This window comes from Zootoca vivipara, chromosome 9 (genome assembly GCF_965207765.1).
Source record: "Zootoca vivipara chromosome 9, rZooViv2.hap1.1, whole genome shotgun sequence".
In the NCBI taxonomy this organism is placed as follows: domain Eukaryota; kingdom Metazoa; phylum Chordata; class Lepidosauria; order Squamata; family Lacertidae; genus Zootoca; species Zootoca vivipara.
In genome coordinates, this window is record NC_142592.1 from 52,822,991 (window position 1) to 52,944,886 (window position 121,896).

General features: G+C 44.3%; 1 protein-coding gene and 1 pseudogene across 2 annotated transcripts; both read left to right on the top strand.

Annotated features, from left to right (window-relative positions):
* Nucleotides 1–39,833: 39,833 nt before the first annotated feature.
* LOC118091172 (putative CENPB DNA-binding domain-containing protein 1) lies at nt 39,834–41,343 on the top strand (annotated as a pseudogene).
* A 20,313-nt stretch (nt 41,344–61,656) lies between these two features.
* PKP2 (plakophilin 2) lies at nt 61,657–111,387 on the top strand. 2 transcript variants are annotated; one of them, XM_035128527.3, is made up of 13 exons: nt 61,657–61,953; nt 74,072–74,178; nt 75,856–76,535; nt 80,357–80,492; nt 89,604–89,811; nt 96,519–96,696; nt 103,984–104,101; nt 104,496–104,657; nt 105,249–105,422; nt 106,977–107,130; nt 107,909–108,098; nt 109,830–109,905; nt 110,544–111,387. In XM_035128527.3, exons 1-13 carry the CDS (start codon nt 61,749–61,751, stop codon nt 110,610–110,612), a joined length of 2,457 nt encoding a protein of 818 aa, XP_034984418.1. In that variant the 5' UTR covers nt 61,657–61,748; the 3' UTR covers nt 110,613–111,387. The 2 variants fall into 2 exon arrangements, with proteins under 2 accessions (XP_034984418.1, XP_034984419.1); XM_035128528.3 differs by having other exon boundaries at nt 105,252–105,422.
* The last annotated feature ends 10,509 nt before the right edge of the window (nt 111,388–121,896 follow it).

A 121,896-nucleotide genomic window follows, 5' to 3' on the forward strand; every position in this document is an offset into this window, starting at 1 on the left:
GGCCAGTGGAAGGGCCAGTCTGGTCACTTGGAGCAGATCACATAAATTCCAAACCGAAACGCCCTGCCCGCAAACCGCTCAGTTTTTGCTTACAGCACTGGGCACAAAACATTGCGGATGGATTCGATGAAAGGAAAGGAGATAGAAAGAGGAAGGGTGGACTTTCTTTGTCCAGAGCATTTAGGGGAGAGACTGAGGCACTTGGAGGATTGGCAGCCTGGGTACCCTGAGGGAGGGTTATCTTAAAAAAAGAAAAAAAGAAATTGAATTAATACTGGACTGTCTGGAAAATGTTTGGAAAAAAGGAACTTGAAGAAGCATCCCTTTTCTTCACAAGTGGAGTCAAGGAATGTATGAAAGAAAAGAAAAATGGTGTTTTAAGGACAGCGAAGCGGAATGCTTTCCTTGCATCAAAAATCAGAACAGAAATGATAAATAACTCCTCTATAATTAAGTTCTCCCTACAACAGAACAACAAAGCATTGGCTTAAACTCTCAATGCCACAAAGGCAGCCAGTCAAAGACTAACTTATGAAAAGATGCTATTGCAGAAAGAAATGGAGCTGTGTCACTTAGAACAGCTTTTGGTTCAGGGAAGCATTTTCAAAGTGAACAAATATATTAATGAACTACACCAATATATGAACAGCTACTTGCAAATAGCTGAGCAGACCTCCTGAGAATGGTTCATGCTCTAGGATGCTGGATGCTGGACTGATATTACAAAAACAAAAAACAAAAAAACAGCAGAATGTCTATATTACGCAAATCCAATTGAAAAAACACATAAACATAATAGGCCGTATATAACAGTTGCAAAGTTATTTACTAGAAACTACTTCTCAAAAATTAGATACAGCTTCTTATAATGTCAAAATCAACATCATGACACAATATATTAAAATGTAGCTTTCCAGTTACCACCAAGTCCAGTATGTACAAAATACAAGTCCTATATTGTCAGGGCTGTAGTACATTCTTTTCTAATTTCTTCATCTTCTCTTATATTTTTTGTCTGTCGTATTCCTTAGAAGAGTGGCATGAAATAATCTAAGTGTCTAATGAAGATGATTGGGTTGGCAGACAAAAGAACGTAAAAGGAAAAGAACTCAAGAACTCTGGTCAATGATTACAGGTAGGTAGCCGTGTTGGTCTGAGTCGAAGCAAAATAAAAAAATTCCTTCAGTAGCACCTTAAAGACCAACTAAGTTTATATTTTGGTATGAGCTTTCGTGTGCATGCACACTTCTTCAGATGAGCGTTTCAATTGTGGGGATAATCCCTACTCGTAAATCAATAGGAAATTATAACAAACAATAATCCATTTTCTTGGTATTACAAAGCCCATTGCGCTCATAGAGTGTAGTGGGGGTTGCGGACGAGCCCAAAAGAAATCTGGGAGGGGGTGGGCTGTAGTTAGGCTGAGTCACGGGGCGTGCCTTTGAGTTTGATTGGCAGCCACTTCTTACTTAACGACCACGCTGGTTTCGCTTTTCCTCACTCTCGTAAAAGCCTGCGAATCTGCTAGTTCCTGCTGCAGATTTCTGCTGACCGAGAGAGCTTAAATTGGTGATATTGTCCTATTTCTTCCCTTCCTGCTGCAGATTTCTGCTGACCGAGAGAGCTTAAATTGGTGATATTGTCCTATTTCTTGAGAGGCCCTTATTTACCTGAGTTTATAAAACCTATTTTTCCTACCCCTCCTGCCCCCTTTTCACCCTTCCCTCCCCCACCCCTCCCCCACCCCTCGCCTTTCGGCGCTTCCACAGCCCGAGACCGGCTGAGAAGCATTTTGAAGCCTCTCTACTTATTGGTTTGAGCCTTTTGGAGCCCCCCCTTTTCCTCCCCCCCCCCTGGTTATAGCGACCTTTGGGAGCCTTAGCTTTTGTTTGTTTTTTATCAATAATTTTTATTTTCTCTTACATCAACATAAGCATAAACAAACATAACATAAACCTGTTCACAAATCCCGAAGTTGCAAATACAAGATACACAATCCAATATATCCGTTCTGCCGAACTTGACTTCCCCTGTGCGTTCGTTTTGGTTTTGTTCGTAAAAGTCTAAATTGTACGCTTTTTTTCATTTCTTTTCTACATACATTATCTTTACAGTTGTAGGTGTTACATCATTCCTGTGAGTGTTTTTACCATTTTACAATGCCTTTTGAGATATTCGAAAAATTTACTCCAATCCTTATGAGTCTTTTGATCTTTTTGTTCCCTTATCCTACCAGTTAGCATAGCCAGTTCTATATATTCAATCAATTTACCTCTCCACTCTTCTACTGATGGAATTTCTGGTGTTTTCCACCTCTGTGCTGATAGTATCCTGGCCGCGGTGGTGGCATACATGAATATTTTTACATCTTCCTTTTTGATTTCATTCCCTATTAGACATAACAAAAATAACTCGGGAATGTATATTTTAACATTTTTTTGATCTCATTGTATATTGTTTCCCAAAAGGGTTTCACTTTTTTACATAGCCACCACATATGATATGTGTCGCCATTTTCCTCTTTACATTTCCAGCACTTTTTATCTTTTATCTTATATATCTTTGCAAGCTTGACTGGAGTCAAGTGCCAGCGATACATCATCTTCATGATGTTCTCTTTAAGTATCGTACATGCGGTAAATTTTAGATTTTGATTCCAAAGCTTTAGCCACAGATCTGTCTCAATGTTATGACCAAAATCCATGGCCCATTTAATCATGGCATCTTTAGTTTCCTCATCTTTGGTGTTCCATTCCAAAATAAAGTCATATGTTTTCGACAAAAGTTTCTTATTTCCCTCCACTATATCCATTTGAAATTTTGATTTACCATTACCAAAACCATTTTTTCTATTATCCTCTTTAAATAGATCCCTTATCTGATAGTATTGGAGCCAACTTGTCATCTTACCCTTTAATTGTTCATATGGTTTAATTTCCCATCCTTTTTCAGATCTTACTATTATTTCCTCATACGTTATCTAGTTGGACTCCATATTTTTTTTCTTTATTGTCAGCGCTTCCGTTGGAGATAACCACCAGGGGTTTTTCCTTTCTAACAATGTTTTAAACTTGTGCGAACTTAATCAAAGCAGATCACCCATCTAGAATCTATACCTTTGTTACAAAGGTAATCTTTTATATATTTCCATTCCTTTTCCCATTTTTGCTTAGGGACTTTTCTAACTATTGCTGTTAATCTCGCTAGGTTCATAAACTCCACCAATTTAATATGCCAATCTTGGATGGTCGGTAATTTGTCTCCTTTCCATTTTTGTGCAAGCAACAGTCTGGCCGCAGCACATGTGTACAATAAAATATTTCTTCTATCTGTCGGGGTATTTTCAGGGATTAGGCTTAATAACAATATCTCAGGTTTCTTTTCGAATGTCCATTTTAACATTTTCTTTAGCCTCTCATAAATTTCTATCCAAAACATATTGACTCTCTTACAGCTCCACCAGCAGTGGAAGTAATCCCCTGCGTTTTCACTACATTTCCAGCATTTATCCATAACATTTTTATAAATCCTTGCTAATTTTACCGGTGTTAAATGCCATCTGAATATTAATTTCCATCTATTTTCCCTAATTCCCATACATGCTGTAAAGTTGATATCCACCCTCCATAATCTGTCCCACTGGTTACTGTAAATTACTCTACCAACATCTTGTGCCCACTTTATCATAACATGTTTTACCTCCTCATCTTTCATATCCCACTCTAATAGAAATTTATAAATTTTTGCTAATGGTTTTATCGAATTTTCAATTAATAATTCCTGCAATTTCGATCTATTCTCCAAAAAGCCATTCATTTTATGTTTCTTAAAAATACTTTGCACTTGATAATATTGTAGCCAGCTCATACAAAATTGCTCAACCTGATGATATGATTTTAATACATATTCCCTGTTTATTTTTTCTATTAAATCTTTATAGGTCAACCACTTCCCTCCTTTTGCATTCAGGTGTGCATTATCGACGTGTGGGTTAAAAGATGATCGAGTGCGGAATGAAGAAGAAATTGTCTGGGAGTTGCCAAAATGGTATCTCAGTTTTACAAGACGTATAATTTTGAAAAAGGTCTACTCTAGTTTGGAATGCGTTATATTTAGGCGTGGGAACAAAGCCTAATCCAAGATTTAGTATTCTCTCCTCTTCTTGTGATAATCAAAACAGAGCACAGGGAAAAGAGCACAAGGTCCTGAAAGATTTGACCTGCTCTGGAAGCACCTCCAACACGGCCAAAAAGAAAAAGAATTTTCGTGTGCAGAGCCCAAGCTTAACACCCAACAGAAACATGGTAACCCACATATGATATCTTCCTAGAAGCTGACCAGAGGATCTGGAAAGTCCAAGAAAACCTAAAAGGACTTAATTGAACCAAGTTATGAATTCATTATTTTTCCTTAGGGAACAATTTTGTTACTAGTTACAGGTAGGTAGCCGTGTTGGTCTGACGTTGTCGAAGCAAAATTTAAAAAATCCTTCCTGAAGAATATCTGAAGAAGTGTGCATGCACACGAAAGCTCGTACCAAAATAAAAACTTAGTTGGTCTTTAGGGTGCTGCTGGAAGGAATTTCTTAATTTTGTTACTGTTTTTTAAAAACTTTGGGGCATTCCCTCTTACCTAGTCTTTTTATAGGCATTTCATAACTTTTATAGGCATTTCATAAATCATTTTTCCCTGGAAGAAAAAAAATATTATATTAATCTAGAGTTCCAAGATAGCCTACAAAAGAAAACCATAAAACAGATCAAAATCAGGGGGGAAGCAGTTATCGTAGCAGCAGTTAAAATACAAAAGGCAGTAGATATAAAATCAGTTAGAATCCTGGGCATTTTTTTCTTTTTTCTTTTTTGAAAATGTCTAAAATGTGGCTTTCCCAATAAAGGCTAGAGTACCCCCTGCCCAACACGAGTAGTGTGCCACCTCCTCCCTCCTGTGTAGTCTCAACTCCTATTTAGCTGAAATTAGTGAGACATCTGACCAGCCCTGAACCCCTGGACAGTGACTAGGGCCTTGACCAAAGTTTGGTAAAAACTTCATTTTAGCTGAAAACCCCTTTTGCATCTCTCATGCTTTGTCCTTCATGAGAAGCTCTCGTTGCGCACAAGCCGAACACCTGCTGGGACTTTCCGTTAGACGTTGACTGCTGGAAACTCCTTAGCCAGAAACCGAAACTGGCTGACCACAAAGATCTAAATCCAGCTAGATATGGAAAGTACCTTGCACCTGGGCAGAAGGGGTAAACTGCCAGCTATACAAATGCTCTGATAGGCTAAGAGCAAAATAGAGAAGTAATTCTGATAGGCTTAAGAGAAATGCAAAAGGGTGGGCTTTGCTGTTTGAAAAATGTATTTAACCCATTGCACAAATAACTGCTTTGTGCAGTCTGCCAATTACCCTGCTGCACCTTATTGCTTTTGTCTGACAAAACAATAAAATTGTTCTTAGAACTTTAAAACTTTGCTGCCTGAAGTTTTCTTCTTCTGGTCTTTGTCTGGAGTCCTAGAACACAGTGCAACATTAGGGGCAGAGGCAAATAATGGAGACAAAACTTCGACATGTTTAATTCTGGTTTCTTTGACTGGTGGTTAAGACCACTATCCTAAACGCCCATTGTTCTTTGAAATTAGATAATGTTTCTGCCAAATCTCCTCTTTCTTTCTGTGCCTGAGGCCCCTGCATGTGTGCCTTATGCCAGCATTCACCTATCTGTTGCCCTCCAGATGTTGGCAACCTGATGCCCTCCAGATGTCCAGCCTTGCCCTCACTCTGGATGTACTTGGGATGCATTTTTTTAAAGTTCAGGGGGCACCAATATAGCAGCTTGCCAAGGGCGCAAGCAACCCTTGCAGAAAATCTAGTGTATTCGTGCTGAAATGAATAAATCATAAATGAAGTGGTCTTGCTATGAACCTAACTATAATTGCAACTTGTTCTGCACATTGCTGGATAGAGTTCAGAGTGTTGCTTCCTTGACCTACTTTTATAGTAATTGTGTATATATCTGCCCATGATAGCAGAGAAAAGGGTTGCACTGTTGTGGATAAAATGCACTATTCACTCATTTTAATTACATGGCAACAATCTTTTAGCTCTGTAATCATAGAACATGCACAATAGAAACAACCCCATTGTGAGAAGCTCTTTTTAAATAGATATAGTAAAATATGTAGCAAAAACCATTATACATCCATCATCGTTGCTTCTTATGCAAAACAAGAAAGAAAGGGAAAGGAAAGAAAGGAACAAGAAAATGGCATATGAAAAGGAGGAAGGAACAACATAACTCAAGTATACGTTCCCACTTACTAGCACTTTGAGTTGTGACCCACCCATCTACAAGCCCCACATAACTTTCTGATACAGGAGTAGGTTCCTTAAACAAATCCCTCTTATGACTCATGTTATCTACAACCAGAATCAATAATGTAATTCAGAGAACGATTGGTCAGTTTTACATTCATGGCTCTCTTTTTCACGAAACCTTGCTTCTGCTGCCTCTGATGCTGTCGAGACAACCCTCCAGATAGTCCACTCTCCATCTTCCAACAATCACTTGTGCACTTGCAATGCCTTTGAATTTTCAGTTGCTTGAAACCTTTGTCCTGTAGCAACTCTCTTTGGGGACTTGTGGGCTTGTTTTGACTCACAGTGTTCCCATTAGAGTTCCCACTGATTGAAGAGACTCCCAGAATTGCAGAGTTGATCATCCTATATAATAAAGTGTAAGTGTCTGTGCGTCCAGTCCCTGTGTCCCTGGGTTTGCGCTACTGCGCATGTGCCCCACGGACAGCCGTTGGGACTTGGAACACAGAGACACTTGCTCGTGCGCCCAGGACACTCTCATGCGCGCGGGGGTCTGAGGGGAAGGCTGGCCCGGACGTCGAGTGAGCGGGAGGCGCAGCGCGGAGAGGGGGAGAGAGAGGCCTGTGTGTTGTGGGGCAGCCCAGCCACCCTCTCAGCTCGCCTCCCGCCGTCTAGCCCAGAGCCGCGTCGCAAGGCCGAAGTGGCAGTGAGGAGGAGGACGCCGCCTTCTCCCCCCCTCCCCAAACAACAACACTCTTTACCCGCCTCTGAAGCTCAGCCCACTCCGGTGGGGTGGTAGTAGGTTGACCTCGGCGACAACCCGTTTCTGCATCGGCGACGGAGGCTGCGAGGCTCCACCAAGCCCCAAGGGGGCGGCTTGATCTGAGCGGCCTGCTCTTGGCGATGCCGCGCCCATCTCAACCTGGCAGTGAAGGCCCTGCAGGCGAGAGACAGGATCGGCCCACCAGCCTGGCTCTCCAAGGAAGAAAGCACAGCAGGCGCCCCCGAGCAACCACACAGCCCCAGCCGGACCCCACTGCACGTTTTCTCGGAAGCAAGTCCCAGCTAACCCTGAGGGACTTACTCTCGGGTAAGCGAGCCTAGGATTCCCGCTGCAGCGAGGAGGAGCATGTGGTTGGTTTTGCAGCAAACGGCAAACCTCTTAACTTAAGAGACTCTGAACAGGGCAAATCTAACCCTGTCTACTCGGAACTGAGTTCTGTTGAATTCAGTGGTGCTTACTCTCAGGAAATACTGGAAGGGTCCCGTTTGTCATTTTAAGGATCGCAGCCCCGCACGAGTCCTTCGATCAACCCAACGAAATATTTCTCTTTCTGCTGGTCAATAAATTCGGGGATGATCGCAGCACCTGCTCTAGCACCCGTTATTTTAACGGGCTTCAAGATACTAGTTTTAACAATAAAATACTGGACTTTAATACAGTAGTCTAAAACTGGAGAATCTTTACACATAGATTATCCTCAATCTCTTACACTGCAAATTCCTGTGTTTAGGTGTGTTTTACTTTTAAATCATTGTGAGGGACACAATTTTGCCTGGGGACAGACCGGAGCCCCAGAGCTAAGCCACGGTCTTTATCTGCATGCACCCTCAACCTTTCAAGGTTTATTGAAAGCCATTCTTTCTCCCCCTCCACCCTGTGGAGGAGGTGTAGGGTTGGTAGGGTTTTTTTCTATTGTTTGTAATTATTCTTTCTTCACATATTTTTTTTCTTTTGTGATGTTTAGTACAGTGGTACCTCGGTTTATGAACACAGTTGGTTCCGGAAGTCTGCTCATAAACTGAAGCGTTCATCAACTGAAGCGAACTTTCCCATTGAAAGTAATGGAAAGTGAATTAATCCGTTCCAGATGGGTCCGCGGCGTTCGTAAACCAAAAATTCGTAAACCGAGGTTCCACTGTATAGTATATTTGATGTGATAGATTTTACATTGTTATTGATTTGTATATATTCCTTTTTACGTCATCTTTTTTTTCTTTTGTAATTTTTTTGAAAGAAAGAGCAATAAAGATAAATTAAAATTAAAAAGGAAATTTATGCTAGAAATCTAAAAGAAAAGAAAAGAAAGCCATTCTTTCTCTTCCTGTGGGCCAATCGCTTGCAAGCAGAGTAGTTTGGAGGTAGCTGCTCCCTGTTGCTTGACCCTGGTGTTTTGTGCACAGAGACGTAATGTGTTGCATGTAACTACCGTAGCATTTACTTAAAGTAGACCTGTTGAAATCAGTGGAAATAATAATTATTATTATTATTATTATTATTATTATTATTTATACCCCGCCCATCTGGCCGGGTTCCCCCAGCCACTCTGGGCGGCTTCCAAAAAAAACAGAAATTCTAAAATACAGAAATCCATCAAACATTAAAAGCTTCCCTAAACAGGGCTGCCTTGAGATGCCTTCTAAAGGTCTGGTAATTGTTCTCTTTGACCTCTAGTGGGAGGGCATTCCACAGGGTGGGTGCCACTACCGAGAAGGCCCTCTGCCTGGTTCCCTGTAACTTGGCTTCTCGTAATGAGGGAACCGCCAGAAGGCCCTCGGAGCTGGACCTCAGTGTCCGGGCAGAACGATGGGGGTGGAGACGCTCCTTCAGGTATACCGGACCGAGGCCGTTTAGGGCTTTAAAGGTCAACACCAACACTTTGAATTGTGCTCGGAAACGTACTGGGAGCCAATGTAGGTCTTTTAGGACCGGTGTTATGTGATCTCGGCGGCCGCTCCCAGTCACCAGTCTAGCTGCCGCATTCTGGATTAGTTGTAGTTTCCGGGTCACCTTCAAAGGTAGCCCCACGTAGAGCGCATTGCAGTAGTCCAAGCGAGAGATAACTAGAGCATGCACCACTCTGGAGAGACAGTCAGTGGGCAGGTAGGGACTCAGCCTGCGTACCAGATGGAGCTGATAAACAGGTGCCCTGGACACGGAGTTGACCTGTGCCTCCATGGACAGCTGTGAGTCTAAAATGACTCCCAGGCTGCGCACCTGGTCTTTCAGGGGCACAGTTACCCCATTCAGGACCAGGGAGTCCTCCACACCCGCCCGCCTCCTGTCCCCCACAAACAGTACTTCTGTCTTGTCAGGATTCAATCTCAATCTGTTAGCCGCCATCCATCCTCCAACCGCCTCCAAGCACTCACACAGGACCTTCACCGCCTTCACTGGTTCTGATTTAAAAGAGAGGTAGAGCTGGGTATCATCAGCATACTGATGGACACCCAGCCCAAACCCCCTGATGATCTCTCCCAGTGGCTGCATATAGATGTTAAAAAGCATGGGGGAGAGGACAGAACCCTGAGGCACCCCACAAGTGAGCGCCCAGGGGTCTGAACACTCATCCCCCACCACCACTTTCTGAACACGGCCCAGGAGGAAGGAGCGGAACCACTGCATGACAGTGCCCCCAGCTCCCAAGCCCTCTAGACGGTCCAGAAGGATGTTATGGTCGATGGTGTCAAAAGCCGCTGAGAGATCCAGCAGAACAAGGAAACAGCTCTTACCTTTGTCCCTAGCCCGCCGGAGATCATCGACCAGTGCGACCAAGGCAGTTTCAGTCCCATGATGAGGCCTGAATCCTGACTGGAAGGGATCCAAATGGTCCGCTTCTTCCAGGCGTGCCTGGAGTTGTTCCGCAACCACTCGCTCAATCACCTTGCCCAAGAATGGAAGATTTGAGACTGGGCGATAGTTGGCCATATTGGCCGGATCTAAAGATGGTTTTTTAAGAAGCGGTTTAATAACCGCCTCTTTCAGCGGGTCTGGGAAGGCTCCCTCATGGAGAGAAGCATTTACCAACCCGCGAAGCCCATCGCCCAGCCCTTCCTGGCTAGCTTTTATAAGCCAGGATGGGCAAGGATCAAGGAGACAGGTGGTTGGTTTCATTCGTCTAAGCAGCCTGTCCACATCCTCGGAGGTAACAGATTGAAATTGATCCCACAAAACTTGACTAGACAGGACTCTAGCACTCCCCCGCCCCGGCCCTGCTCCCACGGTGGAGTCTACCTCTTCCCGAATCTGAGCGACTTTATCTGCAAAAAACTTTGCAAAATCATTGCAGGAGATCATGTGGCCCGTACTGGGCCCGGATGGAGCAGGTGGTTCCGCTAAATTGCGAACCACCTGGAAGAGTCTCCTGCTGCTGTTTTCTGCAGATGCGATGGAGACGGTGGAGAAGGTCCTCTTCGCCGTCGCCATTGCCACTTGGTAGGCTCGAAGTTGAGCTCTAGCCCGTGTCCGGTCTGATTCAAAATGAGTTTTCCGCCACCGGCGCTCTAGCCGTCTCAACGACTGTTTCATTGCCCTCAGCGCCGGGGAAAACCACGGGGCTATCCGGGCTCCATGCAATCTGAGAGGGCGCTTCGGAGCCAGACAGTCAATAGCGCTGGTTAACTCCGCATTCCAGCGGGCCACCAGGGAATCAGCTGAAAGGCCATCGACATGGGATAAAACATCCCCTACCACTCTTTGGAAGCCAATTGGATCCATTAAGTAGCGGGGGCGGACCATCCGAATCGGTCCCACCTCCCTGCAGAGGGAAAGGGTTGCGGAGAAGTCCAGTTGCACCAGAAAGTGATCTGACCATGGCACTTCTTTTGTTTCGCTTTTACTTAATGTCAGATCACCAACATCCATAGAGGTAAACACCAAGTCCAAGGCATGTCCGCGGCTATGAGTTGGGCCAGACTTATTCAGGGACAGCCCCATGGTGGCCATGCTTTCCACGAAGTCCCGAGCGGCTCCTTGTAAGGTCGTGTCGGCATGGATGTTAAAATCCCCTAAGACAACCAAGCTAGGTGTCTCCAGGAGCACATCCGACACGACCTGAAGCAGCTCGGGCAGGGAATCCTTGGTGCAGCGGGGAGGTCGGTACACCAAAAGGAATCCTGTACTGCCTCTATTGCCCAACTTCCAGAACATGCACTCAGAGAACTGGGTCTTCCCAATAGGACGCCTGGTGCAAAATAATGACTTCCTAAAAATCACTGCAACCCCCCCTCCCCGCCCAGATGGCCTGGGTTGCTGTGCATAAGAGAAACCTGGTGGGCAAGCAGCGCCAAGAACGGGCCCATCGGCTTCCTCCAACCAGGTCTCTGTCACACATGCCAGGTCAAATCCTCCATCCACAATCAGGTCGTGAATGGCGGTGGTCTTGTTCATCATCGACCTGGCATTGCACAGCAGCACCTTCAGGTCATGTGGGTATCCCTTGCTGATTCCAATATCCGTCCGGTCAGGACCAGACCTGGAGGCAGGGATAGTCCTCAGACAACGACTAAGTCTGCCTCCTCGGTAATGACATGGTCTGGTCTTAGCGTAACTCCTCCTCCTACCCGTGACCACTGAGATCGGTTGTTCCAGTGCACACCCCCCTGTGGAATCTGCCCCAGCCATTTTGCTTGCTGGGACCCCCTCCCGGGCAGCCCTGACCCCTCCCCTTAAAAACAAAATAAAACCTCTGTAAAAAACAGCAAAGAACTCAACAAAAGAAGAACACAAAAAAGACAATAAAACAATAAAACCAAAAACAATAAAAATTAAAATACACTAAAATTTAACAGATTCCCACACCCAACTAAAAATCCCTCCCACCTACCACCCCAAACACAATAAAACAATAAAACCAAAAACAATAAAAATTACAAATACACTAAAATTTAACAGATTCCCACACCCAACTAAAAATCCCTCCCACCTACCACCCCAAAGAAGATAAAAACATTAAAAATTCTTTAAAAAGCATTTTAAAAAGGACTCTGTGCTGTTTCAAGTTCCCCTGGGCAGCACCAGTAGCAGAGCGGCGGCAGCAGTCCTTTATGAGGCCTTCCAGGCCCCGCCCTAGACCAGGTGGAAGGAGGCAGGGACAGGGCCTGTGGGCACTCACAGCAGGAGAGAGTCCTGGGCAGCACCAGCCGCAGAGCAGCGGCAGCAGTCCTTTATGAGGCCTTCCAGGCCCCGCCCTAGACCAGGTGGAAGGAGGCAGGGACAGGGCCTGTGGGCACTCACAGCAGGAGAGAGTCCTGGGCAGCACCAGCAGCAGAGCAGCGGCAGCAGTCCTTTATGAGGCCTTCCAGGCCCCGCCCTAAACCAGGTGGAAGGAGGCAGGGACAGGGCCTGTGGGCACTCACAGCAGGAGAGAGTCCTGAATAACAAGCCTACCAATGTTGGTCTACTCTGCTTAAATGTCAGCTGAATACAACCCATTACCTCTAAAGACATCCAAATCAGAATGTAGGCTGATAACTTTATTTACTGCTCCAAAATAAAAACATAATGAAAGGAGCAGATAACCGCCCACCCCCCAAAAAAATGGGTTTCCCTGAGCCATATGCAACTGCTTTTTGCTGCTTTTGTTTCATAGAACTGAGAGAAATTAAATCTGATGACAGTGCATTGCTATATGTAAACTTACCAGATTTTCAAGGTGAGAGCCTTTTATCTGAGCCACTGCAATATTTTAATACTCCAGAGAGCATTTCCACAGCTGACAGTGTTGGCTTAGTGGTTGCCTAGAGTAATTATCCATTATTTCTTTTTCTTCTTTTAATTGTATCCCAAGGTTGGCTAAGTGCAGCTTCATTACAAACAAGTCCATGCAGGGTCACTGCAAGATTGCAAAGAAGAAAATGTGGGCGTATCAATCACTTTGATGAAAAGGTTGATTGAAATTCACCCTCACATATCACCGACCTCTAATGTCTCTGTAACACAGCCTATTAATACGGTCTTTTAACTTTATCATTGTGTTAAAAGATAGCAGCAATGTTTCAGTGCAAAGCCTTTTGCAAAAAGATAACCACTGTTAACGGAGAAATCAGAGGGCTCACTTGGACGAATAGAGACTTCAGCCCAAAGTGTCAGAGCAAAACAGCAACCAGTAGGCTTGGTCTTTATTAAGGAGAATACTGTCGTGACAGGGCTCCACCTGCTACAAGATGAAGCAAGATGGAGACCCCGAACAAAGAGGACCCCCCACTTTTATTAGCTTCCCACCACCAAGATACACCCCTAAAAATACATCACTAATATGTCACTACATGTCATCAATACATCACAAAAAGGAGGGGTTTTGAGGCAGAAATCTGAGCACCTTGTCACCTTTTTTCTGCCCCCCTCTCATCCCCCCTCCCTAGTACATTCCAGGGGACAAAGGGGAAGTTTCACAGTCTTTTGCATGTTGATCGCCGTATCCTGTGCTGAATCCATTTTGGGAGGAGAGACCTTCATGCTGGATTCCTTTTAGCCCCTCAGTTAGTTTGTGTATATTATTCAAATGGCCGGTAATGTTCAAGGTCTGGTCAGACACAAATGTACAACACTCCGAACCCACGAGGGCACACACGCCTCCGGTCGATGCCAAAATATAATCCAAAGCCAATTTATTCTGTAAAGATACCTGTCTAATCTCTGACAGTTCAGTGAGGACAGACTGCATGGCCGCATTTGATTCTCCATAAAAGTCAACAAGGTATCAGTAAGCTCTAGGATATCCACATGATTAGAGCCCGCCCCGTAGGCAAGGAAAAGTGCCCTGCCGTATGTTTCACCATTGGCCCGAGACCTTTGACAGTTCTGACAGGTCCTTCTCTTTTTCTATTACGCCTCCTCCCGGTAGGGAGTTTAGGGGTTACCCTGATTCAAAGTAAGACTAATCCAAGGTAACAGGAGCCACAGGAGCGCGGACTAGCCCACACATATGTGCGATGTGCACACAGATCCAGAATAGCCCTTGGAGGCAGGAGTCAATAAGCCCCGTAGTAAATGTGCGAAAGAAACAGTGGGCGGTTGGTGAAGGAACCCAGGATTCGGGAAGCTTCATTCCTTGCTTCCAAGCGGATGACAGGTTCGGATGTGAGGAGGGGATATTATTTCTCCAAAGGGTTATATGCCCAGATAGGGTAATAGCAATTGTATACTCACTGGTGCTGTCCTCGGTCATCTTATCTTCACCCACGAATTTCCGGCATAACGCTCCGTTGGTAGGTCCGGACAAGTGGATGTATTGGTGAGTTAAATTGACTGCAGTTAAATTCCAGGATGCTACATTGGCAGAGAGATGTTGCTGCAATGAGAGGGAAACCCCAAGGAAAGGGATGCCACTCTGGAGGTGAGCCAGGGTGTGTGCACAAACCCAGCAATTGTCTGTGGTTGCTTGTGTCGCTATTTCTGAGGCAAGGCAAACGTAAGAGTTTGAGTGCCAGGTAGAAAGGAGGTCATTATTGGTGGGGAAACTTGAAACCAACAGTTCCCCCCTTTGTCGAGGGGCAGTGCCTACAGGCTGTAATGGGTCCTGGTATTGGAGGAGGGCTAAGTTGGTGGACAAACCCCTACACCTCTGTGGTCTGGTTGTGTCCCATTCAGCGCCTGGGAGTCCGGAAATGGAGTGGGACCACCCTTCTATATAACCCTTGCCGGTCCATGAGGAGGCTTTGCCGATGTCCCAAACACAGCAAAATCAGCGTAAGCACACCCCTTGTAAAATGGTGTGTCTTGGAGAGGAGTTGACGCGTTGGCAGTAAAATCCATGAATGAGATGACTGGTGGGGTGATTGTGGTCTGTGTAAACTGCCGTCCCACCACCACTGTCAATTGAGGTCCAGTTCAAAGGATAACTCTCCCATATGCTTGATAAAAATATTTATTCAATGTCAAGCTCACCAGTTGATAGTTATCAAGTCCCACCAGATTGCATAGGAATGTTCCACAGGTACTTTTCCTTTCATGACTGAGGCTGTGTTATGTTATGTTCCCAGCAACTGCTATGTTCCATACATATTTATACCATAGTTTAATAAGCCTTGCAAGTTACTCCATTTTTTAATATATTCTGGCTGTTGCAAGAAACCATGCAAGGTTGTCTTTCACAGGTGCTATCATATCTCTCTGGGTGCTTCCTGGTTATCAGTGGGGCTGAAAGGGCAATAGCAGCCACTCCCTGAATCCCACCAACATTAACAGGAGGACTTACCGGTAGTGAGTGTATTGTGCAAGGTCTCTTTACCCCTTTCTTTCAGATGCAACTTCCTTTCCCAGGCTGGCTTCTTCAGGGAGGCTAGTTAATATTTCTACCATCCATTGTCTCTGAAATTTTTGCCTTAAGCCAGTTTTCTCCTTCAGAATATTGCCACTCAGCCTGTGCTTTTTTCACCTTTCAGGAGGGTCTCAGCCTCAGCTCTTTGTAATGGTGTTACATTTTAGATATGAATGGGTAAAAAATGTGCAAGAATTCAAGTTCTCCTTTATTTTAAAATGCAGCCTCAGGGCAGGTTTCACAGTACCTCTGAAGATATATATGTTCACCTTACTATTTTCACCTTTTTAAAAGTGGCCTTGTTTTGTCTGTTTATTTTTCTTTCTTTTTCTTTAAACACAAACACTTTCGTTTTGTCAAGTTGCTTCCAATATCTTAGTGTTGTCTCAACATTGCTTTTTTTGTGGGAGGTACATAGTGAAAAGTTGGAAATAGGTGGAGAGAACAATAGCACACTTCATTAGACATGGTTATTGTGGCAAATCAATGAGAATGTAATAATGTAAATAACTACATGATTTGTAAGAGGACTGTGTGATTTTGTTAGTTTCTCAGTGAGGTGTTTTCATTAATTTAAATTAAGCAAACAGTAATTTTTTTGTTATATTTCGCAACTTAGTTGACTATGTCTGTTTTTTCATGTTGTGAGCTTCCATGAACAGAATTTACTACAGAAAGGTGGCATACAGATAAATGGTGACATGCATTGTCTTTTTGCTTTTAGAACTTTCTTTATTCATATGCAAATTTATGTGGATTTTAATCACAACTCATATGATGGAACAACCAAGACTTATTTAATAGGCTGTCAGCCTTTAGTTGTTTCATTAAATTTTTATTGCATGCATTTTGATGAAAAAGTGAACTCTTATCCTTGAAATCTGGATTCTAACCCCTGGCACTCACTCTCTGAAGCTTAAGTTAGTTTGTTGTTCTCCAATTCTGAGGAAGAAAACTAAGCTTTGAAAGTAGGCTACAGGGCACAACATCTTGATTACCTAGTAAGCATGAACTGAATAAGATACACTTCATCTGAACATTACCCACTTGGCTACTGAATTTTCTGCACTAATAACCATGAAAATAGAATGTGCTGCTTAAGAACAAGACTCTAGAAATCTCCACAGCTAGCGATGATCTAGGAACTGAACTTCATCTTAAAACTGAATTAACTGTTATGAAGCAACATACATTCAAATTGGGACCCCTGCTGTAAAAGTAATTACATAGGAGCTCTCTGCTGTGGAATGTGCCTTAAATGTACTGCAACCTAGTAATATGTCAAAAAGGAAAAAAGCACGCTTCCTCCCATTTGCTATTGAGGACACATTTATAGGGACAGAGTCAAATGGGATACACAGCACCCACAATGCTACCTGGAGGGGCTGTATTTGATCTCTGCTGTGGACTTGCCCCCCATAACCAATGAGACACCACCACCAGTGCTACACCACACAGACAGCTCAGCCCATGACTGTTCTGTCAAATGCAAACAGGTTCCTTTCCTGATGGATCTTTGATAAACAACAAACCACTTGGCGGGGGCGGGGGGGCGGGTGAGCTTTATTGAACAAACTGGGCCTTTATACCCACATAAAACAGTGCAAAACCTTCCCAAATAGAAACAACCACAAATAGACAAGCACAAACACACAAATAGACAATCCCTCCACAAAACATTTACGCAAACAACCAATGTACAGTACCAGATTATTAAGCCAAATTCCTCCTCACAGCTGCAGGGAGCCTGAGGAACAGTGGATCTTTTGTCTGGCTTGCAATATGGCAGCTTTGCCCCACATCCGGGGCCCCTCTACTCTGGCCCAGTCCTGTTATTTATACCCGCCCCAGGTAGGCAAGGCTTCCTGCCTCAACAACATCCACCTTTAGTGATTTGTGCTGCTTTAACCGCCTCCCAGTGCCATAAGCTGGGCCATCCCCAAGAGTAGAAGTGTTCCTGCAAGGACTTAAGGTGGACTTAAATGAAGAGGTTCCATGTTTTCAGTACAATGGCCACATACTTTTGCCACTGGAAATACAGCCATGGATTCAGCCATGGCCTTGACCCTGTCTGACTTTAACCAGACCAGCAGGAGCTGGAACAGACCCCTCTGGAGACTTAGAAGCAGAGGAAACAGCCTCAGTCCCCTGGAGAGCACTCTCAAAAGAGATGCCTTCAAAGCTGAGCACACTTTTCCTACTCCCAGACTGCAAGCTAGAGAACGTCACTGCATGCTTGTGACCCATTCCCTGGGTGGTGCACTGGGAAGAAGAAACCTCATCCAGAGATGGATTTTCTTGCCCTGGGAGGGAAGCACTTCGGCCATTGCTATAACAGGACATTTTCTGGCCGTAGTCCTGTAAAACACTGCGACCTACATCCATAGATGTGGGTGTGGTTGCGTCTGACGTGGTTGCATCAGAAATGTAGCATCAGAGTCTTTATTTACAGCAGAATAAACAAAAGCATCATGACGAGCAGTAAGCTGCATCTTCTCACACAGGCAGTGTCTCAGAAGAGAGTGAGAGAACAAAGGGCGGAAGTTCTCACAGAATTACCGTACTTCCGTTCCCACACATACAACAGTATGGAATGTAAACAGGACCACATGATCCATCAATGGAGAATGAAATACTGACATGCCATGGCGTGATGATCCCTCTCTAAGAGCCGGCTTTAATTGGCCTGAGAGAGAAGCACTTCGGCCATTGCCATGGCATTGGGAGCCAGACTTTCTCCACTCTGGAAGGAAGCACTTTGGTGAATGCCATGGCATGTTGAGCCCTCCCTGAAAGACGGCAATTCTTCAACCTGGGAGGAAGCTCTTTGCTGGATGCCAGGGCATATTGCAGCCTCCCTGGGAGCTGCCCTTTCTTGGCTTCTGGTGACACTGAGGATCAAACGTTAGATGAAACAAAAATACTGGGACCTTTCTTCAGAAAGCTGCTCAGGGACCTGCGATGGAGCACTGCCCAAGGAGGAGGAAGTGTGGGAGACCTGCTGGGAAGGCTGCTGGGACCCCAACTCTTCCTGGCTAAGGGGAGCAGCTCTTCCAATGGTAGCTCTGGGAACAGAGAGCTTCTGTTCTTCCTGAAGTCAAGCTTCTCTTGCAGGCTCTGGCAGCGATTCTCCTGGTCCACCCGCATCAGAGTCTCCTTCTCCAGCTGCTTCTTGGCTCAGAAGGCTCAGCCAGCTGGGAGCCAGAGGTCTTTGTGATCACACCCAGGGATTCGTTGGAGAAACTTTTCTTCTCCATTCTGTGAACACGTAGGCAAGTCTTCTGACAACTGTACCAGCTGCTTTCAAAGGCTATTTTCATGAAAGCTTGGAAAACAAAGAAAACACAATATACAGAAATCAATGTCAGATATCAAGCATTTTTAAAACATAAAAATGAAAAGAAACAGGAGAAAAGACTTCTGATTCTTCCTCTGTCAGCTTTAAAAACTTATGCAAAATTCTTACTTCATATTAACATCCAATTCTTCTACTTTCCATAAACCAACCCCCCCCCCAGTCTTTGAACCCATATCATCACAAGTTCATGTTCCTTTTTGTGCAAAAAGGGGTTCCCAAAAGTTCCATGGAGGTAAAATTCAGGAAAGGTTACCCCCCAACCCTCAACAACTGCAAGGAATGTTGACCCCTGTGCCCTTCCAAAACCCAAGGGACACCAAGTCCTGGGGAACAGCTTCCTCTAATTACAAGGATAGACAAGGGCCTCCTGCAAGCAACAGATACTTGCCAAGTTGGCTTCAGAAACAAGCCCTGAGCCACCCCCCAAGGAGTCATGTCTCAATTTCTGCATAAAAGTAACTGCCTCCCACCAAGTTGCAAAGTAGGCAGGAGCACAGCTGCCTATGATGGAACCAAGTGCCAATTTGTACTAGCTTCTATGGGAGCTATCTCATTCATTTATTTTTATATCTCACCTTTTCTCCCACAAGCTCAGAGTAGCATTCATGGGGTTTCCCCTCCCTGTTTTATCCTCACAACAACCCAGTGAGATAGGCTAAGTTAAGAGGCAGTGACTGGCCCAAGGCCACCCAGTGACAGCTAGATGGCTGAATGGGAATTTGAACCTTTGTCTCTCAGATCCTAATTCAACTCTCTAATCATGGCATCAGCTCTCCAGATGCTCGCTCTCTTCGTGTTGCTCTTCACAGCATTGATCCACAACACCCCCTTTAAAATGTGTCAAAACACTACGGACACCATTGCACAGTCAATGGATGGGCAACGGATGGGCAACTGCAGCCCAGAGAGCTGCTGGTTCCATCATGATCACCTGGCCACAGCCCCGCTTCCTCTTGGGGAAGGTGTATTGTGGCAACTGGGATAGTGCTTCTCCTTTCCAGGCAAGGAATGATCCATGCAATTGTTTTCCACTTCTGTTCATTTGATACTGATATGCATCCTAAAGCAAGCCTGGGGTGGTTTATTGAACAAATAAAGAGTTTTAAAAATTAAATCAAAACTTCTTGCTAATAAATTTGGTCAGGCAATTTTTCTCTCTTTACAGCTTGTAATTTTTCAAAGCAATAATTAAACTTGGTTACTTTACTCCATGTCAAAGTGGGAAAGGTGCCAACCATTTTAATGCAGAAAATGATTTGAGTGTATTTAAAGGAATCAGCTGTGATAGGCAATTAAGCCTGAGGTATAAAATGTCATTTAAAGAACACTTTTTCAACTACCGAGGCTAAGAACTTGGAATTGACAAATGGGTAAAATATCTGTCGCATTTAATCTTTCATCTTCTTGGATCTCCCATTGTATTCTTTGACTTTCTCATCATTTACTTACGGTAGATAATATAAATCTCCGTTGCCCCCATCTCTGCAGGTACAGCAGGAGTCATAAGGGCTGTTTCGCTCAGCGGCATTGGGTTCAGTGGCAGGTGGGATTGCCGAAGTCTTTCTTCCCAGATGCCTGCCCCCCCCCAAAAAGATTAAATCTGCTAAGTACAGAAAGCAGGATGCACACAAGTTAAATGCACATAAGTTGCAAGTTGTCTATAATATCATCTTGCTATGTCTCCCAAAGACTCCCAGATGGAGCTGTAAACACCCTAGATAATATTGCTACCGAAACATCACAATCACATTGTTGTTCCTGTTGCTATGGGAAGAAGGGGGAAGGCGAGATATGTTGTACTGTTATTACTGGGGTGTTTTTTTTTACAATTCTGATGTATTCTGCTATATATTTACAATTAAACAAAAAAAATGACATTTATAGCTGCATATCTACATCAAACTGCCTTGTGGATAAGCCCTTTGCCGATTTAAAACTATGCCATGGAACCTGAAAATGTTGTGTATTTATTTTTTACTAGCTGGCCCTGCCACGCATTGCTGTGGGTCTTTCCTGTGATCCCCACCCCCACCCTGTCCCGATCTATGACGTATATTGCCCCTCCTCCTTCCACCCCGGCTCATCCCTGTGTGTTGGTAGGATATCCTTTCATCTGTTGTCCTTGGGGAGTGTTGGTCCCTCCCCCATGTATCTCCATACATTGGCCCCCACCCTTGGAGAAGGAACTGTTAGGTTCTGGGTTTTATTTCCCAGTATGCACTTCTGTCTGAGGACTCTGTTATCCATGGGGAGTCTTGGCCCCTACCCCCGGTATCTTCCTACATTGGTCCCCAGTCTTGGAGAAGGAGTTGTCAGTTTCTGGGTTCCATTTCCCAGTTTTTAATTTTGTTTGTGTCCTCTGTTGTCCCCTCCCCCCTGTATCTTCATAAATTGGCCCTTGCGCACGGATTGTGAACATTTCTGTATATTTAGATTAAGGATGGGGGGTGGTGATGTGTCCTGGGACGCAGAGAACTACTTAACAAATCCCGAGGGGGGGTGTAAAATAGCGAAGTCCCATAGTCCTGTAGCAAGAGATAGGCCCAGACAGAAGGAGGGGGGTCAAAAGGGGCACTTGCCGCGGGTCTCCGAATCTAAAGGGGGTCTCGGTCTGCGTTGGTGGGGGTAGAGATGTGTTATCCTACCTTTAGAGTCCTTTTTGGTTTGGTGGAGTTGTAGTTTTGATGAAGGTAGTTTATGCTGGGGTTGTCGTGGATTTTTGGTAGGTAGAAATGGATGTTGGATTGATCGGCAAGGAAAAGGTGGGAAGTGGGTATATGATCCGAAAAGAATTGTAAATATTAGGAAGTTAAGAAGTTATGTTGCTGGGGGTAGAGATGTGGTATCCTACCTTTAGAGTTGGTTTTGAGTTGGTGGAGTTGCAGTTTTGGTGAAGGTAGTTTATACTGGGGTTGTCCTGGAACTGTGGAAGGTGTGAATGGATGCTGCAGTTGTCTGTAATTAAGTTTAATTTTCTTTTTTGATTGTAGAAGTCGAAGGATGGTGTTGGAGAGGTTTTTAGGATTTTGTTTATGAGGGGATTTTGAGAGGGGAAGTATTTGACGAAGGTAAGGGGGAATGGATCGGAGGATGGTGGGGTAGGAGGTCATTAAGGTTGCAGAAAGCTTTTGAGGGGTTTTGGGGTGGGTGTGATTATGAGAGGGAAAGGATCGCAGGATGTTGTTGGAGAGGTTTGGAGGATGTAATTGAGTAGGGGATGAAGAGGGAGAAAAGCGTTCATAAGAGGGGGGGGTTGAGAGGGAAATGAAGAGAGGATGGTGAGAGGGACCGATCGGAGGATGGTGGTTTGGTGTTTCTGAAGATGGTGGAAAGACTCTGAGTGTCTGGGGGGGGGTGTTATTGTGAGAGGGGATGCATCGGAGGATTGTGTTGGAGACGTTAGGAGGAACTTGTAATGGAGTGGATAAATAAGAAGGTAATTGTTTTTGAGGGGTTTGGGGGGTGTTTGTGAGAGGATAAAGGATCGCAGGACGGTGGTTATTAGGGTCGGAAGATGGAGGAAAAGTTTGGAGGCCGTGGGGGGGGAGTGTGAGTGCGAGAGGGGAAAGATCGGTAGAAGGATAAGAGGCAGCGGATCGGAGTACGATGTTCGAGATGTTAGGATAATTAGTAAGGAAATTGTTTATGAGGGCGTTTGGGGGGGTGTTTGTGACAGAGGAAAGGATCGGAGGACGGTGAGTGGGAAGGTTTCGGAGGACACTGGTTATTAGGGCCGGAAGATGGCGGATACGTTCGGCGGCCGTGGGGGGGGGGGAGTGTGAGAGGGGAAAGATCGGTAGAAGGATAAGAGGCAACGGATCGGAGCACGATGTTCGAGATGTTAGGATAATTGCGAAGGGAAGTGTTTTTCAGGGCCTGTGGGGGTGCGTGATTTTGAGAGGGTGAAGGATTGCAGGACGGTGAGTGGTTGTTAAGAGGGCTGTAAGATGGTGGATAGGGTCGGAGGGTGTGGGGGGGGTTGAGTGTGATAGGGGAAAGATCGGAGGAAGAATAAGAGGGAATGGATAGGTGAGAGGATAAGGGAGTGTGAAAGGGAAAGGTATACTCCTAGTAGATTTTTGGTCGTTGGTAGGATGTTAAGATGGCGGCGTTGTGTGTCTCTGTTGAGGTCTTTGTGGGTGTGGCTTAGATTTCACAGGAAGGGAGGGGGTGTACTGTGGGAGGAATTCCACTTGAGGGCGCTGTTTGTGGGGGTGGGAAAGCGGGTCAAATCCTGTCAAGGTGTTTGATTTGAGGTTTAGCATGGCCCCTACAACCTTCTAGGAGTGACCTGGAGCGCTGTGTCAAAATTTCAGGACGATCGGTCAAGCGGTTACGGAGAACATAGCGGCCGTAAATTTCAGGATTTTTACATTTTTATATATATAGATGACCATGTGGTTGTCCCGCTTCTTCTCCCATTGCTCATATTTGCTCTTGAATTTCTTATAAATGTGTGAGCTTGGCTAAGAAGTCACAGAATTGCGTTCTAAAATGGAGACTTTCCTGAGTGAGATGAACTCAAACTCCAAGTGCCTGCTTGAATTTAGAGAGATGCACATAGCTGCCAAGTTATCCCTTTTTTACAGGGATTTTCCCTTATGCTGAATAGGCTTCCTCGCGAGAAAAGCGAAAACTTGGCAGCTATGGAGATGCATGAGAAAGATGCCTTTGAGAAAGAAGTGTCTGGCAACCTAAAAGCATCACAACAGGCTAATAATTTGATTACAGCACTTTATATAGCTACTAAATTGTATCTTCATTCAGTGTCAAGTGGCATACGATATATACAAGGTGCCACCAACTAATGTGACTTCAGAGAATTTCCCAAAGTAGGGGATTTTTTTCAGTGGTGTATCAAACAGAGAATGATTCAAGCTTGAGGCAACACGCCTTCCAAAATAAGTATAAAGTCCCAACCACAGCACAGATGTGCCTGGTTATATTCATGACGTTCATATATTTAGCAGTGAAAATGCTGGGGAAAGTTAGTGCTCCAGAGGCAGGAGTAGGACAGTCCTTCCTGGATAACCGACTGTTTCAAACTTTCTTTCTCAGCTAATAAGAATGATGCCAAATAAAATTAATTCAGATACAATGAACAGGATGGTACACCAAAACATTCTACATGCAGTTAAACATAACAATGATACTTTACCAACTGAGAGGTCTGAGAGGGTACATAGGTTACAAATGGTTCAGCTTTCACTAAGTAGTGTAATGAGCTGACACTGTTAGTTAGTACAAAGTTGCATTATAAAGACCTCCAGCAGGTGAGTTAGACGATATCCAGATTTAAAGGTACAGCACCTAATACAGGCATCCTCAAACTCGGCCCTCCAGCTGTTTTGGGACTACAACTCCCATCATCCCTAGCTAACAGGACCAGTGGTCAGGGATGATGGGAATTGTAGCCCCAAAACAGCTGGAGGGCCAGGTTTGGGGGTGCCTGACCTGATATGTACAACACCAGGAATAGAGATAACAGCAACACTTACAACTGCAAACCCAAACATGGAATTACACAAAACAATTTAGGTCTAGTTCAGTATTTAAACCTTTAGGGTGTGAGGATTTAAAAAGGAAAATCAACCTGGCTTCTTGCTGATGTAACAAAGTTTGACGAAGTCCCTCCTTATCCCAGGTTTCTTCTGGCTGACTCATCAGACTGTACAAAGTACATCTGTGTCAGCATGATTATGATGATTTTAAGCCGGGTACTGTCCACGCCTTGAGTCCCCTGAGCGGGGTGGAGTCATGCTTGCTCGTGTTATCCAATGCCTAAGCCAATACCACTCACATGTTGTAACCAATAAAGTTGTGGCCTTATTTTGCCCATTAACCTAAATTCATGTGTCATTATGTCTTATTTAACTCTACACAGGTGGCGGGTCCTCGACTTCACAACTTTCCTTGTGAATTTGCAGTATACCATATAATGTATGGTGTCATCTATATAGAAGCTACTACATACATGTGCCAGTATTGGGGCATTTTCATAAAACTCCCTTCCAGTTTAATTGTTAACACTAAAAATGAAAACTGCTTTGCTTCTTCAGCATGTGGTGGAAAGCCAAAAGAAAATTCTAGGTGTTCAAAATTTTCCTTAGGAACAGCATTAAAGTGTAACAGCTAACATTGCTGTTAATTCCGATGAAAGTTTAATGCCAACCACTCTTGTCTTAATTCTACTTTAGCTGCATCCAATCCCTTAATATTTCTGTGTCCTTCAAGTTTGACTTAAAGGTTGTTATATCTTAGTGGAGCTTGATGAAATATTTCCTGTTGCCATTGTCATTTTTTAATATGTCTATAATGGCTACAAAAGCTTTATGCCTTAGCAACAGCTAACTCCTTTTTAAAAAGGAAGAAGAAGGCAGTCAGGGTTAGTGCCAGCTAGGGTTATTGCCAGGAAGAGGGCTGAAAAATTAAATTCTTTAAAAACTTACCTTGGTTTTCTTTTTTTAGCTAATTACATTCAACATGATCTTCAAAAAAATAATAATGGAGAAGCTTTCATCCAGATCTTCCCCGTCAAAGAAAATCCTTCTCATGTCAGTGCTTGACAACACAGCACTTGACATACTGAACTGACATAGCTAGAAATAATGACAAGCATCTGAGCATTTCAAAAGCACCTAGAACTACAGGAGAACAATGAGTGTAGATAACTGTTGGGTTGCAGAGTGCAAATGAAGTCATTAGACACCAATCCTTGGGGATTCTAGGCCATTAGTTCACAGGTCTTTTCAACTCAAAAACAGTCAAAACACGGAAGGTCCACAAAGCAGTGTCATCTCTACAATGACAGTATTCTGCATGAAGAATTCAAGCAGATCCTAGAAATGTCATATCCTCCAACATTCCTTATGGAATGACATGATTCAGAGAAGGTAAGGGTATATAGGGGCTTGATTTATTCTTATACCAGATAGTTGCATTGTTATATATTGTATTTGTGTGTTTGATTCCCCCTCCCCCGTATTATACTCTGGAAAGAGAAGAGATTTTCTAAAAAGGGCTTTTTGCAGATAGAAAAGCACCAGGTAAATGCATTGAAAAGTGTGGGATGATAAGTCAACAAGGAGATACCCACCTTGCAAGCAGACCAAGATGAATTCAGGATGAATGCTCATAGTCATATTAACTTCCTGAAAACATATTGGAAAGAATGGTCAATAAAGACTGCTCATAGGCTGTGCACACATTACTAATTTCTCCGTAGAATCGTAGAGTTGGAAGGGACCCCCAAGGGCCATCTACTCCAACCCCCTGCATTGCAGGAATCACAGCTAAAGATTTCCTGCCAGGTGGTCATCCAACCTCCAATGAACTCCAGCTCCAGTGCATTCCCACTGCTGGTGTTTGAAGCAGAGTACACATGGCTTCTTGAGAAATGATCCCGCCTCACTTCCAGGTGCGTGTCATGTTTGCCAATCCGGGTGCCTGAGCTGCTTCCTACGCCACTGTGTAGTGGAGCCCTGAAACAGCAGCAGATGGTGTTCTTCTTTGGCGATCACTCGTAGCCGAGTAAGATTGTCTTCCATAAACACGGTTTTAATCATGAGTCCGTAAGTGACTGTGGAGACCAATTCTGGGTCCACACGTCCTTCCACAGTGGGGACGTTGGTTTCCGGGCAGGTGTTGATCAAGGTGTGGATTTGCCGAGCATGCCTTCTCTTAGCATGTTTCTCCCTTGTGTCCTGAGTTCAAGTAGAGCAAACATGATGGGAAGTGCCTGCCTTGAATTCTGCCTGCAATCCTAAATTTAAGGGTATGAGGGTTCTAAGTTGTATGTATGCCCTAAGTATCACAAAAGAATTGAAATGAAATAAATGCTAGTCAAGCAAATGATCAGTTAAAAATATGTTCCAATCAAAGAGAAAATTATCAGACATAAATGAATTCACTACACTAATTTCTCCAAAAAATAAATAAATTGTATTTTCTTTGCTTGCCTTTCCCTGGAAGACAGAAAAGCAAAGGGATGTTTTGTAGTTCTTGAGATGGGGAACTGATACCACTGTGCACTTCTTCTTCCCCAAACGCAACATGGTATCTGCTGAGAACTTCATTTGGATGTCTGCTACTTGCGGGTCCAGGAAAAGCGAAACCATGAGAGGAGGGAGGCTAACACACAGTTAAGACAAAAAAGTAAGACACAAAACACCGTGCTGGGCTCAAATGAAGTCATCAGCCTCTCCCATCAGTCAAGGAGGATTCAGAAAAGGTATGCCACCTTCTTCAAACCTCTGGTGGTTTCCCCAACACCGTAACATTCCAAAATGTTCTAAAAGCTGGTGGTAGTATTTTAACAATTTTAACAAAAATGGTGTGTTTTTGTTTTACTGAATTTTCACTTGAACAACTGCTAGGCATTAGCAATGGCCAAAAAAAAAATGCATGCATATACATAAACAGCCTTGGCCTTTATGGCAGCAACCCTGTATTTGTCTTTTTTAAAAAACAGTCCCAACTTCTCTCTCTGCACCAGAAAAGGGAACTTGATCACAGGTACGTCAAGCTTATTAGGAGCTGTGCTGTTGCGCAAAGTTAAACCATAATGCAGAGAGAAAGCAGACCCTTACCCAAAAAACCTTCCTGTAGCTGAGCATGCCCATTTAAAAAATAATGATGATGATGAAAGGGATTGTGGAAGACAGAAGAACTTGTGTGCGACTACCGTAAGTGCTTTCTGAGCTGCGCTGCGCCTGTTCACTTAGTGCTAGCACTTTGCCAAATAAATGTAAAAAAATAATAATAAATAAATGGTGCAGCTCATTTCCTGCAGGTTAAGTTCTACATGAGCTCTCCTCTCTGTGGAACATTGCTTTGAATCTCATCCCCAGATCATTAACGGAACTGGAAGTGGGCTCTTTAAAACACACACACACACACAAATGAATGAAGATGGAATGGGAGGGGCTATTTTGTACATCAAAAAAGCCCCTAACCACCCACCACCCCAGAGCACATTTGGAAGGGAACCCATCCAATGAGAAAGAGGGTTAGCAATGTATGTGGAAACCTCCTTCGATTGTATTACAGCTCAGGTGCAGCTAAAAAGTTGCTTTGGTCTCCAATGCCTTCTTCAATGAAAGGGCATTTTGGTAGGGATATCAGAGCAGCAAAAAACATCTACACCATACCCGAGTGGTTTTATGGTGGATATTGGTTGTGTGTGTGTGTGCGTGCGCTCATGCAAGCTGCATTCACACCATACATTTATGGTAAAGCACTATGATATCACTTTAAATAGCCACGGCTTCTCCTGGCATTTAAGGCTGCTCTGTCCTCTCTTTTACCTTTGCTTACCTTTGTAGCACCCTCCCTCCCTCTCTTTAAGATATGGCTAGCCACCTTTTCTGAGGCTGAGTCAGAATTTTAGGGGAGCCCCTGGTTGGCGCTTGGGACTCCCACTTGTTGACTTGGAATAATTTGGTTGTTTGGGCTGTGCAGGCAGGTATGGGAAGTTAAGACCTCTGTTCACTGCTACCTTGAGGCATTATGGAGGTAAGGGGCACACTTGAGTCATCACACCTAGCCTGAGGCTCGCACTGCATGGTGAACTCTAGACAGTGGGGCCCAGATGCACAGGGCAGATTTCACTTATCCAAGGCTCATTTAGCAAGGAGGGAGATGCTTCTTCCAATCCTTGGTTGGGGAGCAAAAAATGTGTTGGTTTACATCCCCAGGGCGACAAGGGATGCCTCTCTAGAGTGAAAAGTTTTTAAAGAAAAGCTTTAGGAATGCAAACAACTAATACCCTCAGTAACTATGTGCTTCGTCCACCTGCTGTGATGCCATGAATTTTGTCTCTCCATGAGCTCTGTATTACCATAAATAAAGGTACAGCTCAAAGAGACAAGATACGGAATTATTGAGTCTCTTTACCCGGAATAAACCCTAGATTTGGTATTTCCAAGCACGTACTCATTTTAACAAGGCATATTTGTATTCATTAGTGCCCTCTGCTGGTAAGGAAACAGTTCCTTGCCTGATCGGTAGAAGCCACAGTATTAAGTTTGTGAGAATGGACTTTGTTTCATGAAGAGTGTGTTTGACAAAGTCTGGAAGTTTCTACATTTCAGATTTTGCTTTGAATAAAGCATACAATATTCTTTATTTGTTACGGTGGTATCAAGCTAAGTTATATTCATTGCAATCAATAGATTTAAAGGTGTCTCAAAGGGACATTACATAATAAAAAAAATTAAGACATTGTTGCTCCTTTTATAGCTCATTTCAAACTAAAATGAAAATATATTCTTTCAAGGAACCTACAGAGGTGCGTATACCAATATTTCAAGCAATAAATCTTACCCACCCCACTTTAAGGATACAGCAAAAGCCATTGACCTGGCTAACTACCCTCTCAATTAACACAAAACCCCACAAAAACCCACTCTTTAAAGCTCAGTTGGAAGAAACATTGATCCAGAGAAAACCCCAATTGACATTTGCTCCCATTCAGCTTAAAAGAGTGGTCTTTCACAAGGAAAGCTCGGAGTGCAAAAAAAAAGCAAAAGCAAACTTGGATATGGAGCATTAGAGCAGGCATCCCCAAACTTCAGCCCTCCAGATGTTTTGGACTACAATTCCCATCTTCCCCAACCACTGGTCCTGTTAGTTAGGGATCATGGGAGTTGTAGGCCAAAACATCTGGAGGGCCGCAGTTTGGGGATGCCTACTTTAGAGTGTGAACCTCTGCCTGGAAAGAGCAGGGCAAAAGGTAAGTGTGGAGAAACTCTTAAGTTCTACTAAGGCAGGCTTCCTCCACAACCTCGGCCCTCCAGATGTTTTTGGCCTACAACTCCCATGATCCCTAGCTAGCAGGACCAGTGGTCAGGGATGCTAGGAATTGTAGTCTCAAAACATCAGGAGGGCCAAGGTTGAGGAAGCCTGTAGTAAGGGCTCAGGCACACCTCTGTTTGGCTCATGACTTCCAGGCATGAGTCCAAGAGGTTTTTCTTTTATCTCGCCATTTTCTTTGGAAAAACCCACCGTCTGCTGTTGAATCGAAGCAGACATCAGTGAGGTTTGCTGCCGATTGATGTTTGTTCCACTTCAGTAGTAAATGGTTCATTTTCACAGGGAAAGTGGCAGGACAAAAGAAAAGAAAACCCCGGACCCAAGCCTAGAAGTCACAGACCAAATGAACAAAGGAAAGTTTGCATGAGACCTCAGAGTAGAGCCACTGAAATGAATTGATTTGTTAGTCATGCCCATGGATTTCAATGGGTCAACTTGAGTAGAACAAAGATTAGCTACTGCCCATATTTTGGAAGCCCCCCCTTCAGACCTTCCTCATCAATGCAGGAAGCTGTGGGGTGGGGTGGAGTTTTACGCATGTCCCTACTCCCCCTACCCAGTTTAAGCTTTGAATAGGACAGCACACATATTTAAAGGGAAACGTACCATATTCAGGAGAAAGAAAAGTTAGGGGAGAAAATGTGTGGACAGGACAACTAATTGTTTGTTCTTGTTGTTGATTCTGAGATTATCGCAATTAAGACTCTTTGGGGTCTCCAGAGACTCCTGCTGGGGAGCTTTCCAGAGAACATCTGTTGACAGCTTAGGCTACGACTTGACTGCTTTAAAAACATACCTTAAATTCAGAAGTTTTCAGGCTGTTGCATGTTGTTTCCAGTTACAGTATGATAGGTTGCAGTCATGAATGGGATACAAATTTGGACCCCTGTGCCATTCTATCATATTCTCCTAGAGATTCTTTTTTTATGGTGATTAGTATCCCTTACCAACAGCACAAGAGGCGGAGAATTAACCTGTGAAGCTGTTTTTAGCATAGAAAGAAACTGATTGGAGGTGACGGGTGGGAGCTGCAACTACTTAACAGCTAAGACAGGCCCAAGACATTTCACTGCCTGAAATGAAAGTCAAGATAGTGCCTCCCTTGCACCCATTCAGTGTTCAAAAACCACCCCAAGTGTGTCCTCTTCTGCCCCTAAATGCATCAAGGTAGCTTAAGGAACACAGGTCGGTCAACACCCTTCAGAATTTGCCATCTGAGGTGACTGGCTCAATTTGTCTCATAGCAGGACTGGCCCTGTTAATCGTACCACACTGGGCTCCTGTTGACAGACAGAAACAGTTTGTTAAAAGAACCCTTTTCCTCAATATTAAGACAAAAGACTGGCCAGTATAGGAACTTTCTGCCTTCCTGAATTGATGAACTCAATCCATATCCCTGTAGAAGAAATATCCCACACAAATTAAACACAGCAAACAATGTTTGCCTATAACTTTACACCATTTCAGTGGAGGACAGTCACTTGCAAATGATTTGTGTACAGTGGTACCTCGGTTTATGAACACAATTGGTTCCGGAAGTCTGTTCATAAACTGAAGCGAACTTTCCCATTGAAAGTAATGGAAAGTGGATTAATCTGTTCCAGACAGTCTGCGGAGTACATAAACTGAAGTGCTCATAAACTGAAGCGAACTTTCCCATTGAAAGTAATGGAAAGTGGATTAATCCGTTCCAGACGGGTCCGCAGAGTACTTAAACTGAAGTGTTCATAAACTGAAGCATGGGTGTAATTGGTTCTGGAAGTCTGTTCATAAACTGAAGCGTTCATAAACTGAAGCGAACTTTCCCATTGAAAGTAATGGAAAATGAATTAATCTGTTCCAGATGGGTCCGCGGCGTTCATAAACCGAAAATTCATAAACCGAGGTGTTCATAAACCGAGGTTCCACTGTATGTTAATGTGCTCTAGGCATAAGAACTAGCAAAGATGGATCTCTGTCAAATTTACGGGGTGGAGTTAGAATGAATGGGGAGGCAGAGCAAGGGGAGAGAGAACTCATTTTTATTCAATGGCCCCCCTCTTCCTTTCCCCTGAGGCGAAATAATAAAGAAAACCTTTAGCCTCATACCTTGGACCCATGGATTGTATCCAACAGAAAATAATTGACATGACCAGATGTTGCAGTGTGGAAAACTCCTGTTTGGCTCTGCCCTTGTCCATGACAGTCCAATCCATTCGCCCTCCCTCCTGGTTTTCTGTCAGGTTTTCATTTCTGCACAACTTTTAAAAAACCAACCCCAAAGACTTTGCAGAGGGGGGAAACAACTTTAGGAAAACGGTATTAAGGACTGGGGAAACCCCAAATATAGCTCAATTAGGACCAAGAATACTGAGTAGCCACAGAATACTAACTAATATTTTTTTTGCTTCTTTTGCACCTAGACTAAATCCATATGGTCCTTGGCATGTTAGCAAACCCCTCCTTACAGTTGTTTAGGGCAAAGGAGAGGAAGCAATATGCACATTTTAAAGGTGGCAGAAATTTTTAAAGGCAGCAATGTAGATCTCAAAAAGGACAAGGGAGCTGTCATCATCCAAAAGCTTGCTAATAAAGGCTTGAGATTTCATTTTGCAAAGTAAACATATTTTCTTCCTGGTAGCACAACCTAAGCATTTGCTGGCACCTTTCTTCCCCACCCTTCTCCCGAGGTACTTTTTCCTCCTGAGAAGGGGGTGGGTGAGAACGAGTCATTTTTAGCCCCTATGTAAACATGACGGTTGCCATAGGAACCAGAACGCAACTATGATTACTGCCTGTCGCTGTCACATTTGCAGGAGCCCAATTACTTTGCCCATTACTTTAACTCCAAGGGAGAACAAGCACAATACACATTATTAAAGTGACCGTTTTTTTTTCTTTTTGGCAAGCAGAGGGCTGGGCTGGAGATTCTGTGACTGACAGCACGCAGCTGTACCTATCCTATTGGGTTCCATAATTGCAAATCATACACAAAGAACCAGTGGGTGCAAAGGGAAAAGGAGTTGAAGGGATGAAGCAAAACTAATGTTCTAGTATCCAGTGGGCAGCATTTGTCTGCCACATTTGGGATAGCAAATGCACTATTCCCCCAGCTTTGATTGGCTAAAAGATCCAAGAAGAAGAGAATTCTATTTTCTCTTTAATGCGTCCCTTGTCTCACTTGCTTGAATCAGGTGTGAACTTGAAATACAGAAGGAGGGATTTTCAACTGCATTTTCAGCTGCTAAGTTGTTTCTTGCAGAACTCATAGGAATATGAATGATAGGAATGTTCTAAGCAAAAATCTGCTCTTATTCCCTTATGGGGTACACAAGAGCCTTATTGGGTTCTCCATCGGTTGGAGAATATATAACAGAGGCCAACCAGAGAAGTTTGAGAAGCAAAGCCTTTAGTTGCTGTTGCAACAGGGTCCTTCCCCTCACGTAGGAGAACAAGGAAGGAAGCCAGAACAAAAGAGAACCTCCACTTTTATCAGTTTCCCCATCACCAAGAAACGCCCCCAATACATCATTCCTACATCGCAACTATGTAATCAATACCTCACAAAAAAGGAGGGTTCAAGGTAGAAATCTGAGCACTTTTGACACCTCTCCTAGTCCTCCTATCACCCCTCCCAGGTGTGAATTCCTAAACACAAAGAGAAATTAACATTTTCATAAGAGTTGATCACTGTCTTTTGTTCAGAGGAGTCTTCCATTGTGAATGAGATACCATTGACAGGGAATTATGGCTCCCAAGTTGCTAGTCATGTGGAAATGTGTGCAAATGCTGATCCTTAAGCCTTCCTTAAGGCAGGGTTGAGTCCAAGCGGGAGGGGTGCGGGTCTCTGGAGTGGAGCAGAGGCGAAGAAGGTGGTGTTGCGAGGGATTCTGGGTAACTGCAGCTGTCAGATTTGGTCACCCCTCTCTGTTCATTAGTAATGGTGTCCTGCAACACACACACCCCAATATGATTTTATAACAGGAAATATTATACTTTATCGCTTTTAACATGTCAATTTTCAACATGTCAAGAAAAGGAGGTTACATTATTGAGAGGAGCTTATATCATTTCAGTTTTTGAATGGGGATCAAATATAAACAAAGTATACTGTATATCTAGAATTTCTTTGGGGGCAATCTGGGGGGAATTGGCTTCTTGACTCTAGCCAAAGAAAAGATCAACAGGAACAGAAGACAGTCTGCTGAATCCTCTTAATTTGCAGGGTCTTGATTAGAATGATATTACACATTGTTTTCCTCTGCATATGGGCCACAGATGGACAGTGAGGCCAAAGGTTTATACATATTACGAGATTTCTATACCAATAATTAACCCATCTTGATTATGCGTGGTGCTGTGGTCTAAACCACTGAGCCAAGGGCTTGCCAATCAGAAGGTCAACAGTTTGAATCCCCGCAACGGGGTGAGCTCCCATTGTTCGGTCCCAGTTCCTGCCACCTGGCAGTTCGAAAGCACGTCAAAGTGCAAGTAGATAAATAGGTACCGCTCCGGCGGGAAGGTAAACGGTGTTTCCATGCCATAGCTGCCAAGTTATCCCTTTTTTTAAGGGATTTTCCCTTATGCTGAATAGGCTTCCTTGCGAGAAAAGGGAAAACTTGGCAGCTATGTTCCATGCGCTGCTCTGGTTCGCCAGAAGCGGCTCAGCCGCCTCCCTCAGCCTATAGAGTGAGATGAGCATGCAACCCCAGAGTCATCCGTGACTGGACCTAACGGTCAGGGGTACCTTTACCTTTATTGTTCAGGCAAATAAAATTAACATTTTCAAGCCTTAACACAAACTGGATTTTAATCAAATTCATGGCCCCCAAGTTCAGGGGGTTCAGCCATGGATTCAAGTGAAGTGTAAAGAGTGAGAAAGGGAATCACCTACAATGCTGACCTCAGGTGACATTCCACCCCCGCCCCGAAGTCTCTCCTGTCCTTGCCTCCCAAGAGGTTAGACTGCCTTATGTCCCATGAACTGAAACCCCAGCAGAATGGCAGTCTCTTCTACGCTGTCCAAGCCGATGGCTGTTGAAGTAGGCGAAGCCACTTTAATGTGAAAAGGCTGCTGCCGGCAGAAATGGAGCAAACCACCTATTTAGGAGCAAAGCCCTATTTAGGTCTCAGTCTGGGGTTGTCTATGGCTGAAGCAACATTTGAACCTGTGCATATGAATAGCAGGACTTTGTTCCACATGGAGCTATCCAGGGTGCTGAATCTTGAGGTTGCCCCCGTTTTTCTTTTTCTTTTGCCCCCTTTGCCTTATTGGAAACTGAAGTTTCACTTGCTTTGCTTGCCTGGCTGGAATATGAATTCTTGCTTAGGAGCCTCTACTTGGGCTTGAACCCCCATGTGGCTGAGATCATCACCTAGGACAAAACACTTATAAACAAAACAAAACTACGTCTATTAATACCAGGTTTATAAACAAACCTCAGATAAAATAAATCTGGACACTTTATACTCTAATTCAGGTTTTTTTTTCCTACAATAATGGAGAATGGGATGGATTAATCTGATGAGCCACATGAAACACAGCTGAAACCTTGTTTAATTAAATGAGCAGAAAAGAATTTGAATGAGCAAAGGCTGAGCCGACAATGTGATACTCCGATGTTCACACACCTTGACACTTGGAGAAGCTGTGATAATCTTGTATAAAAGGCATCTGCCTACTTCCACTGGAAATTGGACCTGAACTAGATGGCCAAACTAGATGTGAGGAGGCCAGTTAGGTTCATTTGACTGCCCTATTTTATGTATACAGTACATGTGAGGCAGGTCAGAGTCGGTGCCAAGTCTAGGAGGACCCTGGGCAAACTGTCCTTGATGGGCACCCCAGATTTGCAGGCACTGCCTGCAACATGCATACATACCAGTGGCAGCGCTTGAATTAAGTTAATGATCTTGCCTCAGAAACATGTAGAGCTGTAGAATTGGATACATAACATAACATTTCTTAATCATTTTTAGTAGGATGGGAAGTGTACCTCCTTTTACAAATTCCCCACAAAGCCTCTTCAGCCTGAACCCGAAACAGAAAACTGCCAGAGAATATGTGAGCTTGGTACAGACAGCTGGCAAGCATATTAAGAATAGGGCTCTTTTCCTTAATTGTGAGGAGTTTGCAAGTGGTTGCAATCTTTTTGCGCCCTCCCATCAGATGTCAAGGAGATAAATAACAGATGTCTGAAAAAAGACATCTGAAGGCAGCCCTGTATAGGGAAGTTTTTAATGTTTGATGTTTTTATATCTGTTAGAAGCTCCCCAGAGTGGCTGGGGCAACCCAGTCAGGGGTAACAACAACAACAACAACAACAACTCCAGAACAAAAAAATGTTGGAATTGCTATTCTTTGACCAAAACAGGGAATCTGATGGCAGAATGATTTGTTAAGGTTCTCTCAACTATAGTCAACATGATAGTGAATGGAGCTTCCAACAGAGTTGCAGAGATAAATCCCAGAATAAATGTTTTATATGAGTGTATGTAAATATGGACAGTGTGCCCCTACAACTTGAGAGGCTTTCTTTGCAGTATTTCTCTGTGGCATACTCCCCAGAGAGAGATTACCACAAAGACCTGTGGGGAAAGCTGCCAAGGAACGCTGGCAATCCATCTGCTTGTCAGAAGGTAGGTAAAGGTAAAGGGACCCCTGACCAATAGGTCCAGTCGTGACCGACTCTGGGGTTGCGGCACTCATCTCGCATTATTGGCCAAGGGAGCCAGCGTACAGCTTCCAGGTCATGTGGCCAGCATGACAAAGCCGCTTCTGGCGAACCAGAGCAGCACACGGAAACACCGTTTACCTTCCCACTGTAGCGGTACCTATTTATCTACTTGCACTTGGACATGCTTTCAAACTGCTAGGTTGGCAGGAGTTGGGACCGAGCAACGGGAGTTCACCCTGTCGCAGGGATTTGAACCGCCGGCCTTCTGATCAGTGGTTTAACCCACAGCACCACCCGTGTCCCTGTCAGAAGGTAAGAGCCTACTTAAATTCCTGTTTTTAAAATTCCTGTTGGCATTCTCCAGAACACCCGCTGATTCCCAAGGCCATCATGAAATTTCAAACGAAACAATGCCAACAGGATTGCCTTTCATCCTAGACAACTACAAGTCCTAGACTCTGTGGTCTGTAGCTACCTACCATTGCATAGTTTTTCTACAGCAGTGCCGTAATGGCCTAGTGCTTAAACAGGTTCAAGAACTGTATTCTTATTACTTGGAAATAAATGATCTAGGAGGTGAACAAATTGTAAACAAAAAGAAGAGTACGTCCAGACATTTCTCAGATATGTTCCAACCAACTCAGAGCTGTGTATCCTGCAGCGGTTTTCATAGCTGTGTTTCCCAAGAAAGCACCCTCCAGGGGATTAAATAATTTTTGTCCTGCTGCTGCTGCTATTGTTTTCTTTTGTACCTATGCATGCAGTCAGTATATTGAGCTAAGGACATTTTTGAAATTTTATTGTTGCAGCTGCAGTGGCAAGCAATACACAGCAGAAATATCGTAAGCTGATGCAGGCAAGAGCGCTAGTCTGCCTTTGCAGATCATCTTGGCTGTGAGTCCTGAAAGATCTGTTCCCTGCCTTGCATACCTTTTCCCACCTGGCCTGGGAGGGCAGGGCCCTGACTGACTCCAACTACAATAGCTGACGCCGCTGAACAGACTCTTGCTCGGTCCTTGTTAGATTGGGGGATTTCCCCCCACAGGGTTGGTCATTCATTCATTCATTCATTCAAGAACAACAAAGATTGTACCTCTACAAACCTAAAAGTTCTCCCAAATCAGCCAATCTATCCCTCTTCTGTATGGTGTTGCTGCTTTGGCTGCTAAGCAATGACATTTCAGCCTGAACATCAAGAATAGAAAGATGGATAGTGATCTCAGGGGTTGAGTTATGACAGCTATGTAGCCCAAATGAAGCTGTTGAGATACAAAAGGGAGGTGTCACACTACTCAGGGGAATACTCAGGTTCGCAGAAGTGGGCAAAAACCAAGGAGAAAACTGCAAATAACCCAAAGAGAACAGTGGCCACGGAATGGTGGGTATCTGTTTGGGCTGGGGGACCTGAAAACCAGGCAGAAAAAGGAGTGGAGTGTCTGATATTTATTCCACCTGGAAATACCCTCTCATAGAAGAGCATTCACTTTGGCCCGTAACCGCATAATGCCTTCAACAGTTCTCCAAGGGAAGTACAAACAGATCCCTTTATGTGAGAGGTGCTGCCTGTGTGGATCAGGAGAAGTGGAATCTATCGGCCATATACTTCTGCGATGCTGCTTCTACGAGGAGGTGCGAGGTGAGCTTATCCACGCTATACTGGCAGAGCTACCTGGATGCTCAGATAATTTCTATATAGAGTGGCTTCTTTCCGATGCTAACCCTAATGTGTCAGCGAAGGTTGCCAAATTCTGTGCTAGAGCCATAAAAATCCGGTCCAATCTAATTAGCAGTGTCCAAATATCCTCAGAACATCTTCAGGACTAGCTAAAGAGGATCCAGTGATATTAACTGCTGTAGTCTACCTCCCTAAGTAGTAATACTCATTTTAATTAGTTTTCTTTTAACCAATTGTTAAAACTTATACTTATTGTCTATTTTTAGATATTCCTGTTTTCTTTTATTGTTTTTATGTATTGCATATTTATGTGTGCTGGTCAAGAACCGTAATAATAAATCAAATCAAGTGGAGTGGAATGGAATGGAGTGAGACTGGAGAGGGCATGGCCAGCATAGCTGCCAAGTTATCCCTTTTTTAAAGGGATTTTCCCTTATGCTGAATAGGCTTCCTCGCGAGAAAAGGGAAAACTTGGCAGCTATGATGGCCAGCTGGCTGAAACACTGAACAGAAGTACTCTGAGCTGCAGCAACTTCTTGCAGGTTCCATTTACAATTCATTGGTTTCTCAAGTAGTCATCCATCTTGAATCCTATCAGAAAAAGAGCAGCTCTTCCCTAAGGGGAAATCATCCTGCATCTGACTTCTAAAGCTTCATATAAAAGTGATACAAGGCTACAAATAGAAGAAGAAGAAAAGAAAAGGAAGTCAAGCTGCCATTTACACATTTTGCTCTTGCAGTTTGCGGCTCAGAATCACTCCTAAAAGTGCCAAAAAGAGATGGAAGGAGCCAGCTAAGTGCTGCAAAGGGATTTGAGAAAAAGGACAGGAAGAAAAATGAAGATTAAAAAATGAATAGATTCTGATTAAAGGGGAAAGCTACCTTCAAAGATGGAGGAGATATTTAAGAAGTGGATCTGCTGGGTCACATTATTTTGTTCAGAGGGGGAAACGTCTAAAGTACTAGGAAATGCTAATGCTGTCTCAACATTCCACTCCGAGATTTGTAGCTCTGTAAGGAGATAAGGGCCTCCAGACAACTCTCAGCAACCTTAACAAACTACAGCTCCCAGAATTCTTTGGGGAAAGCCATGGCTGCTTAAAGTGATATCATTAAATGTATGGTGTGGATGTGGCCTACATCCCATTCACAGATATCTCACGCTGATGTGGATTTAGCTGAGTAACAGCAAGTTAAGGAGGAACAAGGAACAGTGCAAGGTTTTAACAGTGGTGGGGAACCTCAGGCAAACTTCCAGGCCTCTTCATCTGGCCCAGGCGGTGCCCTTTACTGACCTCACTTTGTCCATCCCCCAAAAGTGTTTTTGCCTTGCCGAAATGTGTACAGTGGTACCTTGCAAGACGAATGCCTCGCACAACGAAAAACTTGCAAGACGAAAGCGTCTTGCAATTTCTATGGTGACTCACAAGGCGAATGTTTTTTTCCGGCTGTGCCTCGCAAGACGAATTTTCCCGCTACCCCCCCCCCCATTTTTCTCCCGATTTCCCCCGCCTTTTTTGGACTTGTTTTAAATTGAAAAACGGTCAATACAAAGGATGCATTGTGTCTGGAGCTTCAGAAAGCCTTCCCAATGCAGCCTGGGCTCACTTCTCGACGTGCAGTTCCAGGGTTGACTTCGAGGAGACTTCGAGGAGAAAAGAAACTTTTTTGAAGCTTTTCAGCAGTTAAGGTAAGTTTCTTTGCACTTTTAATAACTTTTCAAAACTTTAAAAAAAAACTTTTTAAGGTTTTCAGTGCCCTTCTTTTAAAAAAGTGCCTTTTAAGGTTTCTCATTGCCTTTTTTGAGGTTTAAACTGGGCTTTTTTAAAAAATGTGCCTTTTAAGTGCCTTTCCTTTTTTTAAGGTTTAAACTGGGCTTTTTTTAAAAAAAAAAGTGCCTTTTAAGGTTTCTCATTGCCTTTTTTAAAGATTTTAACTGCCTTCTTTTTTGCAAACGTAGCAACTGTGCTGGCATGGGTCCCAAGAAGGCTGCTCCTGCAGAGGCAGAGGCCGGGAAGAGGACCAAGGAGAAGATCACGCTAGAGATGAAGAAGGAGATAATCCGGAAGCATGACGGAGGCATGCGAGTGACAGACCTCGCCAGCGAATACGGGAGGAATCCATCCACCATTGGGACCACCCTGAAGATGAGGGAGAAGATCCTTGCGACAGATGTAGCCAAGGGAGTCGCCAGGATCATGAAGAACCGGCCAGCTGGATGGAAGAGAAGCAGCCTGCAGGGGCCACAGTGACTGAGGCTGTCGTTTGTGAGAAGGCCAAGGCCTTGCACGCAGACCTCGTACAGCAACAGCCAGGAACCTCAGCTGAGTCTGAAGTCTTCAAGGCAAGCAGAGGCTGGTTTGAAAGATTCAGGATCAGATCTGGAATCCACAGCGTGGTCAGACATGGAGAGGCTGCCAGTTCTGATGTCCCTGTGGCTGAGGAATTTGCCACAGAGTTCCTGGAGGTCGTGAAGACACAGGGCTACCTTCCACAGCAGGTCTTCAACTGCGACGAGACCCAGCTGTTTTGGAAGAGGGTGCCCAAAAGGACCTTCCTCACTCAAGAGGAGACCAAGCTGCCTGGCCACAAGCCCATGAAGGTCTGTCTGACACTTCTCTTCTGGGCCAACACCAGCAGTGACCTGAAGATAAAGCCCATGCTGGTGTACCACTCCAAGAACCCATGGGCCTTCAAAAAGCACAAGGTGAACAAAGACCAGCTGAGCATGTTGTGGCGATCCAACGCTAAGGCTTGGGTCACACACGTCCTGTTTGTGGACTGGGTTAATCTGGATCAGCAGGTCATTGCCAATTTCAAGAAGCTCTATACCAATGAGCTTTTCAGGCGCTGCTTCGAGGTGACTGATCGCACCAACCTCACCCTGCTTGATTTCTGGAGGAACCACTTCGACATCGCCAGCTGCGTGAAGATGATCACCATGGCCTGGGACGGGATCAGCCAGAGAATTCTGAATTCCACTTGGCGCAACCTGTGGCCAGGCTGTGTGGCAAGAAGTGACTCTGATGTTTCTGCTCCAGAGTCAACAGTGCTGGAGGACATTGTTTCATTGGGGAGGACCATGAGCCTCGAGGTCAAAGAGGAGGACGTCTGCGAGCTGGTGGAGGACCATGACCAGGAACTGTCCATCCAGGAGCTGGTCAAACTGCAGGCAGAGGCTACGCAGGAGCAGACCCCTTTGGAAGAGGAAGAAGTGCCAATTGAGGAACAGCTGTCCTCCACAGAACTTAAGGACATCTGCCAGCAGTGGGAAAATGTGCAGACTTATGCACGCCGGCACTGGCATGTGACCTTGTGAACACGTTTGACACAAGGATCATGTCCTCTTTCAGAGGGGTGCTGAAAAGGCGGCTGAAGCAGCAGACCATGGAGAGGTTCATCATGAAGAAGCAAAGAGTGGAAGAGGAACCTAGCCAGCCTGAGACCGTTCCTGCCTCCTCTACAGCGCCTTCTTCCAGTTGAACAGCGTTCATGCCATCCCCAGAGAGACCCTCCGCAGCTCCGGGTATGTAAAAGATGGTCCTGCCTCATGTTTGCTGATTTTTTTTTTTTTAAAAAAAATCTGTCATGTTTAAAAAGTTGAAGTTCTGTGCTTGAAATTTTTGAAATCCTCTGTACAGTATTTATGCCTTTACAGAGCACTTTATAAACACTCTGTAAACCCAATTTGACATTGTTCTGACCTTTTTTGCCCATAGGAACGCATTAATTAAATTTCAATGCATTCCTATGGGAAACCGCGCTTCGCAAGACGAATTTTTTGCTAGACGAATTGACTCGCGGAACGAATTAGTTTCGCCTTGCGAGGTACCACTGTATTTGAATACTGTTAATGCTCTAGCTTGTCTGGATGAGGAGAAGGAGAGGTGAGGGATGAGGAGAAGGAGAGGTGAGCGTTTGTAGGAACAAGTCTGCTATATAGAGGTAAAACCTGAATTTGTTGCTCACTTTTGCCTCTGGCCCCACTGGCATGTGGCCCTCAAAAGCTTTCCTGGAAGGGAATGTGGCCCTTGTGTCATGCCAGAATACACTCAAGAAGGGTGCCTTGCAACGCCAGTGAGGGGTGTCACCTGAAACAGTGCTGTGGTCTGGGGCGAGGGACAAGGGCCAAGGGCCAGATAAAGGGGCCTGAGTAGGGACACATTTGAATGCCAGACCAGAGGTTCCCCATTCCTTCTGTAATGTATTCCATTGAATCCTAAGTGCAATCCTAATGAAAAATTTGGAAGTAGTTTATCTAGTTGGGCCTGACACTTGTTTGCCTGTCCTTTTTGGTGACTTCTCGAGGATTTGAATATTATTTAGCATTGTTAATTAAATTTGTATACCGCCCTTCATCCGAAGATCACAAGGTCGTTCACAACATTAAAAAAACAAAATAAGAAGACAAAATACATATTAAAACAAACAAACCAATAACCATGCTCCCCAAAACACATTTAATGGCCAAAGAACATTAATCAGCCAAAGGCCTGGTTATAGAGAAACGTCGTTGCCTGGCGTCTAAAGATATGTAATGAAGGTGCCAGGCAAGCCTCCTTGATGTTGCAAAGGTTGCTGGTACATATTTTGAGAAAATAATGAAAAATAGTGACAGTAAATGACATGACATTTCAGTAATCAGCTTCCAGATTTTCACCTCTATGGCTTCCTGCTTTGGTGACACAAGTATTTTATTTTAAGGATTACTTTTGCCTAGTAAATTTAAATTGGAGGTGAAGTGTGACCTTATAAAATATTGCAGATTTCTGCGAAGATGGAAAATGTTCCCTAAATACCTTGCATTACATACAAACATATACCAGTGTGTGTGTGTGTGTGTGTGTGTGTGTGTGTGTGTGTGTGTACACCGGTATGTATTGTCACAGCTTTTGGGGTACTAAATGCCTGGGCTCAGTAAAAGTTTAATTAGAGTTTATGTGTTAACATGGAATATCAGACCTGTCTTAAGACCTGCTAGGTTGGCAGGAGCTGGGACCGAACAATGGGAGCTCACGCCATTCCGGGGATTCGAAACGCCAACCTTCTGATCGGCAAGCCCTAGGCTCAGTGGTTTAACCCACAGCGCCACCCAAGTTGTGTATTAGGTACTTCTTAATCCTAGGAAATCAACATGAGTTGAAAGGTAATGGATTCACCCAGGAATGTACTACCCCTCCTTTAATACCCCTTATATAACTAATGCAATACACACATGTGGTAGTAACCTAGGAATAACGATGGCTAAATAAAATGCTTCGCCGAGTATTGCAATGAACTATAGAAACTTCAGGATCAACAAGTAGCTTGTTAACTACTGAAACATGTGTGCTATAAAATTTGCCCATATGAATCATTGTTTCTGTCTCAGTAAAACAAACAAAAAACAAAAAATGACTTTTCCTTACAAGTTAGTAGGTCCCCATCTGTCAAAGTTTAAAACAAGTGAACTCCTAATTTAATTGTCACAAAATTAGATTCGGGGATTAGGCTATTGTTAATGTGATTATGTTGATTATTGGTTGTGATCTCATTAGAAAGCATCCTAGATGTCTGCAAGCTCCTTCTTCCAACGTGAGGGGGGGGGTTTAGCATCAAGTTCTTTGAATCACAGTCTTTAAGAATAATGTCGCTATCGTGACACTGAATTAAAAAATGTTTGTCAGTTTCAATCCCAGGTTCTATTGATGGGATTCCAGAGTCTTTTTTTGCTTTTGTTCTGTGGTTTATGCTTATTTTAAACTATGTAACCTCGCATAAAACTGGTATTCATTTAATTCAGGACTGGCCCTACCATTCAGTCTAATTTAAGGAGCTCAGTTAAAGGGCAACCATTTTTTCAATTATTTTTATCGTCATTTTACCATTGTGTAGGGAAAATTTAGATTTTCTTTCTCGGGCACCCAAATGTCCACTCACCATCAAACAGAGACATAGTCGCTTCAGATGATTGGCAGGTGCATGCAAAACAGTGGCCAAGTCATCTCTGTCCAGAAGGGGCTTTAGCTGGTGAACTTTCAGAAACTGGAAACAGGCATTTCAAATCATCAAGGCTACCTGTGCCTCCAGTGACAATGCCAGATCCACTATACCTGAAAGCTACTGACCTGCTCCTTCCAGGTGGTACAACCCCATTCAAAACAGGCCACCTTCCCACCCATGGACACAAGAACGTGGATCACGTAGCACCTCTTTCATATCAGAGTTCAGCTTCAATTTATTCACCCACATCCAGCCCATCTCCACCTGCAAGCATTGGTCCAGCCTTTGAACTTCCTCTCCTGATTCAGACAGAACAGAGAGCTAGAGGTGAGTGTCGTCCACATATTGATTCCACTTCACTCCAAAACTCCTGTTGATTATCCCCGGCAGCTTCAAAACAATGTTAAATGGCCACGAGGGACAAATGAATCCCTATGGGAAACACCATTTGCTTCCCAAGAGGGGATAGAGCTAGAAGCCCTGCCTTTTGCCTGTTTAAACCACAGGTAGCGCCATACTTAAACTAAAGCAACACCCTCTGCTCTTGAGTTTACAGCTGTTCCAGGCTCCACTCAGAGCTGTCCATAGTCATGGCTCCTTGCCTGAACTTTTGCCCCATTTTCCTGGTCCTCCCCCCACCCCAAGGACTGTGCCTGCAACACAAGCGGGCAGGGGCACGTGGCCCTCTGGGTGTTATTGGGCTCCAATTCCCATCAGCCCCAACCAGCATAACCAATGGTAAGGCATGGTGGGAGGTGTGGTCCAGAAATATCTGGAGGACCATAGGTGGGTCTCATCCCATCCCCACACTTCTGTAAGAAATTGAGAGTAGCAAGTAGCTGTGCCAAGCCCAAGCCCTTAAAGTTCTGGGTGAGTTTATGTAATAGGTTTTGTGAGGAAATGTGCCTTTATCCATTCTCCCCTTTCCATGCCTTCATTTTTTAAAAATTATTATGGCGGTTTTTAAAAGGGGAGGGGGGAGAGACAGTGAAGGACTAGTGTCCTCTTGGCTATAGAAGTCAAGGTTTAGGAGAAAATGATAATTTAGCGCTTTGAGGGAAAGGAGTCACTGATCCCATTTCCTAAGGTCCTTTAATATAAGCCCAAGAACTCATTTTGTCACAAATGCAGATTCCCGGGCTTTAATTTGGCCCTTAATTATATCCAGTTCCATTTCTGAAGAGTAAATTGTGGCCTCTCCCTCCCCCCCCCTCTGCTAATATAAAGAGGCCAGTCTCTGGTTCCAGACTAATGAGGCTACCCTGTGCAATCGTCTCTACAGCTACGATTTATCACTTCTGTAGCGCCATCAGGGAGCAAGTGCTACTTTTACAGAGGAAAAATTAAGCCTCTCTATCAAGCATTCTGATAATGGTTGTCTGAGTAGCTGAAGTCACCCGGGGTCCTTCTAAGCCCTATATAAAGTGTTGAGTATGGGAACATAAAAAGGTGATGCTAAATGTGAAGTTACATTAGCTTAAGATATGTAGTTTAAGAGTGATCACTCGACTTTCTTTTCTCACAAGAAGCATGCTTAAGGATATGCTTGTGACATCTGGCTGCGGGGTGCTTGAAGGATTTCCTTCTACATTAAGTGTGGGGTACTTTTGGGCCTCCATACATTGCTCCCACCATCCCTGCTACACATCAAGAATCCTAATATCAGAAGTCGTCCTTATAAATAAAATAAAATTGGCGGGATTCTGCAAAAACGTTAAATAAACTCTCAGGTATTTTTTAATTTATCTATAGCATTCATATCCCATCTTTGCCTCCAATGAGCTCAAGGTGGAATTCGTAGTTCTCCCTCTCTTTGTTGAATGTCCACAACAACCCTGCGAGGTAGGTTGTGATGCAAGGGAGTGACAGATCCAAGGTCGCTCGGTGAGCTTCATGGATGAGTGGGGATTTGAACCAGGTCCTCTAACCACTGCAATACACTGCCACACAAACTTTATAAAACATTGGTGCTCGCTCAGCATTTCAATGGAGAACGTGATGAAATATATATTTAACCTGGAAGGCTGCTGTCTTCACGCATCTCTCTAACGAATATTTTAAAAACCCTTCTCACTGCCACTTACATAGTTTCTGCAGCTGCATGGATTTTATTTTTATTTTTCACAGCACTACAGACGGAGGATAAGATCTTGACATTTTCTCTCACTGTTCGTATCATTTGAAGAAAAAGAAGCAAAGCTCTCCAAATGTCTAGACTCCCTCTAATTTCTAATGAGACGTTTTGTGGCATTTTGAATACAGAGCTCATTTATGTGGTGCCTTCAATAATTTATTCCCCTTTAGGTTTTTGTTTTTGTTTTTTTACATTTTTATTACAACCGCTTGGTATTTATATTCACATGTAAATGTATTTGTACACAATAAACGCAGAACATTTCACCAACATCTTTCCTCCGCATGTACGAAGAGGAGACTAAGGAACCTTCCCCTGCTTAATCTATGCAAATCCTTGAAACCATTTCCATCCTCATGAGAAGTTTCTTCTTCAAATGGTCTAAAGCTGCCTGGTTAAAGAGTTTTTGCTTTTCTCCTTGAGGTAGGGACGAGGGAGAATTTTAAAGGCATACAAAAATGTGTTTATTATTAGGAGAAATTCGCACTAACATGCTGATGAATTTTCATGAGGTTTGTTTGTTTGTTTGTTTGTTTGTTTGTTTGTTTAAAAAAGCTAATTGCTGCAGAAATGTCGAGAACTAAATTTAAGAGTGGAACAATGAGAGAACAGAAATTGAGAGATCCTTCCATGTCTGTAATCTCTGGCCGCCTAAAAGTAAAGATCAAGTGTGCCTTCCATATTTAATCCAGACGGGACGGGACATTACCAAAATTTAGGAAACAACAGCTATAACCTAACTCTTGAACATCTATTAGGCAGAATCCAAAGAACAGCACAACTATTTCCTTGTCCCCAAGGTGAATTTGGGCTTGTGCTTCTGCACCAGCACACTAGGGATGGTTAGTAGCCTGGGGAAGGTCCCAAGGGCCAGATAAAGAGTCCTGGGGGCCACATTCAGCCCCTATCCTCCTTAAAGCCATAAATACAATTCAAGAAAATGACAAAGTCAAGATATCTAGGAACAGATATAATGGCAGCCTGCTATTATATCTATAATGTGTCATCTATATTCAATTTCTTCTCTTCAAATGGACACACATATATAAGCATTCATTTTGCACTAAGCAGGAATTGTGAGGAACATTTCCCCATCCACAGTTAGCAGCGATATTGGCTGCTATGAATCAGCAAGCCTCTCTAAGTCATCATTAAAAGATGCTTTAAGGATGTGCTCTGCCAACACAAATTAGAATGATTCAATATGGGCATCACGGTTCACATTAGGGACTAGTGAATCATCAACGTTATCAATGGTGCCACACAAGAGGGATAATGATAGGTCCATAGTTCCAGGAACTGCTTTACAAAATTTCATCTGTTGCTAGAGAGGCTTATCAAATGGAATGAACCTTAGCACCGCGGAGTTCCAGATGGTCTAAATAAAAAATGACCTACAGTGTGGGAAAGGGTGCCATAACCGAAAGAGAACTTATTTTTAAAAATCTTCCAATAACTACCCTAATTGGCAATGGAAGGAAGGTGTTCCAAGAATCTAGATGAGAGTACACTGGCTTGAAATTGGTCACCTGGGTAAAAGCAACACTGGAGAATGTGAGTTAGCGGGGCTGAACACCTGGGCTAACAGATGGCAAAAGCAACATGCCCGATGAATAAGCCACACAACAGAGAAAGAAACAGAAGGAATGGGAGGGAGCAGTTTGACCAAGCAGCAGCCAAAGGAGCACAGGAAGCTGTCTCATACAGACTCCGTATTGTCTACACTGACAGGCAGCAGCTCTCTGGGGTTGCAGGCTGGAAACATCCCCAATCTGGAGGTGCCAGGTACCTGCTGCATGCAAAGCAGATGTTCCAGCACTGAGCTACAGTCCTTCCTGAGCTACCGGGGACCTGGTGTGACGGATTGAGCTTAGTTTAACTCTTAACACCCTGGAGATATTCCCAAGCCCTCGAATTACACAAAAGAGGGGTGAAGGGACAAGAAGCTCAGGAGTGCCATATTGTTGCCCTGTGTGCTGAGGTAACAGTAACAGGGAGGGACCCTAAGTGAGGGAAGCCCTGGACTTAAGGCAAAAAGGAGCTTTATTCCTAGTAACCCAGAGCCAAGCCTGTAACTGGCCACGGCAGCTGGATAGGTGTACCCTTGTTGTTAAAAGACCTTAAGTGGAAGGGAAGATTGCTATTTTAGGCGGACCTCGAAGTACTGGTGGGGCGGGAGTTTAAGAGAGTCCTGCTCTTCGACACAGAGAAATAAAAAGCAACAGGGGGAATCTGAGAGTCAGAGGAGGGGTCCATCGCACCTGGCCTCAGACTTTGGGGGGCCCTGGGAAGACTGCTGTCAGCACCCACCATGCTGACCGATGCTCTCGTTCAAACTTCTTGCTTCTTGTTCTCAGTGAACATCCAAGTACGTTTCTGAGCACAGTTCAAAGTGTTGGTGCTGACCTTTAAAGCTCTAAACGGCCTCGGTCCAGTATACCTGAAGGAGCGTCTCCACCCCCATCATTCCACCCAGACACTGAGGTCCAGCGCCGAGGGCCTTCTGGCGGATCCCTTGCTATGAGAAGCCAAGTTACAGGGAACCAGGCAGAGGGCCTTCTCAGTAGTGGCACCCACCCTGTGGAATGGCCTCCCACCAGAGGTCAAAGAGAATGACAATTACCAGACCTTTAGATGGCATCTCAAGGCAGCCCTGTTTAGGGAAGCTTTTAATGTTTGATGGATTTCTGTATTTTAATATTTTGTTGGAAGCCGCCCAGAGTGGCTGGGGGAACCCGGCCAGATGGGCGGGGTATAAATAATAAATTATTATTAGTAGTAGTAGTAGTATTATTACTACTACTACTACTACTACTACTAAGGGAAATACAGTGGTGGAGTAAATATGGGCAGGTAGATGTCTGTGCCATTTGAAGCCCAATACAATGAAGGATACTTGAAGTAAGTCACACTAAGTTCAATTAAGACCTACTTTCATGTAAATTCTATACCCAACTTATTTGGGCATTATCCCTATTGTGCCTTGTGAGACTTCCAAGTATACATACGCAGCTCTGGATTGCAAAGGTACAAAACATTTCATGTCCATTCCAGTTATCCTTCCAGAAATCCCATCACATAGGCCAACATACTTTTTTAAAAAAAACTTTATTGAAATTTCAAATTAACCATACAATTAAAAACATACAAATTAAAATAAAATATTGAACATTACAAAACAATATTAATAATATCAACAAAAATCAAAATCTTCTATTGAATGACACGCATATATATATGCTTTTATTAACTCAGATCTTAATACTTATCATTACTTATCTTCTTTAAATCGACTTCCGCTTGTCTTCGTCCTGGGCTGTTGAGTCTTCTACCTATATACTGCTTACCTAAATTTCCATCTTGGAATGACTACAGAATATTGGAATTAAACCCGTCTTTTTAGATACACCCCAAATTTTTCCCAATTGTAATTAAATTTCTTATGACTAGCCCCCCTGATTGAATTTGTCAATTTTGCCAGATCTACATAGCTGATTACCTTTTCTTGCTAATCTCTAATACTAGGAATTTCTTGTTTTTTCCACAATTTGGCAATTAAAATTCTTGCCGCTGCCCCCGCGTACAAAAATACCTTTTTCATCTTGCTTGGATATCTGTTCGTTTATCATTCCTAATAGGAGAGACTCTGGAGTTTTTTTAATGTTGTATTTAAATATTTTTTTCAATTCCTCTAATATCTCATTCCAGAAAGATTTTATTTTTTCACAATGCCACCATACATGTAGAAATGTCCCTACCTCCTTTTGGCATCTCCAGCACCGATTATCTTTAGTTTTATACATTTTATGAATTTTATCTGGCGTCAGGTACCACTTATAAAACATTTTAATCAAATCTTCCCTAATTCCCTCTGACACCGTGAATTTCCATGTTACTTTCCAGAGCCTTTCCCAATTTTCTTTTTTTTAAAAAAATATATTTTATTAATTTTCCAATTAAAACCAATTATATCACATTCATTATTTCAAATTATACACATATATATATCAATCAAACCGAATGTTATGCCAAATCGTCTAAAGAATTTTTTATTTGGGTTCCCATGATTCAAGAAATTGGGGATTCCTCGCAACCGTCCACTGCCGTCTTTTTTCTAAAGTTCAAATCGTCCTCCAAGTTCATAATAATCCAGATCTTCCCCTTACAGTCACATAGATGTTTTCCACTTTCAACCGATTGTTTCCCAGCTGCTGAGATAAATATCAAACAAGGTTTCACAAATGTTCTTTCTCCTGTGTGGGTTAATCAGTCCAGCCTCCCCATAAATCTTCTTAGTCTGGAGCTCCCTGTTGCGTCGAAGCAGCGCCATCTTAAAAAGCTCAAATCACTTTCGTTTTCTCTCATAGCCATGAAGATTAACGATCTTTATAAAATTTACAGCTTTTCCAGGCAGAAGACCCAAACATCAAACCATAAACTCTTGGTAAATTAATGGATCTCCTTGCCCTATAGCTGAACTTAGCTTCAGGTCGCTGCTCCAATTCAAAGTGCGTCACAACTCATAAATCCTCCGAACGCGTCCAGGACTCCTTCCATCCGACTAGGGGGGGGGGGCTTTTCTCATCGGCAACTCCACATCTTTAAAAAATATGCTCAGTAACAACAGTTTATAAAGTTCAACTCACACAGTCTTTTGCTTCTCTTTCACTCCAAACAAGCCAGGACATCGCGTCTGGGAAGGTACGAAGTAACTCATATGAATAAAATAAAAAAAAAAAACTCAATTCCCTTATCGCTCCGTCCCCATCAATCCTTCTTCCAGATGATATACAGCCTTTAACTCCTCTCCCTCAGCAGCATAGATTTCTCAGCAGTAAACAGCGCTTCTTCCCCTCCTTCTGAAGTATGTCCATAGATTTAAGCCAGGCATGTCAAACTTGCGGCCCTCCAGATGTTTTGGACTACAATTCCCATCTTCCCCAATCACTGGTCCTGCTAGCTAGGGATCATGGGAGTTGTAGGCCAAAACATCTGGAGGGCCGCATGTTTGACATGCCTGATTTAAGCCTAATTATCTTCTTTAACCATGGAAATCCCCGCCATGCAGATTAGCGTCCGGGAGTCCTGGCCCAAGCTCCCCCCACTCCATAAACAGTCGGAGTGGGTCTGGGGGCATCGCGGGCCAGCGGCCCCTCTCCGTAACCCCCGGAGAGGGTAGGGGGTTGCCATTTACTCCCCTAGCAACCGCCAAATTCCTTACGAAGGTCAGAGGGATGGAAAACAGGTCCGCCATTCCTGCCGGTGGAAACCGGAACCGCCTTTCCCAATTTTCCATTTGAATGGGTTGCCCTAGGTCCATCGCCCATTTTGTCATGGTTTCTTTAACCATTTCATCTTTAGTCTCCCATTCCAAGAGTATGTTGTACATTTTAGAGATATTTTTCCGGTTGTTCTGCAGCAAATTCTTCTGTAATAAAGATGGTTCAACATACTTATTCCCCTATTCTAGATTTGGGCTTGGCCACCCAATGGATTCATGGAGAAAGTGAGATCTTAACCAGGGGAATTGTAATTTGTAGCACATATTGTTTACCAGTAGGTTGAAAACAGTGCATTTGAAACATTACAAGATTGTGTTGGATGTGGGTGCAGTACTGATTTTGTCCAGGGGATCCAGTACTGGTTTTGTTCAGGTATCATAGTGATGGTTCATTTAATAACAGCAGCCAGAATGTTAATCTGCCAAAATGGGGGAAATTCCAAACCACCATCTATGAAGACATGGTTTTCCAAGGTGTGGGAAACGGATAATCTGACAGGTTTAGTAAGAGTAAGAAAGGGTACTGTATAGTGAAATCCATAGGTGTGTGAGGAAATGGAGCTTGTTTTACCAATTATTGGAATGATAACAGGCATTATTCCATCAACCCATGCATATATATGAAGCGGTTCAAATCTGTGCGATAGGGTGAGCTCCTGTTGTTCTGTCCCAGCTCCTGCCAATGCAGCAGTTTGAAAGCACACTTCCTGCAGCAGGAAGGTAAACAGAGTTTCCATGTGCCCTGGCCTCCGTCACGGTGTCCCAATGCACTAGAAGCGGTTTAGTCATGTTGGCCACATGACCCGGAAAGCTGTCTGCGGACAAACACGAGCTCCCTTGGCCTGAAAGCAAGATGAGCACTGCAACTCCAGAGTCACCTTTGACTGGACTTAACCGTCTAGGGGTCCTTTATCTTTCTACCTTTATATAAAGTGTACAAATAATTGATCATTTGGACAAACCTGGGTATTAAAAAAATTAATTGTAGTTGGAAAAAAGCCGTGTAAGAGAGAGAGAGAGAGAGAGAGAAAGAAAGAAAGAACCAGAGACAAATGTGCATGTTATCGAATAGTTGGGTTTCCTTATGTTTCGCGTAACAACTTAAAGTTAACTCAATAGCCTTTTGTGGTAACTGGCAGACATTTCTTAATGGGTGCTGTTCCTCAAATTAGCCACAAGGTGCCGCTGCAGCATCTTTTCTGCTACTGAGTTCATTTATATTGGCAAAAAAGAAAAGGAAAATTGCTACTAGGTCAGCGGTTCAAATCACAGGCATGTTGGCAGAGTGCGTATCAGTCCTTAATTGCAAAACACTTGGGATTGTATTCTGCCCAGAGTAGACCCTCTGAAATTAATGAACTTAAGTTAGTCATGCTGATTAGCTTCAGTGGGTCTGCATGGTCCCTGGCATCAGGGGTTGTCTTGAAAGCAGCTTCCTGTGATCCTAAGAATTTGATATCAACATGATTGATATCAACATGATTCGTAGGGTGGGGGAACTGACGGCAGAGGATCCAGCAAGACATCCAGTGCTCTGCTGGGCTTGCTCTGGCAGAGCAGAAACAGTGAGGACAGAGCAATGTTCGTTTGCTAGTTTCCCAGGATTTTTTTAAATTCTTATTTGCAATTTCCCTTCCATTGTTTCCAAGGGAAGGAAAAATAACATTTGATAGTACTGGGGCTGGGATATATTACCCTGCTGCCCATTTTAGGGGTGGGTTGGGAGGCTAGGAAATATTGGGTGTTGTCGTTTTCTCTCCCTTGCACCCCCACTTTTCCCTTTTCTGATGTTGGAGCTCAGGCATCAGTAAGGTAAGAGCCATAGAGGTTTCCACAGTGGCAGAGAGGCCTCGCAGAGTCATAGCCTCCTCTCCAAGAGCAGACATTCTCTCTCTCTCTCTCTCCACTCCTTGATAGGGAAGTCCAAAACATTCCATTGATCCTAGGAAGCCCTTCTAGGGGCCATGGGATTTGTCTTACCATTGGATTTTAATGATAACTGAATATTTAATATTTTGTAATAGAGTCCTGCCATAGATGGGAGTTCCTTCCCTTTCCCTTTCCATGGAAAAGTTACAATGACTGGAATATATACCTGGTTTGAAAAGGTAGTGTCAGGGGGACTCCCTACAGGGACCCTCCCCCAGTCATCCTGACCAGCACTTCGCCCAGCGACAGATCAGGAGGAGGGAATGAGGAATGAGATAAGATAAGATAACTTTATTGTCATTGTCCCCTTGCGGGAACAACGAAATTACTCGGTTGCTACATCCACTCAGATAAAGCATTCTGCATAATCCAAAATTACAAAAACCTAATTAAAAACAGTAAATATAATACAAAATAACAAGTAAAATAAGATGACTTCAAAGTCCAGGCTTTCCATTTAAGGCCAAAATTGCTCTAGAGAAGAAACTGTTCCTGAGACGGCTCGTTCTTGCCTGCATTGTTCTATATCTCTCCGTCCCGATGGCAGGAGCTGAAAGAAATGGTGACCAGGGTGCGTTGGATCTCTTGATATATCTAGTGCTTTTCTATGGCACCTGGTGGTGTAAATTTGTTCTAAGGTGGTGAGTGAGCAGCCAATAATGCTCTCTGCTGTTTTAATAATTCTGCACAGCCCTGCTCTGTCCTGGGAAGTACAGCTTCCGTACCACACACATAAACCGTATGTGAGCACGCTCTGTATGGCACAGTGATAGAAGGCAAGCAGCAGCTTTTGTGGAAGATGGTTTTTCCTTAAAATTCTCAAAAAATACAGTCTCTGCTGCGCCTTCTTCACAAGCCCCCTTGTATTAACACTCCAGGACAGATCCTCCTGTAACTCAATGCCTAGAAATCTAAACGTTGTTACCCTCTCCACACAAATTCCATCAATCAAGAGTGGCTGGACCTCGATCTTCTGTCTCCTAAAGTCCACCACAAGCTCCTTAGTTTTCTTTGTATTTATGAGCAAGTTGTTGACTCTGCACCACTCTGTCAGCCGCTCCACCTCATCTCTATACTCAGTTTCACCCTCCTTATCAGAGATGAGCCCGATCACGGTTGTGTCATCTGCAAATTTGACGACCCTATTTCTAGGGTGGGCAGCGACACAATCATACGTATAAAGAGTATAAAGGAGCGGACTAAGCACGCATCCTTGTGGAGCGGAATGGAGAGGGGGCTCCAAGATGTATCAGAGCCTCGGCACCGACCCAGCTGGCCAGAGGAGGAAGGACAGCGCAGCGAGGTGCCAGAGCCTCAGCAACCCTCCAGCCAAAGGACGGGAGAAGGAACGCAGCCCCTTCCGGCGCCCACGTTGGGTCATGCACCCAGACGTAGGGCAAGGGGGCGGCGTTTTGGGGTTCCCAGACTATTATGCTGGCGCAAAAGCAGGCAAGCGCCATTGCTGGGTTCTGAATCAGACTAGGCGGTCATGTTTTCTGTTATCTCTGCACTGTAAATAGTATGCACAATAAAGCTCTTAAAGACAGAGCAGTCTGGAGCGTCTTTACTGGAGAGGAGCCGCAACAATCCCCGGACAGGTAGGTTTTATCTCGTGCATGCATGATCACTCAGCTTCTGTCTGCAAAAGGTGAATCGATAACATAGCCCTCCTCACAATTTTTTTAAAACCCCTATTTCCTGCAAAACATGAAGAACAACTTTGCGACAGGGCAACTACTGCTGCTGTTTCAAGAATGCGTTCCGCAAAAAGGTTGTCCCCACCACCCCTGCAAAATGCCCAAAGGTGCATATTTTACTTAGCTCAGGACACCAACGTGCTTTGCTCACGTGAGGACCTTTCAGGCCCATGGGAGTGCACAAGAAAAGCCTGCAGGATCAGGCCATCTAGTCCAGCATCCTGTTCTCACAGTGGCCAACCAGGTGCCTGCAGGAAACTGGCAAGCAGGACCCACACATGAGAGCACTCTCCTCTCCTGTGGTTTCCAGAAACTGGCATTCATAAGCATTGGAGGCAGAGAGTAGCCATCATGGCAAGTAGCCATGACAGCATTATCCTCCATGAATTTGCCAATCCTCTTTTAAAGCTGCCCAAGTATGTTTTCCCCCCCCCCCCAGACTTTCTACAGTGGTACCTCCAGTTGCAGACGGGATCCATTCCGGAGCTCCGGTCAGATCCCAAGGTTTCCACAACTGGATGTGCCTGTTCTGCGCATGCGTGTGGCGCGTAGAGCGCTTCTGTGCATGCCCGAGCGGCGAAACCCGGAAAAATACTTCCAGGTTTGCTGCTTTCGCAACCCGAAGTTTATGGCACCCGAGGGTAACATAAGCCGAGGTTCTACTGCAGGGGTCAGCAAACTTTTTCAGCAGGGAGCCGGTCCACTGTCCCTCAGACCTTGTGGGGGGCCGGACTATATTTTTGGGGGAAATAATGAACAAATTCCTATGCCCCACAAATAACCCAGAGATGCATTTTAAATAAAAGCACACATTCTACTAATGTAAACACACCAGGCAGGCCCCACAAATAACCCAGAGATGCATCTTAAATGAAAGGATACATTCTACTCATGTAAAAACACGCTGATTCGCAGACCATCCGTGGGCTGGATTTAGAAGGCAATTGGGCTGGATCCGGCCCCTGGGCCTTAGTTTGCCAACCATGTTCTACTGTATTTCTTATTTTGGTTTTTTTTAAAAAAAAATGTTTCTATCCTGCCTTTACTTTCTGTTTAACTAACAGGTTAGGAAGCATTAGAAGCAGCTAACAAGCAGAAAAAAGGGGGAAAAGACAGGTGATTATGACGACGATGATGATGATAAAACAATTCAAAAGTGTCTTAAAGGGTTCAAATAATTTCTCATCTAGTTATAACCCTTACATTGGCCCTGTAAAGCAAGGGTAGGGAACCTGCTGGCTGGGGCTCACAGGCCACTGCTTGCCCATAACTGCTGTCATAAGTCTGTATTATCACACACACCTCTTCATTTGAAGTTGAGTTACTGCACAGCGCCAAGTAAACTGCAGCAGGAAAACCAGAACATAATAGCCCAAAGAGCAGCAAGCTCTCTTGAAATAAAGTCATAGAATCATAGAATCATAGAGTTGGAAGAGACCACAAGGGCCATCCAGCCCAACCCCCTGCCAAGCAGGAAACACCACCAAAGCATTCTTGACATATGGCTGTCAAGCCTCTGCTTAAAGACCTCCAAAGAAGGAGACTCCACCACACTCCTTGGTAGCAAATTCCACTGCCGAACAGCTCTTACTGTCAGGAAGTTCTTCCTAATGTTTAGGTGGAATCTTCTTTCTTGAAGTTTGAATCCATTGCTCCGTGTCCGCTTCTCTGGAGCAGCAGAAAACAATCTTTCTCCCTCCTCCATATGACATCCTTTCATATATTTGAACATGGTTATCATATCACCCCTTAACCTTCTCTTCTCCAGGCTAAACATACCCAGCTCCCTAAGCCATTCCTCATAAGGCATCGTTTCCAGGCCTTCCCCAGTCAGTGGAAGGGAGCAAGAAAGACAGAAACTACAGCGAGGTCAGACAAGGCTGATTCTAAAGGGTTGACCCACATGCCTTTTGATTTTTTTTTCAAATAAATTTATTCAGTTTTCCAATTAACAACAAATTAAAATAAAACAAAAAAGAACAATCTTTTATACAAAACATCTTATATTTTCCTCTTGCACCTTGCTCTGCCGAGCTGTGACTTCCCCCCCTCCCTTCATGCGGGTTTCTTGTTAACTCCATTTTTTGCAGTTCCTTATTATCTTTTTTCAGTCAATTCGTAGGATTTATTTCAATCCTGCAAGTGTTTTTCTCCATGTAGTCCACATATTTACTCCAGTCCTTTTGAAACCTTGTCTCTCCTTGGTCTCGGATCTTGCAAGTCAATCTAGCTAGTTCAGCATAGTCCATCATTTTCATCTGCCACTCATCAATTGTTGGTAATTCCTGAAGTTTCCATTTTTGGGCTAACAATGTCCTAGCCGCGGTTGTCGCATACATAAACAATACTTGATCTTCTTTTCTTATCTCTCCTCCCATTATCCCTAACAAAAATGCCTCCGGTTTTTTTGGAAAGGTATATTTGAACATCTTTTTCAATTCATTATATAACATCTCCCAACCCACATGCCTTTTGAAACAGAAAGGAAAGCCAAGATAAAGGGGTGGGGTCTGATCATGATCTTCTTAGGTAAGAGGTTTCAAGAGCCTGGGTGCAATGGTCAGTTAGACCTTGCCCTGCATGCTTACGCTCTTCACCTCAGACAATAAGGGAATGCACAGTGCAGCATTATGCCTTTTCCATCTGAACGCAAAGGTTCCTGTGGAAAGGTCCAAAGCGTCTCAGGGGGAGAGCTGGTTAGGGAGACAGTTAATGATTAAATCTGTGAGCCAGGAATGGGGCCAGCTCTGCCATCCAGCAGGGTAAAGTGACCTGCTTCGAGTGGCACCATGAGGGGTGCAGAAGATAAAGGCAGGAACTGGTGATGTCTGAAGGGGATTTGTTGTTTTTTAAAGCATTAGCCTGGTTATGGTGCTGGAGGAGACTCTTGAGAGTCCCATGGACTGCAAGACGATCAAACCTATCCATTCTTAAGGAAATCAGCCCTGGGTGCTCACTGGAAGGACAGATCGTGAAGCTAAGGCTCCAATACTTTGGCCACCTCATGAGAAGAGAAGACTCCCTGGAAAAGATCCTGATGTTGGGAAAGATTGAGGGCACTAGGAGAAGGGGACGACAGAGGACGAGATGGTTGGACAGTGTTCTCGAAGCTACGAACATGAATTTGACCAAACTGCGGGAGGCAGTGCAAGACAGGAGTGCCTGGCGTGCTATGGTCCATGGGGTCACGAAGAGTCGGACACGACTAAACGACTAAACAACAACAAATCATTAGCCTTCATGGGCTGGGACTAGGGTTGTCAGACTCAATAGAGGACAGGACTTCTGTGCCTTTAATTGCCCTGCTCTCTCTTGAGTCTGGAAACCTTAAAGAGAAACCAGCAGACCCTTTGTTTAATTTCCAAGCAAAGGGTCTGCTGGTTTCTCTTTAAGGTTTCCAGACTCAAAAGAGAGCAGGGCAATTAAGGGCACAGAAGCCCTGTCCTCTATTGAGTCTGGCAACCCTAGCTGGGACATCAATTGCGAGCTGCTTCAGGCAGCGAAATGCCACAGGTTTGCGTATTTATTAATTTTTTTATATCCTGCCCTTCCTCCCAAAAGAGCTGAGGGCAGCACACAAATGATAAAGCAACTCCAATATAGACACTTTGCAAACCACCATGTGGGCTTATAAAGTACCCTGAGAATTAAAAAGGTTCAAGAAGCAACTAATTTGAGACTGCCTTACCATGTCCAGTTTCAACAACTGCTCATAAACCTATTTCTCCTTTGAAGCTTAGTCTTTGCCCAGAAGGTACTTCAAATTATCCAGTGAATTGATGGGTCATCTCCTTGATTGCCTACAGTAAGTGAAAGACACTTATAAAAACCTGACAGCAACTGCAAGATTATGACAACGCAGTATGCAGAAGCAGAAAACTATTAATGTGGCTTTGCATCTGCTTAGGCAAATGTTTTACTTAATAATATTTTGGCCCTGAATCATGTGCTATCCCCCTCTATCTTGAATGTTGTTTAGGTACAAATGAACAGAAAGTGGCACTCACCACTTTCCCAAACAGTGAGAAATTTATTCATTCATTCATAGATCCATTCATCTCATAAAATATCAAGCAGTGTGCAGTAATGTAAAAACTTTTTAATTACCCCCCCCATTAAAAGCAGTACAAAACAATCATTAAAACAACTGGCTATTCAATAAGATTTTAAACAACTGTATAGGCCTGTCGGCATAAGAAAGTCTTCAAGAGACACCTAAAAGTCAACATTTCAGGCAACGCATTGCAGAGCAATGTGCCACGTCTATGAGACAGCACTGGGTATCTCCATCAAAATGCTTCTCAATGTGATGTTACAATTAGAGCATGTTGAAGACACTCCTATTTCTCAAAGGAGAAAGGGTACCCCAAGCGGCTTTATTGTCAGACCGCTATCTTCCCCCCCCCCCTTAGTTCAAACTGCAGATTTGGTTCCAAACTGGTTCTTTGGTCCTCCATTTGCCCCGAATGAGTCACCTCCTGAAGGATCAACTCAGCCCTCAGGAAAACCATGTGCCCTGCTTTCCTGAAGGTCTTCAAGCAAAGACTCTGTTGTGGGCGAACTAAGCCCTTGATTTCCTGCACTGATTAGTAATTCTCCGCTTGTATATTTAAGGATCCTGGTAAGCTTTTGTTCAAGTCTGTGACCCCTCATTCACAATTCCATGATAAGGAATCCTCAAGAAAGGTTAGAATCTCAGGCATGGCTAATGGAATGTAGAAGTTAAGTGTTCTTAGAATGCTAACTGGGGAAGATAATAGGGGAGAGCCCTGGCCAATTCCAGCACACATTCCTTCTGGGGTAGGGAGGGGGGGCTGGGGGGCTGGGGAAGCAAGCCTTGAAGATTTCCAAACATGGCTCGGTTTCTACCTGAAACTTCCTGAGGCTGACAAAACCAGGGTACCGATGTGCAAAGCATTGCATCACAGCTGAAAATAGTAATTTTGTGGAGGAAAATCTAATTTGTTATCTGCACAGACATTAAACCTATGTGTTTAGATCTCTGTCTCTGATATTTAGGAAAGTTTACGTTTATGTGAAGTTTTCTGAAAGTTTAAGAATGGAATTGGCATGATGAGAGTGAAATGTACATAAAAATGTTCACAAGTCTGTCCATGACCCTACTTTTTTACCTTGTTTATCTAGAAAAAGGATCACCACTTATTCTCTGCTCAAATGACAGAATCAGGTTGGGGGGTGAAGGGAATTGCTATTAAAAGCCATTGAATTTTTATTTTCCGAATAGCCTCTTTATACAGCCCTTTGATTCAAAAATCTCCAGGGCTTTTTACTATGAACCAATACAAATCCCACAGGGACCCAGGTGGCGCTGTGGGCTAAACCACAGAGTCTAGGGCTTGCTGATCAGAAGGTTGGCGGTTCGAATCCCTGTGACGGGGTGAGCTCCCGTTGCTTGGTCCCAGCTCCTGCCAACCTAGCAGTTCGAAAGCACATCAAAATGCAAGTAGATAAATAGGAACCGCTATAGCAGGAAGGTAAACGGCGTTTCCGTGTGCTGCTCTGGTTTGCCATAAGCGGCTTTGTCATGCTGGCCACATGACCTGGAAGCTGTACGCCGGCTCCCTCGGCCAATAATGCGAGATGAGCACGCAACCCCAGAGTCGGTCACGACTGGACCTAATGGTCAGGGGTCCCTTTACCTTTACCTTTAATACAAATCCTAGGGAATAGGACTCAGACTGAAATCCTATACACCTCACTAGAAGCCCCACTTAAATCAATAGGACTTGCTTCTGAGTAGGCATGAGTCAATCACAACCAGCTAACACTGATCACCCCTACTTGTGAGCAGAAAAGATGGAATAATCTACTCTTCACAATGTGTTAAAGCAGGAATAGCTAAAACTCTTAGGGCCTCGGGGCCCAAATTCACCATTAGCTCCTCCATTTTGTTTCATTTTCATTTCCCACTGCATAGAAATACAGTAGAGGAGAGCAAAACTTTACGAAGAACATCTGGCGCACACAACCTGCGTTGGATTACAAAAAGTGGCAAGCATTGGCAGCACTTAAACCCAGTGCTTTTTTTTCTGGGGGGATGCAGGGGTACGCACACCCCTAAACATTTAGTGAATCTTTGTACTTTTGTCCATTTACTGTATTTTTCCTGATCTGAACTATAAAATGGTGATTTTCGTGAATCAAAATGAGGGAGTACCCGAAACATTTTTTAAAAAGAAAAAAAAGCACTGCTTAAACCTGTGTGAGTTGTCAAAAAATAAACTGTGTCCGAGTCCAACGGTACCGGGAAGGCCGCAGGCTTCCCACCACCAGAAGCCACGTGTAAATGAAACACCGGACGGGGCAGGGCACGCTTTCCCGCCTGCACCTGTGTGAGGCTTGGCTTGGTCGATCCCGTCCGCCCCACCCGACGCCGGTTCTTGAATCCGGAGTCAGCCGAGCTGTGCGCCGTCGATTGGGACTTGCTCTCACGGAAGTGCCTGCAAACCGGAGTCACTTGGGTTCGCTTTCTTATGCTCAGAGGGAAGTCAAGCAGCTCCTGCTCCTGGATCACTCATTCCGGTTTCAAATTTGGTTAGCGAAACGTTACTGATCCAGGCCGATTAAAGGTGAAGAGCGCCGCGCCCAGCCCAGGCAGGCGAGGGAGGACAGGCAGGTCTGTCCTTTTGGCCCCGTCGTCGGGCGTGGCGCTCCGCTTCCCCGCGGAGGGACGGGCGGAGGGAGGGGCCCGAGCTGCGCGGCCTCCCGCTCTCCGCCAGGGGGTGGAGGCTCCGTCGCGGCCGCTGCAAACTGCGCTCGGCAGGTCCCTCAGGCACCGACGGCCGCCCGTCCGCTTGGCCGGCTTTTCCGCCCTGCCTGCCCTTCTCTCGTCCCCTCTCCAGCCATGGCAGGTCCCGGCGTCGGCGTCGATTCTCCCGGCTACATCCGCACCGTCCTGGGCCAGGAGTTCCTGGGCGGGCTGGACAGCTCCACGCTGGCTTTGCCCCCGCAGCTGTCGGGCGGCCGGGCCGAGGCTCAGAAGTCGCTGCGCATCCACCGGCAGGTCCAGCAGACCCTGGCGAGGAAAAGCAAAGGCTCCATGGTCAACGGTGAGTGGTGGGGGGCGCCCTTTCCGGCCTACCTCCAACTTTATTATTATTATTTTTAATGAACAACCCCAAACTTTGGACGGTTTCTATAGTCTCACCCCACCCGCAGTACACAGAGTCCTTTAACTTTCCCCCTCCCGCGAGGTATGATCTTTTAGCCAGTTTTCAGAAATCAAATCTCATGGGTGAGGGCTTGAGAATCGCACTTAAACCTTTCCCGTTGGAAAGCTGCCTTAGAGTCGCACCGTTGCTCCGTCAAGCCTAGTGTTGTCGGCACTGACCGGCAGCGACCCCCAAGGGTTTCCAGACAAGAAGCCGGGGATCATTGAACCCCCGACTTTCTCCATGTAAATGTTTTCCTTTCTGAGCTTCGTGAGACTTTTTTTTATAAAGTGCTTAACCTGTCTGGATTGCATTCTGTTGTGGATAATGGGGTGTGTGCCTTGGTGAATATTTAGGATTGCACCTGGCCAGGTACTTTCCGGGTAATGAGGTCTTCCCACCGTTCCATCATTGGCACCTTTCTTCAGCTTTTTATCTCCTTTGTCTTCCCTGCCCATCTTTCCTCTTTCAAATACTTGCTGCTCTCCCCACCCCCACCCCCCTCATATCAGAAACTTGAAAGAAGAGCGGTTTGTTTTGATTTTCTTCCAGATCTAGTACAGACGCTTTCAGATTTATAGTCTGCATGGGTTTTTACTGTGTGGAGGAGTCGGTAATTCAGATGTTGTTTCCGTACCTGGTGGGGTGGGACTTAATGTTGTAAATATTGTAAATACCACAAATGAATAGATGGTGGCAGGTTTTGTTTTTTAAAAAACAAAATACCACCAGATTTTCCCTGGAAAAGGTAAACCTGGATTAAATGGGGCAGAGTGTTTCAATGACAACCATATTATGCAGATGCTGCCTCCGTATTTATAAATGGAGAAGATTTAGAGAGGGGGAGGGAGGTGTTTTTCCTCAGAGTAGATTCCCTGAAATGAATTAACCTGACCAAGTTAGGTCCATTAATTTCAGTGACTCTATTCAAAGTAAAACTTGAATACTACCCAATGATTTTTAATGCATTAAGTACAATAATATGAATTAAATTGCTTATATTTCACACAAAAAGACTTGTGTTACAACAAATTCAGTACCTGAACTCTAACCTTTTGTGGCTTAGGTGTGTCATTCCAATATAATATGAAAGGATTCCAGCCTAGATCATAATGAAGTTGTTGGTTGGTAGTATTCACATTTCCTACCTTACTATGCATAATTGCAGTTATTTCCTCCATAAACATAAATGCCCCGTATTTTATAAGCTAGTAACATAAGGAAGGTGGTTAGTTATGTGCCAGCTTTGCAACAATAAAAATGCCCAATATGGTGGATGCAGTGGGACAACAGTAGTAAAATCACAGTAGAATTGTTTCTTTAAAAACAACAACACACAGTTGTTAATTTTAAAACATTGCAAGAGTGGTGTGGTTGCTGTTGGCATGCGATTCATTCTATGCTGCTTCTTGACTTCAGGACATTGAAATCATGTGAGAAGATACTGCAGCTGCTTTTTGCTTCTCTCTCAGTTGCCCAACCCTCCAAGAAGAGGCAACACTGGTGTGAGAAGTAGTTGCATCACCAGCTCCTCCCATGTGACCTCCAAGTTGAATCATTGCCATAGCATCCTGCAAAGTGACCACAGGGAAATGGGACTAACACTCCAGTAGTGTAAGAGCTAGTCATGTGGGGCTGGGCTCTACTAAATAACCTGCTCCGCACACGGTTGCTGTCTGCCCTGTTGTGGCTGTGCAAATCATTTCCGCTCTGTAAAGAATTGTCTGTACTGTATCTCTGTCCAGAGTTTTATCTCTCGGTGGCGAAACTGCTGCGTTTTGTGCGTAACTCGTTCGGCACGTCTTAGCGTGAAATCATGTTGCCACATTACCTCATTCATCAACCAGTGAGCTACATGTTATCTACTCACTCACAGAAAAGTTCATACATTTGGCCTTTCCATTTTAGGTCTTATCTATATGGGCTGTGTTTGCATGCAACCTGTCCTGGCTTTCGTACGATTTCCCCCCTGCCCCGCAGGGCTGGTGACTCAAGGCTGAATGGTTCACCCAGATAGTCTGAATTCTCGACCCAGTGCTTGACTCATGCATGTGTTACCCCTTGCCCTGAAGGCACCTTTCCTAAATTGGTCTGCCTTCATCCAGTTGCCTGTCTACACATGGTAGGCAGTGTTAGAAACTCAGGTATATGAGCTAGGTGCCAAATGGCTTCTTAAACCAGGGTTACAGTTGCCAAAACAATGCCTAGTTGCCATTCTGGGGCCAGGCGGCTCAAAACTCGTATTTTTCAATACAACTTTTTGGTTCCTGAAATACATCCTGCTTGTCCAGATAAAATATGACAGAATTCTACAGGATTTGTTGCTAGTATGTGAAACAGTCAAAATCCAAGGAACCCCCAGATGGTGGAGATGCCAGCCACCATCCTGTCACCTGGGCATCTTCACTTGGTCACAAGTGGCTGATAGCCAGGTGCATAATGCGCCTGGTGAACTTTGAGCACTGACTGTAGGCATGTCATTAACATTCTGCATTTGGATGGTGTAGACCAAGGGTAGAGAATGCAGTGTCCTCCAGACGTACAGTCGTTCAGCTTTCGTCAGTCCCAGTTAGCATGACCAATGGTCATGAATGATGGGAGTTGTAGTCCCAACAATATCTGGAGTGCACCATTCTAATTCTACCACAAGTATATACTACTACAGAAAATTGACAGGATAAGATCAGGTGGCCTTTGGCTATTCTGAGCTTCTGGTACATCGTGTTCTGGATCTGTAGTGCCAATGTTGTTCTGTGGGTGAATGGGTGGTCCAGCCTCACAGCAGTCGACTAGGCCACATGTGGGATGTCCTCAATTCTCTCCTAGCTCTGCTGAACATAGAGTGAGAACAATGTGATGTATTAGTTTGAGTGTCCAGGACTGGGGAGATCCAGGTTGAGTTGAAACCAATGCTCAGCTTTGAAGCTCACTGGGTGACTTTGCATCACTCGTACACTCTCTCTCTCTCACCCACACCCTTGGTACACAGGGTTTTAAGAATAAAATGTGGGGCAGAAGGAAAACTTGTGACTCCTCAGAAGAAAGGTGGCCTATCAAGTGAAATATACAAATAGGAAAATTTAAGGGCCAGTTCCCACATGATTTAATGATCCACCCAGTGTAACTGGAAGCTGCACATAGCTGTTAAATGAATCCGATGTGTGGTTTTGAACTCCTCCTATTCAGTGGGGAAGGCTGAACCAAATGCATTTGCTTAAGATCACATGAGTGTATCCCATGACATCTGACTTGTGTTTGGCTGGGATATGGGGGATGCCATGCCTAGACTGTGGAATTCCCTTCTGAGGACTTCCAACAGCTCACACAAGCTTTCTCTCTTAGCAGGCATTTCACTTGCCAACAGAATAAAAACTCAGAAGTCAGAGAGTTTGCCTGCTGTTTCCTGATGTTTTAAAAATCCTTTAACAATTATTCTATTACCTGATAGATTACTTACCTTGGCACCTAACTCCTCATTTCTTGGTGCAAAGAAGATAAACAAACCAGGAAACCTTGGCTTTGTCTGAACCTAGGATCATGGTTTGTTGCTCCATAACAAGCCACGGTTAACCTGAAGCCATGGTTTGTTGTTGCATCGCCTATCATGACTGGTTGCAGAGCAACAAACCACAGTCCCACATCCAGATGTAGTGGGAAGCCAAGGCTTCCTGGTTGGTTTATCCTGCGTGCACCAGAGGAGGAGAGAAGCAGGAACAATCGGGCAGCAGGCTGCTCATTCCTGAGAATGCATAAAAACTATTTCACTGTATCTGAAGAAGTGTGCATGCACACGAAAGCTCATACCAAAATAAAAACTTAGTTGGTCTTTAAGGTGCTACTGAAGGATTTTTTTTATTTTACTTCGACCCAGACCAACACGGCTACCTACCTGTAATAAAAACTTTGGGTCATTCTGGGTGTATAATTTGTAATAATAAAAGAGAAATGAGAGAGAAAGGCTTCTGGATGTTGAACAATGTCTCTGGTTTTACGGTAAATGCCACCCAATTGTTTACTCAGAGTGTATTGAAAGAGCTCTGTAAAATACTTCTTTATCTGAGGCCGGCCAATGAGGAGGCAAGGCAAGCTGGAACAATGCCTATGCATGCAAAGCTACCAAAATACACCTACAAAGAGGAAAGCTCCAGAAACACTCTTAACTTTCCTACAAAGCATTTGCACTTGACCAGCTGGGACATTGTTATGTTACTTGGAGTTGTTTTGTTGCTTTTGGCCAACTTTGTTTCCCCCCCCCCCTAATATGCAGGTATTTGGGGCATGTTGCATTTTTGAAATGTTAGGGATTTTGAGAGTATAATGCTCATAAACAAAAGCATAAGATGAAAAACGGAGAGAGCTTGCACACTCGTTAAAGTAAGCTCGATTTTCTACATAGAAGATCCTTCTGTGTAGGAAAGGATATGTATTGCATGTGATGACTCTACATGTGTGCGCTTTGTTGGGTGTATGTCTGCTGGAAAGACGCAGAGCTGCGGCTACAGAGTTAAACCCCGCCTGCATGTTTGCATGCATGCACTTATCCGATGTGACAGTCTGCACAGCAGACCATTTTAAGAATTTGCCCACATGGAAATGGATTGTCACTCATTCAAAACAAATAAGGACTTTGCGCCTGACAAGTTCCTCTCCTGCATTGCTTCCTACATCTATAAAGGGCCAACTGTATTCTGCACCTTTGAGCTTTATTATTTTCCACAAGGTAGAGCAAGAACAACAAATCGGTCTTGTTTCTGCTTCATAGTAAACTTAGATTTTAATGAATCCAAGCAAATACCTGTGTTCTTCAGTCATTTATAAATACTTTGAGCAGACATCATTGCAATTTGGATAATAATAGTAATCATGAGGACTAGCCAGTTGAGGACCTAGTGACATCAATGGCTTCCTCTTCTCCTTCCAGATTCATCACCTTTAAAAACAGTGTATCATTGGATGTTTAAAGGGGGAGTGGGTGATGTTGCATCTTTATCGACTTTATGTAAATTACTGCTGGCATAGCTTGGTAGAGCATTCCAACTCTTCAATTCTATGATTCCATGAAATATATCCTAAATGAGGGATTGCTCTGTAAATAAATGATTGCAGTCATGCTTATCTTGGAATACTTGGGGTAGGGCCAGATTTGCACTGTGTTTCCCCTTTTGCCCTCCCTCAGTTAGACCGTGCTCTGGGAACATAAAACCAGCCATTTATTCACAATTGCTGCGACGTTTGCCAAACAGTAAACATCACTGAACAAATAGGCGTGTATGCAACAGACTCGCATATTTTTAGGGTATCGTTCCGTTTCTTTCCTGCAATATTGTGTTTCAGCATAAGGGGAATTATTGCCCTGATTACAAATTAGCCACAATCCCAGGGAGGGGGGAGCAGGGAAATCTTTTCACCCTGAGGACCGCTTTCCCTTCTGCGCAACCTTTTGAGGGCCATATGCCAGTGGTGGGCAGGGCCAAAGGCAAAAGTGGGCAAAGCAACAGATGTAAAAGTAACCTTTGTACAGGAGGCTTGTTTCTACACATACTCTCACACACCCCTCTCTATCCTCTGTTCAGACAATCAACAGGCATTATCTGAGTTCAAGGACGAATTCCTGCCAGGCAAAAATATTTGCAGTGCAAATTGGGACAATGAGAGGTGTGGCCTTGGGAGGGAGGAGGAGAGAGTTTTGAGGGCCAGCGAGAGAGGCTTGGAGATCTGCTTTTTGTCCCTGGGATTGTGGTTTCCTACCCCTGAAGTAACAGTGTTTATTTACGTCCACTCTGAAGGCATCCAAAGGCTATTGACAAATCCCAATGTTTATTTACTTCAGATACTTTTATTGTGGTAGGTTGCAAAATGTGTTGCAGCTTAATTCTCCAGTGTTATGAGCTACACTTTCTCCTTGTGTGTGCAGTTTAGGGACAGGCCTGCCAACTCTCCAGCTTTGAAGAAGAGACATCTAGTGTTAAGGCTGTAAAGCCTGTCTTCCTTCTCACATTGAAATCTAATCTCCCTGCTTAGCCTTTGTTCTCCATAATTGCTTCTGGTTTGAACAAACCTGGAAGAGTTTTCTGGCACCTTAAAACACCTAAATCATTTATTGTGGCATACACATTCATAGAGTAGAGCCCACCAACTGGTTATGCGTACTCTGGTCAACAAAATATTATGTCTTAATATATCATAGAATAATAGTTGGAAGGGACTCCTAGGGTCATCTAGTCCAACCCTCTGCAATGCAGGAATCCTAATAATTCTCTTAAGTCTTAGTTTAAAGTGCATCCACATGATTATCTTCCACATTTGCAGACAGGCATGAAGCTATCTCTCTGAAACTGGTCAGCCAGCCTTCTAGGAAACCTTAAAGACGATGTTCCTGGCAATTAAAGAAAGTTGCCCAAGAGCTCAGCTAGCCTGATAGAATTGCCTGGGCCTGCAAGCTAACTTTGTTTAACCCAATTGCTAGATCAGAGCAGAGCCCTTACAAGCCCAGTTTGCTAATTAAATGAGATAAAGCTGCTGAAGGAAAGCCACTAAATCGAGTCTAGACAGACATGGTATTCATGTATTTCTGGCAACAACAAAAAAGCAGGAGATGCCTGAATTAGATTAGTTACATACTGAATAGAATAATAAGGAATTGTGTTAATGTTTAAAACTCTACTTTAAGGGTTCTGATGCTGTGTTTTCCGTAAAGCAGGGTAAATGTAACACCTCTTGATTTCGTGTTAGTTTTTAAGGCTGAAGTCTTATTTGAATGACAGAACATTTTAACATCTGGCTTTCCATAGCTTTATTATCCCCCCAAAAAATAATATGCATTTTGCATGTTACTGAAATTTGTTTATTTTATTTTACAAAATTTATACAGTACTCGTTTGTAATAAAACCTCTGTGTTTTACAAAAAAAGAAAGCAATTGTCCAGTAGCACTTTAGAGACGAACTAAGTTTGTTCTTGGTATGAGCTTTTGTGTGCATGCACACTTCTTCAGATACACTGAAACAGAAGTCACCAGACCCTCATATATAGTGAGAGAGTGGGGAGGAGTATTACTCAGAAGAGTGGTGGGAATGGGTGATTGGCTGATAGGTGTGGTAAACCTGTTGACTGTTAACGGCTGCAATTGGTCTTACAGGAAAAAGCAAGGGATGAGATGGCCAAAAGTAACTTTATCATGTATAATGAGATAAGAAAGCTCATGCCAAGAACAAATTTAGTTGGTCTCTAAGGTGCTACTGGACCATTTTATTTTTGTTTTATATTTCTACTGCATCAGACCAACACAGCTACCTACCTGAACAAAAAAAACAAAGCATCCAGATTATCAATACAAGACTGTTAAAAGCAGCTATTAAAGACATTCAAAAGATAATCAACACAGGCTTTTGAAAATCTGCATGGGTTTTTGAAAACAAAAAAAAAATCTGCATAGGCTTTCCAAAACAAAAATGGTTTAAGCGTGCCTGACCCTCAATATGCTTTTTGCATATTGCTGGCAAGATGCCCAACATCCTGTTAATTTGGGGACCAGGAGGCTGTGTGAAGGAGCTATATAAGATAAGGGTCCCTGGGGAGGACCCAGGAGTGGAGTGAATATTGTATTTGCACAGCCAGCATTTCAAATGTGTTGCTTCTCTATCTCCACGTGAGTGAATGGCAACCATTCACTCATGTGAGAGGAAGTCAACAGGTGCTCTCTAAGGCACCAGAGATGTGAGCCAATCTACCTTGTCTCCGCTAGCAATTCCTGTAACCCCCAGCCTTTGAGAACCATGCCTGTTTTAATCTACACTGGAACGGGATGGGTGTTGGTAACTGGCTTCTGGATGTAAAGGACCTGCAGCAAAATGTTGCAGTGTGTTCTCCCTCCTAACAGGATCCTTTCTGTTCAGGCCTGCGGCCAGCAATTCCCTCCAAACAGAGCATTCAGCTCCTCCCATTGGACTCTTCTCGCCTCCTCTCCCAATGCTTGAAGATCTGCAGGGAGGATTCTAATGGTATTCTGCTGAACAGGGTTAGAGTCTCCAGACTTTCATGCTCAGTGTCTAAAGGTTGGGACAGGAAGGGGTGGGGCTGATTTGTGCAAAAGCAGCACCTGAACACATACACACCCTTACCTGATTTGAACCGCACAAAGAAGGCTTGTCTTTCTTTTCCAACTGACTTGGCATTCCGTGGTGACTGAGTGTACTCTGTACTCATTTGGTTATTGGGCTGGTTGTCTGTAAAAAGCGTTACTGTGTCTCTGCAAACATCAGCGTTCCTCTGAGCATGCTGATAATCTCCTCCTCTCTCAGTGGCCCTGTTTTAGATCCACTCCTGCCAGCACGCACCACCTGAGTTCAGTATTAGATGTGAATCCCACCCTGCCCAGGTGGAACTCGGAACAGCATCCATTTTTAATCCACATCCTCCTTATCCTTACAACTTTTCTGTGAGTTAGCTGCAGAGCCGGCCCATCTGTTAGACGAATGGGTTGAGTATGAATTGTGTGTGTGTGCGTGTGTGTGTGTGTGTGTGTGTGTGTGTGTGTTATTGGTTTGTTTTTGTTACGTATTTTGTGTTTCTTGTTTTTCATGCTGTGAACCGCCCTGTGATCTTCAGATGAAGGGTGGTATGCAAATTTAATAAATAAAAATAATAAGCAGTCAGAGACACATGGGCACACCTAGGAAGATTTCCAGAAAGGATTGGGAATTTTTCTGGCTTATCTGGCACCACCCTCAAGGGCCTCCTTTGGCAGGTGGGTAACAACGCTTTACAGAGCATCTATATAAACTACCATTGTATTGTCAGATGATGGCAGGTGATTGACAGGTGGGTTGTCCCACCCATTTGTCAAAGTCCCTTGTGCAGTGCTTGCCAAGCATCTATAACAGCCAGTTGAACCAACAGCCAGTTGAACCACAGTGCAAGGGGCTTTGCCAGCCCTATGCTTAATTAAAACTTGGGGAAGTGCTGAGTGAAAGACTTACTTTCAGGCGTTTAGGAGCCCCCATACATACTTTGCAAGCCAGCAAAAAGCAGGATTTATTCCTTCTGCCCGTCAGCTGGCAGTGGGACATACAATGTCAGTTGTGGGGCAGGTGGCCATCATTTGAGTAAAACGGCCTCATGGGTTAGCTCAGTTGGTTAGAGCATGGTGCTGATAACACCAAGGTCACAGGTTTGATCCCTGTATGGGTCTAGATGACTAGATGATCCATGGGGTACCTTCCAACTCTATGATTCTATCATTTGGCCAGGTTTGGCCCAAAGGCTGGTGATTACCCGTCTGTTGTTTTATAGCACCATCAATGGAACTGCAGCCTGCTCCGTGGAGTGGGTATCTGTGAAGTTGGTTTACGGTACCATCCTAGCTGAACGTTGCTTCTGAGGGCACAGCTCTGATTTAGTCCAATTAGAGATAGGGCAGTGGTTGATTTATCGCCCTGATTAAGATGGCAAATGCTTTAAGCCCTAATCTGTAGAAACTTAAATTGAAATCTCGGTTAACAACTGATCATCCACAAAACTGTTCCTTGAGGATTATCACTTTCTAATCTGATGCTGGAAGTTGCCCAAATGCCATCACAGCAAATGTGCAGTATCTGTGTCAGTGGACAAGCACCTTCTGTTTGCTGATCTTTGGCTATATGGGAAACAGGCAAAGCTATAAATTGTTTCATTTTCCATGTGAAATTTTTCACATCTCAATATCATTTGCATCTTTACTCTGACTGATCTTGCACCTTTGACTGATCTTGCTCTGTTTGCATTCGTCTGTTGTTTAGAAGCCAACCCTGAGGCCAGGGCCTGTGTATTCTGAACTGAAATCAAAACAACACTTTATAGAGCACCTATATAGACTATCTTGCCTGATCTTCTATGGTGTGACGCACAAGGCATGGGGTCAGTTGGAAAGACAGTGCTGCAATACAAAACTGGGAAGGGTAGAGGTGTTCTGTGCAGTGCCTAGTAGCAATCGGAGTGGACCGAGAGGAGTAGGACAGAGGAACAGCAACCCAGGTCACAAACTTCTGTCTGTCAACAGGGCTGACCTATCCCATCACATCAGTTCACTGTGGTAGCTACCAAGCACTTCAAAACCACAAGCACTGAGTTTCAGTGCTTATACACACCGTACCCTAAGGAGCCAACTAGGATTGGCTTGTGACATAGGAGTGGGAGCCCAGTTTGTACACTAGAAGTACCACCACTCTTTGCTTGAACAGGGGGCTAACAGCTGGCACTGTCATTGGACCAATGGCATCAACTGTCTGCACAGGTTATTATAGGCTTCTGCATTAGGTGCAGGTAGCAGGACCTACACCATATGAACCAGGCACTCCTCGTCAGTTACAACCGGTCCATCCATCAGCTCTCCTCATCTCCTTGTGGGTGGTAGCTAGTGGCTGTGTTTTCAACATGCATTGCCTGTGCTTCCCATAGGAATGTATAAACCAGCCTGGTGCCCTCCAGATATTTTGATCTACTGCAACTCCCATCAGCCCCAGCCAGGACATAAGAGCTGTGGTCTAAACCTTCTGGAGGGCACCATGTTGGCAAGGGCTGGGATGGACTGTTGCACTAAAATATGTTTCTCTAGCCTTTTCTCTGAAAATATCCAATGAGGAAAATCCCACGGTGTTCTTGGCTAGGTCTCCTCTTAATGTTTTGACCAAGTAACCTCTTTCACCACTTTTTAAAACCTGCTGCCGTCTAGAGTAATCGCTCCCAGCTTTTCTGACCTCAAAAGAGTCCCACAGCCCCATCATTGCATAGACAAATAATCCATTTTAATCAGCAGCCTTGATTTGCTGGGGGACCGTATGTTGAGAGATACAGCCTGGGGGAGTTTTTTGTTTAAAATTAGGACAGAAACCAGATTGTGGCTGAGGAGACAGCACAGCAGTTCAAATAGCATGACCTCCTAGGATCCTGTGCTCTCTGCCTCTCCCATTTTCAATAGAACTACTTAACCTTCCAGGTATGGATGTGAGAGTTTCATTAACTCTCAGTTCTGCCTTGCACACCATGTGCCATATGTCTCCTCTAAATCTGCAGAATTTTGCTAGTTGCCTTTAAAGTAATGTGAGGATAGGGATTAGAACAGTATTGCTTGCTCTGGTTTGTAACTGAGTGATTAAAGAGATGTCAAAGCAGGGAGATCAGCTGTAGAGGTAAAGGGATGAGAAGAAGCACAGCGGTTTATGGACGCACCCACAGCATGGAAGTGAGTAGTTGTCATCTTGCGTGAACAGTTTCCTCAGTTTAAGATCACCTATGGCAAGGATGCGGGTGGCACTGTGGGTTAATCCACAGAGCCTAGGGCTTGCCGATCAGAAGGTCGGCAGTTCGAATCCCCACGACTGGGTGAGCTCCCATTGCTCGGTCCCAGCTCCTGCCAACCTAGCAGTTCGAAAGCACGTCAAAGTGCAAGTAGATAAATAGGGAAGGTAAACGGCGTTTACCTACAGCGGGAAGGTAAACGGCGTTTCCGTGTGCTGCTCTGGTTCGCCAGAAGCGGCTTTGTCATGCTGGCCACATGACCTGGAAGCTGTACACTGGCTCCCTCGGCCAATGAGCGCTGCAACCCCAGAGTTGGTCACGACTGGACCTAATGGTCAGGGGTCCCTTTACCTTTATGGCAAGGATAGACTTGCAAACTGTTATGCACTTCTAAGCTATTGTTGGTATTGTTGCTTTTATTATTACTGACCTCACTAAGACATAAATTAAATTTATTATATTCATATTCCTTCCATCATGGAAGCCATGGTATGTGATTCATTCATCCAAAGCACTAACCAGACCCAGAGTTGCTGAGCTTCAGCCAGGTAGTTGGCTCAGCATTTTGACCCTCTTAAAATTATCCATCCTACTTATGCAAAATTTGGAGGGTTCTCTTGAGCATGTTGATGTGCTTCTCTTAATTTTCAGTGAGTCCTACTTTGACGGTAAAGCTGTTACAACTTAGCACCTGAGCTCACTATTAATGTGTGTGATGTGCTATCTCTCATGCCTTTGTACAGGGAGTCTGCATCGGACCGCCAGCGTTCCAGAATATGTGTTCATAGCAGATGAAACAGACTTTGCTTCAAGACCTCCTCATGGAACTTCATACTATCAATCTTATCAGGTAAGGAACACTAAAGGAACACACACACACACACACAGTGGGTGTATATATGAATTCAGATGCCTGCAATTGATAATGGCTGGGTCATAGTCAGGTTCATCCATTTTATACTCTTGAGCAGAGGTCAGCAAACTTTTTCAGCAGGGGGCTGGTCCACTGTCCTATATTCTTTTGGGGGGGGAAATGAATAAATTCCTATGCCCCACAAATAACCCAGAGATGCATTTTAAATAAAAGCACGCATTCTACTCCTGTAAAAACACCAGGCAGGCCCCACAAATAACCCAGAGATGCATTTTAAATAAAAGCACACATTCTACTCATGTAAAAACACGCTGATTCCCGGGCCGTCCGCGGGCTGGATTTAGAAGGCGATTGGGCCGGATCCGGCCCCCGGGCCTTAGTTTGCCTACCCATGCTCTTGAGAATGCCTGCTGAGTTTTCCTCTCATGCTTGAAGGCCACCCATATCTTAAGCATTACTGTAATTCCACAAAACAAAGTAATCACCTAAACAGAAGATTCACTGAGGAAAATTGACTTAGTCACCCGGTTCCATTGTGTGACAAATGGGCTCCATTTTATGTTATCGATAATGTGATAATCAAAGGACAGAAAGAGAGATTGTTGCTACAAAAATTATGTGTTTGAGGTTGAGGAAGGAATGGTGCATTTAGTTTTACAAAACAGGATCAGAAATGTTTAAGGGAGCTAACTATTCTTGCGTACAATATTAGATTCCAGGAAGGAAACTAATCCTTATTTCAGACGCTAGAGCTTTTGATTGTACATGAGCCAAGAGGAATTCTGCCTTTGTTTATATTTGTCAGACAGGTTGTGGACCCTGTGTAGACTAAATCATCTTGTGTGGCTTAACTTAAGTACATCTCCCAGCTTTTAATTAGAGTGTCTGAATTTATCTAATTACTTGCTTTCTCCATTATCAATAGTCTCCTTTGCACCTTCCTCACAGAGTTCTCTGTGTTCTCAGTCTTTGATTCTGTTGTAGTTGCATGTAGTTTTCTTGCTAGATTACAAAAAAAAGTAACTGCTCTGGAAAGGAGGTAGAATGGGAAAGTCGTGCAAGCCTTTGAGGAAATACCAAAGTTTTTATATGCTGTATAGGGCAATGGAAATGCTTTGGAAAATTGCACAACTGTAACTTAACCTCCTGTGAAGGACTCTCATTGCTAATAACATCCCAGACATCTATTGGACAAATGGGACATTTGTCCCAGGAACTGATAATGCAAAGAACAGCTAAGTGCTAGGAAAGAAGGAGGGGGGGAATTATGCTGGCCAGGGTGATGAAATAGGTATGTAGAGCATTCTACTTCGGATCCCCATTCATTCAAGGAAAAACACTGGGTAATCTTGGGCCAACCAATATCTCTTAGCCTAACCTGCTTCACAGGCTTATCATGATGGTAAAATGCAGCTTCCCTGAGCTTCCTGGAGGAATGGGCAGCTGTAAATGTAATAAATACAAAGGGCTCAGGACATACTCCCTCACAAAGTGCATAGCTAAACTTCCAGAAGACGTGGCGATGGCCACATTTTTCCATGGGAACATATACCAAAGGAATTTCCCCCCAGAAAACATTCCACCCCGTACCACTACCTTATCGTGATGTTCTTTTCATTGACTGTATTGTCCCTTTTGTGTGTGTTTTAACAGATAGGATCGCAAAGCAGTTATGAAAATGGCTGGGAGCCTAGAATCCTTTCCTATAGCTCCTACAGGGGCATGGAAGAGACATCTCAAAGACAGCCCTTGAAGAGATTAGAGGTTTCCCCCAATGGAAGTCCTGGCAAGCTGGCACCCTTCCCAAATGACTTCCATTACAACAGGGCTCTAACTGTGAGGCATGGCGAAAGCAAGAGATCCAGTGCCATGCCTCCCAGGTACGCTCGCTCCGAAATCCTTGGCTATGGGAGCCACAATGCCGCGAGCAGAAGGTATGCCGCGCAAAGGCAGTTCTACATTGGGTCTGGGAACGACACGGAGGTCGACAGTGTCCCAAACAGCCCCCGCGTACCAGTCTATCAGCGCATTGGGACCAGTCGGAGCATGAACAACCTTTTGGAGAAAGAGAGTTACCCGACTTCTGGTTATGCCACGGGACAAGTCAGGACTTCCCAAAACTGGTCTCAGAACAGGCAGTCTCAGAACAGGTCCAGCTGGCACCAGACGATGGTCAGGTCGCAGAGCACAAGGGAGGCCTCTCAACCAGCTTCGATTGCCAGCGCCACTGCCGAGACAGGGAGGAGGGTGGCAATGACAGCAGCTATGGCAGCCGCAGCAGGAAGTGGACACATGCTTCAAGAACGGGCCGGTGCCGTTGGATTTCAAGCAGGGTAAGGTTTAACTGTGCCCTTTTGCCATCAGTGCCTAAGAATATGCTTTGGGTTGCTCTGTGCACCTTGCAATAATGAAGTATGGTCTAAAGCAGGGTTTCCCAAACATGGGTCCCCAGCTGTTTCTAAACTACAGTTCCCATCATCCCCAACCATTGGTCCTGCTAGCTAGGGATGATGGGAGTTGTAGTCCAAAATCAGCTGGAGACCCAAGCTTTGGAAAGCCTGGTCTAAAATCAGGTTGCTTATAGTAAAATATTTATTTTAGTTTACGTTTTATATCCCACCGTTCTTCCAGAAAGCCTAGCGAATTTGCCGAATGCTTATTTGAAAGCAACTTAACCGGTCAAATTAAACTTGGCCATAAGTGGGTCAATTGAAATTCTTCTTACCCCGCCCCACCCCACCCATTATGCCATTAGCCTTACAGGGGAAAGGTTTTGTTTCTAAGACTTTTAAAAAAGTAAAGGTAAAGGGACCCCTGACAATTAAGTCCAGTTGTGAACGACTCTGGGGTTGCGGTGCTCATCTCACCAAGGTAGCCTACATTTGTCCGCTTCCGCAGACAGTTTTTCCGGGTCATGTGGCCAGCATAACTAAGCTGCTACTAGCAAAACCAGAGCAGCACATGGAAACGCCATTTACCTTCCCGCCGGAGCTGTACCTATTTATCTACTTGTACTGTGTGCTTTCGAACTGCTAAGTTGGCAGGAGCTGGGACTGAACAATGAGAGCTCACCCCATCACGGGGATTCGAACCTTTCGATCGGCAACCCCAAGCAGCACAGTGGTTTAACCCATAGCGCCACCTGCGTCCCCTCTAAGACTTTTAGCTGGTTCTTAGTTTGGGAGAGGAGGGTTCCAACTCCCCTCCTTGGCCACTGTGGTTCTAATGAACCCCTGCTGCGCACTTTCTTTTTTTCTTTTTTAAAATTCCTAATGTGCTCAAAGTGGGATTTTAAACTAGCAATTAAAAAAAAAATACTGGAGAGTGGCTGGCTGCCAGCTGGTACAGATACACTAGTGGCCAAAATTGTGGAAACCTTTTGGGGAAAGTGTCTTTCCGAGGTTTGATGGCTCATAACACCTGATTGGCTCTCTAAACACACATGCTCCTTAGCTACATTCAAATGAAGGAAAGCTGCTGCATAGCAACCTAAGAAAGTTGTGTGTCCTTTTTCTGATTATTTGGCTATAACCTTTGAGAGAATACAGGTAATTGAACAAACTTTGTTGCATTACATTCTTCATTAAATTATCTTTCCATTGATATATATTTTTTTTGTATTACTCCAAAAAAGGGGGGTGTTATGAGCCATCAAACCTCAGAAATACACTTTTTCCTAAACGTTTCTACAATTTTGGCCACTAGTGTCACTCAGTGTTGAGTGGGATGGACCAATGGTCTGACTTTAGTGTAAGGCTGCTTCCTATGTCTTTTAGAAACACCAGGCACCAGTGCTTTGCATCTTGCTCTTATCTATTTTTCATGAACAGTGCACCCAGTTCATGAGACTTTGCAAATCTAGCAAAGATCCTGACAACGCTTAGCAATGTAAGAAAGCATCCAGCTCATCTTGTCTCTGCACATACAGTGGTGCCTCGACTTACTAATTTAATCCGTTCCGAAGGCACCTTCGTAGGTCGAAAAATTCGTAAGTCGAAAAGCGCCATTGGAAACGCAATTTCCCATAGGAATGCATTGGAAAGGGAAAAATTCGTAAGTCGAGGCAACCCCATCTAAAAATTCGTAAGTCTAAAAAACCCTATCTAAAACCGCCATGGTTTCCGTTCCGATGTCGAGAAATTCGTAAGCGTGCGGCCATTTGCCCCATTCGTAAGTCAAAAAATTCGGTTGTCAAGTCGTTCGTAAGTCGAGGTACCTCTGTACTCAGCAAATAGGCACTCATGGAGCTTATTTTATTTTAACCTTCCCATGTTGACATGGAGCTTACTGCACATGTATCTTACATAACATAGGCTGCAGTCCACTGCACATTTTCCTCCCATTGAACTAAACAGGGCTTCTGAGCAGACATGCTCAGGATTGTGTTGTTGGAATAGACTATCTTCCAAAGGCAGCAGATCCTTTTTATTTCCGCTGCTATTAAACCACTGAATGCATTGTTTTCGTAACGATATCTTGCTTTACTCATTGCTGGAATTCCTACTCCAGCCTACTGAGTCATAAGAACATGATTTTCTGTACTCGGAAAATTAACTTTGCAGCTGTTAAGGTATACACTGTCAGGAGGACAGAAGGGGTTTGTTCATGATGTCAGGTCAGAACAAGAACTGAACAGCAAAGTACTTCTGGTTAGGATAACAACTGGATTGAACAGAGCAGCTGAAATTCCCCAGGTGACTGTGATGTTTGCTGTTGATTCCAGGTTGGCTCAGTAGTGCAGATATAAGCAGCTGACATTTTGATTTTGTCATCGTTTGAGAAGTGTAGGAGAAAATGGATAGAGCTCAAAACACATTGCTTGAAACGGGCATTGAATGGGGCAGGGCATAATGAGTTGACTATCCAGTTAGAACCATTTAAACATTTTCAGTCAAATTTAATCTGGTTGCTCTTTTTCAGTGTTTAATATTACTTTATTTAAGGCTATTTTGGTGTTTTTTTTTTAAGTACATGCAAAAATGTAGGTAGAGACTACTCCCTCCTAGAGTCACATGTTGGCTTCTCTGTCATTCCAGTTTGATGCATTAACAAAGTGGGGTCAAACATAACAGGCTAACTGGGGCTGTAGTCCAGAATCTAAGGTAGAAGCTTGGAAAGGAGGAATCCTGTTGTGTACAGTGATGTACAAAAGTAGCAGCAATTTATTTCTTTGCAACTGTACCGCAAGTGACATCTGAAGCATGTGATGTGCCGCTCTTACCTATTACATTCTACATAGTGTGCTGAGATCAACCAGGGCTAGCCCTACTGTTGGGTAAAGCGAGTCACCCATCTCAGGCAGCTGATTCTTAGCATCATGAAAGGACAGCCGAACATTGGCTATTTCATTTATTGTTGTTGCATTGTTGCTGTTGAGAAGGGAGAGGTGCTTGCCTGCTCCCAGAGCTACCATTCCCAGAGCGGCTTAATCTCTCTTCCCAAGGACTTCTGTGAGGAGAAGAGGGTTCGCCCAACAAGTCTCAGCACCTTTAGCCAACTACAGCTCCCAGAATTCTTTGGGGGAAGCCATGACTGTTTAAAATGGGCACATAGTGCTTTAAATGTAGGGTGTGGGTGTGTGCCTTCCTTTAATTTGTGCTTTTCCTTGTATTTTATACCTACTGTTTACTTTTCCCTCCTCTGTACCCATCTCTTTACTTACGTCTGGCAACTGCAGTAAGTTCATGTATTTAACAAAACAGGATATGACCCATAAAAGTTTATACCACAGAAAGTATGCTAATCCAGCCTTCCCCAACCTAGTGCTCTTCAGCTGTTGTTGGGTTACAACACCCATCAATCCCAGCCAGCATGGCCAGCAGTCACCATAGGCCAGGCTTCCTCAAACTCGGCCCTCCAGATGTTTTGAGACTACACTTCCCATCATCCCTGACCACTGGGACTCCTAGTTGGGATCATGGGAGTTGTAGGCCAAAAACATCTGGAGGACCAAGTTTGAGGAAGCCTTCCATAGGCGATGGGTGTTGCAGTCTAGCAACATCTGGAGGGCACCAGATCTATTACTTATTTACAGTGTTGTTTTTAAGCAGGATTGTTGCTTGACGTTCACAGCCTGCTGAAAAACATCCATTAGTTCCACTGGTGCTCATTTTGCATTCTGGGCTTACAAAGTGTTCATGTTTAAATCACCCAGGAATCCGGAAGGAGAGATGACTCTGGAGCGTGCGGTAAATATATTGCAGACTGAAAATGCTTCGTCCCCTCGAGTCCTTCCAGCAGTTGTCTTCATACAGCATGAGAGTTTCCAGAGAGCAGAAGCCAGGAGGAAAGTGAGTAAACAATTTTCTTACTTACTGTGGCTCTTTGCAGAGGCTACTCTTCCTCACAGAGTATTGCATCTGGAGCTGGTAATGGAGAATAATGGAACTAAGAGACACCAGGGTTGGAAGGACCTTCTGGATGAAATTCTCTTCGGATATTAGTGCATTTACCTCTAGTATTTACTGAATATGCAGAGGGGAGGATGATATCAGACTGGAGACAAACAAATCTACCTTCCAGCTTGAAATCCAATTTTATCTAGACACTAAATCTTGGAGAAAAGGTTAAATAAGTGCTATATCGTTACTTGAAGTTGCCGTAAATAAAATATTTTTTTGGAATCTGTAACTTTTAAAAAAATCCTTTGGCAGCAGCACTTAGGTGAGATGGAGAAATAGTAATCCAGTTGACATTTTCTTTACTTTTACTGTTAAGGCCTCGGTGCTCTCTTATTTCAAATATGCTTTTCAATATTGCATGTGACTGACTGTGTGACCAAGTATATGAGAGAGGTCCAGTGCCCAAAGTGGGCAAGGATGCCATCCCATTGCTTTTCTATGGATGTAAGAGCATAAAAAGGAACCTGCTAGATCAGGCCAATGGCCAATCTAGTCCAACATCCTGTTCTCCCAGTGGCCAACCAGATGCTTATAGGAAGCCCCCCAAGCAGGACTTGCACCAGAGCCCCCTCTCCCCTCCTGTGGTTTCCAGCATCTGGTTGGTATTCAGAAGCATACTGCCTCTGACCATCCTGGGATGCTACAGAAAGCAAGATTACACCAGTGTTGCAAAAGTCTCTTAACCTAGTTGTTTCTGGACCTGGGGGAAGCAAATACTGCAGCAACAGGCACTTGCCCCTACCTTGCTGGGATTAGGCCTTGGGCTGGAAAAAGAAGCTCTCTACTGCAGTGGCGCTTCAGCTCCACTGTTTCTGAGTTTTAACTAACAAAGCTCACACCATGATGCAGGTGGTCTTTAGCTTCACATGTCTTTTAAGTGCTCCAAATGACTAGCTTATTGGCCAACAAACCTTGGTGCCTTCCAAAGAGGGTGACCAAAAAATAAAGTGTATCTGAAGAAGTGTACATGCACATGAAAGCTCATACCAAAATAAAAACTTAGTTGGTCTTTAAGGTGCTACTGAAGGAATTTTTTATTTTGTTTCAAAAAATGAAGGCTATAAGTTTGCATAACATTTATTTGTGCACTAACTTTTCAGTATAGATGGAGATTTAGAAAGAATGGGATGAGTCCAGTGCTGGCCATACTCTGAGTAGTCCCATTGAAATTTATGGACATGACTAATGGGTTCATGAATTTACATAGGTCTAACTATTTAAATAGGGACCCAGGTGGCGCTGTGGGTTAAACCACAGAGCCTAGGGCTTGCTGATCAGAAGGTCGGAGGTTCGAATCCCTGCGACGGGGTGAGCTCCCGTTGCTCGGTCCCAGCTCCTGCCCACCTAGCAGTTCAAAAGCACATCAAAGTGCAAGTAGATAAATAGGAACCGCTACAGTGGGAAGGTAAACGGTGTTTCTGTGCGCTGCTCTGGTTCGCCAGAAGCAGCTTTGTCATGCTGGCCACATGACCCGGAAGCTGTCTGCGGACAAACGCCGGCTCCCTCGGCCTATAGAGCGAGATGAGCGCCGCAACCCCAGAGTCGGACACGACTGGACCTGATGGTCAGGGGCCCCTTTACCCTTTAACTATTTAAACACAGTCAATCTCACCATAGAATGGAAATTTGTAGGGAAGTCTGTGCCTGCCCAACCTACTGCCCTGGGGCTGCCTGTTGATGTGTAACTTCCAGGCCCAAACCTGCTGCTCTTATGGTTATTTCCCTTTAAACTAGGACTTGGACTAGAGAGCCTTTCAGACAGAGGATGTACCGGATGAAGCATGGTCACCTTTTCCCAAATGGATATTCATAATTTTTAAAACTATCAGATCAAGCTTGAGCCCATCATAGCGCCAGATATCGGCATCTTGTTCAGTATGGATGTTAGGGTTCTCCAAACATTGTGGGCACATTTGGAAATCTAAGAAGCTGTCATGGGCACAACAAAATACCCATTTTACGGGGGCGGTGACTTGTGGTACACACACCCCTAGTCAAAACACCAACACACACAACAAAACAAATTGCCGTATTTTTCCTTCTATAAGACGCCCCATGTATAAGATGTTGACCCTGATGTTGGGAAAGATGGAGGGCACTAGGAGAAGGGGACGACAGAGGACGAGATGGTTGGACAGTGTTCTCGAAGCTACGAACATGAGTTTGACCAAACTGCGGGAGGCAGTGCAAGACAGGAGTGCCTGGCGTGCTATGGTCCATGGGGGTCACGAAGAGTCGGACACGACTAAATGACTAAACAACAACAACAAATGTATAAGATGCCCCCTATTTTGGTAAGAAAATGGGGGGAGATTGCCCCGGGTATAAGACACCCCCTAATTTTTGACATTATTTTTTAGTGGGAAAACCTAGTCTTATACACGGGAAAATGCAGTAACTGCAGGCAAGAAAGCAGTCAATATCCCCACCAAAGAAGCAGACAACACAAACAATAACAAAATCCTGCTTTTAAAAAATGAAAGAGGCCTTGGTGAGCATCAGTGGGTCCCATGGTGCCCACAGACACCACGTTGGAGGCTCCAGAAAAGAGTCCTGTAGACCTGCTTCATGAACTGGGTATCTGAGGGGAACGGGTTCATGGTGAATGCAAAGGCATGCCTCTTTCTAAAGCTGTATGCCTAATAAGTCTCCAGCCATAAAAGGAAGAGAGGACCCGGTGTTCCTTTACCAAAGAACATGTCCTCACCCCAGGGGTTTAGACTGGACAATCTTTGAGACACCTCCATCCTCCATAATTCAGTATCAGTTCCAAGTCTATATTTAATATAGCAGTAGCTGTGAAAGCGTGTTGTGAAGCTGTTTACATAACGGCTCAAAAACTATTCAGGCAACAGTGTCTAATCTCTTGTGGTCTATAGCAGAGCAAGAGGAATAGACCAAACAGGAAGGGAGGAGGAGTAGGATCGTATATAAAGGGTGTGTACACTTGTGAAGAAATCCATGCTCTGGGACATGAAAAGCACGTTGAAAGTATATGGATAAAAATTATCTTTGAGAATTCTTGGAGAGCAGGTGTGGTCCCTACAGACTGGAAGCAGGCAAATGTTGTCCCCATCTTCAAAAGGGGGGGGGGAGGAAGACCCAGGTAACTGACCCAGCCAGTGATTGTGACATCGATACCAGGGAAGCTCCTAGAAGAGATAATTCAACAGTCATTTTGTGAGCATTTAGAAAAGGATACTGTGATTACTAAGACCCAGCATGGGTTTCTCAAAAACAAGTCATACCAGACCAATCTGATTTCTTTTTTTGATGGAATTACAAACTTGGTGGATCAGGGAAATGCTGTGGACATAGTGTATCTTGATTTCAGTAAGGCTTTTGACAAAGTCCCCCATGATATTCCCATGAGGAAGCTGGTAAAATATGGGTTGAACGAGGTAACTGTTAGAAGAGGAAGAGGAAGAGTTTGGATTTGATATCCCGCTTTATCACTTCCCGAAGGAGTCTCAAAGCGGCTAACAATCTCCTTTCCCCTCCTCCCCCACAACAGACACCCTGTGAGGTGAGTGGGGCTGAGAGACTTCAGAGAAGTGTGACTAGCCCAAGGTCACCCAGCAGCTGCATGTGGAGGAGTGGAGACGCGAACCCGGTTCCCCAGATTACAAGTCTACCGGTCTTAACCACTACACCATACCACCACACTAGGTGGATTTGTAGCTGGTTGACTGACCGAACCATTAATGGTTCCTCATCATCCTGGAAAAAAGTGACAAGTGGGATGCCACAAGGTTCTGTCCTGGGTCCGTTGTTGTTTAAGGCCTTTATAAATGACTTGGATGAAGGAATTGAGGGGGTGTTCAACAAATTTGCAGATGACACCAAACTGGGAGGGGTAGCTAATGCCACAAAAGACAGAATCAGAATTCAAAATTATCTTAACAGATTGGAGAACTGGGCGCAAGCTAACAAAATAAATTTCAATTGGGACAAATGTAAGGTTCTGCACTTAGGCAGGAAGAACCAGATGCACAAATGTGGGATGGGGGACACCTGGCTTACTAGCAGTACTTGTGAAAAGGATCTAGGGGTCTCGATGGACCACAAGCTTAACATGAGTCTGCAGTGTGATGCAGCAGCAAAAAAAGCTAATGCTATTCTAGGCTGCATCAACAGAAGTATAGTGTCCAGATCAAGGGAAGTAATAGTCCCACTCTATTCTGCCTTAGTCAGACCACACTAGGAATACTGTGTCCAATTCTGGGCACCACAATTTAAGAAGGATGTTGACAAGCTGCAACGTGTGCAGAGGAGGGAAACCAAGATAATCAAGGGTCTGAAAACTAAGCCATATGAAGAGCGCTTGAAGGAGCTGGGTATGTTTACCCTGGAGAAAAGGAGACTGGGTGGGAGATAGGATAGGCATCTTCAAATAGCTTAAGGGCTGTCACATGGAGGAGGAAGCATGCTTGTTTTCTCCTGCTGTGGAGGGTAGGACTCGAACCCAATGGCTTCAAGTTGCAAGAAAGGAGATTCCGACTAAACATGCGAAAAAAACTTTCTGACAGCAGGAGCTGTTCAGCAGTGGAACCGACTCCCACGAGAGGTGGTGTGCTCTCCTTCCTTGGAGGTTTTTAGGCAGAATTTGGATGGCCATCTATCATGGATGCTTCAGTTGAGATTCCTGAACTGCAGGGGGTTGGACTAGATGGCCCTAAGGGTCCCTTCCAACTCTAAGATTCTATGAAGAGCCGCCTCTGTATCTCAGCCGCTGATTTATAGCAAGTTGTTGAGCATTCCCAAGGTGAGCTCTCCAAAACAAAATATTGTCACTTTATCAGTGCTTTTCCTGGGAACCCTTTGTCCTAATCTGGGAGGGAAAAGATAGCTCTGTGCAGACCATTTACTCTAGCCTACTTCTCAGCAAAAGTCTAGTTTACCCAGCATATTTTTTCCTCATGCACTGGAGTTCACTTAAGTCTTCTGCAGCTATATCTGTTGCTGGCAAAACTATTTTTAAAAGGCGTAATTTGTCTTTGACTTTTCCAACTAGAGGTGGTAAGTCAGCTATTGATGTGGTCCATCTAAAGTTTGCGAATTAATCATATTGCACCAATTAAAGAACAATGCTATATACACTTCAGCATTTCACATGGAACCATGGTAGAATAAAATAAGCATTGGTTTCCTGTTTCAAGTTTGGCCAGTGGTTCCCTCCAGTTACTGACTGCAGCTCCTGTTTGGCCACGCTGGCTAGAACTGAAGAGTGTTGGAGTTCATAAACACCTGAAGAGCCCTATGCTGGCTACTCCTGTTCTGTTTTACTGAATTTATCTTCATAATTGAAGTCAGTTGCATAATTGAACCCTTCCAAATACATTACCGCAGAAAGTCTGTGTTTATATTTCTAAATGGATTTGTTGCGCCAGTGTGTTTGAATTGACTAACTGTGCAAACCTCCAGTTTCGGTATGTGGAGGTTTACATGGTTTAGTCAATTTAAACACACTGGTGCAATGAACCCTCTAGTTCTGGTCCATGAAGGAATCCCTCCCACAAAAAACTGTAATAGTCCAGAAGCAAACAGTCTTGTCTGCAACTCATTCCACCAAAACCAAGGGTATTTTTTTAAAGGCTTGGAAATGGGTAAGCAAAGCATTTGTAGGAAAGTGTGTGCGACTGACTGAAAGGAAGAGGTGGTGTTCCATGTTTCCATGCCAAAGCATGAGGGTAACAGGAGCTTTTGTTGAGTTTCACTTCTCAGCACCTGCCAGCTAAATTCTTCATTCTACCACAAAGCTCCTCACCACTGCTAAGGATTATGTAACATTTCCATGTTTTCGTCCGTGCATTTCTGCCTCCACAAAGAGAGGTTTGTTCACCAGAGAAACCATTGCATTATATAACTTTGGACTAGAAGAATAAACAAGTTACTTTGCTATAAACCATTCGATTCTGAAGAAGCTACTTGCAAAACTGAATGTATCATTTGACAAATTTCTCTGGAGTTAGAGCCCTAACAATTTCAAGAACCTTGCCTATAGAGGGGTATACCACCCAATGTACCAGCACACTATCCATGTTACATTATATTGATGTTACTATGCCAGCACTGCTGGGAAATGTATCCATGCAGATGTTTATTTGAAGAGAAATTCAGCTGTTTGGCTCTCTTTGGGTTTCACCCATTTATCTGATCCAGGAGTGGGGAAACGTCTGATCAGAGGCCAAATGCCTCTCTGCATCTGGCCCTCTGGACTCTCGGACTATAGCTGCTCCTCTGCCACACCCCTGTCTTCCCAAGCCACACCCCCTCACTGTCCCTGCTTCACAGCTTCCTTGAGTTTTTTTGCCCGGATGTGTCCTTGAACTCTGATCTTGCTTCTGGTTTGCCTGGATAAAGGGGTGTGCAAGTTTGTGTAAAAACTAGAGTTGGAATGCAGCTCAGCTTGTCTTGAAGACTGGTGGGTCTGCCTGGGGAGAAAGTAAGGAGAGAGAGAGAAACCTCAAAACATTTCAAGGTTACTGACCTCATTTCCTACTTCATATTTGTATGTCTCCTGCTGAGAACATGCAAACATGGGTCCTTGGATCTCCACCTTAGAAAAGATCCTAGTTCTACCTACCTATCAAGCATGTATTTCCTTCAATAAACTTAGCTTTCCTCATTTTCCAAACTCTGAGTCTCAGTGTGCTCCTCCAGTAGGGAGGGATTCAGTCTTCAGTTCCAGCTTCTGCTGATAAATTTAAATTTCACATGCCTTCAGCAGGCCTATTATACAAAGGTTAAAAAATGGCACCCATTGCTCTGTCCACTTTTGTCCCTGGGCCTTCTCACCGCCGACTTCTAGGCATAAGGCTGCCCAGAATTTGACCCTCAGACTGAAAAGGGCTTTCCCACCCCACTTCAAATGTTGTTGGACTGAATCTCCCACCATGACCGGTGATTGTGGATGATGGGAGTTGTAGTCCAACATTTGGAGGGCACCAGGTTGGGATGGGAAAAGCTGGTCTAATCCTTAGGAGATAGGATGGAATGATTCTTTAGCCTTCTGCATCCAGACTGACCGGAAAAAGCTGGTGCCAAGCTGTTCCTACCGAAAAGCATCAAAGGCCTTCATAAAGATAACATCACATCCCAGGGCCATAGAGAGCAGTCTGTGGCCAGCCAGATACCACTGGAAAGTGATAAGTAAATTGTGAAGGTCGTGCCCTTTCCCTCTCTGCTTCTCATCTCACTTCCAGCGGCATGCATGTTCCTGCTAAACTCAGAGGTGTCATTTTAGCCGAAGTATTCAATAGCCTCATAGCTAATAAACATGGGGTTGTTATAAGCTTTACGCAGAGTGGACCTAATGAAATTAAAAGACCTGCACTATTCACCTCTATTCTAGGTGACTTTATTTGCAAAAGCATTTTCATGCTGCTTTTCAGCCCTGACAGGGGCCCCAGGGTGGTTGAAAAGAAAATGCCACAAAACCAGTTTAAACCATAGTAATTAACACGGAGCATGAAAAGCCCCAGAGCAAGAGTTTAAAACCTTCCATCCCAGATTTAAAAGCATCAAAAGCCAAGCAGAATGTTTTTATTTGCACCACTCCATCAGGGATGGAGCCAGTGTAGCCTATCTTGAGAGACAGTTCCATAACGGGGGGCTACCACAGAAAATGTCCTGTCCCATGTTCCCACCCACTGAATGCCTTTATCCAATCCTATTTTAAATTATCTTAGGTCGATTATTTGTTTATATATCACTTAATGTCCAGATAAGCTTCTAAGCCATTTACACATATAAAAAACAATGGATTCCGTAAGCTCGTTATATGCTGCTTGACCAAGTGTCGACTTCCCCCTCCGGATCATTTTCTCTTCTCTTTTTCGTCACATAAATAATTTTGACAAATTGTGATGGAATAAAACTGAGTTTCACAAAATTCTATAAATCACCCTGATAAAGAAAGCAAACCTCCCCACCTCTAGTTGTTTTTGTAAAACAGGGTTGAATACATATGCACATGTGCTTTTAAAAATGCATACAGATGCCATGTGTCCAGATCAAAATGCACACCCCTTTCCGAGGGACAACTTGTGACTTCTAAGATTCAGTTCTCTAAGAAGAAGCATCTTTATTATGTTGAACGGTAGAGCCAAAGGAACTCTACCCCCTAACTGACCTCTACTCCCATTCACCTGCTGTGCCCAGTAGCCATTACCTCCAATGTCAGCCAAAGTTCCTTGCAATACAATACCACCCATGCACAAAACCATAAAGAGATATGCCAGGAAGCACAGAGATGTGCCAGATACGCAACAGGCAGTAGAGGGAGAATGCGCAGGGAGGTAGAAAGAAAGATACAGGTGGGCAATAGCAATCATTCTCTCTATTTCTGATGTTCAAGCTGTGAGAGCTATTGGTTATGCAGCCAATACAGAACCACCCATGCACAAGAATCATACTTTGGGAAACCTAAGCGTTTGCAGAAGTACAAAAATGTGGGGTGCATAAGGAAGACCGCCACCCCTGAAATAAACCACTGAGGACTCAGTGTGTTCAGTGGTCATCTGAATTAGATCATCCCACATGTGGAAAGGCAGATCTAAAATAGTACAGGAGATACTTTTTTTACCAGTAGTATGAAGGTGCAGATTTACCGCACAATATTTGCATCCTTGCTACCGGATAAAGATACTGAAAATACTAAGGAAGAAAGTATTATGCTAGTTGTTGGAACTTCGGGTGGTGCTTTTAATAGCTAGTCCACGTGCATCGGGTAGCAACTGTTTCTCATGAGAGCATTAAGAACTGGAAGGTCATAAGCTCTTCCTTATTTCTGTCCCCAGTATTTTCTAAGCTAAACTGCACACACTCCCTGTTTGGGGAGGTTGGCTTTGTTTTATCATGTCAAAAAGCAATTATCCTGGCTCAACTCCAGCCCCACCTATTGACTTCCAAGCATTAGACTCCTCAACATGCTCTGCATCTGCTATCTTTTCTTAATGTTTTTCTTTGCTTACACACCTTCCTCTTTCTTCTCAACAGGTTTACTCACTAGGTGGGATTCCCAAGCTACTAGAGCTTCTGAGTGTGCCGAATGAGGATGTGCAGAGGGCAGCGTGCGGCGCTTTGAGAAACCTGGTCTTTGAAGACAATGACAATAAGCTGGAAGTTGCAGAGCGGAAAGGGATCACGACCCTGCTGAGATTATTACGGCAAACCAGAGATGTGGAGACTAAAAAGCAAATTACAGGTATTTAAAACAGCGCTGATGCATTAGAATGCCACCTTCAAAGTGCACAGACCTTTTGTTAACGAATGCTCTTGATTGTTAGGGACACCCAAGGTCTAGATGGGATGCTATGCTTAGTTTGGGGGAGGGGGTTCCCAGTATTTTTATATACATGTGGGAGCATCATCCCCAGCCTGTAAGCACATCAGTTGCACATCACGGTAAGCCGGACTGTGGTTTACCAGGACTGCACAAGCTTCCAAAAAGGGTTAGGATTGGCTGCATCTAATGGTTGGTGAAGAGAAAGGTTAACCAAGAGTCTTTGCATGACACACTACATATAATCTTGGGTTTGCTCAGCGCGTGGCAAGACTAAAAACATAGGGGAGGATATGTGTATGATATCCTCTCCAGGAACCTGAATGTTCACTCCATCGCAGTAAGCCAAAGCTAGCCACTTCATTCTGCAGGTGGCGATGGGGCTGCACATTTTGTGTGTTCTTCAGGTGTGGGGACTCCCTTAACTTAGAAAGCCAGCATGTCAGGGCGAAAGGTAGCTCTACCACCCAATTATGCTGATTATATATAAAGAAAGGCAATTAGGTGAAAAATACTATGGAATTACAGTGGTACCTCTGGTTGCGAACAGGATCTGTTCTGGAACCCCGTTTGCAACATGAGCAGTACGCAACCTGCGCCTGCACTTCTGCACATGTGTGCGTTGCGATTCAGCGCTTCTGCGCATGCACATGACATCATTCGACGCTTCTGCACATGCACGAACCACCGAACCCGGAAGTAACCCATTCCATTACTTCCGGGTTTGGCATGTTCGTAACCCGTGTTGTACATAACCTGCAACATTCATATCCAGAGGTATGACTGTACAATATTGTGCATGTTACAGTTTTCTAAGGGATTGTTTCTGAGATTGAGACAAGATGTTGGAAAGGGTACAACTTTGCCTCCATTTATACCAACTTGTGGTATTTATACCAACTCCATTTATACCAACTTCCAGTGTTCCAGGAAGCTGTGAATTTCTTGTTCTTCAGCTGATTCAAGGATTGCTGCCTGAGCAATGTCCTGATGTTCTTAACCCATCAATTGCAGACGATTAAATAGCAGCCTGTTACTGTGTAATAATATAATGGTATTGCACATGATGACAGAGGGTGGAAAAGGTTGGGAAAGGAACAGCAAGCCAGAATTTCCCACTCTCTGAAATGCTGACAGCTCCTCTCCAGATTAATCACCACAAATTAGGCTGTTGGGGCTGTGGAAGGGGGGGGGGGTAAATAGTCTTCAGAGAAGTTGATAATGTTAACCTCTGGTAACACCTCTGCTGATTTTGTAGCTAGCATGTCACTGCTCAGGAATGTTTGTGGAGTCTGGCAGCACCTGATATAGCTCTCGTAGGAGTTGTCTAAATCTCTGGTGGGAGGATGGTGCTTTTTTGGAGGTTTGTTTTTTTTGAGAAGCCAGCATTAAACCCTGCAGGATGTCTTGCAGATGTCAGCAGAAATTCCCTGTGTGATGGTGGGAGGTATTGTTGTTGTTTAGTCGTTTAGTCGTGTCCGACTCTTCGTGACCCCATGGACCATAGCACGCCAGGCACTCCTGTCTTCCACTGCCTCCCGCAGTTTGGTCAAACTCATGTTCGTAGCTTCGAGAACACTGTCCAACCATCTTGTCCTCTGTCGGCCCCTTCTCCTAGTGCCCTCAATCTTTCCCAACATCAGGGTCTTTTCCAAGGATTCTTCTCTTCTCATGAGGTGGCCAAAGTATTGGAGCCTCAGCTTCACAATCTGTCCTTCCAGGGAGCACTCAGGGCTGATTTCCTTAAGAATGGATAGGTTTGATCTTCTTGCAGTCCATGGGACTCTCAAGAGTCTCCTCCAGCACCATAATTCAAAAGCATCAATTCTTCGGCGATCAGTCTTCTTTCTGGTCCAGCTCTCACTTCCATACATCACTACTGGGAAAACCATAGCTTTAACTATACGGACCTTTGTCGGCAAGGTGATGTCTCTGCTTTTTAAGATGCTGTCTAGGTTTGTCATTGCTTTTCTCCCAAGAAGCAGGCGTCTTTTAATTTCGTGACTGCTGTCACCATCTGCAGTGATCAAGGAGCCCAAGAAAGTAAAATCTCTCACTGCCTCACTGGGAGGTATAAGATCTGCTTTTCGTAGCTAGACATCATTTTTAAGTACCGAGGCGTCTTAGATCTTTCCAGGTGCAAGGCTTGCTTTAATCTCAAGGTTGTATTGCTCTTTCCTTCCCGGAGCTGTGAGCTCCACCTGTCAGAGATAACAAAAGTCCTATTGTTAAAAGCCACGAGGATAAAAATATTAGAAAAGTCTTGCTGGAACAGCCAAAAGGCCTGCTTAGTCAAGGATCTAGTTTCCTACAGTGGCCAACCAGGTACTACTGGGAAGCCTACAAGGAGGGCTTAAAGGCAACATCCCTCTCTTGTGCCTGTTCTCAACGCCTGGCAGCTTGCCACTCAGCTGAAGGCTCCATATAGCCAGCATGCCTAATGGCCCATGGCCTGTTTTGCATGTCACAGCAAGCCAGAGTGGCTGCCTGTGGCCACATGAAGATGCTGGCTCCCAGAGAGGAACTTGCATGTCTTTCACTCCTCCCTGGGCTTTTCAGGTCAAAGCCAGAGGGCAACTAAGCAAAGGGTTTGTCTTGGCATGTAATCTGAACCTGGGATACGTCTCCTTAACTGTGACCTGTAACCGTAAGGCGAACCTTAGCTACAGATTGCGGTTAAGGAGAAGAGACTTAAACCACAACTGCACAAAAGCCCTATGCCGAACCTTGGCTTAGCTGCACTGCTGCCCTGACCTAAAAAGCCTAGGGATGACGATGATTTATTATTATTATTATTATTATTATTAGCCACCCATCTGACTGGGTTGCCCCAGCTACCCTGGACATCTCCCAACAAGAATTTCAGTGGGTTTACTCTTAGTACAATTAGTAAGGTACAACCCTGGGAGATTTAAGCTTCAACATGCCATACTCAAATCCCATGCATTATCTAGCTGCTGTCCTTACAACAGCTTTGTAAAGTAGGCTGTTGTTGTGTCCATATTGCAGATGGGGAACACTGAGCTGTAAGAGCTGTTCGGCAGTGGAATTTGCTACCAAGGAGTGTGGTGGAGTCTCCTTCTTTGGAGGTCTTTAAGCAGAGGCTTGACAGGCATATGTCAAGAATGCTTTGATGGTGTCTCCTGCTTGGCAGGGGGTTGGACTGGATGGCCCTTGTGGTCTCTTCCAACTCTATGATTCTATGATTCTAAGAAGCAGTCAAAACACAATGCAACATCAAACACTAGGTGTGATCTCCTCTTTGGGAACAAGCACGTTCATACTAAGCCAGGGGTCTCCAAACTAAGGCCCGGGGGCCGGATGCGGCCCAATCGCCTTCTAAATAGGGCCTGAGGATGGTCCGGGAATCAGCATGTTTTTACATGGGTAGATGTGTCCTTTTATTTAAAATGCATCTCTGGGTTATTTGTGGGGCCAGGCCTGGTGTTTTTACATGAGTACATGTGTCCTTTTTATTTAAAATGCATCTCTGGGTTATTTGTGGGGCATAGGAATTTGTTCATATTTTTTTCCAAAATATAGTCCGGCCCCCCACAAGGTCTGAGGGACAGTGGACTGGCCCCCTGCTGAAAAAGTTTGCTGACCCCTGTACTAAGCCATGGTTTTGGCTTTGTGGGATGTGCAAACCTTACCTTCCATGAATTTGCCTAATCCCCCCTTGAAAGCCATCTAACCTCCAATCTTATCAAGAGTTGTTTAGTCAGTCCAACTCTTGTTTTGTCCCACAAAGCAAAAGTAAACTAAGGTGAAATCCTCTTGCATGCATTGGCTTTGTCTTTCCAGCATTCGTCTGCTGCCAGGGAAGGAAGAGGTTCCCTCCTATTTGCTCAACCATTGAACATGAAAACATGTGTAAACAGTGGCTCATGAAACTGTAGAGTTGGAAGGGACCACAAGGGTCATCTAGTCCAGCCCCCTGCAATGCAGGAATCTTTTGCCCAATGTGGAGCTCGAACCCACAGCCCTGAGATAGATTCTCATGTTCTAGAAACTGAGCTATGCAAGGAGCTAACAGCATTGCCACAATTCAAAGGCCTTTAAGGCTGCAATCCTGAACATGCTAAGGAGTATTTCACCCTGCTGGTGAAGGGCAGGTAATGCATTTAGTAGTTGTTAACAATAATATGTACTTTCTCACTCTGATCAGTAGCCAAGGAGTAGGGCTGGCAGAGATGGATGTGCCGTGGTAAAGGAGAAGGGCGTTCATTGTCCTCTGTAATCCCTTTCCCTGTCCCACAAGAAGAAGCAGAATAAATTATACAAAATGAGGAAATTATGCAAATCTGCGTGGTTGTACTTATTCAGATCAGATCCTGGTGCACATTCTAAGCAATAGAATTTTGTTTTTGTTTTCTTAAACACTGTTTCATGTGCACAGCCGTGGCTTCATAAATCCAAGGGAAATTCTCAAATATATACAGTACATGGAAGCTGCTTTCCCTTTCATCGCTTATGCCATGACTACTAAAGCGCCTTTCTCAAGGTCATACAGAAAGTCATGAAGCTGTAGCTCCAAGATACTGGCTCCGTTTCCCATTCCATCAGCAGCAAATGCTTTGCAGGGGTTGAAAGGCACTTGGAAGAGGAGCTACGAGCGAGCGAGTGCCAGGCCTGATTGGAACCAAAGCTTTCTTTATTATGGGGTAATCTCAGTAGCGACGGAGAGCGGCAAAGCCGAGGCAGCCAAAACAAGCTTTTGAAGGGGAGCCAGCCAAGCCTTCAGGGAGTGTCTAACCTCTTGATCTTGTCTCATACTGCATACATCTGAGAAATGGAAGAACATTCCTTCTGCAAGGAGGATTGTAGCACAGACAGACAGACCTTTCGTGAAATAAAACATGCATATGAAGGGCAGCCACACCCATCTTGTTCTAAGTCTCTTACCATGGAAAAGTCCCAGGGGGTATGGAAGTCACATGCATGCAGTGCAACTATGTCCCAACGGCCTGGTTCTGCAAGCACTTCTCCCTGCAATATTTCCTTTAACTCACATGCCCATCAGAGTACGGTTAATTAAGCTGGTTCATCGACTTCGTCTTTTTGACCTCTTTTTGCAATTTTGATCCATCCCACTGTTCTCTACAGCTGGCAATGCTGATAATAATACACAATACTTTACCGTGGTTTAGGACAGGGATGGGGAATCTGTTGTTGGACTCCAGCTCCCATCAGCCCCAGCCACCATGGTCAGGAATGATGGAAGTTATAGTCCAACAACATATCGAAAGCAACAGATCCCCCACCCCTGCTATCTGAATAGAGCTGCCAACTTTTTAAATCTGTCCCTATGTCTGGGCTTTAGACAGCAGCCACAATATGCAAGAATTAGTCAGTCAAGTCACTTAGTAACTCCACACTTTGAAGAGCTTCAGTTGCTGCTTCCTACAGTATGTATCATGCCAGAGGTTGCAGGGGCACACGGAAAAGTTGGCAAAACTATTGAGGCACTCTAGTTGCAAAAGTGAGATTTAACCGGGGTCTTTCTGATTCACAGCTCACTCACTTAACCATCGCACTGCACTAGTTCCTGGCATTTGCTTTTAAGTCAGGGGCGGGAAACCTTTTAACCTTCCAAATGTTGTTGGACTCCCAACATCCCAGCTACCATGGCCAGTGGTCGGGGGTGATGAGAGTTGTAGTCCAACATCATCTGGAGTGCCACATGTTCCCAACTCTTTCTTTACCTTTTTTGGCTCCTACTCTATTCTTCTCAAGCATGCAAATTATTTTACTGTGCTTAGCTCATTCAAGAAGGTTCCCATATTTTCTGATAGGGTTCCTGTGAAATAACTGCTGGACATGGCAGATGAGGGAATGGGAGGCCTTCCAGTTTAAACCAGTCATATTTTAGTCTAACAAATAGTGAGTTGATCAATCAACCACTGAGGTGTATGATTAATCCACAATTTGAATCTTTCCCTCTCATGTCCAGCCCCAAAATTCTATCCACCCCAACGCATTCGCCATTACACTACCTTCAGTGGGGTTTATTTACCTTGTCTCTTAGCTTCTGCTGTCATAACATGCACAGGTGTGGCAATAATGCCAAAGTTGTGCCTATTGCTATTCTACCTCCCCCACTGAGATAACAATGCAATCGCTGTATCTCTGCGTATTACAAAAGGGCGATTATCCATGAGCCAAGGGTCAGAGGAGAAGTTTGGTGCTGAGATTGAAATGCCATCTGCCTTGAGCTAAGATTTTAAGAGATGTGTTTTGAAATCCAGAGCAGTTAACTGAACAAACAATAGTTCTCTTTGTAGAGGGGAGCCACTGTGCGTGTAATATATTGCCAGAAGATACTTGCAAAATCTATTTCCCCCCCCCAAAAAAAGAACAGCTGTAAAATATCTTGCAGTCACATTTTTTAAAATGTGCAGATCTCCAAATCAGACCCAGGTTTCCTTTTCTCCTTGACACCCAACACAATGAAAGTACCATTGTGTTTCGGAAAGTTTTGACAGCCTGGTAGATCCATGACCAGATTGTCAAAGAAGCTCTTCATGCAATTGTTTTTTCAAAGAGCCCGGGAAATGCCTGTCACTACCAGATGAAGTCCTGTGAATGGAGAGCCAATGTTGTTTTCCTGTCCCCTATGCTTTTTGTAGGTTTGCTATGGAATCTCTCCTCCAATGACGAGCTGAAGATCTTGCTGATCCGAGAAGCCCTGCAGCCCTTGACGGAAACCGTTCTCATCCCTTACTCGGGCTGGCCAGACAGAGATTATACGAAATCAAGCATTGTACCTGACCCAGATATCTTCTACAACGCTACAGGATGCCTGAGGTAAGCTGGGTGCAGGGAAAGGGCCTGTCGTTCAGGGGGCAGAAGGTCCCAGGTTCAATCTCCAGGCAAGACTTGAGATGTCCTGAACTCAAGAGCCACTGCTAGTCAATGTAGACGATACTGAGCTAGATGGACCAATGGTCCAACTTGGTCTGGGCAACTTCCTATGATGTCTTGTGTTTTATTTAAACCATAGTAATTTAGTTCTTCGTTTATTTGGTGAAACGGTACCTTTTTTCCCCCATCTTAGACAATCTGGAGGTTTCCCCACAAAGCACTCTAGAATCCATAGAGGGTTTGTTTTTCATCCTGGGCTAGGTCCCTGAAGGCTATTGGACACCCCTTGGTTGTTCTTTAAGGGAGCTTATGCCCAGGCAACCAAGGTCACCACAAATGCAGATGATGCAGGCAAGCATGTTCACTGGCAGGAAGCATCATTATCTGCAGCCCTCAAGAGCTGCTCTGCAACAGTTTCAGCCAAACACTCATCGAACAAAAGCAGCATAGCAGAAAGCCTAAGAAGTAACCCTACCCAAACAAGAAGAAAACATGTAGGCAATATTTGGTCTCATTCATTCTCCCAAAGTATCTAAAACCTGAAAACTTTTAATATCGATTATATTCAAGGCTTCGTACACACCGTGTTGCACTAAAGTAACTCAAATTCTTTGCAGAGGAATAACAGAAAGCTCTGGCAGAAGGAGGATAATCTTTTGGGTTGCAAAGAAAAGGAAGGGGGGACATCACAGGAGATTCTGGAAAGAGGTTTTGCTCTTTTAAAACATTTTTAGAATAAATAAGGTTTCTAAAATGTGTAAAATGGCTGGATATCCCTGCAAGGGAGTGGATCCTGCTGTTTGCTACCTTATATTTTCAGAATTGTAGTTTTAAAAAAATTGTTAAAACTTGAAGTGTGGCACATGTGTCCCTCTACATGTTGGACTAGAACACTCATCATCCCTGGCCATTAAGTGTGCTTTCTGGGGCTGATGGGAGCTGGAGTCCAACTTCTGGAGTGTCACACTCCTGGGCCTAAATTCCCTCCCTCCTGCCTTTGATTTCCCTTTCAGCACTTTCTTGCAATTGATCACTATGGAATCCACTACTCTTTACATTAGGCTGGGCTTAGCATGGTTTGTGCTGTCAAAGGTTCAACATGTGGGCACAGAATTTTGACTCCACGTTTCTCTTTTTCCTCAAGGAAATGCATTTTCTGCCAGGAAAAGCTTTGGGAGCACTTTGGATAATCTAGCAAAAGTTGTGGGTGGGTACAGAGGCCAGGGGCGCAGGTGGCGCTGTGGGTAAACCACAGAGCCTAGGGCTTGCTGATCAGAAGGTCGGCGGTTCGAATCCCCGCGATGGGATGAGCTCCCGTTGCTCGGTCCCAGCTCCTGCCAACCTAGCAGTTCGAAAGCACATCAGAGTGCAAGTAGATAAATAGGTACTGCTCCGGCAGGAAGGTAAATGGCATTTCCATGCACTGTTCTGGTTCGCCAGAAGCGGCTTAGTCATGCTGGCCACATGGCCTGGAAGCTGTACGCCGGCTCCCCGAGCCAATAATGCGAGATGAGCGCCGCAACCCCAGAGTCGGTCACGACTGGACCTAATGGTCAGGGGTCCCTTTACCTTTACAGAGGCCAGCCATCAGGATGTCCAATCATCAGAGGATAGTATTTCCAGGGGAAAGGTGGTTTTTGTTTCTCAGGTCCTTGATCCTTGGTTGCACAATGAAGCAGGCATTGTTTTCTATTGCACACAGTCGTAGCTGAATGGATTCAGTTACGTTCGCCTGGCTGTGGGAGTGCTACAAGGCCACTGATGTAATTCTGCAAAGAATAATTAACCGGGGGGGGGGGGCATAGGCTCTTCACTTTAGTAAACTGTAATAAAACAGATATGTGCTTTATTTCACAATGGGTGAGTTTCAGTGTCATAAAAGCTGGCATTCTAATTACTGTGTTGTATGGAATTAAGTTGTAACCTTGATAGTTCTGAACCCTGCCTGTCTTGAAAAGATCTTTCCTAAACCTGCTTCTTGAACTTCACAAAGCAGGCAACTAACTACCATTTCCCTTATCCCAGGACCCTGGAAGGCACTGCTGCCTGGATATAGCTCAGCTCAGGTTCGAAAGGTCTTCCAAGGGTAGAATGTCCTACAACGGGGAAATCCCTTCCTGCCTTCTCCTGATGCTTTGCTATTGCAGAGATGAAAACATAAGGCAGGAGGGGGGGGGCTTGGCCCTCCATATGGACTACAGCTCCCGTCAGCCTTGACAATTGGTTGTGTTGTGGCTGATGGGAGGTATAGCTGAGCAACATAAAGGTTCCCCATCCCTTGCTTAAAGAGATGCTATCTAAGCCAGGCACCCCCAGACTTCGGCCCTCCAGATGTTTTGGACTACAATTCCCATCATCCCTGACCACTGGTCCTGTTAGCTAGGGATCATGGGAGTTGTAGGCCAAAACATCTGGAGGGCCGCAGTTTGGGGGTGCCTGATCTAAGCTATAGTTTGCCAGCTGCCACCAACTAAGATTTTAAAATACAGGCATGGGTTTGCTGCATTGCCTTGTAGGGAGGGCAATTGTGTTACCCCTGAAAACGTTCTGTATTTCCTTGTATATGCACTAAGCATATGCGGAGCTGCAGGCTCCGGGAGCACTAAAAATATCCCTTTTTATGCCAAATTAACATTCCCAGAGCCTTTCTAATTTGTGACGTTATATATGTTGCGGTGTGTATCTTAAAAGAGAATGAGATCTGCAAAAGCTGGTGTCAGAGCACACAGGGAAACCTGCTGACAAACAAGTTACCTAACTACTTGTACATCTGCCAGATTACAAATCCCTAATTAGTTCTTCCTTTTGTAATATCTGATGCACTTGTTGCTCAGGTGTTTTTTAAAACCTATACCCTGCAGCCTATATTGCATAAAGAAGACTATATTGTTGATGTAATGGTACATTATGCATAACACACCTGAGCTGCTCTTAATAAAGGTTTTAGACTTGCAGAGATAACAGCTGGGCTAAATTATTTGACCCGCCTTTCCAGCAAAAACAAAATTCTAGCAATTTTCAATGAGGGTAGGGTGCTCTTGCTGTTAAGATAAGACAGACGACAGAAGATTTTGAAGTTCTTCTTTTACACAGTTTCGCCAATGCTTTGACCAGTGGTGGTGAGAGCCAGTGTGGTATAGTGGTTAAGAGCTATACTCATAATCTAGGGGACTGGGTTCGCGTCTCCGCTCCTCCACATGCAGCTGCTGGGTGACCTTGGGCTAGTCACACTTCTCTGAAGTCTCTCAGCCCCACTCACCTCACAGAGTGTTTGTTGTGGGGGAGGAAGGGAAAGGAGAATGTTAGCCGCTTTGAGACTTCTTCGGGTAGTGATGAAGCGGGGTATCAAATCCAAACTACTCTTCTTCTTCTTCTTCTTCTTCTTCTTCTTCTTCTTCTTCTTCTTCTTCTTCTTCTTCTTCTTCTTCTTCTTCTTCTTCTTCTTCTTCTTCTTCTTCTTTATGGTGAAATTCAGACCTATGAAATGTCTGAGTGAGATTGACACCGTCACATACTGTCTTTCCAAGGGGAATTGCAGATATTAGTGTAGTGGCAAATTTAGATACAGTATTAGATATTAGTGTAGTGGCAAATTTAGAAGTGCAGGCTCCCACACTAGTGGGCCTGGTGTGGCACAACAACAGAAGTCATTGGGCAATGTCACTGCTTGCCCACGCTTTCTGCGCATGCGTGCTCCTGTTCCTCCACGATTTGCCCATTAAAATGGCATGAAATAACAGTTTGCCTGTATACCACCCCATAGCCCATCAGTTCACACCCACAACTTTCTTGGTTAATGGAGTTGCAAGCAAATTATTTCTGGAGAACAGTTAACACAGAAATGAGTGCAAGACTTCCACCATATTTCCAGGAATAGCTTTTACATTGTGTGAAGACTCAAATACAATACAGAAAGTAACACACACACAAAAATTCCTTCCAGTAGCACCTTAGAGACCAACTAAGTTTGTCATTGGCATGAGCTTTCGTGTGCATGCAAACTTCTTCAGATACACTGAAACAGAAGACACCAGACCCTTATATATAGTGAGAGGGTGGGGAGGGGTATTACTCAGAAGGGTGGTGGGAATGGGTGATTGGCTGATAGGTGTGGATGACTGTTACGGAAAGTAACAGTTAGGGGAACAGAACAAACTTCCATGTGAATGCAGCCATACACGCAGTTTATTGCAGGCAGAATTTGTGTAAGTCTTCGACGAGCTCATTAAATAGTAAAACCAATTTTTGTTGGATGGTTAGGCAACAAGCATGTCCCTTTTGATTTCACTCGCCTTGCCTACCCAGAACACTGTCTGTCTGTGTGTGTGTGTGTGTGTTTTTCTCCCTCCGCTATCAACACAGCTGCTGTTTCAGAGGCCCGGTACCTGATTTGCAGGAACAGGCCTCTCTGTGTACACATTTATCATTTCCTACAACTGATATTGAAGTGACGTTTGTGAATGGCACAACAAATACCAGTTTCTTAATTATATACTGCTCTTCTCAAGGTACATCAATGTTTATCCTCTTTTACTTAAAACTGGGGCCTCCAGCAGAGTTCTTTTTTCTCTCTCTTCGTGCTACCTGATACCTCAGGTGTGGAAACCCTGTGGCCTTCCATAGCTGCTGGACTCCCATCGGCTCTGGGCAGCACAGTTAATGGTGGGGGATGATGGGAGCTAGAGTCCAGCATCATTTGCAGGGCTATTTGTCTGCCATCCCTGTACTTACCTGATCCAGGTAAGTGTGGCATTGCTCTTGGGAATTTCTGAATACAAGGAATGGACTCCGCCATGGAATTATGATCCCTTTGTTAGGTAAATTAGGCTGAGAGATAAATAGGGATCATCCAAGGACATCCAGTGAGTTTTAGGGTTGGGTGATGGTTTGTTCCTGGGTCCTAGTCCATCACTTTAACCCAGGTATAACTTGCATGGTGCTGACCGGATGATGTTGGATTGCAGTTCCCTGAATATGGACCGTGCTGGCTGGGAATAATGGGAGCTAGAGTCCAACAGTTCTGGAGGGCCACCTCATTGGCCAGCCTCACTTTAACCACTGCACTATACTGCCTTTCTGTAGGATTATTTCATGCCAGTACTAGACTGCCTCTGAAAGTGCATTTTATTGTTGTTGTTGAGCTTGCTTCACTTTCCAACTGGGAATAAATTTGGGAAGCAAAGTAAACTTATTTCCTTAGACATTCAAAGTACTAGTTACACGTTTGACATTTTGCCTTTTTGTGTAGTGTTTGTGTTAATTACTGAATAACTGACATAGTGTCCAACACAAGGCTTTCTAAAAAAATTCCTTCAGTAGCACCTTAAAGACCAACTAAGTTTATATTTTGGTATGAGCTTTCGTGTGCATGCACACTTCTTCAGATACACTGAAAAAGGCTGTGTATCTGAAGAAGTGTGCATGCACACGAAAGCTCATACCAAAATATAAACTTAGTTGGTCTTTAAGGTGCTACTGAAGGAATTTTTTTATTTTGCTTCGACTCAGACCAACACGGCTACCTACCTGTAACAAGGCTTTCTGTTACACTATAAACACCGAAGAATCTGATCTTCTCTTTGGCATGAATTATTCATTCAAATGGGGGGGTTTAAATTTTTTTGTTAAGGCTTACCTCCTTAAAACGTTCTGCTTCAGCTGTTAAACAAGCCGATTTACACAAAGCATGTCCTGCTCTTTCTCTCATGCTCAGATCTCAACATCTTTGTTCTGTAGCCAAAAAAGCAGCCGAAGTACCAGGAGAGGCTGGGAGTTGTATGCCATCTTCCAGTTGCTGAGTTGGGTAACAAATGTAAGCTACTAAAAAAGCACGTAGCAGCTTGTTCACCATAGCACAAGTCCAGTTTTGAAACGTGTGATAGATATACACACCAGTAAGTCAATTTCCTCCTTTTCAGTCCTACGTCTCACATATCCCCATATCACCAGGTGGTACCATCTGCCTTGTTAAAAAACAACAACAGTGGAATAACACTGTTCCAGGGACTGGAGGAGGGTTGTGAGTTTGTGACATCACAGATGTTAGCCAATATGTGCTGTTTATGCCTCAGCATTTCCCATTCAAGCTGAACCACCCAGAAAATCAGCAGAACCATTGTATTTCCAGAGAGAGAAATGCACATGTTGCAGAGCAGCAGGGCCACTGTCAACATCTCTCTTCTGTAACTGCAGCTCCTCACTTTGTTTTGAAATCCGCCCACTGCACTGCTCTTCAAGCATCAGTGTTGAAAACTCCATCCCTATTGTTTTTGTTTTATTTAGCTCTGGCATACCTACAAAACTCTTATCTCTGTGCCCGAGCAAGGCCATGGCAAACATGCTACTGTCAACAAAGCTTGCAAACTGGCAAAAGGAAGAACATGTTCTTTCCAGCAGGCATCTCTGTGTAAAATAGAGCAGAGTGGTGGCTGCTTTAATGCTAGTGATGTTCTGGAAGTCCGTACTTAACCTGAAGCGTACTTAACCTGAAGCGAACTTTCCTATTGAAAGTAATGGAAAGTGGATTAATCCGTTCCAGACGGGTCCGCGGAGTACTTAAACTGAAAGTACTCAAACCGAGGCGTACTTAAACCGAGGTATGACTGTATGTTGCATCAATAGTGCTATGCAGCTTCCAATGGTACTTGCACATTGACTAGTGAAGAGCTTTTGCATAATAATGGAAAGCAAAAATATGGACCGAATTGTTGTAAACGTGCCTGTAGATCCTATGTCTTATGGTAGGAAAATTCTTGCTGTTTCTGGCCTGTTAAAAATTTTAAAGGAGCTTGGATCGGGATAACCATCCAAGACACAACAGCGTTTGGATGAGTTATAACTTTAACAACCCAGTTCTTGGGAAGGTGTGCCTAAGCTCATTGACTCCAGTGAGCTTAGGTACGCCTAAGTCTGCACATTGAGGGTAAACAACACAGCTCTCATCTTTACAGATTGCATCATCAGTGCAAGCAAAGCACTGCATTGGCGTTCCCTGCTGGCTGTTTGAAGAGCTGATTTCCTCCTGTATAAACCAGAGCATTTTCATGCATCTCCAGGCACAAGTGCTGATTTTGCTTTCTTGCCTTTTAAGTGTATCCTTAGGTAGCAACCTGAAGTTGGAGCCCTTCTGCACAGCAACTAGCATCCTCTGCTACAGAAACCGAAACCTGCCATAGAGCTGAAGCTGATTGTACAGCATCCTTGTAACCAATTTTAATTCCCTTTTTGTAGAAACATGAGCTCTGCTGGCCCTGAAGGGAGGAAGAAGATGAGAGAATGTGAAGGGTTGATTGAATCGCTGGTGTATTATATCCAAGGCACCACTGCAGACCACCAGCCGGATGATAAGGTAAGCTTTCCAAACGAAGGGATTTCCTGAGTCTCTAGGACAGGAATAACCAATGTGGTGCCGGATGTTGATGGCCTACAACTCCCATCATCCCTCACCATTGACCATGCTGGTTAGGGCTGATGGGGATTGTGGTGCAGCAACATCTGGAAGTCACCAGATGAGGGAAGGCTGCCCTACTCAGGATCCAGAGCTGACCTGAGACATTACGGTAAATGTTTGCGGCACTTTTCACCTTGGCTACCACTGGAGAAGATCAAGACAACATTGCAATGTTCTGAAATTCTAAGACCAGACATCTAAGTGCCAGTTACAAAAGTGCATTGCAGGTCTTTAGCGGTTGCTTCCGGTTATTTACACAGCCAGAATAATGCACATCTGTTCTCCCTTCCAGGCCACAGAGAACTGTGTGTGCATCCTTCACAATCTCTCCTACCAACTGGAGTCCGAACTCCCTGGTAGCTATGCACAGAATATCTACATGCAAAGAAGAAATGTTCCTACCAGCGACAGCAGCATTGGATGCTTTGGAACAAGGAGCAGGAAAGCGAAGCAGGTAATAAGAGGGCTGTTATTTGGGGAAGGAGCTTCAAGCAGCTTAGTTTGCAGAGGACACGTTTGCATGCAGAAGGTCCCATTTCTAGGTAGAGTAGGGCTGTGCAAGACCCTGGTCTGAAACCCTTTAAGAGTGCTGCTGCCAGGCTACTCCAGAAGCATTTGCTCTGAAGGCAACAGCATCCAGATCGGGGGGGGGGGGAGGGAGGAGAGAGAGAGGTTCATGGCAGCTCCTGCCACAGCTGACAATGTGCTTCATTGATCCAGCTGCACAGAGCGAGGGGGCTGGTGAATGGGCAGCCCTACCTTTCAGTGAGGAAATTAAAATAGATGGCCTTGTGGTCCCTTCTGATGCTGTGACAAAATGGTTCAGCTTAACGTCTAGTTCCCGCTAAGCCTCATCCTGCAAGGATTTTCAGACAGCCTTTCACTCTGATTCAGGGTTACTGATTTAGGATTGGCAGCCCATTGTTAGGAGGCATTAGCGCTGGGCTCCTTTTTGGTTAGATCCGGAAAGGTGAGTCTCGCTGGGGTTTTTTTTAAACTGTTTTGTTTCTGGTTTTGTTTCTGTTTAATGCACCTGCATGTTTAGCAGCAGCAGGACCTGCCGCTCCCTGAGGAAAAGAGCAACCCCCGAGGTGTTGAAACCCTCTGGCATTCCACCCTGATAAGGATATACCTGTCCTTAATAGCAAAAAGCACAAGGAACTTTACCCAGGAAGCATCGCTGGGAGCTTTGCAGAACCTCACAGCGGGAAGTGGACCTGTAAGTAGAAAGAGAGGGGGATTCCCCCTTTTATCTTGCTTTCCTTTCAGCCCCTCCCCTGTAGTTCAATATGTTTTTGATGACCTCATGAGAGAGATTTACAGTTTCCTGCTGTATTGGCTCTCAATACAGAGAGCCAGTGAGGTGTAGTGGTTACAGCACTGGACCAGGACCTGGGGGAGAACTATGTTTGCCTCCTTGATCTTCCAGTAAATATCATCTAAAGAAATGCTTTTCACATTGTTCAGGAAAGGAGATCTGATTCTAAACTTTCAGGGCCAGAGTCGGGGGTTGGAATTGTTGGGCCCCCATCTCAACAGGATTGCCGGAGCTCCCTGGTGCCAGCGGTGGGTCCTCTCTTGCCATGGCTACCTATTCACCCACTCCATCTCTCTGCCTCCAGAAGGAGAGGACCAGAGAACAATGGAAGAGAGGAAGTAGAAGGAACAGGAGCTGCCACCAGCTCATTTGCCTGCCATTTTCTCCCTTGGCAGCAGTGGAGGGTTGTTACTAGAAGCAGAGGCAGAACAGGGTGGCAACTGCAGGAAGGAAGAGAAGAGGGCCCCTTGCTCAACAGACACGCACACAAACCTGAGGACCTAAAGCCATCACTGTCCCCTGTGCTGTGATATATATATATATATATATTTCTACCCCATCCTCTTTCAAACGAGCTTCAGGTGGCATATGTTTTTATCCTCACAACAACCCTGTTCAGAGAATCTGTGATCCTCCAGGTGCTGTTGGACTCCAACTCCCATCAGCCCCAGCCAAGATGGCCAACGCTTATGGAGCTGTAGTTCAGCACAGGTTCCCTATCCCTGCCCTAGTCTGATATACTGCTCCATGCTGGATCTCGCATCATTCTCCTGCTGTGCCTTCGCCACTTAACTGTGCTCCCCAATGTTAGTTGAGTAGCAGCCATCAATGCTGTTGCATCAACCAAAGAAGTTTCTTCTGAGACCAGCTGCACTGTTTCTGACCAGGCTATTCCCTTTCCTGTCTGCTGTGTGTAGGGGGCAGGCGGCAATATTGTTGCGGGAGCGTCTTGCAAAGGCTGAGATGGAACTGGGGTGTCCTATTAGGTGTCTAGCACAGTTCTGGAACTGAATTAGCTCTAAGGTCTCTCAGTGTCATGCAATGAAATTATAATTGGTTTAGACCAGTTCAGCTGGCATGGCTGCACTCAAAAAGATCCTGGCAACTATAGTTGGATATGGGAGCTGAGAATTCCTGTCGCTTACCATAGAGCAGATGCTGTCCTTGGGAGAGGGAATGGTTTGTAAACCTGCTAAGTCTATGGTGTAGACATGTTTTAGCAATGTGGTGTCCTCCAGATGTTGTTGGACTACAACTCCCATCATCTCTGACAACTGGCCGTGCTGGCTGGAGCTGATGGGACAACATGTCAAAGGCACCGTATTGGTTGTCCCTGCCTTAACGACTCTTTGGTCATTGAACAACAATCACCACCTATCCAAAAGAAAAGGGTGCGTTCCGTGAACTGGTGGTTTCGCTTATGCCTGAAGAAGCTGTGTGTGTATTTTCTGACAGATGCCATTTGGAGTAGCCCAAGTCATTGTCAAGAAGGCCAACGGCCTCCCAAGTATTCGAAACATGCTGCATGTGAGCTGCCCAAGCGTAAAGAAAACGGCCGTCTCCTTGCTCAGGAACTTGTCTCGCAACACCTCGCTGCAGAATGAAATAGGTAAATAAATGTGCAGTGACTGGCCAAAATTACTTCGATGTCAGATTACTGTTAAATGCATAGTAAGTATATAAACAAAGTTTGATTAATCCCCTTCCATTGATAATAGCAATAATAAAGGTTTGCCTTAATAAACAATCACAGCTGTGTGTGTGGACTTCGTTCAACTTAATGTTTTCTATCTGGGATGATAGAGAGGTTTAGTCTGTGATGGTTGTTTCCATTAGCTCTATAATGGCATTCAAATCCTGTTCACACAAGGGAATCACTTCTGCTGTGCCCCACTCCAGAACAAATAACCCCAGCACATTTAAGTCCATAGATAGTTTAATCAGTCAAGAGGAATGTTTTCACCTGGCACCTAAAAATATGTAATGGCAGTGCCAGTGAACCTCTCTGGGGAGAGCATTCCACAAGCGGGGAGCCACCACAGAAAAGGCCCGTTCTCATGTTGCCACCCTCCGGACCTCTCGTGGAGGGGACACATAAAGAAAGTCCTCAGGTGATCTCAGCGGACCCTCCTGCTCATCCTAGTGAGTGGGGCCCCTAGATGCATAGTAGATCACTGGTAAACGGAAGCCAACCTCTGGATAAACCTAATGAAAAAGTGTCACGCCCCATAAAGTTTTTATGGAGTAAGCACCTTTAAAGAAAGCTGCATCTAAAGTGCTTTGCAAATTAAAAATGCTGAATATTACTTGCTGGATACTGTTTGAGCAGACAGCTGCAGAGCTTTAAACTTGAGCATTCTAAGGGCACATCCTGTTTCACCTTCCAGCCAGAGAAGTGTTGCCAGATTTGGTCGCCGTGCTTCCAGATGCTGCCCCAACCTCTGACATTGCCAACGAGACCACGGCTTCCACTTGCTACGCTTTATACAACCTGACTCAGAACAGCTCCCAGAATGCTCGGCTTCTCTTGAACTCTGATGGCATCTCAAAGGTTCTGAACATCAACTTGAGTGACAGGTGAGCCATTTTCATATATACCTGCCCCCCTCCCCCCAAAAAAGCACAAAATAAGCAGTGTCCCCAGCATTGTCCTGCTGTCCAGAGATCCCTTTGTGGCATCCCTGCAGTGCTAAAGAACTACCTCGTTTCAGGGCAATACTTGGCATGCTCTGTTCTGAGCAATTATTTGCTTGGGTTGGCATCAGCATGCAATTGAGTTTAGTGAGTGGTTTGATTGATATAAAATACATTTCAAGAGGTTGCACTTGAGTGAGAACTATGTTTCCTTTATTACTGTTTCTGCTTGCAGTTATGTGGTCCAGTTACTATATCCCTTTGTTCTCTTATAGAATCACTGGCATTGTAGGCCTAGTTCTCAAACCCATGCCAGTGTCGTGCCATTTCCAACTTTTAAATATTCCTAAAATGCATCCGTTTCAATCTCCCTCCACTAGAAATATTTTAGTCTCTCATTCCTTCTTGTCTTTTTCTTAGCCACACTTCTTTACCATGGCATTTGATACTAGAGACAGACAGATATTCTTTCCTATCCTCTTGAGTAGGGTTATTTGCTTTCAACTGATTTTTAAACTGTATTTTTAAAATTGATGTAATCCATCCTGTGATCTCATGGTGAAGGAGGGATAAGAAATTAATTAAACAAATAACAACAACAATAATAATGGGGATTTCATCTAACTAAACCCATTGAAGTTAATGGAATCTAAGTTAATCATGTGTATTTAACTTCTCTGTTTTGCATAACTAGCATTGGATACAACCCAATAATAATTGTCCCTCTTTTATTCTTTAAATAAAAGAAGCTTTTCTGTGTCTTATTTTGCCCACATTTCTTCATTACACTCCCACTGTTGCTCTCTATTTGTTTACTGCAGCATGTGCTCCTGCCCTTTTTCTTTTAAATATCTTCACACTTTCTTCTCTAGACTCTCTTTCCCATTTGCCTTCTCATCATCTTGATTCTGCCAAAATCCCTTCCTCCTTGCTAAACCTCAGGTTGTTGTTGTTGTTTAGTCGTTTAGTCATGTCCGACTCTTCGTGACCCCATGGACCATAGCACGCCAGGCACTCCTGTCTTCCACTGCCTCCCGCAGTTTGGTCAAACTCATGTTCATAACCTCAGGTTATGATTTGTATTTCGTGACTCTGCATCACCCCTTCTCCAACTCCCCTTTCTCTTTGGCAACTCACTGCTTCCTGAGATCCACCTTAAAGATCTCCTCCTCCTTCTTCTGTATATACGTACCTACCCAGACATTGAGTTCCTCTTGAGGGCTTGGTTCAAGGTGCCGTTGCCAAGTGAAATGAGGTAAGCAAGTACCAAAGTGAAGGTCTGTCTAGGCCTCTAAGGGTTGGTACCTCCGCAGAGAGGCTCACGTGCTGCTTTATCCATGGTATTTTTAGTGACAGGTGAAGGAAGACCTTTTTATTCACCTAGGCTGTGTTTTAGATCAGCTATCTAAACTACTTTATACCCAGGCAATGGGCAGCTGTATGAATTTAATGAGTATTAAACTAATAATAATCTACATGTCTCATTCCTTGTGTTTCTTTCCTTTCTTACCATTTAACCTAGATTCCCTCCCTCTTCATTCCCCCTTTCTGTTATGTATCTTCCTGTGTCTTTTGAGACTCAATGCCCCATGGACAAAGCCTTTTTTTTTCTTCACTTAGCTGAGCTGCTTTGCAAATAATGCTGATTGCTGCTGTTATTATTCTCCTCCACAGCAAAGCCGGCAGAGCTGCTTCCATTCTCTTGTATTCTTTATGGTCTCATCCTGATCTCCACAGTGCCTACAAAAAGGTAAGCTGTCAACTACCTCTGGGGCAATGACCTCCCTATTGGTCACAGTTGTTGTTTTTCATTTGATTTTAAGTATTACAGGTCTGTTTGCAAAGTCAATTCTCTAACAGCGCAATCCTAACCACGTCTGCTCTCAAGTAAGTCCTTATTTAATTCATTGGTGCTTACTCCCAGTTAAGTGTGTTAGGGTTGTACCCTTAGCCTTCAAGAGACAAGCCAGTGGCACATTTTCTCTAATTTAATACTTCAATTTAAAAGTATAATCATTAAAGCAAAGTTCAGTCAGCGTTTCATAATAAAATGAAGCAGTTTCTTCTCTGAACTTGTAGTCCGCATTTCATTAAAAGTATTAATTTCCTGTCTCCCCTTTCTTACCCAAATATCCTGGAAGTTTAGACATAAAGTTCTCAAGAAAGCTGTTTGCCTAGTACTGTTTGCATGTCTTCCTCCAAGCCACGTGGTCAGCTCTGTAGAGAGGTCTGAAACAAACGTAGTTTTCTGCATCATGCACACAGATCCATCTTGCCCAAACAACCTCAGCTCCGTGTGTTCATGGATGACCCTGGGTTCTAATGTTGTGAAAGCAGAAGAATTTAAACTCTCTTGGTTTAATCTCTCTTATTTTTTTCATTTACAAGGCTAACTTCAAGAAGACTGATTTCATCAATAACAAGACAATAAGAGCCTACAATTCACTGAAAGACTGAAAAGTAGCCAACAAAGACCTTGAGGACTGATGAGACCATGCAGGAAATGGTATTACCATATCTTCAGCATTAACTCACCAGCAAGAGCTGCATGGCATCCTCCAAGAGACTGATTTTATACTTTCCAAAGGATAACCAGAAGAAAGTGCTCCCTCCCTTCCCAGATATTCTCTGCCTTACACCACTGCTTCTTATTCCTTTTGAACTCAAGGCTCATTTGCAAATCCTGTGGCCATTCAAGTTGCATCAAAGTAACTAATTTGAGTACGAACTCTGATATTTACAACCTTTCACACATTATATGTTGGTCCACATTTGGACAAGGATCAACTCAGTATCCTGGTTTTATATTATGAGAAACTAAATAACCAAAGAAAATGGGATTTTGGAAATTTCTATGAATTTTTTTTTTGCTTGCTGTTTTTTGCTATGCTATGCCTAACTACTAATCAGTGCTTCCTACAAAACTGCCCTAATCTGCCAGATCTGTTGAAAAATGGAGGCAGATTCTTTATAGACTGCTTTTGAAACATTTTCCTGGGCTGTTGTGGGGGTTTTTTTAGCATAATGCTTCAATTGCCATTGCCACATGTGTGTGTGTGTGTGTTTGCTAAAACCTAACTTTCTAGCAATGTGGAAGTGAAAGAATGTACCAATGGAGCTATTTTTAAAATGCCTGTGAACTTGGGGGTTCCCCTTTTGTAGTTCTTTTAGACAGCCACACTTGTGTGAGTGTCCCAAATCACAAGACTATTCAGTCTGAGGACTCAACCAATTAATGTTTCGTGTGTGGTTATTTCTTCCCTTTTCCTTAAGTTTGCCAGCTGGACAGGAAAATGTCCTGACTTGCTGCAGTAGCTTGGTCTGCAAAAATCAACCAGGGATGTTTATCGCAGCATAGAGATAGCATCATTGCTTGCTAAAAGAGGTGTTCAGATGACCTGGCTCACATGCTCAGAGAATGGGCAGGGCAGGAGGGGAGGAGGGGCACCGGAACTAGCCCTGCTCCCTTCTAGCAAAATGTTTGCCAGCTACATATCTCCAACATGTGAGCATTTAAAGAAGACCTATAGCAGGCACGTCCAACAGGTAGATCGTGATCTACCAGTAGATCACTGGACTTCTGTGGTAGATCACTGGCTCCCCCCAAAGAAGCTCAACAAGTTTGGCTCCCCTAAAAGAAGCTCATCATTTTTTCCCTGCACCCCTAAAAACTGTGGCTTTCCCCCTCCCTAAAAAAGTTCAAGAACTTTGACCTGAACCCCTAAAAGGGGGGTAGATCACTGCCAGTTTTTAGCTCTGTGAGTAGATCGCAGTCTCTTTGGAGTTGGCCACCCCTGACCTATAGGAATGTACCACTGGAGGTGCATAGAGGCCTTTCTCACACATGTGCTGAATGCAGAGACAGTGGGGGCATGGCTGCCAGGCATTCAGGCAATGAGACTAAGTCTCTATCAAACAGTATTGGAACAAATGGGGGGAAGGTCCCCTGGAACCATTTTCGCCATGTCTTCCAGTTGCTGTTAGACAGGAGTAAGGAACCTGTTAGAAACAAATAGGCAACCTGCTTTTCACCTGTGCCTCTAGGAGCAGGCTTGGTCTTCCAGCTTTTCAGCCAGGTTTTGCAGCGGTGCCTTCTAAGAGCCGCTTGATCTGCAGCAGAAAATGGGGGTTGAAGTTTGTCCTCACGCTGTGAGAAGCTTCTCCTGCTCATTCTTTGCAATTGAAGGTGCAAGTGCAGAGGCCAGCTGAACATCTCGCAGCCCTACAGGAGCCTGACATTCTGAAACGAAGCAGTCCAAGCTTTCCCCCTTGCTTTATCTTCCTGCCAGAATAAGTACGGTATGTTCTGCCACATTTCTATGTATCACTGCTGCTGTTAAAGGCACAGGAGCAGGGAAGTTGACAAGTTTCTACTACTTCAATGATTAGCAAGAGTGCAACTCAATGAGCAAAACTTCATCCTCTTGTTGCATGAGAATTGCCCGCATTCCCTTGAGTACGGGCAGAAGCTGCTTTCTTTTGGCTCATTTCAACCGCTAGGAAAGGTTTCTCCTGCTCATTTTCTGCATGGCATGAGCTGTTAAAAGCAAAGGATCCAAGGCCATAAAAGAGGTTGGTGACACAGCAGTTGTCTGCTGTTTCCTATATCAAGCAAATGAAAGTATGGATTGTTGGTTTTTCTTTCTTCAAAAAATGAGAAATATAATTATGAATTTTTGAATTGCCCTTGACACTCCTCTCAAGTGGTGATTACAAGCATACAATTAAAACTGCTAAAAAATGGTTTTGAAAACAGTTCAAAGAAACCTTGAAAGTAGGTGTTCATCTTCTATTGTTTATAAACCTAAGGCAGACACCTTTTCATACAACTGGAAAAGCTTGTTGAAACAAAAATGTCTCCATGATTTACAGAAAGTAGGGAGTGGGTACCTGTCATAGCTCAGCAGGGGCGCTGCTCAGCGAAACGGGGGCAGCCACACTGAGAGCGCTGCTCTGAGTTACTGTCCAGCATATATCTGGTATTTGGAGGACTTTGGAATATGTGGAAGAAACTCTTCCACATATTGCAGTGACCTACTTATAGGGCATTGTTTATTAAAATATTCTGGCATCATCCTTTATATGCAATAAGGTACACAAAACCAATATATAAATAAAAAAAATTACAGTTCAGAATAAAACAGCAGCCACTAGGCCAATGGCAAATAGACTTAAAAAGAATCCACCAGCCTGCAAAAAGTCTTTGGATAATAAATAGGTTTTTAGGAAAGCCCCTCAATTGCATCAGCACAGATAGCTCCGCTGTGGTTGTTCGCTTATTCCAGCTTTGAATTTCCTCACCTGAATTCATTGTTGGGTACTTTTAGAAATCTGGAGTGCGCTCTGCTTTTTCTCAGGTTTCCTTTGGGCTTTTTTAAAATGGGATTATCAATGTGTGTGTGTGTGTCTGTTCCCTAAAAATGCAATCCTGTATGTGCCTACTCGGAACATAGACCTGTTAGGTGATGCCTACTTGGAGTAGACAGAATGAGATGGATGGACTTGTTACTGTTGATTTTAATGAAGTATGACCAATGTTGGATATCACCTGTTGGGTTCAGTAGGCTTGCTCTCAGGTAAGTGTGTGTTGTGCAGGTGGGCCTCAGCCACATTTCAAAAGCAATCAGTTCAGACCTCTTCCTCTTTCCTAGCAACTTGTGGGGCAGGGAGAGCGATAGACAAGTGAGTCCCTCTGCATCCATACCCACCCATTGCATCCACTGGCATCCAGGTGGAAATGTGGCCCTCGAAAGAAAAATGTCTTCCTCTACTAAGAAGGACAGCACTCTCTAGGTCAGGGGTTCCCAACAAAATTTTCTCAAGGACCCCTCATCGAGCCGCTATTGTGACAAGGACCCCCATTAATTCCTAATCCTAAAATTAAAAAGTGAGAGCCAAATTAAGAGTCTTTTTATATTTTATATTTATATGTTTTTTTACAGTTACAACAGAGTACTCCATCAGTATACAGTTAGTTTTAATTTTCAGTTCTTAATGAGATGAGTTAAATCTGTCCTTTGAGTCCATTATTTCTGAAATCTTAGGTTCCAAACTTGAAACTTTAACTCTGAAATCCGACCGCATGTCGAGCCGATTCCTATATTTGTTTTTCATGAAACACATGAGGGGAGGGGAATGGAGAAGACAGGGTACCTGTGCAGTAGCGCACAAATGGAGCCGACACGCCCGCGCAAAGCATCTTGGGGAGGTGAGCGTTAGTAGAATGCGTGCGCTGCCTCTTTGCAAAACAGACTCTGCTCATGCAGGAAGCGGCCAAAACAAAAAACTGTTATCATACGAAATATATTTAATATATTTTTTATTCTAATAGCATCTTGCGGACCCCTCTGGCATAGCTCCACTGCTCTAGGTACATCCAAGGTTGTCCAGGTGATAATCTTGCTGAAGCTAAACTGGCCTGCATCTGTTCAATGCCTGGATGGGTGGCTGCCTGGCCTCCTTGGGGTCCAGGATGGAAGAAAAGTGGGGTATTAATGGAAGAAATCCCTTGCCAATTGTGCTATGTGCTGCATCTGGGAATCATGGGTCAGTAGATTCATTGCAATCAATTCTGTCTGGTACTTTCACTTGCTTGCTTGTTTATGCACCTTCATAAATCTTGCTTTTCTGTTGTTGCAACGGTTAGTCTCTTCCCCTTTCATACTAGTTTATTTCTAGCTATCCTGGCCATCTACAATAGCTGTTTTTCTAAGTATGTGCCAGGAGATATTTATTTAGCCTTCCTCACTCCCATCCCAGCAATGCATTCTTTCTCCAAGAAGCCAGGAGAGTCACGCAAGGGTGTGACCTGCTCTATCCTGCTGTGAAATTCTGTTTGTTGTTGCATTGCTGAGCAATTTGCTTTGGAGAGCCAAAGGGAGTGTGTCGAACCCATTGGAGCTGCCAGTATTTTTAGAAATTGTCTTTTGAGTTCCCTCTCCTGTGCTTACACACACTTAGTCTACATTCCTGTGCTCACATACCGGGGAGTAAACTCCACTGAAATCAGTGGGATTGACTATTGAATACATAGGTGTAGGATTGCACTGTTGTTAGAGCTTCCCTTTTTTTTTTAAGGTAAAGGGGCCCCTGACCATCAGGTCCAGTCGTGTCTGACTCTGGGGTTGCGGCGCTCATCTCGCTCTATAGGCCGAGGGAGCCAGTGTTTATCCGCAGACAGCTTCCGGGTCATGTGGCCAGCATGACAAAGCTGCTTCTGGCGAACCAGAGCAGCGCACAGATACGCCGTTTACCTTCCCGCTGGAGCGGGCCCTATTTATCTACTTGCACTTTGATGTGCTTTCGAACTGCTAGGTTGGCAGGAGTTGGTCCCGAGCAACGGGAGCTCACCCCGTTGCAGGGATTCGAACCGCTGACCTTCTGATCAGCAAACCCTAGACTCTGTGGTTTAACCCACAGTGCCACTGGGTCCCAGCAACAAAGCAGCAAATGAAAGTTTGTGCCCATGTATCCCCAATGCAGTTTATTTGATGCAAATGGCTTACAGGTTTTGATGATTAAGCAGTATAGAAATCCTATTAATTAAATGCAAACATACATGAACAAGGAGCACAGAAAATTACTCTACTGCTTTTCACTAGTACTGCTTTGAGTCTAGCTTTAGTGTAGCCCTAATACCGGGCTGGACAGTGTGATAGCCTTATGATGTTGGACTACAGCTCTCATAATCCCTGACCATTGGTCAAGATAGCTGGGGCTGATGGGAACTGGAGTCCAGGAACAACTAGAAGGCCCCACATGGGCTAAACCTGCACGAAGTAGAGAACAGCTTGTCCAGTTGTTGGCAGGAAGCCCTAATGCCAGTGTTGCTTACATTATTATTATGCTTCAGCATGAACCCCAGAGATAAACAGCGGGCTTTACCTGCCCTTGTACTATGATACAGTTCTTAACTTTCCCACGCCCAGTCATAATCTGTTTCCAACGGCTCTGCTTTCAGATTGACAGATTGCTTTTGGACCGAAGTCAGAGACCGCTTTAACCTGAAGTGCTGCATATTCCCAAGCAGTAGCTGTTCTTTAAAATGGGTGGCTCACCTGTAGCCATCCAAACTGAACTATAACTCCCAGTAGCTTCAGCCAACGTGGCCAGTGGCCATGGCAGCTGCAGTCCAGCAACATTTGGAGAGCCCCAGGTGAACAGCCTCTGCTTTATTTCTTATATTTTGGCCCCGCTTTTCAGAAAAAAATAGTCCTTCACATAAAATTTAAAAGATTCACCCTGCCTTTTGGTTCTCAAGCTAAAAAGACAGAATGCAAGAAAGTAGGAAAGTGTGGGGCAAAGGCAGAGGAAAGTCAGTCTGACAATGCAAGAACTAAGTACTGAATTATATGAATGCACTCATATCCATTTGTGGCAAGGCTGCTCTTCCCTTCCTCCATTTAAATGTACAGTGGTACCTCTACTTACGAATGTTTCTACTTACGAACGGAGCTCCGTCCGCCATCTTGGATGCAGTTTAGATAGGATTTTTTCTACTTACGAATTTTTAGATAGGGTTGCTTCTACTCACGAATTTTTTCTCCCAATGCATTCCTATGGGATTCGACTTACAATTTTTTTCGACTTACGAATGTGCGTTCGGAACGCAATAAAGTCGTAAGTAGAGGTACCACAGTATTCAACTATGATACTGCCTTCTTCCAGCACTGAACCTAAGCATTAACAGCAAAACTAGCTTGGCCAACAAGAAACAACATCCCCGTTTTAAATCTAGCCAGCCATAGCTGTAGGTTCAACATTTGACTGCAAAACCTGGGCCCTTGATCTTCTCTGTTTTGTGATGGGGCTTCTTTGAGTAAACTGGACCTGCCTATCATTCACACACAGTGAGCCTCATTCACGCCTCCTTTGTGTTTGTGCATGCAGAATGTCCCCATTTCAATCCCTGAACCACAACTCCCATCAGACCCAGACAGTATGGTCAATGGGAAAGGTTAAAAGGATCAGGCAGCAGGTGACAGACAAGACCTCTTTCTGCCCAAGACCCTTGAAACCAAGGGCCAGGGTAGACAACACTGGACAGTGGACAAATAGTCTGACTTGGTATAAGTTAGTTAGTTAGTTAGTTAGTTTATTGTTACGGTTCTCGATCAGCACACACATTTATACATCAAACAATCCAATATACAATTTAAAATATATACAATAAATATAAACTATAGCCATTATAAAAATTATTAGATAATAGAAATTATCACTACTTGGGCAGGTACAGCTAATAATGGCACTGGAACATGTTTAGCTCTGTCTACTAACTAGGTCAGCCCGAATTTTTATGGCTCTAGCACAGAACTTGGCTGCCCTTGCTGTCTGACTTGGTATAATAAGGCAATATCCTATATTCTTAAGCCATGTTCTAGAAGTCAAAATGGCATTCAATGAGCACATGCTGGGGGTCAAAGAGCAGCAGGCTCTACCCCACACGTTTATTAACTGGACACAGTTTGAACATCTCAAAGGGGGGGAGCATCACTTATCAGGCCGACCTGATAATGCAATTGACATGCAACATACAACCATAGGGCTCATCCACATTTCCACTTGTCCCATGACTAGAAAGCATGGGTCAAAGTGATTTTCTGCTTTTCCCATGCTTTCCAGACATGGGTCCAAGTAGTTTTGCCTTTGCCCCACTGCTTTCCCCCAGAAAATCTGCTCTTTTGTGCTGAATTGGAGCAAATTTCAATCCGGACAAAACACAATTGATGTTTGTTCCAATTCAGCGGTAAACAGCAGGTTTTCCTGGGTGAAAGCAGCAGGGTAAGTAGAAGCATGAATGAACCATATGCTATATTTCTGAATTAGTAGGGTTGAATGAGCATGCAAAAGAAGAAGAAGACACATGATAGTACCAAAAAGGACTCAAATGCATCTGTATGATGCTCCAGAAAACAATACAAGTGGCTTTGTATATGCTATATATATTTAAAGCAAAGCCCCCCCCCAAGAATCCTGGGAATTGCAGTTTACTCTCTCACAGAGGTACGATTCTGAGCACCCTTAGCAAAATACAGTTCCCAGGATTCCCAGACCTCACAGCTCCCAGGCAGAACTCGCTTTGGGCCATTTCTAGGAGAGCATTCTTTCATACAACTCTCCCTTCTACTGGACTGCAGATGGGAGTTCCAGTTACCACCACCCCCCCCAGACAGTATGCACCAGGACTGAGCTTAAGGGTCCAGTGTGGCCCTCCAGACCTCTCTTTGTGCCCCCCCCTCACCAAGTCAGCCCAGCTCTCTCCAGGCCACAACCCTCACCAGCCCTGCCCTGCACATTCGTGTCTTTGCACTGTAGCAATGCCCTTCTGCTTGCTTGAATGAAGGGTGGAGGTGTGTGGGCACAAATCTATGACTCTACTTGTCTGGAAAACAGCCGACTGCACAGAGGCAAGAGGCACAAGGGTTGCCTTGCCGACTTGGCCCCATCCCTGCCCTGGAGAGCTGCCCAGGAGCAAATGCAACCTGTGGGCTGAGAGAGGTGGTCCAGTGCACCCCTCAACTAACACCCCTGCTTAAAGCCCTTTAGAAGCAGAGTTAGGAACATAGGAAGCTGCCTTCTACAGAGAGCATTTGCCCATCTCGCTTCATCTACAATGACCGGCAGCAGCTCTTGAGGGTTTCAGACTGGAGTCTCTTCTGTTCCTACCTAGAGATGCCAGGGCTTGGACCTGGGACCTTCTGCATGCAAAGCAGGTGGTCTGCCATTGAGCTACAGCACATTCCTATGAAGTGGGATTGCAATGGCGAGAGGTGATATTCTGCCGGGGTGGGAGTGCATTTTATAAGTTGTGATACAGTATGCCAAACACAAGCACACCTGGTAAGTACAATTTGCTCTTAAGCAGAATTTGATTATACCCTTACAAAAAGCAGAAACCTCTCTTGCCCCATTCTCTAGCGCCACCACCACTGTTGCTAAACAGGTTTTCTGGGGAGAAAGGAGAAATCGTGGAAATCGTGTAATTTATTTTGACAAATGCTGGTCACTCCCTCTGCTGTGGGTGGAGAAAAGAAAGCAAGCTAGAGGCTATCTGAAAAACAATACAGTACAAGGCCCGACAACATTCTTCCTGCACGTTTCCTGGTGTCTTCAAACTATGACCAGAATTTCTTTCAAAAGCTGCCTGCCTTCAGGGTTCAGTAATTAGCAGCCCAGTTTGCATATGTAGCATGAAGTCAAATGATGGCGTACCACGAGCAAGCAAACACTGTGGCACAGGGAGAAAATCACGAGCAGCTATTTCACCCCTCTCTCACTCCTGCCACACTATGGGAGCTCAGCCATGGTTTACCTTAGCAGTGCATTGCTTGAACCCAAACGCATTGTTTGCTTTCTCCTAACAAACCATGAGTGCATTGCAGGGGCTTGTACTAGATTACCCTTGGGGTCCTTTTTAACTCTACAATTCTGTGAGTGGTAAGCTAAAATGTATGGAGGGAGATGAACTATGAGCACAAGTTTGGAATTAGCACAGTTTAGATCCCAGAGGAAGAGTGAAGCAGCTGTGATTTTTAAGTATTAGTTTGGCTTAGCATTATGTGTGAACTAGGCGTTGTAAACTGCTTTGAGGGTTGTTGTTGTTTTACAATCAAGTGGAGTACAATTTTATTAAGAAAGAAAGAAAACTCAAAATTTCACAACAACTACTGCATAGCAGTTGCAGAACCTTTGCCCCTTTCAGATGTTATCATATGGCATACACAGAGGGGGACTGGCAAATCTTCCAGTTCAAGTTTTGCTCAGTTTCACGTTTCCACCTATCTACATCACTTTATGAACTTTTCAAAGTGCTTGTGAAAATTTACCAGCATCCTAGTGCAAATGTATTTCAATATGCACTTTTTTTGCAAGCAATTTTCCCTAATATACTGCATTTCTTTCTGCCCACTCATTCTGTTCCTCTCGAGGGAGGTACATCTGTCACGTCACAAGAACGAGGCTCACACCACAGCCAGCTTTTCCTCCAGGACTCTGTAGTGCTCACTCCAGTACAGAAATACACCTTTCTTAGGGCACATCCCTTTCTTACATCAATCTTCACCCTAGCTAAGGGGAAGAGAGCAGACGATATGTTATGGTGGGGGTGTTTGCTCAGAGATTAGTGCTGGCTTTGTCTTACGAGGTGCTGTGCCTTCATGTACCAGCAAATCTGCACTGGGAGGGACAATTGTAAAGAACAATTTAGCTGTGTTTGATGAACAATAGGTGGTTCCTGCTGGGCGTTAACATTTGCATGAGGGGTTTCATTGTGATGGCTGGCTGGACTTCACACAAGGAAAGCTGCACCCATGTGCTGGCTATGTTTAAACTGGGCCCAGCTGTTTTGCATTATGGTAGGTTTCACTGAACCGTTTACACAGAATTCACTGCTGCCATTATTTACTCGTTGAAATGAAATGAACAACAGAAAATGGAAGAGATGGGTGGAAAAGGTCTAGTGGCTCTCCTTGTGGGAAAAATAAGAGTACAGAGTACGTACTACATCATTTCTCTCAGGTAAAATCAAGACCTTACAGTATTTCCCTTTGGAATTAAACTTTAAAACATGGGTGGAGAACCTCAAGTTTAGAAAATTCTTAAGACCTAGTGTCCAAAGATATACCATGCATCATTTTGCAAACTTTGATACAGGTGAATATTTTAAAAAGTGCTCTCTTTCTGCTGTGAGACACCTTCTGGTGACTCTGAGAAATCCTGTTTATGCAAGAAGATGCACCAGTGTGCTAGATTGTTTTTTATATCCCATCATTCCTAAATACTTCCATCTTCAAGATCTTGCTTTATTCCTATAGGGCCCCTGCTGGGATGTCCTTTTCTTTCTAAATAACCTCGGATGTGCAGGGTCTGACTAATCAGTGTATCTGACGAAGTGTGCATGCACACGAAAGCTCATACCAAAATAAAAACTTAGTTGGTCTTTAAGGTGCTACTGAAGGAATTTTTTTTATTTTAATCCTACAGAAATACCTTTCATAAGGCTTCCTGTTTAGAGAGCTCCCAAGATGGGTTTGTTCAGCAATATGAGCTTCTGACTAAGCCAGTTGACTTGAGCTAAGATTTCTAAACACTGACAGTTGTTTACACAGTTGCATCCAGATTCACAGACCCAACCCCAAGCAAATCTTCCAAATACAGTTACACAACACAGGCCTCAGTTTGGTTTTTAGTTTACTTTATGAAGCAGCAGCTTCACCAGCTTATAGTGTGCAGATACACCAGGCAAGAGGTGGCTTAGAGCCAGTCAGGGCTGGATTTAGGTTTGATGAGGCCCTAAGCTACTGAAGGTAATGGGGCCCTTTATATGTCCAGCTGTCCTTTGTCAACAACAAATTGTTGCTGGTTTTTTGTGTTGAATATATGCTATACAGTCATACCTCAGTTTACGACCGCCTCCATTTGCGACCGCTTCGGTTTCCGACCACTGCGGACCCGGAAGTGTTTACATCCAGGTTCCGCAGCGCTCAGATGCGCAGAAGCGATCTAGAAGTGCTCTATCGGCGCTACACACAGAAGCGTGCATCAGGGAGCAACCAATTTGGGGAGCGACTGGCTCCCCAGAACGGATTGCGGTCGCAAACCGAGGTATGACTGTATGGTAATTTATGGACCTAATAGGTATCTAAAGCCATTTGCACATAACAAATAGGAGCCTACACAACATAAAACATTACAGTATTGCTGTATGTAGGTTTTATTTTATTTGTTTTTTATCTTATAT

Bases quoted from the DNA above. Each gene is read 5' to 3' on its own strand.
- PKP2 (XM_035128527.3), top strand. From the start codon at position 61,749: ATGGCAGGTCCCGGCGTCGGCGTCGATTCTCCCGGCTACATCCGCACC. The intron at 104,102-104,495 runs GTAAGCTTTCCA...TCTCCCTTCCAG, and splicing joins ACCACCAGCCGGATGATAAG to GCCACAGAGAACTGTGTGTG. The intron at 107,131-107,908 runs GTAAATAAATGT...TTCACCTTCCAG, and splicing joins CTCGCTGCAGAATGAAATAG to CCAGAGAAGTGTTGCCAGAT.